Source organism: Lampetra fluviatilis, chromosome 64, assembly GCF_964198595.1.
Source record: "Lampetra fluviatilis chromosome 64, kcLamFluv1.1, whole genome shotgun sequence".
Taxonomy (NCBI): domain Eukaryota; kingdom Metazoa; phylum Chordata; class Hyperoartia; order Petromyzontiformes; family Petromyzontidae; genus Lampetra; species Lampetra fluviatilis.
Genome location: NC_136338.1, coordinates 2,648,497 through 2,776,283, shown reverse-complemented (window position 1 = coordinate 2,776,283; position 127,787 = coordinate 2,648,497). Strand labels below are relative to the sequence as shown.

General features: G+C 51.2%; 4 protein-coding genes across 8 annotated transcripts in view; 2 read left to right on the top strand and 2 right to left on the bottom strand.

The window, feature by feature from the left end:
• Positions 1-6,608: 6,608 nt before the first annotated feature.
• PTPRB (protein tyrosine phosphatase receptor type B) lies at positions 6,609-82,285 on the bottom strand. Of its 2 annotated transcripts, XM_078882297.1 has the most exons (37): positions 82,098-82,285; positions 74,662-74,867; positions 72,832-73,024; positions 69,691-69,806; positions 50,228-50,726; positions 49,216-49,533; positions 47,298-47,600; positions 46,733-47,065; positions 45,601-45,903; positions 44,055-44,741; positions 42,396-42,659; positions 41,774-42,055; positions 40,972-41,115; positions 39,559-39,705; positions 38,625-38,897; positions 37,163-37,438; positions 35,988-36,287; positions 33,881-33,966; positions 31,906-32,089; positions 30,464-30,733; positions 29,710-29,979; positions 29,019-29,312; positions 28,110-28,409; positions 25,900-26,049; positions 25,322-25,559; positions 24,461-24,564; positions 23,863-23,968; positions 22,636-22,716; positions 21,808-21,889; positions 19,924-20,014; positions 19,034-19,110; positions 18,365-18,499; positions 17,467-17,589; positions 16,788-16,951; positions 15,756-15,891; positions 14,789-14,909; positions 6,609-13,755 (listed from the first exon to the last, which is right to left on the bottom strand). In XM_078882297.1, the coding sequence occupies exons 1-37, from the start codon at positions 82,150-82,152 to the stop codon at positions 13,727-13,729; spliced, it is 7,740 nt and encodes a 2,579-aa protein (XP_078738423.1). In that variant the 5' UTR covers positions 82,153-82,285; the 3' UTR covers positions 6,609-13,726. The 2 variants fall into 2 exon arrangements, with proteins under 2 accessions (XP_078738423.1, XP_078738424.1); XM_078882298.1 differs by lacking the exons at positions 69,691-69,806; positions 72,832-73,024; positions 74,662-74,867; positions 82,098-82,285 and adding an exon at positions 56,135-58,382.
• Positions 82,286-100,871: 18,586 nt separating this feature from the next.
• Positions 100,872-111,188, top strand: UBE2T (ubiquitin conjugating enzyme E2 T). The gene is made up of 8 exons (XM_078882346.1): positions 100,872-101,018; positions 102,102-102,239; positions 103,284-103,432; positions 104,373-104,442; positions 105,224-105,329; positions 106,648-106,746; positions 108,367-108,447; positions 109,766-111,188. Exons 3-8 carry the CDS (start codon positions 103,321-103,323, stop codon positions 109,892-109,894), a joined length of 597 nt encoding a protein of 198 aa, XP_078738472.1. The 5' UTR covers positions 100,872-101,018; positions 102,102-102,239; positions 103,284-103,320; the 3' UTR covers positions 109,895-111,188.
• Positions 111,189-115,669: 4,481 nt separating this feature from the next.
• CCDC34 (coiled-coil domain containing 34) lies at positions 115,670-121,731 on the top strand. The gene is made up of 6 exons (XM_078882246.1): positions 115,670-115,881; positions 116,151-116,391; positions 117,094-117,201; positions 117,848-118,006; positions 118,749-118,881; positions 119,667-121,731. Exons 1-6 carry the CDS (start codon positions 115,670-115,672, stop codon positions 119,864-119,866), a joined length of 1,053 nt encoding a protein of 350 aa, XP_078738372.1. The 3' UTR covers positions 119,867-121,731.
• An 811-nt stretch (positions 121,732-122,542) lies between these two features.
• ZFC3H1 (zinc finger C3H1-type containing) overlaps positions 122,543-127,787 on the bottom strand; it is a 54,995-nt gene continuing 49,750 nt past the window's right edge. For 3 of the 4 annotated variants that reach the window (XM_078882299.1, XM_078882301.1, XM_078882302.1), the window contains exons 34-35: positions 125,734-125,773; positions 122,852-124,302 (exon numbers count right to left, since the gene is read on the bottom strand). In XM_078882299.1, coding sequence (XP_078738425.1) covers positions 124,066-124,302; positions 125,734-125,773 — 277 coding nt within the window. In that variant the 3' untranslated portion in view covers positions 122,852-124,065. The other variant, XM_078882300.1, reaches the window with a different exon arrangement.

The window sequence follows — 127,787 nt, the reverse complement described above, 5'->3', positions numbered from 1 at the left end:
GAAAGCTTTAAATCGAAATTTCTCGTGTTGTTATCGGCACCACGATGTCTGACGTTTTGCTGAATGATCTCGGGGGGAGGGAGGGGGCGGGGCAGCCCAAACAGTGGCATCTACATCTGCAAAACGTGAAGAACCGGTGGCATCTACAGCCCAAACAGACAGCCAACAAACACAATTTACGCAGAAACAGCGAGAGGAAAAGAATCTCAACGTGATCGAGTATTACGTGGCTTGCCTCTGATCCAATCGGTGGCGTAACAGCTTCAGCGGACCCAGATCGAGACCCGACTACGATCCGCGTGCATTGCTTGCTGCCCGTTTAACACGTAGACTTTCGCGACCAATATCATCAATCTGGCCGTCGCCTGATGAAGCCGGTTGTAATTACTGGCGAAACGTCGTACTTAGATTGTAAGTGTTGTGGCTTGGCTCTCCAACACACACACACACCGGTGTGCTGGACTAGTGACGAATTGGCCACGTTCTGTTCACGTGACAAACCTTACTAGTTGGCTGTGTCGGGTGGTGGCGGGTTTCACGACACGTGTTTATATATTTACGCGATCTAAGGGGCCGTCCATAAATTACGTCACGCACCTAGAGGGGGTGGGGGGTCAGACATTTGTGACGATGTGTGACGAGGGGGGGGGGGGGTTTGAGAAATGTGACGTCACATCAAAATGCGCAACTTAAAAAAAATATAGACAACACGTTCTACTTAATTAAATAGACTTTTTGATAAATGTTTCTCCTACAACATCAGAGTGCAGCGCCACATTAAATACGCACTACAAAGACAATAGTTTAAAGCGATTTGAAGCATGTTTTATTTGGGGGGGGGCAGAGCTTTGTGACGTCATATTTGAGGGGGGGGTCTGACTTTATGTGACGCCGTATGACGAGGGGGGGGGGGGTCAAAAATCGTCAAAAATCGCGTGACGTCATTTATGGACGGCCCCTTACTCGCTTTACTTAGCAGGTGGGTGGCCAGCACCACGCCCGGCCGCCTTTGTCTCCCCAGTGGCGATGTTTTTTACGCACTGCACCAGCTACTCATTTAAGGCTGAGTCGACCTAGGGGAGGCCCAGGACCGGTTCAGATAACCGTCACTGGGTGTTGGCCGTGAGCGGGAATCGAACTCGGGTCGCAGGTTCGTAGCGCAGCGTAGCGCTAACCGCTCCACTACCCCAAATACACAAAGATGCACAGACGCAGAACCAAATCATTCTGGCTCAAGTCCCTTCCAGAGTGTTAATTCAAACTGCACACGCGCGCATTTGCCTCGCATTACGTCTGCGCGGGGCATTATCTCTGCGTTTGTTTTGACCAGCGTCACGAAAATGGCAATTTAAAACGAATAAAACCCCGATTAAACACGTAATAAAACAAAATTGAGATTGACGCTTTCAATCGCAAGCGCGTCGGCCAATTAAAGGATGCACGCGTGGCGGTGGTGATGATTGGTGGCGGCGTTGATTTCGAATATAAAAAGGGGCCTTGTTGACCACTGGACCTCATTCATCACTCAAGCTCATCCGCCCTTCGCAGTCTCTCGCTCTCTCGCTCACTCTCGGCCTCAGCCTCCACCCAAGACCCTCAAACAAGCCAACATGGTCAGGTAAGGTCCGCCACATCGAGGTTGAGTTGATGATCCAACGGCGGCGGTCGCTGGGTTCACTGACAGTCTCTCGCGCATACACCCGGCGGTAGTCAGAATCAGAATCACGATATTTATTTATACTGTAGGAATCCGATGAGATCTGAAACTTTTTACACAGATGATAATCAGAATATGTATCCCTACTGGAGGAATCCGATAAGGTATTAAAGCTATTTTTGTCACACATGCCCAGTAGAGGCGGGTAAGCAAACAACACGAACATGATAGGGGTGCAAAGTACAATAAAACGTAAACAAATCACCCAAAGACACAAATACATTTTAACCATTTCCATCCTACCAGACAAACCCCACTGAGCTATTAATTGTTTTATCAGAAGCGCCCTGGCCGTAACAAATGATAGCTCGACAAATAGTGGCCCCATCATTTGGACAATTTAGCACCCACACAATGTACATAATCGCAACGCATGTTTCTAAATGTGTAGGGAAAAGTCGCCTTCGTATCACTCGTCTATCGCTCCTACGACTACCAAACCCATGGTCAGCGTTTCCGTGAATTTCACTCGGTGATGACTCAACCCCCAGTTGCGGGACTCACTCGCTCTGTCAGACAGACGCTGACTGCCTCGTCTCATCCACACTGCGTTCAACCACCACCCAACACTGCCAGGTCACATCAACTCACTCCTCACTCGCTCGCTCTGTCAGACAGACGCTGACTGCTTCGTCTCATGCACGCAGCGATCAACCACCACCGAACATTGCGAGGTCACATCAACTCACTCCTCACTCACTCGCTCTGTCAGACAGACGCTGACTGCTTCGTCTCATGCACACTGCGTTCAACCACCACCGACCACTGCCAGGTCACATCAACTCACTCCTCACTCGCTCGCTCGCTCACCCAGGCAACTCACCATACCGCCGGTCACGACGCTTTTATTTTTGATTCTTCCCTGGCACTGCTGAACTTTGGAATTCCCTCCCATCGTCTTTTTTTCTCTCCAAAGTTTTGTTTTTATGTAACCTTGTTCAGCGTTAAAAAGAAAACGCGAAAACTCTTACCTATTACTCCTTCAATTGTGCTGTTTGTTGCTGGTCACTGGGCGTTTTTGGACCTTAGGACTCTGTGTGCTCAGCTACGGTGGTTTAGTAATGGGCGACAATGCGCCGAGGAATCGGTTGCTCCGTGTCTCTCCGTGTCTCCCCGTATGCCCCCGTGTCTCCCAATGTCCCTAAGCCTCTCCGTGTCTCCCCGTGTTTCCCCGTGTCTCTCCGTGTCTCTCCGTGTCTCCCCGTGTCTCCCCGTGTCTCTCCGTGTCTCCCCGTGTTTCCTAGTGTCTCCAAATGTCCATAAGCTTCTCCGAGTCTCCCCGTGTTTCCCAGTATCACTCCGTGTCTCCCAATGTCCCTAACTCTCTCCGTGTCTCCCCATATCCCACAGTGTATCCCCGCATCACTCCGTGTCTTCCAATGTCCTTAAGCCTCTCCGTGTCTCCCCATGTCCCCCAATGTCTCCCCCCGTGTCTTACAATGTCCCTAAGCCTCGCCGTGTCTCCACATGTCCCCCAGTGTCTCTCAACATCCCTAACTCTCTCCGTGTCTCCCCGTGCCCCACCGATGTGCCAACCTCCACAGCTACCGCACCTCCTTGGGCCACTGTGGCTCCTCCTTCGGCCACTTTCCGGCCTCCCACACCCTCGGCGCCTACTCCCACCAAATCGGAGGCTACGGCGGCCTGGGCCACGGCTACGGCGGCCTGGGCTACGGCGGCCTGGGCTACGGTAGCCACGGCTACGGTAGCCACGGTTACGGCGGTCTGGGCTACGGTAGCCACGGTTACGGTAGCCACGGCTACGGTAGCCACGGCTACGGTAGCTACGGGCAACCTCTGCTGAAGAGCTACGGGTCTCGCTACCCGGGCGCGCGCTACGGATGCTACGGCGCCGGCTCTGGGGGGCTTCACTTCGCCCTGCACAACACGTACACCCACCCACGCGCGCTCGGCGGCTGCGGGTACCTGTGAGGGTCACAGGTGTGCTGCGTGAGGGGCGGGGCTATGCTCGAGGCACGTGGGGGGGGGGGGTGACACCTGTCCGTTGGGTGCCTCCCGAAGGCTGGCGGTTTAACGTGTTGTTCCTGAGATAGGTGTACCTGTGATACCTGTGAACACACCTGTATGTCAACTTGACAATGTGATCGGTTGTGGAGTTTCGGCTGGTCACAGCATCGTGTGTCGTGTGTAAACTCCACCTCCCCCACCCCCCATTGTCTCAAGGCGCGCAAGTCCGCACACGCGAAATTGTATTTATGTATGCAATCCCTCGTATTATCACAATCATATATAATAATCATCATCATAATAAAAGCTTATTTTAACGCAACATGTGTGTGTGTGTGTGCTCTATGTCAGTGAAATAACGGCGAGTCGGTGGGTGGGTGGGGTGGGGGGTGGGGGGTCTCTGAATGATACTCTTAGTTCTTTCGGTAAAGTCACGTAGGTAAAAAATTAAACAAAAATTTATAAAAAAAATAAAATAATAAAATCACGACGTTTCGGAGGTAACACAAGTCTCCGTCATCAGGTGGGACGGAGACTTGTGTTGCCTCCGAAACGTCGTGATTTTATTATTTTATTTGTATTAATTTTTATTTTATTTTTTTACCTACGTGACTTTACCGAAAGAACTAAGAGTACGAATCCTTGCAGTCACGAAAGCTTCAAATCTAGAACCCCTACGAATGGAATTTTCTTTGGGCAATGCCAGAACGGGACGCCTAGGGGGGGGGGAACTTTGCTTGGAGACTTTGCCAGGAGGGACCCCCCCAAAGAAGGGGGCTTTGCCAGGAGGAACCCCTAGAAAGGGGGATTATTTGGGGGGCTTTGCCAGGAGGAACCCCCTAGAGGTTGGCTGTTCTACGCCGCCTTGCCGTGCCACTGCTACACTTTCGGCTGCCTGGTGATGTTTGGCGAATTCCATTTCGCGAGCGATGTGCGTCGTGTGGGAGGAAACCAGAACACCCAGCGTGCGTCCACGTGGTGGACAGCACTCCGAAGGGTCTGCCACAGCCAGGCCCACAATCCATCGATCGGCCACCATGCGTCCGTCCACGCGTTCGAATGTCGGGCGTTGAATTGCCTCCACGCGACTTGAATGGCATTGCGGCTTGCAGGGCGTGAACGGTGCGCGCCAAACAATTGTTCCATTCTGTGTTCCATATGTCGGTCTTTATTATGTTTTTTTGGTAAATGCCTCTTAAGCGTATATTACAATTGTACAAAACACAAGAGTATAACAATTTAACGTTGCCGCGTCAGTCTGGAATTCGCCGTGATCCCTTCGTTACGAGTCTTGCGTTAAAAAAAAATGTTTTTTTTTCTTCCCCACGGGGAATCCTGGCCAAGTCTCATGGCTCCCTCCCCCCGCAGCCATGCTCCTTGAGACCGATTTAATGTTTCTTGGCTGTCGGTGTGAAACGAGTGCCCGAAGAAAGCCAACACCGTTCGAGTTGAGAACAACACCCGAAGCTTTCCGCGCGGAAAACCTTTTGCCACGAAAACTGAAATGTCCCTTCCTAGCCATACGGCACAACGGCGCACGCCTTTGCTGTCGATTTGAAACGCAGTGCCCGGAGAAAAGAAGCCAACACACGTCCTAGTGGCCAAAACGCCCCGAAGCTTTCCACGCGGAAAACGACTGTCAGCAAAACTCAAATGTGACTTACGATCAGCGGGGTACGTCGCAGAATCCGACCATCGCATATCCCGCCTCGACCCAAATTGTCTGCCCGCACAAAACAGCGAAGTCTTTGGGTCACGTGTGCTCCCAAGAGACGCTTCGGGTTGCGGATCGCCGTAGAATCGTGTCAACGGTGCCGTCAGCCCATCACCGCCCGTCACGGCCAATTGGCAACGGGGTTCGTCATGTGGAACAGGACGTGTCAATTCGTTGTTGCTGCTGCTGCTGCTGCTACTTCAGCACCAGCGGTGTGCCGGGAGAGTAAACCCACGCAACGCATTTACAATTTCGAGGTTAACGACTTTTCGCTAAAGCTCGTGGTCGCTGTAAGAGCCAGGGACGGATTGGCATGTTTTGTTGCACGTGACAAAACTCGCTCGCTCGTCGGCCGTGTCGGGTGGAGGTGGGGGTTTACGACACACATTTTCACGAACCCGAAATAGATCAACTTTAGCGTGAACAATTTCTAAAACGTTTCAGGCAGCTTCTTCTTTTAGTTCAACAGTTCTATTGTGGCGCGCGGCTTCTCCAATTTTCACCCAACTATTTGGTTCATTCGGTAAAGTCACGTAGAAAGAAATTAGATTAAATAATAAAGCACGACGTTTCGATTGCGACACAAGCAGTCGTCATCAAGGAAGAACTACACAGAGAGAGAGAGAGACACAACATAGACACACAGACAGACACACCAGCAGAGAGAGACAACACAGAGACACACAGAGACACAGAGAGATACACAACATAGACACAGACACACAACATAGACACACAGAGAGTGTCTCTGTGTTGTCTCTCTCTGCTTGTGTGCCTGTCTGTGTGTCTCCGTGTCTGTGTTTTGTCTCTCACTCAAATTTACTTCTACCTGACCACGGTTGCTTGTGTCGCAATCGAAACGTCGTACTCAATTACTTAATTTATTTTCTTTCCACGTGACTTTACCGAAAGAACCAAAGAGTCATTCCTGCAGTCACGAAAGCTTTAAATCGAGTGTCACCCAACTGTCCACGTGCATCCGCTACCTACACCTCGAGTCGGAATGCGCACGTTGTTGTATGTTACGCACTCCCCGACGCGTCAACATTCGATGCCATTCGCCTGCAAGATTTGCCTTCTGAGCTCGCGACGATATTGCGATGGTAGTCAATGGGCGCAAGTGAAATGCAATCGGGGAGCGGTAGGGAAGCGGGGGTGATAATAGTTTTCAATGAAAATATATATTTTTTTCTCTCTCTCTCCTCCGTGAAAAGCTTGCAGAGTTTAATATATTACCCGTAATTAGGAAAAATACGTTATTCTATATATATATCTTTAAATACATGTTCACAGTCTATATTGGCATGGCGTGTATACAAAAAAGGCCGTTATAAAAAAGAAAAACACACGGAACGCGTGGGATTTCCAGATCTACTCTGCAAACCTTGGACTCCCCAAAATTTGTCAACAAAACATTGACAGGGCCTTCATTTTCGCCGGAGCTGTCCAGGGCTGAGCGCCGGAAAACATTTCCCTGCCTCGCATCCAACCACCCGCCTGTCCTACTGGGGGCAGGAGCAGGGCAAAGTCTCCGGAAAATATTCCATGAAATAAATTGAAGCTCTACCAAAAAGCACCTCCATCCAGGTTTGTGTTCACTCCGTTGGGCAACTGCAGCAGTTTGACGCGTATTGCTGTCCGTGTTAAAATGATCAGCGGGCCTGTCGGTGTAGCACGCCTTCTGAACCCGCACAAAAACATACTCTTTGTGTGTCTTTCGGTAAAGTCACGTAGGTAGAAAAATATAATTAAATAAAAATATTAAAAACATATATCACGACATTTCGATCGCAACACGAGCGTTCGTCCTCATGTGGGAAAAAATATCTAACAATATTAACTGCTGAACCAGGAAGAACACTGGTTCAGCAGTTCCACTTCTGGATGATTTGTTCGTGTGCGCTTGTGTTGCGATCGAAACGTCGTGATATATTATGTTGCTGTTTAATTTCTCTACCTACGTGACTTTACCGAAAGAACCAACTGGTATGGATGCATGCAGTCACGAAAGCTTCAAATCGGCGATACGAACATTTCGTTTTTCGTCTGGAAGGGCCTTGCCCCGTAGTCGGCAGGTGGACTCAGGGGGGTGACGATGCCGATGTTTTTGCCCAGGTTAAGCAAGGCTCCACTGCAGCTTCCAGAGTTCCTTTCCTATGCAGCACTTTGCACTCCGGTCGTGTTTTTGTGTTTGTTTGTATCATTGTTACTCTTAGGTTTTGTCGGTAAAGTCACGTAGGTACAAAAAATAATAATGATAAAATAACAAAAAATGAAAATAACTAAATTAAATCACGACGTTTCGGAGGCAACACAAGCGTCCTTCATCGGGTGTAAAAAAGGCTCAGCAAAATAACTGTAGTGAGAGTTCTCGATTTGAAGCTTTCGTGACTGCAAGGATTCATACTCTTAGTTCTTTCGGTAAAGTCACGTGGGTAAAAAATGAAATTAAAATTGATGCAGCAAATCTGGCTGTGACGGTCCCACCTGATGACGGAGACTTGTGTCGCCTCCGAAACGTCGTGATTTTTATTATTTTATTTTTTATTAATTTTAATTTCATTTTTTACCTACGTGACTTTACCGAAAGAACTAAGAGTATGTAGTGATAGTTATTTGTGATGGGACATTTGTTATATAGGGTAAGAGGAGGGGGATGAGCCAAGGAGGATGTGCACAGGATGGAGGGGGGGGGTGTGGAGCCAGGAAGATGAAGCTGATACTACACTACGGAACCACGGATGGGGGACGCAGAGCGGGGGAGAGTGGCGGTTGAGGTTTAACATGTCATTAACATGTCATTAACATGGTTAATCACATCATTCCAATGATTGCTCAATTTGTACCCATCATCACGATAAAATTTAGTTATTTTCATCTATTATTATTTTATCATTATATTTTTTTACCTACGTGACTTTACCGAAAAAACCTAAGAGTATGAATCCTTGCAGTCACGAAAGCTTCAAATCTAGAATGTATAATTGTTGTTAATCACGGGACCTCCCTTGCCAGCGTCAAAATATTAGAAAAGGTTTTACCCTTTCTGGCAATAAAAACAGTTGCGTTAAGATGTTTAAACACCACACAGAAATCTTTCGCAAATAAATCATGTCCGCGTTAACCACATATACTTGTGGCGAACATGCAACCAATAAAAACCATGCTCTGGTAGTATAGGATGATGCATTGTCTTTGAAACTGATTGATCCACAACAGAGACAGCTTTCGATTTAAAGCTTTCGTGACTGTAGGGATTCATCTTCTTGGTTCTTTCGGTAAAGTCACGTAGAAGGGAAATAATAAAATAATAAAAATAAAACATAATAAAATAATTCTCACGACGTTTCGGCCACAACGCAAGCAGCCGTCCTCAGGTGGAGACAAGGTTTGTCGGGGAGAGACGTTGTCTCTCGTTGTCTCCCCGACAGACCTGGTCTTCACCTGAGGACGGCTGCTTGCGTTGTGGCCGAAACGTCGTGATAATTATTTGATTATGTTTTATTTTTATTATTTTATTACTTCCCTTCTACGTGACTTTACCGAAAGAACCAAGAAGAAGAGACAGCTTTCTTTGGCGCCTGGCCTTACTGGACATCTGTGCGGGGCAAAAACCAAAGGAGGTCCACAGCTCATCGATTCCTCCACGATTAAGACTTCTGATTCCGAGGAAGAGCCGCGACATCGTCGCGGAGATTGTGGGGGGGAGGGGGGGGGGGGTGCGATTTCATCCGCGAGACGTTTTGGTTCGCGCGTCCGGGGAGGGAAACGCTGGGGACGCGTTGTGTCGTCGCGTGCAACGTTGGACGTATTTCGTGCCGCGCATAAGCCAACGATGCTCATCGGATGTGCAGTGGTGGGGGGGGGGGGGGACTACAACAAACTAAAAAGAAACAACGCAAAAAGCAGTTCTAAAGAAATTAGTTTTAAATCTAGACGATGATTTAAAAGTGCATAGCTTCCAGTGGATTCCTAACATCGGAAGGAAGAGAGCGTTCCAGACGGCCGCATCATCAACAGCACCACCACCATCAACGTCAACATCATCATGCAGGTCCCTCCTCAACATCACCACCATCACCACCACCATCATGTACGTACGTAGAACTTCCTTCGCACCGTACGTAGCCAAACGTGCTAATCGGAGGTGCGGGGGAAGGACACCGAACTAAACACAAATTGCAGTTCTAAAGAAATGAGTTTTCAATCTCGATGGTTTAAAAGTGCAAAGCTCCCAATGGATTCCTCATATCGGAAGGAAGAGCCCCATAGACCCACAGAGATCCCAGTGACTCGTAGAGACCTACAGAGACCCATACTCATATGTATGTTGGACTTCTTTCGCACCGTACGTAGCCGACCGTGCTCATCGGAGGTGCGGGGGGGTGGGAGGCAACAAACGAAACACAAACAGCAGTTCTAAAAAAAACATCAGCTTGTGGCGCCCTCCCATGGGCACAGCGCGCAGCGTTTGCCGATTGTGCCGATACAACAGCAGGACAGTTTAACACGTGGCAGGCTTTCGCGACCAATATTATTCATAATCAACGTTTTTGGGTTTAGATCGCGTTATTTATAAATGTGTCGTAACCCTCCACCACCCGACACGGCCAATCAGTAAAAAAGTGTCACGTTGACAAAAGACAAAATAGTTCACTGCTTTAGCCTACCGGTGTGTTGAAGCGTGAAACCACAACATTCACAAGTTTTGAGTACGATGTTTCGCTGGTAATTGCATCCAGCATCATCGGGCAATTCACCAGAATGGTGAGGCTCTGCTCTGTCTCCCGTTCTTATATAGAGCAGCACACAGGAGTTGTGTTAAAGTGTTCAAATCGCCAAATAGAAGAAACCTTTTGCAAGACATCAAGTTACCGCATTGACCACACACACACACAGGACTTGTGGTGAACATGCAAACAAACACGGCTCTGATACTAATAACTATATGGGCATCGTCTTTGAAACTGATTGGTCTACACCAGAGGCAGCAGGCTTCTTTGGGGCCCAGTCTCACCACGAGCATCACACAAGAGAACAACCCCAAAAGGCGAACAGGAACAAAGACATGAGAGGTTTTTTGGGGGGGTTAGATCGCGTGAATAGAAATGCGTCGTTAAACCCGCCACCACCCGACACAGCCAATTGGTAAATGCGTTTGTCACGTGAACAAAACGCGCCAAGTAGTTTTGCCGGTTCAGCACGCCGATTGCGTTGGAGAGGAAACTCGACATTTACAATTGTAGTGTAACGGAAATTAGTGTGTAGTGTAGTGTATAGTGTAGTGTATAGTGTAGTGTATAGTGTAGTGTATAGTGTAGTATATAGTGGAGTGTATAGTGTAGTGTATAGTGTAGTGTATAGTGTAGTGTATATTGTAGTATATAGTGGAGTGTATAGTGTAGTGTATAGTGTAGTGTATAGTGTAGTATATAGTGGAGTGTATAGTGTAGTGTATAGTGTAGTGTATAGTGTAGTGTATATTGTAGTATATAGTGGAGTGTATAGTGTAGTGTATAGTGTAGTGTATAGTAGTGTAGTGTATAGTAGTGTAATTATAGTAGTGTATAGTGTAGTGTATAGTGTAGTGTATAGTGTAGTGTATAGTAGTGTAGTGTATAGTAGTGTAGTGTATAGTAGTGTATAGTGTAGTATATAGTGTAGTGTATAGTGTAGTGTATAGTGTAGTATACTAGTGCAGCAGTCACCGGTTGTGTGCTGGAGAGTAAACCCACTGCAACATTTACACTTTTAGTGTAGTGTATAATGTAGTGTGCAGTGTAGTGTATAGTGTAGTATATTAGTGTAGCAGTCACCGGTTGTGTGCTGGAAAGTAAACCCGCACGTTTCGCGACACATTTTATATTCACGCGACCGAACCCAAAAACCTCTATCATGGATCATATTTGTCGCGAAAGCCTTCTACTACGTGTTAAACAGTACAAAGACAATGCACGCATACAGAGCGTTTATAGCTCGGGGTAAGGAGCTACATTATTGTGACATACAGTTTTTTTTTTTGCCAGTATCAAAGGATGAAAAATAAGAATGGGTATTGTTCCTTCCTGCCAATAAAACCGGGGTGTGAAAAATAAGAATAATGTCTTACCCCTTTCTGGGTAAAACAGCTGTTTGATTGCCAGAAAGGGTAACATCTATTCTTATTTTGTGATACTTTTGATTAACTGCTGGCAAAAAAAGGGTCCCGTATTAATAATAAAAACTCCGATGTAAAAAAACAAAAACCCCCACCTACCACCACCGCGTTAAACCACCCCGCGTGTGCCACGCCACCACCCACGCCACCAAAGGTGACGCTTCGTTTCACCCCCGTGACTTCTTTGCAGGAGTGTCCTACCAAGTGTTCGTGCGTCGGACGCAGCGGCGGCGCGGGGGGTGATGATTTGCTGCTGCTGCTGCTGAGTGTAGGATCCGACTTGAGTAACTTTGCCCGTGATTTGCTTCACACTTTGGCAAACTGGGCGCCCCGTGACGCCGGCACACGACGGCCAGCTCGTGCGAATGACGCCGCTGGATCTTTGAACGTCCGGCGCGTGTGTTTAAAAAAAAAATGTTTTCACGTGCGGACGTTTGTATGTGTGTTGAACTTCTTTCACACCGTACTTAGCCGACCGTGGCTAATCGGAGGTTGCGGGGGAAGGACACCAAACTGAACACACAAATTCTAGATTTGAAGCTTTCGTGACTGCAAGGATTCATATTCTTAGGTTTTTTCGGTACAGCACGATAGCTGTGACGGTTCCACCTGAAGACGGAAGCTTGTGTTGCCTCCGAAACGTCGTGATTTTTATTTTATTTTTTATTTTACTTTTATTAATTTTAATTTTTTACCTACGTGACTTTACGGAAAAAACCTAAGAATATGAACACACAAAGCCAGAATCGGTGTCTCGCGTGCTCCGAGGGCTCACAGTACACGGCCCTCATCCCTGCTCTCCATTCTGGGGGCAGTTGGAGGAAATTCTACAGTGCTATGGCAGGCACCCGAGATGTTGGTTAACGTAACGGCCACCTTAGTCGGTGTATTCCACCGTGCATCAAGCAGTGGGGGTTCTCATCAGCTGGAACTTATTTTACTGGCCCCAGAGATGATGATGATTGATAATTATTTATCGTTGACAACTGAATGCCAAAGAGCCGTGAAGACCGTGATGATGGAGATGATTGAATGAACGATGATGATTTAATAATGACAGAGGATGATGACTGATATAATTTAATGGTTGATAAAGTTGAATGATGATGATGATTTGATAACATTGATGATGATGATGATGGCATGAGTGCTTAAGTGATGATTAAGTAAACAATGGTAATGATAATGATTACAATGACAGTAATCCATAATCATGATTTCAAATAGATCATGACAATGATGGTGTACTGGTCTTAGAACAATTATTTATGATGATGATGAATTTGATGATGATAGTGATGTCAGTGATGATGATAGTGATGACGAAGACTGATCACGACTGAATAATGATTGAATAATGATTGCTGATGACGACAATGACAGAGACATCTGCTCGTCAACACAGACCAGGGATTGAACTCAGGGTTCCCACACGTGGGAGCCTCTACGCTGTCGAACAAACTGCACATCATCTGCACCACGTGTCTCCCATGCAGTCTCTCGATTACACCAGCACTTGGCTTGAACACGAATTTCATTATTAAGGTGCCATCGACTGAACGGTGACCAACAGTGGCATGTGTACACACACACATACACGTGTGAGCGTGTGTGTGTATTGGGAGCGGTAGTGTAGCGGTTAGCACTACGAACCCGGCGACCCGGGTTCGATTCCCGCTCACGGCCAACACCAGTGACGATTATCTGAACCGATCCTGGGCCTCCCTTAGGTCGACTGAGTCTCAATTGAGTACCTGGTGCGGTGTGTAAACATCGCCACTAGGGAGACAAAGGCGGTCGGGTGTGGTGCTGGCCACCCACCCACCCCCTCGTGTGCCGTGCCGGCCTTCATAGGTGCTCATTTACAGCACTTGCCCCAACAGTCTGTTAAGCCTATACGGGGGATCTTTGTTGTTTGACACATATATATAAATACACAGTAACTTACATCGGCGTTGAGTGTTTACGCGGCTGCGGCCAACTCCGCTCGTAACTTCACCCCATGGGCACGGGCCCCTTCACACTTAGCCGTCGATTCCATCAATTGCGCCATTGGTGGGGTGGTAGAGGTGGTGGAGGGGCGACGGTGGTGGAGGTGGGTCAGGTGAGTGGTCGGCCAAGGTGGTGGTGGTGGTGGTGGCGGGTGCCTCCCTTGCGGGCCCGTCTTGTCTCACTGCAGGAATCCAGGTATCATCAGATCTGTAGGGCGCACGCACAGGAGGCAGCGGCGGGCGGGCCGGCTCAGCGATTCGATCTCCCGAACCGCGCGTTCAAAATTTGCGTTTGTGGGTTGTTTTTTTTCCCCGCAGCCGTCGCATTTTTCACGTCGCGAAAAAAAGTCCTCGCCGCCGGCATCATCGGGTTTATATTTTTTCTTCGGTCAAAGTTCCACTTTGCGTGGCCTAACACACGAAATCAATCGCAGCATTGGCTGCAAAATCCTACGTGCGAACATTGTGTGTGTGTACGTATGCATGTATGTGTATGTATGTTGGACTTCTTTCGCGCCGTACGGAACCAACAGTGCCAATCGGAGGCGCAGGGGTAAGGACAACAAACTAAACAATGTATGTTGAATTTCTTTCGCACCGTACGTAGCCAACCATGCTAATCGTTGCTGCTGCTGCTGTTGTTTCAGTTTCATTTATTAGGTATAGCCCTGTGAACCATGCGGCTCTTGACTCGGGTGCAACCGAAACAAACAAAAACATGAACAAAGAAACATATTAAAGTGACGACGCGCAACAAAAACCAGCAAAATCTTCCAGAAAAAAACACCGTATATCAACGCTGTGTGCAAAAATCCCAGTGGGATGCAAGTCAAACGATAACAGCCATGAGACATCTTCTTGGTTCTTTCGGTAAAGTCACGTAGAAGGGAAATAATAAAATAATAAAAATAAAACATAATAAAATAATTCTCACGACGTTTCGGCCACAACGCAAGCAGCCGTTCCCTCAGGTGAAGACCAGGTCTGTCGGGGAGACAGCGTCATTCAGACAGCGTCATTCAGACGCTGTCTCCCCGACAGACCTGGTCTTCACCTGAGGACGGCTGCTTGCGTTGTGGCCGAAACGTCGTGAGAATTATTTTATTATGTTTTATTTTTATTCTTTTATTATTTCCCTTCTACGTGACTTTACCGAAAGAACCAAGAAGATGAATCCCTGCAGTCACGAAAGCTTTAAATAGCCATGAGACATTTCAGATTAAAGTTGCTGTGCGTCTCACCGGCCGGGCGTCTGGGCTCGATGTTCTCGTAGACGGGAGCCCCCACGCTGCCCAGGAGGCTGCGGCTCTTCTTGGAGCGGAGCTCCTCCAGCACGCACTGGTGCAGAAACACGTACTGGCACTGGACGGGGCGGGTGTGGGGGCGACACACACAAAGACAAAGATTCCCCCGTGTTAGCCTGTAACGGACTGTTTCGGGGCAAGTGCTGTTTGTAGCGAGTGGCACCTATGACGGCCGGCACGGCACACGAGGAGGTGGGGGTGGCCAACACCACGCCCGGCCGCCTTTGTCTCCCTGGTGGCGATGTTTTCACACACTCGTTCGAGGCCGAGTCAACCTCGGGGAAGTGCGCGTGTGTGTGTTGAACTTCTTTTGCACCGTATGCAGCCGACCGTGGCTAATTGGAGGTGCGGCAGAGGTCGCAACCGGGTACCCGATACCGGTATCCTACTCGATACCCGGCTACCCGTACCCGGCCGGGTATGGGTACCCGTTTGCGACCCTGGTGTGGCCGAGTACGGGTACGGGTAGGCCGTGAATCACTGGTGAGTAACCGCTTATCACTCATTTCCTAACGTCTTGTCTCTTCTCACAATTCAAGTTCCTAGAATAAACCCACCCGCGCCTGCAACATGGCTTCATCCCAGAGGTCGCAATCGGGTACCCGTACCCGTACCCTACCCGATACCCGGCCGGGTATGGGTAGCCGGGTATCGGGTAGGGTACGGGTACCCGTTTGCGACCCTGGTGCGGCCGGGTACGTTCCGTGTTTTACCAAGCGGTGAGGCCTAGAGAGGCCTGGCGAGAACTGATGAGGCCTAGTTAGGCTTAGTGATGGAATCAAAACCCGTTTGCGACCTCTGAGGTGTGGGGAAAAGGACAACAAACTAAACACAAAAAAGCGGTGCTGGAGAAACGAGTTTTCATATTTAGCTCGTGGCCGTACGCACGCACTCAAGCACCCACCTCTGTCTGCACCATGAGCACTCGGTGCTGCCTGATGTCGCGCACCGTCCCGTAGACGTCCACCGCCCCGGCGCTGTCCATCTGCTGCAGCAGCCGGTCCAGCGCGATGAGAGTCCCCGTGCGGCCCACCCCGGCACTGCCCGGCAGAACAACGGCAAAGATCCGCCCCGCACGTATGTAGCCTTAACAGACTTTACACCATTGGAACCTCATTTGCCAGTAAAAAATATGATAATTGTTGTTTTACCCTTCTATCTGGCAACAAAACTGACGTCATCTGGTCCAAAACCATGTGAGACTAGGCTCTAAGGAAAGCTGTCTCGGGTGTGGACCAATCAACTTCAAGGACAGTGCATATCATTATCAGAGTTGTGTTTTTTGTTTGCATTATGACTGCAGGTATTGTGGTCTATGCAAACATGACTCCTTGTAAAAAAAGGTGTCAGTTTTGTTGCCAGATAGAAGGGTAAAAAAACAATTATCATCCTTAAGAGACTGTTGAGGCAGGGGCTAGTAGGGAGTAGCGGCACCTATGAAGGCTGGAACGGAACGCACAAGGGTGTGGATGGCCAGGAACCTCGCCCGTGTGTGTGTTAGGGTTAGCAGTGGTGCCAGTGTTGGGTGGTGGGGTTACGGTTAGTGACGGTGCCAGTGTGGAGTGGTGAAGGGCAGATATCGGCGGTGGTGGTGTGGTCCGGTACATACACACACACCACACACACCACGCACACACAATATGCACAACACACCACACACCACACACACCATACACGCACACCACGCACACACCATACGCACATCACACCACACATACCACGCACACCACTACACACCACACCACACACACCACACACACCACACCACACACACCACGCACACCACACACACACCACACACCACACACACCACACACACACCAACACACACCACGCACACCACACACACACACCACACACAACACGCACACACCACACACACACCACATCACACCACACACACCACATCACACCACACACACACCACACCACACACCTGCAGTGCACCGCGGTCGGTCCCCCGCCGGGGCTGCGGTTGGTGTAGTCGCGCACGGTGCGCACAAAGCCCACGAGGGAGTGCGCCGTCTCAGGAACGCCATGGTCCGGCCACACCGTGTAGTGGAATTGCCGCACCACACGTGGGCTCTCCGACGGGTCCTCCTGTGCGCGTCCGTGCGTCCGATCGCCCATTCGTCGTCAGCTCATTCGCGCACACGTTCGTTCACGTTCAGCCATTTTTCGGCTAGGCCATCGAACAAAAGACGGATCACCGCATCGCGTCGCGCTTTCAGATGCGGCCGTCTGGAATGCTCTTCCCTTCCGATATGAGGAAGCCACTGGGAGCTGTGCAGTTTTAAATCATCTACATTAACAAACTAATTTCTTTAGAACTGCTTTTTGTGTTTAGTTTCTTGTTCTTCCCCCGCGCCTCCGATTAACGCGGTTGGCTACGTACGGTGCGAAAGAAGTTCAACATACATACTTAGAGTGATTGGCTATGTACGGTGCTCTGATACGTGCATCATACCTGTCAACCCCTTATCAGTGCCTACCTCATTATAGACCAATTCTAGACCTTATTGATCACCCCGTGCCCCTTATAAATCTCAACGTTCATCCTACAAAGTCCCATCGCAAGGGAGAAACACAAACACGCACGAGAACGCATCTCTCACCGTGTAGATCTTGAATTCGCGGAGCGTCCACTCAGGCAGCACAGACTCGGAGAACATCTGCACGATGAGGTCGCCATAGTACAGGGGGTCCTGGTCGAACGGCCAGTAGTGGTCGCACTTCACCTGCAACCGCCGAGGCGAGAGGAGGGAGTGAGGCTAGGCCCCGGCAAAAAGGCGCCAAGGTTGGGCCAACATCGGCGCGTGCTTCGGAACCGTTGGAGCGAACGTTGTCGCAACATTCTGTGTTTTGCCGAGCGGTGAGGCCTAGCGAGGCCTGCCGAGAACTGATGAGGCCTAGTTAGGCTTAGTGATGCTCCATTGTAAAGTATGGTGAGGCCTGATGAGGCTTGATTAAATGAGAGCGATTTAATAGTGAGAATGAATTAATGAATGAGTGGTCGATTGCGAATTAATGATAGTATAAGTGAGCAAGTGAACCTAGGCTTGGGGCCTGGGGATGCTTGTGAGGCTTAGTGAGTCCTGGAGAAGCTTGGTTTGGGATGGTATGGTGAAGCTGTAGTGAGCACCTTATTGGTGAAGCTTGGTGAGACTTGGTGAGGGGAAGCGAGGTAGAAATTACTTAAAGAGGTCTAGGTAAGGCTTGGACTGAGAGGTTCGGTGAGGCATGAAGGTGAGGTCTGGTGAACCCCTGGGGTTACCCGAAGTTTAGACACTGGCACATTGTGACCTAATTTTCCCAGTTGGCCCAACGTTGGTCCAACGTTCCACGTTGAATGGATTGAGGCCTGGTGAGGGCTTTGCATATGCATGCATGCTTGTACGTGTGTGTGCACGCTCGTGCGAGCGCGTACGTACGTGTGCACGCTCGTGCGCGTGTGCATGCTCATGCGTGCGTATGTAGGTGCGCACTCTCATGCGTTCGCGCGCGCGTGCGTACCCGCCCTCGCTCCACGCACTGCGTCACCATGACAACATTGTGCACGTTCTGCTCCCACACCATCCTCCAGAAGTCGTCCTTCGTTCCGGGAAGGGGGCCCTGCGTCGCCACGAACTCGCGCCGGAAGCTGCAGCCCTGGTGGGAGGGATGATTCCGCGACAGCGGCGGTGTCGTTAACGACGACGACGTTAACGACACAAAGACCCCCCACCCCCGTATAGCCATTACAGGACTGTAGGGGCAAGTGTTGTTAGCGAGCAACTATGAAGGCCGGCATGGTGGCACACGAGGGGGTGGGTGGCCAGCACCGCACCCGGCCGCCTTTATCTCCCAGTGGCGATGCTTTTACTAACCACACTTCTTTGAGGCTGAGTCGACCTCCGGGGAGGCCCTGGACCGGTTCAGATAATCATCACCGGTGTTAGTCGTGAGCGGTAATCGAACTCGGGTCGCCGGGTTCGTAGCGCAGCGTGACGCTAACGGCTGCACCACCGCTCGCAGCCTGGCACACACCCCGTGGTGATGCCATCGCCGCTTAGTGCCAAATGGCAGTTGTTGTTGTTGTGTGGGTAGTGGCTAATTCTTCACGCTACAAGCCCGGCGACTCGAGTACGATTCACCGCTCACGGCCCCAGGACCGGTTGGGGCGGAATGGGGGCGGCTCCTTACTGGGATGTAGTTGGCGTTGATGTAGTCGGAGCTGGGGTCGTCGTCGAAGCAGGACAGCTTCACCCTCGTCGCGTCGTCTGGGAGCGAACACAACGGGCACAGAGGTCACCGAGGTCACAGAGGTCAACGAGGTCACCGAGATCACAGGTCACGGCGGTGGTAGTGGAAGCGAGAGAGACGGGGGACGTCTCTAACCCGCCCCCCTCAATGAGGGCACGCCCCCCTCAGTGTGTGAATCTGGCTCTGACAACAGCCATTGACCTCACCGCACGTCACTGGCATGCGCTCACCGCTTACTCTTGGAAAAAACTTAATTTAGAGCTTTCTTTCCCTGTCTCCTAATTTTTTCAAGCTATCGCACCGTACCACTCACCGTGCTACTCATTGACATGCTAATTTCTCTAACCCCTCCCTCTCTCTCCGCCCCCGCCCCCTCTCTCTATTTAAGGCCTCGACACAGAGGCGTGGTTTCTCTGTGTGCCTATGTACGTGTCTCTCTCTCTATGTATCTCTGTGATATCTGTCTCTCCTTATATGTCTGTCTATATGTCTCTGGTTCTGTGTTTATCTCTCTCAAATTTAGCATTCTCAGGGTACGGGTACCCGTACCCGTGCGCTACCCGAAATGAGTGACAAACGGTTACTCACCAGTGACTCACGGCCTACCCGTACCCGTACCCGGCCGCACCAGGGTCGCAAATGGGTACCCGTACCTGGCCGAGTACGGGTAGCCGGGTATCAGGTAGGGTACGGGTATTGGGTACCCGGTTGCGACCTCTGCCCCACGCTCGTTACGCTACTCAAAGCCGGCGGTTTGTGTGCGTTGACCTTGACCCCAGCGGCGGACTGATCGCGACTTAAAGCCGTCGGCGGACGACGCGACCACTCACAGGGCAGCACGTTGTTGTAGCGGTTCTTGCCGCGGTTCTCGGGGAGGAGAGCCGCATCTTGGGGCTGGTGCCGCCCCACGTCCTTGAGATCCTTGCGATGGGCAACGAGAGGCAGAGGTCACAATCGAGAGTCGGAAGCTGGTCGTGTTTGTTTTCTTTCTATCCTGGAGAAATGCAATGAGCTAGGAAGATTTTTTTGTTTTAATTACATTGGCGCATGGTGCCGTGCAAGGTCTAAACATATTTAAAGCTATTTTTTTCTATTTTACCAGCGACCTGGCTATCACAAATGATAGTTCAACCAATCATAAATGACGTCACGTGATTTTGGACGATTTTTGACCCACCCCCCTCCCGTTCGTCACACGGCGTCACAAAAAATGTGACCCCCCCCTCAAATATGACGTCACAAAGCTCTGCTCCCTCCCTCAAAAATGAAACATGCTTCAAATCGCTTTAAACTATTGTCATTGTAGTGCGTATTTAATGTGGCGCTGCACTCTGATGTTATAGGAGAAAACATTTATTAAAAAATCTATTTAATTAAGTAGAACGTGTTGTCTATATGTATTTAAAGTTGTGCATTTTGATGTAACGTCACATTTCGCACCCCCCCCCCCCCCCTCGTCACACAGGTGCGTGACGTCATTTATGGACGGCCCCTTATCATCATCACGTAGAAATGTATCGGAGCCAAATACTCTAAACGCGTGTTTCTTAACGTGGAGGGAAACCTGAGGGGTCGGAGAAAAATCCACGCGTCAGGGTAGGGGTCTAACCCACGACCTCCTGTATACCAGGCGAGGTAGTTAACATCTCCTAGCCACCGCTATGATGATGAGAGACACAGACTGTGTGTGGTGTGTGTGTTGGCTGTGTCCTCTCTCTGTGTGTCCTTGTGATGTCTGTCTGCTTGTATGTCTGTCTATAGTTTTCTAGTTAGATTTTTGTTGCTATTTCTCTTATGCCTGATGATGATTGCTTGTGTTGCAATCGAAACGTCGCTATTATTTTAATTCATTATTTTATCTATAGACGTGACTTAACCGAAAGAACCAAAGAATAATTCCTGCAGTCACGAAAGCTACAAAAATTAAGATTGTTGGCTGTGTGTTTGGGGTGTGTGGGGTGTTTGTGTGGGGAGTATGTATGTGTGGTGTGTCGGGTGTGTATGTCTGGGCTGTGTGTGAGGTGTGTGTGGTGTGTGTGTGTGGTGTGTGTGGTGTGTGTGGTGTGTGTTAGGTGGTGTGTGTGGTGTGTATGTGGGGCGTGTGTGGGGTACGTGTGTGTGTGGTGTGTGCGAGTGTGGTGTGTGTGTGGTGTGTGTGGTGTGTGTGTGGTGTGCGTGTGGGGTACGTGTGCAGTGTGTGTGTGTGGTGTGTGGTGTGCGTGTGGGGTACGTGTGCAGTGTGTGTGTGCGTGTGTGTGTGTGTGCGTGTGTGTGTGTGCGTGTGTGTGTGGTGTGTGTGTGTGGTGTGTGTGGTGTGTGTGGTGTGTGTGAGGTGGTGTGTGTGGTGTGTATGTGGGGCGTGTGTGGGGCGTGTGTGGGGTGTGTGCGAGTGTGGTGTGTGTGGTGTGTGTGTGGTGTGCGTGTGGGGTACGTGTGCAGTGTGTGTGTGTGCGTGCGTGTGCGTGTGTGTGTGTGTGTGCGTGTGTGTGCGTGTGTGTGTGCGTGTGTGTGTGCGTGTGTGTGTGTGTGCGTGTGTGTGTGCGTGTGTGTGTGCGTGTGCGTGTGCGTGTGTGCGTGTGTGTGTGTGTGCGTGTGTGCGTGTGTGCGTGTGTGTGTGTGCAGTGTGTGTGTGTGCGTGTGTGTGTGTGCGTGTGTGTGTGTGTGCGTGTGTGTGTGTGTGTGTGCGTGTGTGTGCGTCCCCTCCTCCGCCTTACCTCGAACTCCTGTGACAGGAGGTAATTGGAGTCAGCCTGCAGCTTGCGCAGGTGATTCTCAAAGTCGGACAGGTAGATGGGACTGTGAAGAGCCAGGAGAGAGAATGTGGAATCAGTGGCCGTTCAGAGTGTTTGGCTGCTACTATAAATGTCCGCACGATGATGATGATGATATGTCCACTTTGTTGAGCTATCGTTTGTGATCGCCAGGTCGCTCCTGAAAAAGCGCTACATAGCAACTCAGTGGGGCCCTTACCTGGTCAAAAAAAATATTGTTTTTAAATACGCGTTTTAGTTTTCAATCTCCATGCCCGGAGATTGAATGGAACCGGTGACCTCTGGATCGCGGCGACCTCTGAACCGGCGACCTCTGAACCGGCGACCTCTGAACCGGCGACCTCTGAACCGGCGACCTCTGAACCAGCAACCACTGAACCGGCGACCTTTTGAACCGGCGACCTCTGAACCAGCGACCTCTTTAACCGGCGATCTCTGAACCGGCGACCTCTGAACCGGCGACCTCTGAACCGGCGACCTCTGAACCGGCGACCTCTGAACCAGCGACCGCTTTAACCGGCGACCTCTGAACCAGCGACCTCTGAACCAGCGACCTCTTTAACCAGCGACCTCTGAACCGGAAACCTCTGGATCATGGCGACCTATGAACCGGTGACCTCTTTAACCGGCGACCTCTGACCCGGCGACCTCTTGATCGCGAGCCCAACGCGCCGTTGCTCGCTTTACACCGCCACTGCGGCGACCCCGCGGGGCAAACACCGAGCGCCGTCTCGAGTTTCCCCGGCTGTGTGCGGGCGCGGGCGGTTTCACCTCCTCTCGGTCTTGCGTTGGGTCTTGGAGCCCGCCGTTTTCTCCGGCGACTTCAGCTGCATCGGCTTGTCCCGCTTTTGCCTGCAACGGCAGAGTTGCCGCGAGTGTGTGTTAGTGTTTGTGTGCGTTTGTTTGAGAAGATGTTCCTTTACGGGGGGGGGGGGGGGGGTGTCCCACGTTCACAAGCGTAGAGTAGGGAGGGCATGACGGTGGCCGAGAAGGCCCGACAGACCAGTTAGCGTCCACGTGGTATCCGCTCGACTAATTCGGAGTGAGAACCCCTGCTGTCAAACCGGAGCCGGTCAAGAGCAAACTGCCCAAGTATGGAAAACTCTACACTCTCTCCACAACTGCCCCATCAGTTGCCACAGTAGGGTGCACAGGTGGTGCATCGGCCAGTTATCTCAGTCAGTCGACCCATGGTACCTGCTGGGTCTGTCCCGTGAGCTATTGCCGGCGGGCGTTCGACACTTCATGTGGCCTTAAAGTGCACCTAGCCTGGCACAAGTGCCGTGGTGATGTCACTGCCACTTAGTGGGGAATGGCGGTTGTTCTTATTGTTGTGCTTGAGAGTGTGTGAGAGTGTGAGTGTGTGAGTGTTGGCAATCATAGGTGGTACTTGCTAAAAGCACTTTCCCCAACAGTCTGTTAAAGCTATACAGGTGGTTTTTGTCTTTTTATGTGTGTGGTGAGCGGTAGTGTAGCGGTTAGCACACTGCGCTATGAACCCCACGACCTGAGTTCCAATTCCCGCTCACCGATCCTGGGTCTCCCCTAGGTCAGCTCAGCCTCAAATGAGTACCCGGTGCGGTGTGTGGTAAACATCGCCGCTGGGGAGACAAAGGCGGCCGGCCGTGGTGCTGACCACCCAACCCCTCGGGTGCCACCGTGCCGGCCTTCATATGTGCTACTCACTAACAGCACTTGCCCCGCCAGTCTATCAGTCTATCAAGGCTACCTAAGAATAGGGACCTTTGACCTTTGCTAAGGTGGAGCAGCGGCGCAAGCGGCCGGCGCACGGTGCCGCGAACCCGGCGAGCCGAGTTCGATTCCCACTCGCAGCCCGCGGGGGTCCGTCACAGGCCAGAGCCTTTCGCCTGTTTGGGTGACGAGCGCGACGAGTGTGGTGCGGTGAGTGTGGTGCGGCGAGTGTGGTGCGGCGGGCGGGGGGGGGGGGGGGGAAACGCCGGCGTTCCGGCGCGTGCGAGCGCGCCGCTGGCCACGTACGGCACGAGGGCCTTGCGCTTCCAGTAGAGGAGGGCGGCCGTGGAGACGAGCAGCAGCGAGAGGGCGATGCCGGCGAGAGTTCCCTCCACCGGGCCCCAGAACTCCTCTGCGTTCACGCGGCGCAGAGACAGACGACGAACGACGATAACGATGGGTCAACCCGCCTGTGCGTTGAACTTCTTTCGCACCGTACGTAGCCAACCGCGCTAATCGGAGGTCTGTAAGCCTTGGATGGCTGTTTTTTTTTTTTTACACTGCACAAGCGAGCCGTGCCGGGGCCAAGGCGAGCCAGCTCAGCACACAACGGGAGGGAGAGGAGGGAGGGGGGGAGGAGGTAGGGAGGGGAGAGAGGGTGGGAGTGGAGGGTGGGAGGGAGGGTAGGGAGGGAGGGGAGGGAGGGAGGGGAGGGAGGGGAGGAAGGGGAGGGAGGGGAGGGAGGGTGGGAGGGTGGGAGTGAGGGAGGGGAGAAAAGAAGGGGAGGGAGAGGGAGGAAGGGAGGATGTTTTTTTCCCCACTGCGGGAGCCGAGCCGTGCCACCGACGTCACGCGCGATGAACGCGTGGAGAACGCACGGAGGGAGGCGGGGCACAGGACGCACCTGGCGCGGTGAGGATGGGCGCGGAGAAGAATGTGTCGGTGAAGAGCGGCTCGTCAAGACCTCGGGGGACGTCCTGCAGCGCCGTGTAGGCCCTCACGCTCAGCCTAGTCACAACCACAGCCACCGCTCGCTCAGCCTAGCCACAACCACAACCACTGCAGGCTCAGCCTAGCCACAACCACAACCACCACACGCTTAGCCTAGCCACAACCACAACCATCTCTTGCTCAGCCTAGCCACAACCACAACCACCGTGCACTCAGCCTAGCCACAACCACAACCACCGCTCGCTCAGCCTAGCCACAACCACAACCACCGCTCGCTCAGCCTAGCCACAACCACAACCACCGCTCGCTCAGCCTAGCCACAACCACCGCGCGCTCAGCCTAGCCACAACCACAACCACCGCGCGCTCAGCCTAGCCACAACCACAACCACCGCGCACTCAGCCGAGCCACAACCACAACCACCGCACGCTCATCCTAGCCTCAACCACAACCACCTCTCGCTCAGCTTAGCCACAACCACAATGCGCTCAGCCTAGCCACAACCACAACCACCACACGCTCAGCCTAGCCACAACCACAACCAACGCGTGCTCAGCCTAGCCACAACCACAACCACCATACGCTCAGCCTAGCTACAACCACAACCACCTCAGCCTAGCGACAACCACCGCACGCTCGTCCAATGCATTCATGTCGAAGTTCTTTCCCACCGCGCTCATCGGCGGTGGCCCAACCCCGACCCACCAGACGCTCGGCCTGACCACGACCACACCCACCGCACCACCGCTCCCCCACACGTCCACGCGGACCGGGGGGGGGGGGGGATGACGGCGGCGACGGCGGCGGCCCTCACCGGTAGGGCGTGTTGGGCCGCAGCGGCCCCCCGTGGCAGGGCCCCCCCGCGGCGTCCGCACAGCCCCAGGCGGCATCGGCACGCCCGGCGCCGATCTGCGCGGAGAAGGCCCCGAGGCGGTCGCGCAGGCAGCGGTTGGCGAAGGGCGGCGTCGCGTACACCTTGACGGAGGCGTTGCGCGCGTACTCCTCGTACGGCGGCAGCGAGTGCCGCGGATCCGGCTTGGCGGGCGACGTGTCTGCAGGAGGGGGAGGGGGGCCAGGAGGGGGGGTCATCGACGCCGCCATTGCCATCGTCGTCATCGTCGTCATCATCAGCTGTCTTGGTCCTCATCATCGTCATCATTAATCATCATTTTTTTTTATAAATCACTAACGTCGTCCAAATCGCATTTTAATCGTTGTCGTCACCATCATTGTCATCACCATTGTCGATTTAATCATCGTCGTCATCGTCGCCATCGTCACCTCTGTCTTTGTCGTCATCATCATTATCATCACCCGGCCCCCACCCCCTCCCCCCTCCCCCCTGCCCCCCACCCCTCTCCCCCGCCTCCCCCCCCCCACCGTCGCCGTTACCCTGGGACTCGTGGACGATGACGCTGAAGAACTTGATCTCCCCGTTGGCGTCGCTGAACCAGTCGCAGCTGATGTTGAAGCGGATCCCCTTGAGGAACGCCACGCTGCTCCTGTCGGCGGGGGCCGCCTCGCGCGCCGGCTCGGGGGGCCCTGAAAACCGGTGGGGGGGGGGGGTGAGGGACAGCGGTGGGAGGGAGGGGGGGGGGGTGATAGCGGGGGACAGCCGGGGGGGGGGGGAGGGGCGGTGCTCAGCAGGTTCCTGATGTGTCAGTAATCGTTGTTACTTTTGAAGAATTTTCAACAACACCACGAGAAATGTCCTGCCTCTGGGCTCTGGAGACCACCTGGAGAAGATTCCAGGCGTCTCTTGAGAATGATGGCGAAGGATGGCCCCATATAAAGTGTTTAACATTTTTTTGAAGTACCCCGTGCATCACTGCTTTGATTCAACGGTTTTGCTTAAACTTGAAAGCTGTGTCGTGGGCAAATCTTGTAATCAAAAGTAAGTCGACTTCCTGCTGCCCAATCAATTCCAACTTTTGCACACGTACTCAGATCCGGTGACAATGCATGCCTGTATTAATTCATCAATTAATTGCCTCCTTTCAAGTCATTACAATTTTTTCGTGTGTCGGTGAAAAACGCCGCGGTCCCTAGACTGTGGAATCGGCTCGCACTAAAAGCAGGCGCCGCGTGTCTCTTGTAATCAAGATGTCGTCCACTTCCCGTTGTCCAATCGAGTTATTGACTTTTTTGTGCACGTTTAAAACGAAACTGTTGTTTTAAAAAAAACTTTTTTGAAGGAGATTATTTTACCCGGTACGTTGGAGGCAAAGCGCCTTTTGGTGGACGCTTGCTGATGCCGCTTGTTGTAAAAGTCCACCGCCGGCGACAGACAAAATTTTTGTCGCTCTCGTACGTGACTTGATCATTTCGAAGGTCTACAAGTCCGCCTTTGTTTCCAGACACTGGGATGTTACCGACTATAGCGAACCATTTTTATGTTACCAGCTAAGGCCCACTGAGCTATGCAGTTCTTTTTTGCAGAAGCGACCTTGCCACACAAATGATGGCCCAATCAAGTGGCTTACCACGTGGAAATGTATTCGTAAAACTAAACCGAACCATTTTTTATTTCACCAGGTAAGGGCCACTCAGCTATTATGTAGCTCTTTTTGCAGAAGCGACCTGCCCATCGCAACTGATAGCTCAACGAAGTAGCTTATTGTCATCAGGTGGAAAATTATAGCGGCAGCCATATTCTCTTAAACGTGCGACGTTGTTTCTAAATGTCAAGGGGGAAATTCTGGAGGACGCAGAGAAAAATGCACGTGAACACGGTCAAAGAGAGAGAGAGAGACGCAAACTCAAGTTTGGGGTCGAAACCCACGACCTCCTGTACACCAAGCGAGATAGTTAACATCTACTAGCCACCATGATGGTGAGAGATGCACACCCACGACCTCCTGTACATCAAGCGAGGTAGTTAACATCTCCTAGCCACCGTGGCGAGAACAAGGCGCGTTGCGCCGATGTTGGTCCAACACTGGGCCACTACAGGGCCAACGCCCATGCCGATGTTGGCCTCGGGCGTAGCGCGTTTTACTGGGTTCGGCTTCAGGCAGAGGTCGCAATCGGGTACCCGATACCCGTACCCTACCCGATACCCGTACTCTACCCGATATCCGGCTACCCATACCCGGCCAGGTACGGGTACCCGTTTGCGACCCTGGTGCGGCCGGGTACGGGTACGGGTAGGCCGTGAGTCACTGGTGAGTAACCGTTTGTCACTTATTTCCCAACGTCTCGTCTCTTCTCACAATTCAAGTTCCTAGAATCAACCCACCCGCGCCTGTAACATGGCTTCATCCCAGAGGTCGCAATCGGGTACCTGTACCCATACCCTACACGATACCCGGCCGGTTACGGGTAGCCGGGTATCAGGTAGGGTACGGGTACCAGTTTGCGACCCTGGTGCGGCCGGGTACGGGTACGGGTAAGGAATCAAAACCCGATTTAAAGCTTTCTCACGACGTTTCGGCCACAACGGCTGCTTGTGTTGTGGCCGAAACGTCGTGAGAATTATTTTATTATGTTTTATTTTATTATTTTTATTGTTTCCATCCTACGTGACTTTACCGAAAGAACCAAGAAGATGAATCAAAACCCGTTTGCGACCTCTGGCTTCAGGGCACGACAACGGCGCTCACGATCGATCATGGTGACGATGGCCTGGACGGCGGCGGCGCTGTGCCGCTCCCCGGACACGGCCACCAGTGTCACGGTGTAGTTGTTGTGCGGCTCCAGGTTGGCGAGGACGTGGGAAAAAGCGGCGCCGGTGGCGGCCCCGGTGGGCAGCAGCGCCGAGACGCGGCGACCGCGGCCGCCCGAGGACGGGTCGCAGGCGACGAGGAACGCGTCCACGTCGGAGCCCGCCGGCGCCGACCACGAGCACGAGAGCGCCGTGGAGTTCTCTGGGCGGCAGTGGAAGCCGGCGGGACCCAGCGGGACTGGACGGACGGACAGGGCGGAGTGGCTTGTCGTCATCGCGTGGAAATTTACAGCGGTCAAACACTCAACTGTTTATTGACTCTCGTGTTACAGAGCGTTGCTTTTTTTTTATTGACCCCCGGAGGGATGATGGGCTCGGTCAACTCGTAAACAGGCTCACTGATGCTGTATGACTAAAAAAGATTGAAAAACTATTAAAATTTTACCAGGTCAGACGCGGCCTGAGATAGCCTTTTCATCACGTGGAAATTCGTAGCGGCCAAATACTCGAAACGTGTGCCGTTGATTCCAAATGTGGAGGGAGAGAAAGATGCAAACTTCAAATACACAGCAGCAGCAGGCGCCAGGGTCGGGATGGAATCCACGACCTCCCGTACACCAGGCGAGGAAGTTAACATCTCCTAGCCACCGTGATGATGATTCGAGACACAAACTTCAAATATACAGCAGCAGGCGCCAGGGTCGGGATCGAACCCACGACCTCCCGTACACCAGGCGAGGTAGTTAACATCTCCTAGCCACCGTGGCACCAAAGCAGCAGCGGCGTGCACACAGAGACGCGCGACCCGCAGCTCCGGCCTCGTCTCCATCGGGGAGCTCGGTCTCACCGGTTCGCACGAATCCGTGGCAGGCCTCGCTGACCGTGGGCAGCACCCCACCGCTGAGCGCCCGCACGGCCACCGCGTAGCCGCGGCCCGGCACCAGCCCCGCCAGCCAGCGGCGGGCGTCGAGCGGCGCTCCGCCGCCGGCGCCGCCCGGCGACCGCACGCTCAGGCCGGGGTGGCTCGGCCGCACGACCACGGAGAGGTCGGCGACGCCGGCGCCCCACGGGTAGTCGACGAGGAGCTCGGCCGCCGTGGTGCTCACGTTGGGGAAGGAGAGACGCAGCGGGGCCCGGGGCACTGGGGTGGGGAGACGGCACGGGGGGTGGGGTGGGTGGGGGAGGGGGGAGACGATATGGGGGGGGGGGGACGATGGGGGAGGGGGGAGAAACGATGGGGGGGAGATGACACGGGCGGAGGGAGGACGAGGGGGGGCGGGGTGAGACGACATTGTGGGGGGGACGGACGATGGGGGAGGGAGGGGGGAGACGATGAGGGAGGGGAGACGACGGGGGGGGGGGGCGGGGAGGGAGTCAACGGGGGGGTGGGGAGAGACGACTTGGGGGAGGAGGGGGTGAGTGCATGACCCGAGCAGGCTAGCAAGGTTAACCCCTTCCCATGAACCCCGTTCAATAATAAAACAAATTTTGTCAACACGAAAACAACAAAAAAAGTGTGTCGGGAGCATGAAACCCACGTGTGCGCGCCTGCACGCTCGTCTCGCTCATCAGCTCGGCGCTGTACGTGGTGACGCTGAGCGTGTAGAGCCTCCCAGGCGCCAGCCCCCCAAAGTCCCAGCCCTCCACGGCGGGGGCGCCCAGCTTGCTCTGGTGCAGCGCCTTGTCGTCGGCGCCATGCAGACGGATCTCGTAGAAGTCGTGGTCGCCCGACGCGGCGGTCCACGCGAAGCGCAGCGAGTCCGTGCTGTTGGCGCCGGTCGAACGCAGCCCGGTCACCGTCGCCGGCACTGGCGGGTGGGGGCAGGGGGGGGGGGTCACGCGTCAGCGTCCGGTTAGCGCGGTTGGTCCATAGACTCGCACAGAGACCCGTAGACTCGCACAGAGACCCACAGACTCACACAAAGACCAACAGACTAACACAGAGCCCCAGAGACTCACACAGAGACCCACGGACTCACACAGAGACCCACAGACTCACACAGAGACCCATAGACTCACACAGAGACCCACAGACTCACACAGAGACCCACAGACTCACACAGAGACCCACAGACTCACACAGAGACCCACAGACTCACACAGAGACCCACAGACTCACACAGACACCCACAGACTAACACAGAGACCCACAGACTCACACAGAGACCCGTAGACTCGCACAGAGACCCACAGACTCACCCAGACACCCACAGACTCACACAGAGACCCATTAGCCGAGAACACCGGGCTCGATCCACTCACTGTGGGCCCACGCCCCCCGCTTCGACTCACGCGTTCGCGCCTGCGCCGTGGCGGGCGAGCTGAAGAGGCCGCCGCTCACGGTGAAGACGCGCACGCGGTAGAGGCGCCCGGGCGTGAGGTCGCCGTAGGCGTGCCGGTCCCGCGCCGCCGGCACCAGCTGGCTGGTGATGAGGCTGTCGTTGGGGCTCAGCAGCTGCACCATGTAGTGCTCGGCGGAGCCGTCGCACGGACGCCACCGCACCGACAGCTGCGCCGGGCGGCCCTCGTTGTCCGCGAACACGGACGGCACGCTCGCCGGCACTGCGGTTAGGGGGGGTCACAGCGCAGGCGTGAAGATGATGGTTCGTGGGGGGGTTGGGGGAAGAGGGGGGTTGGTTGATAGGGTGAGGGTTCAGGGGATAGTCTATGGGGATAGTGTCGGGGCTGGGCTACGGTGTTTGGAGGCTTGTCTATAGGGGATTTAGTGTGGGAGTGAGTTTATAGGGGATAATGTGGGGGTGAGTCTATAGGGGATAGTGTGGGAGTGAGTCTATAGGGGATAGTGTGGGAGTGAGTCTATAGGGGATAGTGTGGGGGTGAGTTTATAGGGGATAGTGTGGGGTGAGTTTATAGGGGATAGTGTGGGGGCGAGTGTATAGGGGACAATGTGGGGGTGAGTCTGTAGGGGATAGTGTGGGGTGAGTTTATAGGGGACAGTGTGGGGGTGAGTCTATAGGGTATTTAGTGTGGGAGTGAGTCTATAGGGGATACTGTGGGGGATAGTCTATAGGGGATACTGTGGGGGATAGTCTCTAGGGGATAGTATGGGCGCTAGTTTATAGGGGATAGTATGGGCGCTAGTCTATAGGGGATAGTATGGGCGCTAGTCTATAGGGGATAGTATGGGCGCTAGTCTATAGGGGATAGTATGGGCGCTAGTCTATAGGGGATAGTATGGGCGCTAGTCCATAGGGGATAATATGGGCGCTAGTCTATAGGGGATAGTATGGGCGCTAGTCTATAGGGGATAGTATGGGCGCTAGTCTATAGGGGATAGTATGGGCGCTAGTCTATAGGGGATAGTATGGGCGCTAGTCTATAGGGGATAGTATGGGCGCTAGTCTATAGGGGATAGTATGGGCGCTAGTCCATAGGGGATGGTATGGGCGCTAGTCTATAGGGGATAGTATGGGCGCTAGTCTATAGGGGATAGTATGGGCGCTAGTCCATAGGGGATAATATGGGCGCTAGTCTATAGGGGATAGTATGGGCGCTAGTCCATAGGGGATGGTATGGGCGCTAGTCTATAGGGGATAGTATGGGCGCTAGTCCATAGGGGATAGTATGGGCGCTAGTCTATAGGGGATAGTATGGGCGCTAGTCTATAGGGGATAATATGGGCGCTAGTCTATAGGGGATAGTATGGGCGCTAGTCCATAGGGGATAGTATGGGCGCTAGTCTATAGAGGATGAGGAGCGAGATGCCCGCCTACCCGTCCTGCCTTCGGCTGAGACGGGGGCGCTGGTCACGCCGCCGCTGGTGGCGGTGACGGCGACGCGGTACGGCGAGCCCGGCACGAGGCCCGTGAAGGAGAATTCGGCGTCGCCCGGCTCGGCCGTCGCGTTCACCACCAGCGAGCCGTTGCCGTCGGTGAGGCGCAGCAGGTAGGCGTCCACCTGCGCGCAGTCGTCGACATCGACATCGTCGTCATCGTCGTCGTCATCGTTATCATTGTTGTCGTCATCGTCGTCGTCATCATCGTCGTCATCATTATCGTCGTCGTCATCATCGTCGTCGTCATCATCGTCGTCGTCATCAATGTCGTCATCGTCGTCGTCGTCGTCGTCATCATCATCGTCGTTGTCGTCATCATCATTACCATTGTTGTCGTCATCGTCGTCATCATCGTCGTCATTGTTGCCATCATTTTCATCATCATCATTGTCGTCATCATCATTATCATCGTCGTCATCGTTGTCATCGTCGACGTCGTCATTGTCGTCATCATCGTCGTCATCGTCATCATTGTCGTCATCATCATTATCATTGTTGTCGTCATCATCGTCATCGTTGTCATCGACGCCATCATTGTTATCATTATCATTGTTGTCGACATCGTCGTCATCGTCGTCATTGTCGTCATCACTATTATTGTTGTCATCATCGTCGTCGTCATCATCGTCGTCATCGTCGTCGTTATTATCGTCATCATCGTCATCATTGTCGTCATCATCATTACCATTGTTGTCGTCATCGTCGTCATCGTCGTCGTCATTGTTGCCATCATTTTCATCATCATCATTGTCGTCATCATCATCATCATCGTCGTCATCGACGTCGTCATCATCATCGTCATCATTGTCGTCATCATCATTATCATTATTGTCGTCATCGTCGTCATCGTCGTCGTCATTGTTGACATAATTTTCATCATCATCATTGTCGTCATCATCATCATCATTGTCGTCATCGTCGTTGTCATAATCGTCGTGATTGTCGCCATCATTGTCATCATCATCATTGTCGTCATCATTATCGTTGTCGTCGTCATCATTATCATCATCTTCATCATCGTCATCATCATTGTCATCATCATCATTATCATGATCGTTGTCGTCGTCATCATTGTCATCATCATCATCAGCGAGCCTATTTGGGAATTGACTGAGCCCATCATCCCTCCGGGGTCGATAAAAAAGTAACGCTTTGTGACATGAGAGTCGCTCAAAGTGACCGTGAGTGGTGAGTGCAACAGCCTAGGATCTCGGCGTCCCGGGTTACATTTCCACACCAGAACATGAGTGGCACATTGTATCTGGCTGAGTGAGTTGGTGGGTGAGTCAGTTGATGAGTGGGTAGGTGGGTGAGTGAGTGAATGAGCGAGCAAGTGGGTGAGTGAGTGAATGTATGAATGGGTGAGTGGATGAGTGAGCGAGTGGGTGGGTGAGTCAGTTTATGAGTGGGTGGATGGGTGAGTGAATGAGCAAGCAAGTGAGTGAGTGAGTGAATGTATGAGTGGGTGAGTGCATAAGTGAGCGAGTGGGTGGGTGAGTCGGTTTATGAATGAGTGCATGAATGAGCGAGCGAGCAGGTGAGTGAGTGAGTGAGTGAATGTATGAGTGTTAAAGTGGATGAGTGAGCGAGTGGGTGGGTGAGTTGGTTTATGAGTGAGTGGATGAATGAGTGACTGAGCGAGCGAGCGGGTGAGTGAGTGAATGTAGGAGTGTTAAAGTGGATGAGTGAGCGAGTGGGTGGGTGGGTGAGTGGACGAGCGAGTCGGTGAGCGATCGACTGAGCCCTCAGTGGCGCATCCCACTGTGGCCGATGATGACGACTCTGACTGACACGACGACGTGACAGCACAATTGTGAGACAACTGGAGGCACTGGTGAGTGTGAGGAGGACCAAGACGAGGTGGAGGATGACGAGGAGGGAGGAGGGAGGAAGGGGGAGGGTCTGGGCGCCACCTTGCCGGGCGACGGGCGCCAGCGAGCCATGAGAAGGTCGGTCGAGTAGCGGTTGTCCACCACCAGGTTGCTCACCGTGCCTGGCACTGAGACGCAGAGACACGGGGAGACACGGGGAGACACGGAGAGACAGGGGGGACCACAGAGACACGGGGAGACACGGGGGACCACAGAGACACGGGGAGACGCGGGAGACCACAGAGACACGGGGAGATACAGGGAGACACGGGGAGACACGGGGAGACACGGCAGACCACAGAGACACGGGGAGACACGGGGAGATACGGGAGACCACAGAGACACGGGGAGACAAAGGGGAGACACGGGAGACACGGGATACCACAAAGACACGGGGAGACACGGGGAGACACGGGGGACCACAGAGACACGGGGAGACACGGGGACAGGGAACGCCCAGAGAAACATCAGCAACGGACGGGCGTGTGACGACGTTTGCCAACCGTGGGGCACAGCAGCTTTTGCTGCTGAATCTGGAAGTCTGTCGACCCAGCGGCCGCCATTAAGGGGGTGGGAGCCCTGGAGATGCTAGGCATCCTATAGGTTCTAAAGATCTACAGAACATACATATGATTTGGTTATTTCGGTAAAGTCACGTAGGTATAAACATTCAGCAGTTCCACTGCTGGATTATATTTTTTTCCGCCTGAGGACGACCGCTTGTGTTGCGATAAAAACGTCGTGATTTATTTTGTTTTTCTACCTACGTGACTTACCGAAAAAACAAAGAGTATGGATTCCTGCAGTCACGAAATCTTAAAATCACGATAACGTACATTTCTGTAGATCTACGGAACCTTCAGGTTCTAGGATATAGTGGAGATCAAAGATATCCTGCAGATCCTGAATGTCCTGGCTGCCACAGAGGCCTTAGAGAATCACAGATCTTAGAAGTCCTGCAGGAGACATAGTTGACCCTAAATACGCTTGGCTTTCCCAGAAGCCCGAGATAATCCTGTAGAACCTAGAGATCCAGATGATTCCCAGATAATCCTGTAGAACCTAGCGATCCAGTTGATTCCCAGATAATCCTGTAGAACCTAGAGATACAGGAGCCCAATGTAATCCTGTAGCACTTAGAAATCCAGAAGCCCGAGATAATCCTGTAGAACGTCGAGATGCAGATGATCCACAGATAATCCTGTAGGACCTAGAGATCCATAAGTTCCAGAGATTAGGCCTGTATATTTGGAGTTTGCGGTGTGTCTCTCTCCCCGTGGTCGCGTGAGTTTTTCTCCACGTCTTCCGGTTTTTCCCACCACATTTGGAATCGATGTCACACGTTTAGAGTATATGACTGCTATGAATTTCCACGCGACGATAAGGCCACTCCATTGAGGCTATCTCTTGCGGCCAGGTCGCGTCTGAAAAATAAGCTAGTAGTTCAATGTGCCTTACCTGGTAAAATTTAAATCGTGCTCAGTTTTTTTTTTGGTCATACACATCGTCGTGGACATCATCGTGATTGGCAGGTACGCGTCCGTCATCAACATTGACGTCGGGCATGACGATTTCCACGTGATGAAGATAAGATAAGCCACTTTGTCGAGCTATCATTTGCGGCCAGGTCACTTCTGATAAAAGAGCTACAGAGCCCTGTGGGCCTTACCTGGTGAAATCAAAATTAAGTTTAGTTTACGTTTTGGATGTCCTGGCAGCCATAGAAGCCTTAGAAAATCCTGGAGATCTCATGAAGTCCTAGAGGAGATATAGTTGACTTTGAATATCCTCGGCTGATATAGAAGCCCTAGGTAATACTGTAGAGCCTATAGATCCAGAAGATCCTCCTCCACCTCCTTCTCTCTCCTTCTCTCCCTCCTCCTCCTCTTCCATCTTCTCCTCCCCCTCCTCCTCCTCCTCAACCTCCTCCTCTCTCCTTCTCTCCCTCCCCCACTGCCTCCCCTCCCTCTTACTCCTCATCCTCCTCCACCTCCTTCTGCTGCTGCTGCTGTGTTTAGTTTATTGTCCTTCCCCCGCACCTCCGATTGGCCACGGTTGGCTACGTACGGTGCAAAAGAAGTTCAACGTACACACACACAGACACAGAGGAGGCCCCGCGGAGGGCGGTGCACGGGCCTTGGCGGCTCACCGGTTCTGCCGGTGACGACCTCGGGCTCCCCGCTGAGCGCGCCGCTCACGGCGGCGACGGCGACGCGGTACTCGTGGCCCGGCGCCAGCCGCCCCACGGTGGCGTTGGTGGCGCCGGGCGGCAGCGTGAGGTTGCGCTCGGTCCCGGCGGCACCGACCCCACCCCCGCCGCCGCTGCCCCCAAGCGGAGGCCACAGCGACACCAAGTAGGAGGTGACGTCGCCCGGCGCCGGGGACCACGTGACGGAGAGCGAGCGCGAGTCCAGCCCGACGGCCGCCAGCGCCCGCACGGAGCCCGGAGCTGAGCGTGGCGCGGAGAGGTGGGCGATGTAGAGATGTGGGAGATGTGGAGACGTGGGAGACGCGGAGAGGTGGGCAATGTGGAGAGGTGGGCGATGTGGAGAGGTGGGCGATGTGGAGATGTGGTAGACGTGGCGATGTGGGCGACGTGTAGATGTGGGCGATGTGGAGAGGTGGGCGATGTGAAGACGTGGGAGACGTGGCGACGTGGAGATGTGGGAGACGTGGAAGACGTGGGAGACGTGAGGGACAGAGGGAGGTGGAGAAACGGGGGGAACGTGGGGAAGTGGGGGGAAATTATAGGATACACTTTGTTTTACCCCAGGATAGCCTCACCGAGTCTCGTGACTCTTCGTTCAAGAGGGTCCTGCCAGCTTTTCGCAGTTGGGGGCAACGCTGCTGCTGCTGCTGCTGCTACTGTCTGTGGTCCCAACTGAGTGGTTTTTGCAGGACATTTCTCAGCATTTTGATGTTTTGGCTTATATCGGTTACATTGTATGAGGGGTGGAGGGAAGGGGTTAGCCAAGGGCGGAGAAAACCCAAGCAGACCAGGGGGAGAACGTGCAAACTCCACACACACACAAACTCGCAAAGACAAAGATCACCCGTATAGCCTCAACAGACTGTCTCCCCGGTGGCGATGTTTACCCATCGCAGCAGGTACTCCATTTCAGGCTGAGTCGACCTAGGCGAGGGCCCAGGACCGGTTCAGATCATCGTCACCAGTGTTGGCCGTGAGCGGGAATGGAACCCGGGTCGCCGGGTTCGTAGCGCAGCGCAAACACACAAAGCTCCACACATTGGGGAACCCGAGTTGGGAATCGAACCGAGGCCCGTCAACCCCTACCCCCCACCCCGTCACCGTCGTCGCCGTACCCGTCTGCGCCGCGATGCTCGCGGTGCGCCGCTCCTGGCCGCTCCACGTGGTGACGCTCGCGTTGTAGACGCGCCCCGGCGCCAGCTCGCGCGCCACGTAGCCATCCGACGAGCTGGGCAGGCTCGCCGGGTCGATGCCGCCGGCGCCGCCGGGAGACACCGACGCCACCAGCCACACCTCGACCCGATCGGCGTCGCCCGCCGGAGGGTCCCAGCGCAGCAGCAGGCGGTCCGTTGAGCGCTCCTCGACGCGCAGGCGCGACACCGCAGCCGGCTCTGCGGCGGGCGCCGGATGGTGGGGGGGGGGGGAGAAATATCGGTGTCGACGGAGGTAGCGTCGTGATAGTCACTAAGAGCAGAACCGGCAGCAGCACCGGCATCAGAAGCACCGGTTTGGTGTCCTTCCCCCGCACCTCCGATAAGCACGGTGGGCTACGTACGGCAGCAGCGCCAGCAGCAGCACAATCAGCATCACCAGCACCTTTAGCATCGCTAGGAGCATTACCATCAGCATCACCAGCAACTTTTAGCATCGCTAGTAGTATTACCATCAGCATCATCAGCAGCAGCAGCAGAAGCATGAGCATCATCTTCAGCAGACGACAGCATCATCATCGTCGTTGTCATCACCGCCTTAACGTCGACAACAATTAAAGCAGCGTGGTTGACAAAGTGATCACCCGTGTAGCCTTAACAGACTGTAGGGGCAAGTGCTGTGAGCGAGCAGCACCTATGAAGGCCGGCACGGCACACGAGGGGGTGGGTGGCCAGCAGCACGCCCGGCCGCCTTTGTCTCCCCAGCGGGGATGTTCACACACCATACCAGGTACTCCATTTGAGGCTGAGTCGACCTAGACGAGGCCCAGGACCGGTTCAGATAATCGTCACCGGTGTCGGCCGTGAGCGGTGAATCGAACTCGAGACAACAACAACCGCCACTCGCCATTAAGCGGCGGTGACGTCACCACGGCGCTTGTGCCAGGCTAGGTGCACGTTGAGACCACGTGAAGCGTCGAACACCCGCTGGCAGGAGGTCACATGGCAGACCCCCAGCAGGTGCCATGGGGTCGACCGACCGAGATGACCGACGACTCGCTGCGTTTTAGCTGTAGTAATAGGGTTTTACCCTTTCAACTGGTACAAAAACTGCCACCTTTATACAAGGGATCATGTTTGCAATAACCACAACACAAGCAGTCAAAATGCAAACAAAAAGAAACAACTCTGATAATGATAATGACATGCACTGTCCTTGAAGTTGATTGGTCCACACCCAAGACAGCTTTTCTTAGAACCCAGTCTCCATTGGTGTTGGACCAGATGACGCCAACAGGCGGAAGGTGCAGGTATATTTTGCCACTGGTAATGGAGGTCTCATCGTGCGTTTTAGCTGCCCCGGCGCTCCGCTCGTCGTTGTGAGCACGCACGTCCCTCCCCCCCCTCCCCTCCCCCCGGGACTCACGCGTCTTGCCGTAGGCCACGGCGGCAGCGTCGTAGGGGCCGCTGCGCGTGACCACGGTGAGCGCGTAGCGGCGGCCCGGCGTCAGCCGCCGGAAGGTGCAGCTGGTGCCGTCACGGGCCACCGTCTCGCTGCGCACCGCCTCGCCCTCGTGACGCAGCGACACCAAGAAGTCGTCGTAGTCCCCGGCGGGACGCACCCACGATGCCACCAGGCCGGCGCCGGCGCCGCCCTCGTTCTGGTTGCGCACCGCCAGGTTGCGCACCTCCGCCGGCACTGGTGGTGGTGGTGGTGGACACCGCGGGTGGTGGTTTGGTTAAACAAAATAAAGGCAGGACGGCATCTGCCGGTGTTAACAATGATAACGGCGATGGTACGGATACGGGTACCCGTTTGCGACCCTGGTGCGGCCGGGTACGGGTACGGGTAGGCCGTGAGTCACTGGTGAGTAACCGTTTGTCACTCATTTCCCAACGTCTTGTCTCTTCTCACAATTCAAGTTCCTAGAATCAACCCACCCGCGCCTGCAACATGGCTTCATCCCAGAGGTCGCAATCAGGTACCCGATACCCGTACCCTAGGGGGTGGTGGTGGTGGTGGACGGGGTGGTGGTGGTGGTGGAGGGGGGGTGGTGGTGGTGGTGGTGGTGGAGGGGGTGGTGGTGGTGGTGGAGGAGGAGGGGGTGGTGGTGGTGGATGGGGTGGTGGTGGTGGTGGAGGGGGTGGTGGTGGTGGTGGAGGGGTGGTGGTGGTGGATGGGGTGGTGGAGGAGGAGGAGGAGGAGGAGGAGGTGGTGGTGGTGGTGGTGGTGGAGGAGGAGGAGGTGGTGGTGGAAGAGGAGGCGGTGGTGGTGGTGGTGGAGGGGTGGTGGTTGTGGTGGTGGTGGTGGTGGTGGTGGTGGTGGAAGAGGGGGTTGTGGTGGTGTGTGCGCATCTCACTGGTGCGCTCCTCCGTGACGACGTCGCTGTGCGCGTCGCCAGCCCAGGTCTCGATGGTCACCGAGTAGGCGCTTCCCGGCGTCAGCTGCCGCAGCTCGAGCTCCGTCGTGTCGTTGGCGAGCTGAGCGGCGCCGCGGCTCGCGCCGCCTGTGGCAGGGGTCGGCGAGGCGGTGACCCCCCAAAGAGCGACAAGACGAAGATACCCCCCCCCACCACCACCACCCCGTGTAGCCTTAACAGGGCTGGTCCTAATAAGTGAAACTTGAGCTTGAAAACTTGAACAGAGCGTTGGGGCAAGTGCTGCTAGCGAGTAGCAGTAACGTGTGAAGGCCGGCACGGTGGGACACGAGAGGGGGGGGGGCTAGGGGCCAGAAACCACGGCCCGGCCGCCTTTGTATCCCTAGTGACGATGTTTAGACACCGCACCAGGTACTGAGTCAATCTAGGGGAGGCCCAGGACCGATTGCGATAATCGTCACTGGTGTTGGCAGCGCTACCGCTAAACTACAGCACCACCACCAACAACAACCGTCATTCGCCAGTAAGCGGCGGTGATGTCACCATGGCGCTTGTGCCAGGCTATGTGCACGTTAAGGCCACGGGAAGTGTCGAACACCCGCTAGCAGGAGGTCACGGATGCCAGGGGTCGACTGAATGAGACGACTGGGCTGATGCACCACCTGGGCCCTCTACTGTGCACCATCAACACCAACATCGCCCCCACTACAACCCCTACCACCAGCACCACCACCAACACCGTCACCACTACCACCACTACTAGCACCACCATGCCCACCAACAGCATAACTACCATCACCACCAGCAAGCATTGCCAGCAATATCACCGCTACCACCATGAGCCCTGCCACAAGCACCACTACCACCAATATCACCACCACCAACACCACTACCACCAATATCACCACCACCAACACTACCACCAATATCACCACCACCAACACCACTACCACCAATATCACCACCAACACCACTACCACCAATATCACCACCACCAACACCACTACCACCAACACTACCACCAATATCACCACCACCAATACCACTACCACCAATACCACTACCACCAACACCACTACCACCAACACTACCACCAATATCACCACCACCAACACCACTACCACCAATACCACTACCACCAATATCACCACCACCAACACCACTACCACCAACACTACCACCAATACCACCACCACCAACACCACTACCACCAATACCACCACCACCAACACCACTACCACCAATACCACCACCAACACCACTACCACCAATATCACCAATACCAGCACCACCACCACCATCACCGACAGCACCACCATCACCAGCACCACCACCACCACCATCACCGACAGCAGCAGCAGCAGCAGCAGCGGCGGCAAGCCCCGTGAGCGGCACCTTGCGTGGTGGTGCCGGGCCGCTTGGACACGGCCTCCCAGCGCACGGCGTAGCGGTCGACGTCGCCCGCGGCAGCGGTCCACGCCAGGCGCAGGCCGTCCTGGCGCCGCTCAGCCACGCGCACGCCAATCACCGCGGCCGGGTCTGCGCGCACGGCACAGACACACGGGAGAGACACACGGCAGAGGCACACGGGAGAGACACGGCAGTGATATAGGAGAGACATTTCAGAGGCACGCGGCACAGACACACGGGAGAGACACGTGGCAGTGATACACACGGGAGAGACACACGACAGTGATACAGGAGAAACACGGCAGAGGCACACGGCACAGACACACGGCAGTGGCATGGCAGCGAAACGACGCATCTCATGTGGTGGGGGGTGGTGGGTGGGTGGCAGTGCGTGGGTTGGTGGGTAGGTGGCGGTGGGTGGAGGGTGGGTGGGTGGTGTGTGGGTGGGTGGTGCGAGGTGCGTGGGTGGGTGGTGGGTGGGTGGGTGGTGCGTGGGTGGGTGGTGCGTGGGTGGGTGGTGCGTGGGTGGGTGGGTGGTGGGTGGGTGGTGCGTGGGTGGGTGGGTGGTGGGTGGGTGGTGGGTTGTGCGTGGGTGGTGTGTGGGTGCGAGGTGCGTGGGTGGGCGGTGCGTGGGTGGTGCGTGGGTGGGTGTGTGCGAGGTGCGTGGGTGGGCGGTGCGTGGGTGGGTGTGTGCGAGGTGCGTGGGTGGGTGGTGCGTGGGTGGGTGTGTGCGAGGTGCATGAGTGGGTGTTGCGTGGGTGGGCGGCGCGCGCGTGCGGTCACCCACGCGTCTGCGCCGACACGTCGCTGCGGTTGCAGTAGGTCCCGCTGCACGTCTCCACAGAGACGGTGTAGACGCGGCCGGGCACCAGAGACCACACGGACTTCTCGGTCACCCAGCGCGGCTGCTCCTGGCTGTAGATGGCCTCGCCGCCGCCCCCAGCCCCGCCGCGTCGCACCGTCAGCCGGTACCGGTCCACGACCCCCACCGCGGGCGGAGCCCACGAGACGCGCAGGAGGTCCCCGCGGCCAGCGTTTGTCGCAGCCACGTCCACCGCACTACCGGGGACTGCGGTGGTCGGGGGGGCGGAGAGGGGGGGGGGTCAGGTGAGGGGCGATGGGCGAGCACCACTCGCTTTGGCCGGGGGGGGGGTAGGAAGGAGGAGGAGTTGAGAGTGGATGAGAGAGAGGAGTTGAGAGATGATTGGAGAGGGGGGGTGGAGTGAGGAGGACAGCTGACATCGGAAGAGTCCCTCAATCTGCAGAAGGGCACGGAGATGGTTGTGATGAGGTGTGGGGGGCATTGAAGCCAGCGCCGTGAGCCGGCTTCAATGCCCACCCACCAACCCAACCACTCATCCACCAATCCGCTCAAACCCAACGCAGCCCACAAACCCCAACCAACCCACCCGTGAGTTCCGACACTGAGGCGGTGGCCGTGCGGCCCCCGCTGAGCGCCGCCACCTGCACCAGGTAGCGGCCCCCCGGCACGAGCCCGCCGAAGGCGTGCTCCCGTGCCCCCGGCGGCAGCGACGCCTCCGTCACCAGCGACTTCCCGCGCAGCAGAGAGACGCGCAGGCCGTCCACGTCGCCCGCCGGCGGGCCCCAGCTCACGTGCAGCGAGTCCACCGCACCGCCGTTGTCCGCCCGCAGGTCCGGCACCGGGGACGGCACTGACCGGGGGACGGGGGGACGGGGGGAGGGGGGGTTACGGGGGGGGGAGGGGGAAGGTTTTCAGAAGCGACCTGGCCACAAATGATGATAGCTCGACGCAGTGGCTTATCATCGGCGAGTGGAAATTCAAACCTTAAACACGTGGCATTGATTTATTTATTTTTTACATGGAGGGAAAAGCCGCTCAACCACGGGGAGAGAGACACGCAAACTACAAATATAAAGCAGCAGGCGTCAGGGTCGGGATCGAACCCACGACCTCCTGTATACCAGGCGAGGTAGTTAATATCTCATAGCCACCGTGATGATGATGAGACACGCAAACTCCAAATATACAGCAGCAGGCGTCAGGGTCGGGACCGAACCCACGACCTCCTGTATACCAGGCGAGGTAGTTAACATCTCCTAGCCACCGCGGTGGAAGGAAGAGCGTTCCAGACGGCCGCGCGTGGGCGAGATGCCAGCGATCGTCATCTTTGCTCGACGGTCAGCCAAGAGCCGTCGCCGCTGCCGCCGCTGCCAAAGCAACGGCCGGAGTTCGCGCGACAATGGTTTATCGCTCCTTCATGAGATCGGCAGCGGAGGTGCTATGTAAGTCTATAGGTCTCTATGCAAATCTATGGATCTTTGTGTAAGTGTATGGTTCTGTGTGTCAGTCTATGGGTCTCTGTGCAAGTCACTAGTGACCAGGCTGAGATCGTTGACGTACGACACATGAGAATCCGTTTTAATCGCAGCCCAGTCTAGGTAAATCTGTGGCTCGCTACGTAGGACCCTAGGTCTCTGTGTGAATCTATGGATTTCTATATGAAAATATGGGTCGAAATCTAAACTCATCGAAGTCTACGGACATCAACAAATCCACCATCATCGGCATCGCGAGTGGTCATCAGCAAAATTGTCATCAGCACGGCGATCATCCTAAAGAGGTTATCGCTAACACCTTCAGCCCCTTCAGTCTACACATCTGCACAGCCGCCAACCTGCCAACCTGCCAGCCACCTGCTCACTGACTCACCTGCCAGCCCACCTACCAGCCCACCTGCCTCGCCACACCCCTGCCAGCCCACCCACCTACCAGCCCGCCTACCTGCCCACCAGCCTGGCCACCCACCTACTAGCCCACCCACCTACCAGCCCACCCACCCACCTGCCCACTGACCCACATACCAGCCCACCCACCTACAAGCCCACCCACCTGCCAGCCCACCCACCTACCAGCCCACCCACCCACCTGCCAGCCCACCCACCTACCAGCCCGACTACCTGCCAGCAAACCCACCCGCCCACCCCCCTGCCAGCCAGCCAGCCAGCCCGCCCGCCTGCCAGCCCAACCGCGCCTGCCCATGCGCTTGCCAATCCCACCCCAGCCCCTGGCCCCGGGCGATGCTCACGGGTCCTGGCCGACACGGATGAGAAGCTGCTGAGGTTGCCGCTGATGGTGAAGACGAGGATGAGGTAGAGGCGGCCCGCTGTGAGGTTGTGGAACACCGTCTCAGTGGCTTCTCGGGGCAACGTCCGCTCGTGGAGGTCTCGGCGTTCTGGCTGGACTTCTTGACGCCCTTGCTGGACATCTTCACGTCCTTGCCGGACGTCTTGACGTACCGCATGGAGGTCTGAATGTCCTTGCTGGAGGTCTGGACGTCCTTGCTGGAGGTCTGGACGTCCTTGCTGGAGGTCTGGACGTCCTTGCTGGAGGTCTGGACGTCCTTGCTGAAGGTCTGGACGTCCTTGCTGAAGGTCTGGACGTCCTTGCTGAAGGTCTGGACGCCCTTGCTGGAGGTCTGGTCGTCCTTGTTGGAGGTCTGGACGCTGCAGACGGACGTCTCGGCGCCGCGGCTGATGGTCCTGACGTTCCGATTGGAGGTCCGGACGTCCCACCTCGGGGCTTTCACGTGCCGGCGGAAGGCCTCGAGACTCAGGCAGGAGGCGATCGGGTGCTGGCCGGAGGTCCGCTTGGGCCTCGGGCGCGTGCAAGAGGACGCGGTACGTGTCCAGGTCGGAGGGGGGCCGCGTCCACGCGATGCTCACACCGCTCGTGCTCACGTTGTGCACGCGGAGGTCGGAGACGGCCAACGGAACTGGAGATGCGCAGAAGCAACGGGGACGGGGAGGCAGCGGACGGGGAGATGGCAAGAGAGATCAGTAAGGGTGTGCGAGATAAATGGACGACGATGATGATGATGACTCGGATCAGACCGTCCTGATGATCTTCTTGGTTCTTTCGGTAAAGTCACGTAGAAGGGAAATAATAAAATAATAAAAATAAAACATAATAAAATACAATTCTCACGACGTTTCGGCTACAATGCAAGCAGCTGTCCTCAGGTGAAGAACAGGGCTGTCGGAAAGACAGCGTCTGAATGATGTCTTTCCGACAGACCTGTTCTTCACCTGAGGATGGTTGCTTGCGTTGTGGCCGAAACGTCGTGAGAATTGTATTTTATTATGTTGAATTTTTATTATTTTATTATTTCCCTTCTACGTGACTTTACCAAAAGAACCAAGAAGATGAATCCCTGCAGTCACGAAAGCTTTGAATCAAAATGTATCCTGATGATGATATCATGGTGACATCATTATGATGATGATTTCGATGCAGGCGGTGGTGTCTATGCTGCACGTGACTGCCCGTGATCCAGCCCCGCGTTGGTGGATTACCCTCGCACATATGTTGAGAAGAAGGTCTGTTGCATGCGTGGCTTGCCTCCGGCTGCTCCGGGTATCCACCCGGGCAAACATCGCGTTTTGGAGCCACGCACACAGAGAGCGTGTTGGCTAGCGCCCGGTCCGGGCAGCCGCCTTCCCGAAGCGCGGCTCACCCGTGCCCCCCGAGTCTACGGGCACTGGCCCCCGTGCGCTCGTTACAAACTTGCAACTCCCGACGACGATTCTACCGCGGCGACAACGACGATGACAACGACGACGAATGTCACCCACCGGCGCGCGTCTCCTCGCACGCCCTCGCCACCTGTCCCCGGGCGTGCGTGTCCATGCACACGCGGTATGCCCGTCCCGGGTACACGCCGGGCACCGTGAAACGCAGCCATCCCGCCTCCTCCGTCCCGTCCTTCCCGCCCGGGGGCCGCCGGCAGGGCACGGCGTGGCTGGAGAGGAGCTCGCCGCTGGCCGCGGACAGCAGGCTCAGCTCGCAGCGGGAGGCGCGGCCGCGGGCCGCCACCCAGGAGACGGAGGCCTCGCGGCTCGAGGAGTTCACGGCCAGGTCGCTCGCGGGGGCCGGCGCTGAGAGGGGGAGGGGGGGGACCGCACATGGGGGAGGAGGGGGGGGGATATCAGCCGGGTGCCCTGGTTACCTGCCGATAACCCTGTGATCAAGTTTCAAGTTAATTTATTAGGTGTAGCCCTGTGAGCCATTCGGCTCTTGAATCGGGTGCAACCACAACAAACAGAAAACATAAACAAGAAAACATCTTAAAGTGACTAAGTGCAAACAGAAAATTCAAGAAAAGACAGCAAAATATTGCAGAAAAAGCACCGTACACCAACACTGTGTGCAAAAATCCCAGTGGGATGCAAGTCAAACAACAACAACCACAAGACAATTTAGATTAAGGCCATCAGTCTACCTCTGTATCATCAGTCTAACTCTGTACTACAACAAACAAACATGGCCAAACCATGAAAGTCGATTTGGGAAAAAGCAAAGACAAAGATCCCCCCCCCCTCCGCATGTTTAGCCTTAACAGACTGTTGGGGCGCTCCTAGAGAGGGCGCTGTATTTGGCCTACTTTTTCATGCTGGTCAGACGTCTTGTAAGACGTGGTAGCACCCACACGTTGTCTCGTTTGAGCCGAGAGGCACATTCGGCTGGACACGTTTCGACAAAGATCTCCCGTGCAACCATATAGCAGACTTTTGGGATAAGGGCTTCGTCTCCCCAGTGCCGACGTTTACACGCCGGGGAGGCACCCAAAGTCTGGCTACAGAACGACGCCGCACCGGTCCCGCCTGGTGCTTCCAGAAATCTGGCGTCAGCACCGGTAGTCACGTGGCCCGGTGAGTGCCGCCCCCCCCCACCAATCCCACCATCCCTCCGGCGGGCCCCCCTCACCTGCGCTGCCGCTGCCGACGCTGCCGACGCTGGCGTCTCCGCTCACGACGCTCACCGTCACCGCGTACTCGCGGCCCGGCTCGAGGTCCCGGAACCGGCAGCCGAGGTCGCCGACGGCCGTCGCCGGCACGGACAGCGAGCGCAGCGGCGGCGCCGGCGAGGACGGCACCGCCGCCGCCACCGCCGCCACGCCGGCCTCGGCTTCGTCCGGGGTCGCCGGCCGCACAACGACGTCGTAGCGGTCGGCGTCGCCGGGGGTCGCGACCCAACTCACGCTCAGCTCGCCCGGCGAGGGGCCTCCGGTCACGGCGAGCCGCGGGACGGGCGCCGGATCTGGAGCCCGTGGGGGGGACACGGACGGGAGGAGGAGGTGGGTGGAGGAGGACGGGAGGGAGGGAGGAGAGGCGGAGAATGGCCACCGAGGTGGTTTAGCGTCAGCCCCTGGCCCGCCGATACGCTGGCAGGTCACGTGCCGGTGGGGTTGTACGCTAACGGGATCGCCACACCAGTGGGATCGTACACCAGCGGGATCGCCACACCGGTGGGACCTGTGGCGTGACCATACCTGCGCGGTACGTGACCACCGCCTCGCTGTGCGCGCCGCCACCGCCGCCCAGCACGGAGCGCACCGACACGGCGTAGGCCCGGCCCGGCGTGACGTCGCGCAGGGCCCACTGGCGCGTCGACGGCGGCAGCGAGGGGCTGTCCCGCGAGGGGCCCGACCCCCCCGCCGGGAAGGGGGCCGTCGCCGCGGCCGCTCGCACCACCAGGGCCTCCGCGCGGCCCTCGGGGGCCTCCCACGAGACGAGGGCCGTGCCCGGGCCGCCGGGGCCCGCCGTCACGCGGAGGGACCGCACGGGGGCCGGCACTGTCGCGCAGACACGCGGGGGGGCCCCGTGGAGAAGGTGCGTGCGTGTGCGTGTACGCTGAACTTCTTTCGCACCATATATAATCGGAGGTGCGGGGGAAATACAAAAACACTGTAGGTCTCTGTGTGAGTTTGTGGGTTTCTGTGCGAGTCTGTGGGTCTCTGTGTGAGTCTATGGGTCTCTGTGTGAGTCTGTGGGTCTCTGTGTGAGTCTATGGGTCTCTGTGTGAGTCTGTGGGTCTCTGTGTGAGTCTATGGGTCTCTGTGTGAGTCTGTGGGTTTCTGTGCGAGTCTATGGGTCTCTGTGTGAGTCTATGGGTCTCTGTGTGAGACTATGGATCTCTGTGTGAGTCTATGGGTCTCTGTGTGAGTCTTTGGGTCTCTGATTGAGTCTGTGGGTCTCTGGGTGAGTCTATGGGTCTCTGGATGAGTTTATGGGTATCTAGGTGAGTCTATGGGTCTCTGTGTGAGTCTGTGGGTCTCTGTGTGAGTCTATGGGTCTCTGTGCGAGTCTGTGGGTCTCTGTGTGAGTCTATGGGTCTCTGTGTGAGTTTGTGGGTTTCTGTGCGAGTCTATGGGTCTCTGTGTGAGTCTGTGGGTCTCTGTGTGAGTCTATGGGTCTCTGTGTGAGTCTGTGGGTTTCTGTGCGAGTCTATGGGTCTCTGTGTGAGTCTATGGGTCTCTGTGTGAGACTATGGATCTCTGTGTGAGTCTATGGGTCTCTGTGTGAGTCTTTGGGTCTCTGAGTGAGTCTGTGGGTCTCTGGGTGAGTCTATGGGTCTCTGGATGAGTTTATGGGTATCTAGGTGAGTCTATGGGTCTCTGTGTGAGTCTGTGGGTCTCTGTGTGAGTCTATGGGTCTCTGTGCGAGTCTGTGGGTCTCTGTGTGAGTCTATGGGTCTCTGTGTGAGTTTGTGGGTTTCTGTGCGAGTCTATGGGTCTCTGTGTGAGTCTGTGGGTCTCTGTGTGAGTCTATGGGTCTCTGTGTGAGTCTGTGGGTTTCTGTGTGAGTCTATGGGTCTCTGTGTGAGTTTGTGGGTTTCTGTGCGAGTCTATGGGTCTCTGTGTGAGTCTGTGGGTCTCTGTGTGAGTCTATGGGTCTCTGTGTGAGTCTGTGGGTTTCTGTGCGAGTCTATGGGTCTCTGTGTGAGTCTATGGGTCTCTGTGTGAGACTATGGATCTCTGTGTGAGTCTATGGGTCTCTGTGTGAGTCTTTGGGTCTCTGAGTGAGTCTGTGGGTCTCTGGGTGAGTCTATGGGTCTCTGGATGAGTTTATGGGTATCTAGGTGAGTCTATGGGTCTCTGTGTGAGTCTGTGGGTCTCTGTGTGAGTCTATGGGTCTCTGTGCGAGTCTGTGGGTCTCTGTGTGAGTCTATGGGTCTCTGTGTGAGTTTGTGGGTTTCTGTGCGAGTCTATGGGTCTCTGTGTGAGTCTGTGGGTCTCTGTGTGAGTCTATGGGTCTCTGTGTGAGTCTGTGGGTTTCTGTGTGAGTCTATGGGTCTCTGTGTGAGTCTACACACACGATCACACGTGCACGAACACGCATGCATGAACACGCACACACGAACACGCGCGCACAGAGAAGAGACGAGCGAGCGGAGAAGCGTGAACTCACACGTGGTGGCCTCGACGCGCGCCCACGCTCCCTGGCGGTCCCCGGCTTGCGCCCGCACGGACACCTCGTATCTGGTGCCCGGGCTCAGACGGCCCACGGTGGCCGTCAGCGGCAGGGCAACGGCGGCGGCGGCGTTGGTCGCGGCGGCGGCCTCCACTACCTCGGCGACGGCCCGGCCGGGGGGCCCGTTGGGCTCCTTGGCCTCGGCGAGCACTTCGTAGCTGTGGGCGGCGCCGGGCGGCGGGAGCCACGACACCGTGAGGCTGCGTTCCGTCGTCGCGTCGCGCAGGACGTGCAGCCGAGATACGGCTTCGGGCACTGGCGGGCGGGCGGGCCGGCGGGTGGAACCAGGCGGCCGGGCGCAGGCGAGCGGGAGCAGATGGAGCCAGGCGGTCGCAGGTGTGCGGGAGCGGGCGAGAGAAGGCGAGAGGATGAACAACAAAGAATTCATTTTCTTGGTTCTTTCGGTAAAGTCACGTAGAAGGGAAATAATAAAATAATAAAAATTAAACATAATAAAATACAATTCTCACGACGTTTCGGCCACAACGCAAGCAGCCGTCCTCAGGTGAAGAACAGGGCTGTCGGAAAGACAGCTGTCGTCAAACAGGTGAAGAACAGGTCTGTCGGAAAGACGCTGTCTTTCCGACAGACCTGTTCTTCACCTGAGGACGGCTGCTTGCATTGTGAAGAAGATGAATCCCTGCAGTCACTAAAGCTTTAAATCGAAACAACAAAGAAACCCAACAACCGCCACGGGCAACGAGCGGCGTGGGGTTCCACCGTGCCGTCGCGCTCTGAATCCGCCGCGGGACGCTCGTGGGCCTGGACTGTCGTTTGCCCGGGGGGCTTACAGAGCGATGTTCTGCTGCGATGAATATCGCTTATGCACCGCGCAGACACACACGCAGACACACGCACGCACGCAGACACACACGCAGACACACACACGCAGACACACACACGTACGCACACACAGACACACACGCGCGCTAGCGCACGGCGAACTCACCGGTGCGGATGGGCAGACTGGCAGCGCTGCCGACGCCCCGTGCGGGGCGCACGTCCACTCTGTAGGCGCTGCCCGGTCGCAGGTCACTCAGAGGGCACGAATACATGGGGACAGCGCCAGTGGCAGCAGCAGCAGCAGCCGATGCTGCTGCGGCCTCTCTTCCTCCTCCTGCTCCACCTTTTCCACCTCCTCCTCCTGCATCGCAGTCGGCCAGCTGAGAGTCGAACCCATCCTCCCCAACGTAGCGGGCGGTGAAGGAGCAGCCGGGGCTGACCGCCGACCACGTAAGCAGCGCACCGCGCAGGAAGACATCCGCGGTCAGGTGGTGGACGCCGCAGTCGGGCTGGGGCGTTGGGGTCGACGCGGCCGTGGTTGTGGCCGTGGTGGTTGTTGTTGGTGGTGGTGGTGGTGTTGTAGTTGTTGCGGTTGTTGTTGTTGTTGGAGTTGTGGTTGTTGTCGGGGAGGCGGCTGCGGTGGTGATAGGGATGGGATGCGTTCTCTGCAAGGGTAGGAGAGTGGTGTGTGAGCGGTGGGTGAGCGGGTGGGTGAGCGGTGGGTGAGCGGGTGGGAGAGTGGTGAGTGAGCGGTGGGTGAGCGGGTGGGAGAGTGGTGAATGAGCGGTGGGTGAGCGGGTGGGTGAGCAGTGGGTGGGAGGGTGGTGGGTGAGCGGTGGGTGAGCAGTGGGTGAGTGGTGGGTGAGCGGGTGGGAGAGTGGTGAGTGAGCGGTGGGTGAGCGGGTGGGTGAGCAGTGGGTGGGAGGGTGGTGGGTGAGCGGTGGGTGAGCGGGTGGGTGAGCAGGTGGGTGAGCGGGTGGGAAAGTTGATGGGAGGGTGAGTATATGGGTGAGTCGGCGGGAGAGTGGGTGAGCAAGCAAGTTTACGGAAGGGCGGGTGAGCATATGAGTGAGTGGGTGGGCGGGTAAGTGGGTGAGTGCGTAGATGGGTGAGCGAGTGGGTGGGTGGGTGAGTAATTGATTTGTTGAGCGAATGGGTGGGTATTTGGATAGGTAGGTGAATGGGTGGTGGTGTGCGGACATGAGTGTGAGAGAAGCATCCATGTTATGAATAGGACACAAGCACATGGGTACATCTACTGGACGGCCAGTCCAGTATATTTTTAAAAATAAATTTGCTTTCTACCGTGCTTGTTCACAAGTCCATTCTCTCCTCCGGCCGCTATGGGCAGTAATTCCACACAACTCCCCCTCTCCCCCAACACCCCCCCCCCCCTCTCTCTGTATTTAAGGCCTCGACACAGAGACGTTGTCTTTCTGTGTGCCTATGTGTGTGTCTGTGTGCCTGTATGTGTGTGTGCCTATGTGTGTGTCTGTGTGCCTATGTGTGTGTCTGTGTGCCTATGTGTGTGTCTGTGTGCCTATGTGTGTGTCTGTGTGCCTATGTGTGTGTTTGTGTGCCTGTGTGTGTGTCTGTGTGCCTGTGTGTGTGTCTGTGTGCCTGTGTGTGTGTGTGCGTGCCTATGTGTGTGTCTGTGTGCCTGTGTGTGTGTCTGTGTGCCTATGTGTGTGTTTGTGTGCCTGTGTGTGTGTCTGTGTGCCTGTGTGTGTGTGTCTGTGTGTCTATGTCGTGGTATTCTTTTGCATCTAATGTACATTGTATACTGTGTAGCGGTATTATCGTGCATTTAGTGTGCATTGTAGACTATGGAGTGGTATTATTGTGCATCTAATGTACATTGTATACTACGTAGTGGTATTCTAGTGCATTTAATGTACATTGTATACTACGTAGTGGTATTATTGTGCATCTAATGTACATTGTATACTATAAAGCGGTATTCTAGTGCATCTAATGTACATTGTAGACTATGTAGTGGTATTATTGTGCATCTAATGTACATTGTATACTTTATAGCGGTATTATTGTGTATTTAATGTACATTATATACTACATGGCGATATTCGGGTGCATTTTACGTAATTTATACACCGCATAATATTTAAAATATATGCATTAAAACCTATTTTAAATATTAATATAAAAATGGTGTAAAGTACTCCAGATCACAACTCCCTCCACTCATTCCTTCTCACTGCTCGACCTGTCATCACCCTTCTACAGCTTTCACAACGTGTGCTCAATTCCAAGAAACGTGTTGTATCTCTCCTATTAAGACCAGTATCTAAACTAAGGGGCCGTCCATAAATGACGTCACGCACCGAGGGGGGGTGGGGGGGTCAGACATTTGTGACGATGTGTGACGAGGGGGGAGGGGGTGTTTGAGAAATGTGACGTCACATCAAAATGCGCAACTTTATAAATAAATATAGATAACACGTTCTACTTAATAAAATAGACTTTTTGATAAATGTTATCTCCTACAACATCAGAGTTCAGGGGCGCATTAAATACGCACTACAATGACAATAGTTTTAAGCGATTTGAAGCATGTTTTATTTTGGGGGGGGGGGGGCAGAGCTTTGTGACGTCATATTTGAGGAGAGGGTCTGACTTTTTGTGACGCCGTGTGACGAGGGGGGGGGGGGTCAAAAATCGTCAAAATCGCGTGACATCATTTATGGACGGCCCCTAAACCATTTTATATTTGACCAGATAAGGCCACGCTGAGCTACGTAGCTTTTATTTGTATTCATTCAAAAACGACCTGCCCATCACAAACGACGGCTCAACGAAGTGGCTTTTATCATCGTCGCGTGAGAATGTTTAACAGCAGTCAGATACTCTAATCGCGTGTTTATAAATGTGGAGGAAAAAACCGGAGGAACGCCGGAGAAAAATCCACGCGACCACGGGGTGAGAGAGAGAGAGACGCAAACTCCAAATATACAGCAGCAGGCGTCAGGGTTGTGATCGAACCCACGACCACCTGTATACCAGGCGAGGTAGTTAACATCTCCTAGCCACCGTGATGATGATGAGAGACGCAAACTCTAAATATACAGCAGCAGGCGTCAGGGTCGGGATCGAACCCACGACTACCTGTATACCAGACGAGGTAGTCAACATCTCCTAGCCACCGTGATGATGATGAGAGACGCAAACTCCAAATATACAGCAGCAGGCGTCAGGGTCGGGATCGAACCCCACGACCTCCTGTATACCAGGCGAGGTGGTTAACATCTCATAGCCCCCGTGGCACCGTGCTGCTGCTACTGCTACTAATCGTGCCAATCCACAAATTATTTGTCGGGCGATGGAGGCCACGGCAAAATGTCGTGGCCAAAATTTGTGTCTCGAGGCACCTCCGCCACCCGACGCAAAGACGCGTCAAATCGTCGCGTGGCGTAACGAGCGCTCGGCAACGCGGCAAAATGCCGCACGACGGTTTTCAAGGACAATTCTCTGAGCGATAACGAAATCAACAAATAAAACTTCGCTTGACGCGCGGCGTTCGCGCAACGAGTTTTCGCGATGCATTCACCAGGTCGCCGTTATACTCCGCGGGGCATCTGCCTAAGAGAGCTTCACAGCTCAGCGGATTCTTCCAGTTTCAATAAATGTTCCGATTCTGAGGTTATTCTACGTCGGCCTCAGTCTCAAAAATCAGTGCGCTGCCCCACGACCTCGGCGAGCCGAGTTCGATTCCCGCTCGCGACCACCGCCAACGCCAGCGACGATTGTCTGAACCGGTCCCGGGGGGCATCCCCGCTAGGTCGATTGAGCCCGGAGAGAGACAAAGACGGCCGGGCGTGGTGCTGGCCACCCACCTCCTCGTGTGCCGTGCCGGCCTTCGTAGGTGCGACTCGCTAACAGCACTTAATCCCAACAGTCTGTTGAGGCTACAGGGATCGTTATCTAAACACGTGAAGCCAAAACGTGTGCCTCTCTGCTCAAACGAGGCAACGTGTGTGTGCTACCACGTCTTCGAAATTCGTCTGGCCGGCGTGAAAGAGTAGGCCAAGTACAGCGCCCTCTCGAGGAACTCCCTCTAGCGCAGTGGTTCCTTACCTGGGGTGCACGCACCACAGGCTAAGAACCACTGCACTACACTATACACTAAGCGATCATACGCTACACTATACACTACAACAGCGGTGTACACCACACCGGAGGTTCGTAACCTGGGATGCACGAGATGCCCTTCCTGGGGGTGTACGAGATATGGACAGATTATCTTAGAAGGTAAATCATCGAAGACACAAATTAAGTACGGGGCGACGTAAGTACACAACTTAATCTTGATTTGAAGCTTTCGTGACTGCAGGAATCCATACTCTTTGGTTCTTTCGGTAAAAGTCACGTAGGTAGAAAAATAAAATAAAGCACGACGTTTCGGGCGCAACACAAGCGTCCGTCATCAGGTGGGAAAGCGTGGCCTGCTGCTGATGCAGACTGTTTTTAAAAGGTTTGAAATGGGTGTAACCCAAGGGTCATAAAGAAGTGGCCGGGGCTAGTGAAGTTAATGTGAGAAATTAGCATGTAACTAGAAGATAGGAGGAGAGCGGCCTCCTTTGTTTAATCAAACACTCGATGTAGTTTCGATTTAAAGCTTTCGTGACTGCAGGGATTCATCTTCTTGGTTCTTTCGGTAAAGTCACGTAAAAGGGAAGTAATAAAATAATAAAAGTACAACATAATGAATTAATTCTCACGACGTTTCGGCCACAACGCAAGCAGCCGTCCTCAGGTGAAACCAGGTCTGTCGAGGCGACAGCGTCGAAACGTCGTGAGAATTATTTTATTATGTTTTATTTTTATTATTTTATTACTTCCCTTCTACGTGACTTTACCGAAAGAACCAAGAAGATGACTCGATGTAGTTATTAACATTGTACATTTTTTTGTTTACGGTGAAGGGCAAAAACTACTGCAGTCGAACGGGAGGTCCTTCCGACAGCAGTGACACGAACAGGAAATTGCAGGGCAGCGCCTTCAACCATTTTTAGTGTTTTGTTGTTGTTCCGTCAACGAACATTAATTAAGTCAGCAACATTACTTCGTTGGGTTGCTCCAGAAGACCGGTGGTGGAAATTCCACATTTCCGTGGCAGGGTCAAGTTCATCCAAATGACAACCAGTAGCGTATATATAGTAGATTGATTGTCAATATTATCTATAATAGAGGTTTCTGGGTTATATAGCGTAAATATAAATGTGTCGTTTAATCCGCCACCACGGCCAATTCGTTACGAGTACAGCACACCGCTTGTGTGTTAGAGAGTAAACCCACTACAACATTCACAATCACCGCCTGTGTGTTAGAGAGTAAACCCACTACAACATTCACAATCACCGCTTGTGTGTTAGAGAATAAACCCACTACAACATTCACAATCACCGCCTGTGTGTTAGAGAATAAACCCACTACAACATTCACAATCACCGCCTGTGTGTTAGAGAGTAAACCCACTACAACATTCACAACCACCGCCTGTGTGTTAGAGAATAAACCCACTACAACATTCACAATCACCGCCTGTGTGTTAGAGAGTAAACCCACTACAACATTCACAATCACCGCCTGTGTGTTAGAGAGTAAACCCACTACAACATTCACAATCACCGCTTGTGTGTTAGAGAGTAAACCCACTACAACATTCACAATCACCGCTTGTGCGTTAGAGAGTAGAACCCACTACAACATTCACAATCACCGCCTGTGTGTTAGAGAGTAAACCCACTACAACACTCACAATCACCGCCTGTGTGTTAGAGAGTAAACCCACTACAACATTCACAATCACCGCTTGTGCGTTAGAGAGTAGAACCCACTACAACATTTACAATTCCACTACCATAACGTTTCGCCGGTAATTACAAAACAACCAGCATCATCAGGCGGACATCCAGAAGTTGTGGAAAAAAATATTCCAGCAGAGTGCCGTGAACTGCACACATTTGCCCCAACATGCGCGCCCGTGTGCGTGCGTGTGCGTGTGCGCGTGTGTGCTCAGTATAATTCATCTTCGATCGCGTAAATATTCGCTTACCTCCAGTGCAGCCAATGCGGCGAGGATGCCGAAGATGACCATCGTGACAAGGCAGCAGAGGTAGTAGCGGTGGTGGTGGTGGTCGTGAGTGAGTGCAGAGTCCACGAGCAGTATGCCAACAACGCACGCGCGTGTCAGCCAGGAGCGCGCTCGTGTGCTTAGAAGTGTGCACGGGTACATCGAGAGCCAGAACGCCCCTCTAAGTGCAGAATGCCGATTGCGACGTCCCCTTCGAATCGCGACTTACAACGTGTTCGCTAACTTGAACAAAGACAAAGATCCCCCGTTGTAGACTTAAGGGACTGTAGGGGCAAGTGCTGTTAGCGAGCACCTATGAAGGCCGGAACGGCACACGAGGGGGTGGGTGGCCAGCACCACGCCCGACCGCCTTTGTCTCCCCAGTGGCGATGTTTACACACAGCACCGGGTACACATTTCAGGCTGAGTAGACCTAGGGGAGGCCCCAGGACCGATTCAGATAATCGTCACTGGGTGTTGGCCGTGAGCGGGAATCGAACCCGGGTCGCCGGGTTCATAGCGCAGCGTAGCGCAAACCACTACACCACCGCTCCCCACTTTAACACGCGCACACACAAAGGCGACGTTTCGGGCAACGGCCCTACTTGCATAGCACTTCGCTCGCCCCCCCCCGCCGATAAGTAAAGTCTCCGCGCGTACTCAGCAGCTATAAGAGCGGTGGCACTTTGTGCTGCTAGGTAATACAGTTCGCAGGAACATGCACGCCGTGTTTAGATGTGGATGCGTACAGCGGCGATGATGAAGATGCGTGTGCACTGTTTGTTTAGCGGGTACACGTGTTCACGGTGATTGTGTACATATGTGCGAATGCATTGATGTGTGTGCGGAATAGGCGTGCGTGTGTGTGTCTGTGCGTGTGTCTGTGCTCGCTAACAGCACTTGCCCCAACAGTCTGTTAAGGCTACACGGGGGATCTTTGTGTGACGACTCCTCAATGTGTATTTAAGAGATACGGTATTCATATTCTATATATAATGATACAGTACACTAATTACATGCAATTACAGTACGTACAAATGCAGTTTATATATAATGACTAAACAGCGCGTCTTATTGACACAATGTCGTTTAAGCCGTATTAATTCACACATTCACATCAAAGTTCCACAAATACGGGGAGTATATCCACTCTTGAGACGTACAAACGACGCGTGTTAACATACGAGGCATCTACGTAAGTGTGTGTGTTGAACTTTTTTCGCACCGTACGTAGCCAACCGCACGAGTCGGAGGTACGGGCGCACACAGTTACATTTAAACAACCAGCTCTAATTAAATAAGATAACATATGACGCCTCCGTTAAAGTGTGCGCATATACGCCGTAAGCTTAAGACGGGTACGAACGCACGCGCACACGTGCATGAGTATACAAGATTAAAATGTACATTATATTACTATGATACGACAATGAACAGTGAATACATATTTATAACTTATACAATAATAAAAATCATCATAAGCTAAGGGTTAATAATCATCCTTACACACCCCCTTATTCTATAGCTGATCGATTGTTACCATACCCAGTCCCTTTAATTAAATATCAATCACGCAACTCTAAAAACTGTCAATTAACTCTGGCCCGTTTGATCCCTTTTCACTTAAAAATAAAACAACGAATTATTTTAGAACCCCAAACATTCGCAACCGTTTCTCTTCGGTAGCACCAATCAAATGTTGACCATCTCACAAGCCAAGTAAGAAGCGTATGATGACAATAACGCTAATCATCATCATCAATAATAATCATCCTCACATTGCTCCCTTATTCGATAGCTGACCGATGCGGCCATTCCCGGTCACTTTCATCGACATCCTCACAAACGATCGAATCATACAGCAACGTCTACCAAAGTGTCGTCCATCTCACAAAACAAAACAAATAAGCGCATTGACCCATCGCATTTCCTCGCTTGTTTTTGCGCGTTGCCTGTTCAAATGGATGTCAACGATAATCCGGATCTTGTCGAAGTCGCCACGATCGACTTACAATGTGACCTCGTCGCCCAAGTCCATCCGAACAGCGCTCGACCAACAGACCAACAACACGTCCACCACATACCCGGTATCTTATCGATGCTAAAGTTCGACTCCCGTTCGCTAGTTCAGTAGAAAAACAACACGTGTGCACGTGTGTGTGTGTGAGAGAGAGAGAAAGAAAGAAAGAGTTTACGCGTGTTGCGTGCGTGAGAGAATGAATAGAGCCGCGAGAGAGGAAGAGAAATGGGAAAGAGAGAGAGAGAGATGGGAGGAGTTGATTGGAATTATAAACATAGGGGTGGGGTTGATCGAGGAAAAGGCTGAGAGTATGGGTGTGTAGTGTGTGTGGGGGGCTTGCCCTGTCTGACTCTCTCCTCTTAGCTCTCTCTCTCTCCTTTCCCTCCCTCTCTCTCTCTAAACTCCAAATATACAGCAGCAGGCGTCAGAGTCAGGATCGAACCAACGACCTCCTGTACACCAGGCGAGGTAGTTAACATCTCCTACCCACCGTGGCGCCCTTAATGATGGCATTATCAAATAATTAATGGGCTGCTGTGCAACCTGTAACCTCACCAAACAGGCACGGCGAAGCGTTCACTCAGTAGGGCACCGTGATCAGTACCCTCAGCATCCTTTGCACAAGTGGACCTGCTTGTCCTTTATAGGATTCGCCCTTCTGACCTGCTTAGAGCCTGGGTTCGAATCTAGGCTCAGCCGCCCGTGGTTAAAGCTGCTCCTCCACCGTGGTGAGTTGATGGGCCGCAACTAACCCGTCATATTTTTGGGGTTTTCAAATTGATTTCGACCGAACACTTGAATAGTTTTATGTGACCACGTAAAAGCCCGCGGAAGCTTGCGAGCGCCGCCAGAGATGCGACCTGGCCACGCGTGATGGCTCATCGAAGTGGCTTAAAGTTTCCACTTAAAAGCTTTCGTGACTGCAGGGATTCATGTTCATTGGGTCTTTCGGTAAAGCCACGGACGACAGGTTCAAAGAAAGCAACGGAACATATTTGCTTTGAACCTATCTACGTGACTTTTACCCAAAGACCCAAAGAATATGGCTTAATGCCATCATCGCCGTACGTGGGGATTTAATGAAGAAGGCACTTAATAACACTGGTCAACAAAAAAGAAACATTTTTTTCTGGCCTGGAATTTTGCAGCTGTTTTAGACTAATTTCAGGGTGCTGATTCCAAATCTGATCTCAGATTTGCTCTATCACATCTCATTTTTATGCTATCGGCATACCCCACTTTCATTGATTTTACCCGAAATTAACTCTGTTACTTATGATTGCAAGTTGTTGCGAGTCAGTGACTGCTTTAGTGTTCAAATATGGTGCTGTATTTTTAGGATAGCGTGTTTATAATATAATTTTATGTAGATATCCACATTTATTTAATATTTTTCTTCTGCAGTTTTCATTGAAAATTCAATATTTGATATCTCAAAAACCTGATGTGATAGTCAAAAACTGATGCCAGATTTGGAATCAGCACCCCCAAATTACTTTAAAACCGTTGGAATACCTGACGCCAGAAAAAGTATGTTGACCAGTGTTATAATTGAGTGCACACTTTTCGGCGGAGGAGGGAACAGCATGGGAGGGGAACTCTAAGAACAATCCACACGGCCGCAGGGGAGAGCGAACACGCACGCGGACTCCACTCACACGGACTAACACAAAGACAAAGATCCCCCGTGTAGCCTCAACAGACTGTTGGGGCAAGTGCTGTTAGCGAGCAGCACCCTATGGAGGCCGGCACGGCACGCATTGGGGGTGGGTGGGCAGCTACTACGCCCGACCGCCTTTGTCTCCCCAGTGGCGATGTTTACACACCACACCGGGTACTCCATTTGAGGCCGAGTCGACCTAGGGGAGGTCCAGGACCGGTTCAGATATTCGTCACCCGGTGTTGTCCGTGAGCGGGAAATCGAACTCGGGTCGCCGGGTTCTGTAGCGCTAACCGCTGCACCACCGCTCCCCACAGACCGACACCAAAGACAAAGACTACGACACCCCCGTGTAGCCCCAACAGACTGTTGGGGCAAGTGCTGTTAGCGAGAAGCAGCAGCACCACCGATGAAGGCTGGCACGGCGCGCGAGGAAGGGGATGGGTGGCCAGCACCACGCCCGGTCGCCTTTGACTCACACACACACGCTCTGTAGAACAGGGGGGGCGGAGGCTATGGAGGGGGACATTCAAACTCCCCACATATATATACAGTAAAATCTTGGATTACGAGTAACTTGGTCTGCGAGTGTTTTGCAAGACGAGCAAAATTTTTAAATAAATATTAATTTGATAAACGAGCGAGGTCTTGCAATACGAGTAGTACGTGCAGCATACGCTTTGTCTACCGAGCGTCACGTGATCACAACTGATATACGAGTGCTTTGATATACGAGTGCTTTGGATTACAGACACGTTTCCGGGAACGAATTATGCTCGCAACTCAAGGTTTTACTGTACGGGGGTATAGAACACGCAGACTCCAACACATCGCCTCAATTATTCAAGCTATAAGAGCAATAAGAAGTAACGGTCGCGGTTTAGACTGTGCCACGTGACGGACATTTGAGGGCTGAGTTTCAGTAGCTCGGTGCTGCTGCGTTCGGCGATCTGTGTGGCTATAGGTTGAACTTCTTTCGCACCGTACGTAGCCAACTGTGCCAATCGGAGCAATGCAGCGCAAAAGAAAATGAGTTTGTCCGATTTCGATGGTGACGATTTTAAAGTTGCGTAGCTCCCAGCGGCTTCCTAATAACGGAAGGGAAGAGCGTTCCAGACGGCCGCAGAAAACGCATCTGAAAGCGCCGCGCGACGACACCGTCACCGTCATCGTTCAATGGCTCAGCCAAACGCCGCTTGCTGCTGCTGCTGCTGCTACTGCTGCTGCTACTGCTGCTGCTACTGCTGCTGCTACTACTGCTGCTACTGCTGCTACTGCTGCTGCTACTGCTGCTGCTACTGCTGCTGCTGCAACTGCTGCTACTGCTGCTGCTACTACTGCTGCTGCTGCTGCTACTACTGCTGCTGCTACTGCTGCTGCTACTGCTGCTACTGCTGCTGCGAGGTTGGCGGTCGGAGTGCCGCGTGATGACGATGGTCTCTTGCTCCGTGACGAGATCAGCGGAGGCGATTGGGAATCGTGGTCGGGCTAGAGCGGTGCGATGAAGCTCGGCGTAGAGGCTCATGGCGGGCTAGAGGAGCGAGCCACGTCTGGTTAGCGGATGCACGCGCACACACAACAACAACAACAATCGCCATTCTCCACAATGTGGCGGCGACGTCACCACGGCGCTCGTGCCAGGCTAGGTGCGCTTTAAGGCCACCATAATAAAACACACACACACACAGCTCAAGAAAAAAAAAATCGGGGCACTGTGCCCCATCTCTCCACGCGCACAAACATTTGGTAGTTTTCGCAGCGAGTATTCGACAATTGTGAAATGTGCCCGCTTTGGATGTCTGGCCCCAGCCAAAAGGTATTGGGACAGCCCTCGCTGGGCCCTCTGTCCACGCGCGCAAACATTGGGGAGTTTTCGCAGCGAGTATTCGACAATTGTGAAAGGTGCCCGGTTTGAATGTCTGGCCCCAGCCAAAAGGTATTGGAGAGCGTTTATTGGGCCCTCTGTCCACGCGCGCAAACATTTTCCGAAACGTCGTGATTTTTATTTTATTTTTATTTAACTTTTATTAATTTTAGTTTACATTTTTTTACCTACGTGACTTTACCGAAAAAACCCAAAAATATGAATCCTTGCAGTCACGATAGCTTCAAATCTAGAATTTGGTAGTTTTTCGCAGCGAGTATTCGACAATTGCGGAAAGGTGCCCGCTTTGGATGTCTGGCCCCAGTCAAAAGGTATTGGAGAGCCCTTATTGGGCCCTCAGGAAGGAAAGTATCCCCACCCCGACACACAAAGACAAAAGCAGGAAGCGCCTCAAATCAATTACCAGTCACATTCCAGGCGGACAGGAATTGGCCTTTGCCTCAGCGGATTCTTGGATCTATCTGTGCGGTGACTTCGCGTGTTACACACCCCCCCCCCCGCCGCTCCTCATCCCCTTCTCGTGTGCGTGGAGGGGTTTGCTCCGGGTTCTCCGGTTTGATCCGACAAAGATTTTAGATCCCCCGTATAGCCTTCACAGACTGTAGGGGCAAGTGCTGTTAGCAAGCACCTATGAAGGCCGGAACGGTACACGAGGGGGTGGGTGGCCAGCGCCACGCCCGACCGCCTTTGTCTCCCCAGTGGCGATGTTTACTGCACACCGCACCAGGTACTCATTTGAGGCTGAGTCGACCTAGGGGAGGACCAGGACCGAATCAGATAAATCGTCGCTTGGTGTTGGCCGTGAGCGGGAATCGAACTCAGGTCGCCGGGTTCGTAGCGCAGCGTAGCGCTAACTGCTATGCTATCCACACACACACACGCGCGTAGCCAAACAATGTTAATTTTGCTCATGTTTATATCTTGTTTGCATTCTATGGAGGAGCACAAATGTGTTCGATTGCCAGTGCCCTTGCGAATAACGTCCGGCAGTGCAGTGGGGATATTTTGCCGAACGAGTCTGACTCTGCTGATGAGCCTACAGAAAGTTGAAACCGGCCCAGAGTGGTCTTTTATATTTGCTCGCTAAAATAATGCCGTTAGAAAATGCATTCTAATTGCCACACGTGAGCTCCTCTCCCCCATGCCACGGGTGACGTTATTTTGGATTGCTTTCAACATTTCCATTGTACACAGTGACGGTTGTTTTTTTTCGTGTTTTGTTTTAGCCATGTTTATGAAATGTCCCTGCTTTTGTTCAACGCGGCCTCCGTAAAGCCTCTCTTCCCATGCGTGTATGTTTGTGTGTTGAACTTCGTTCGCGCCGTACGTAGCCAACCGTGGCCAATCGGAGTTGCGGGGGGAAGTCAACAAACTAAACAATGTGTGTGTGTTGAACTTCATTCGCACCATACGTAGTCAACCGTGGCCAATCGGGGGTGCGGGGGAAGGACACACAAACTGAACACAAAAAGCAGTTCTCAAGAAATGAGTTTGGCAATCTAAACGACGATGATTCAAAAGTTGCACAGCTCAAAGCGACTTCCGAATATCGGGAGGGAAGAGAGCGTTCCAGACGGCTGCATCTGAAAGCGCGTGATGCCGTGAGTATCTTTGTGCGATGGCGAGCCAAAAGCTGCCACCGTCGTACCAGCCCCTGTAAACCCTCGCTTCCCATGTAGTGTGCTGGCTACCGTCCTACCAGCGGCTTTATACAGCCCCATGTAAACCCTCCCTTCCCACGTAACGTACCTGTCACTTTGGCCGGGTTTCCATTGATAGATAGAATCTTAGCTCAATGGACATTACCCCAAATAAACTTGCTGACTTGCTGGATACCATTAATTTGGAAAGCCAATACAGATAGTCCTCGGCTTATGAACACCCGCACTTACGAACTAGATTCCATGAAATATTTGTGTTTGTTCCATTGGAACCTCACTTGCCAGAAGAAAAAATATGATAATTGTTGTGTGGTGTCATCTGGCCCTACACCAATGGGGACTAGGCTCTAAAGAAAGCCGTCTCGGGTGTGGGCCAATCAACTTCAAGGACAGTGCATATTATCATCCTTATCAGAGTTGCTTTTTTTTGTTTGCTTTTTTGACTACTTGTGTTGTGGTCATTGCAAACATGATGCCTTGAATAAAGGTGTCAGTTTTGTACCAGTTAAAAGGGTAAAAACCTACTATTATGATAATTGTTTTTTTACCCTTTTATCTAGCAACAAAACTGACACCTTTTTTACAAGGAGTCATGTTTGCATAGACCACAATACCTGCAGTCGTAATGCAAACAAAAAACATAACTCTGATAATGTATGCACTGTCCTTGAAGTTGATTGGTCCACACCCGAGACAGCTTTCCTTAGAGCCTAGTCTCACATGGTGTTGGACCTGATGACGCCAAAAGGCGCCTTTTGGCGTCATCTGGTGTTTGTTGTTTAGCATTGACTTAAAACGCGAACTCTCGCTTGCAAAATGCACTGTGTCACTTTTTTGTCCGGCTGAACGATCCTCCTTGAGATGTAGCGAGCAGGCCTCGTGCTGGGAGTGAGTGTTTGACGTGTGTGGGCATTTAAATAACGTCGATTACAGGGACTCCTTTATTTACGAGCATTCGACTTACGAACTTTCAGAGATACTAACAAAACCTGGTCCGTATGTCATGTAGATGCCACGTGAAGAACCAGTGGCATCTACATCTGCAGAACATGAAAAGCCAGTGGCATCTACATTTGCAGAACGTGAAGAACCAGTGGCATCTACATCTGCAGAACGTGAAGAGCCAGTGGCATCTACATCTTCAGAACAAGGAACCAGTGGCATCTACATCTGCAGAACAAGGAACCAGTGGCATCTACAACTGCAGAACATGAAGAGCCAGTGGCATCTACATCTACAGAACGTGAAGAACCAGTGGCATCTACATCTGCAGAACAAGGAACCAGTGGCATCTACATCTACAGAACGTGAAGAACCAGTGGCATCTACATCTGCAGAACGTAAGGAACCAGTGGCATCTACATCTGCAGAACGTGAAAAACCAGTGGCATCTACATCTACAGAACGTGAAGAACCAGTGGCATCTTCAACTGCAGAACGTGAAGAACCAGTGGCATCTACATCTGCAGAACGTGAAGAACCAGTGGCATCTACATCTGCAGAACGTGAAGAACCAGTGGAATCTACATCTGCAGACAATAATAACCAGTGGCATCTACATCTGCAGGAGATTATACAACGTTTCAAGCCATCCCACCATGTTTAGCGTACACGCTGCACAACATGTTTGGAATGGACAGGAGTAAAGTTGGGACAAATCGACTTTCGAACAGAGACCTCTAGAACCTAACTCATTCGTAAACAGACGAGTTCCTGTCTGTGTTCCGACTCACGAACCGTTCAACTTACGTACGGGTCCCAGGAACGAATTACGCTCGTATGTCGAGGACTGCCCGTAGGCTGATTGACTAATCATAAGCCTATGAGACCTCATTTACCAGTGGCAAAATATAGCAGGTTTTTACCCTTTCAACTGGTACAAAACTGACACCTTTATACAAGGCATCATGTTTGCAATAACCACAACACAAGCAGTCAAAATGCAAACAAAAAGAAACAACACCAATGGAGACTAGGTTCTAATAAAAGCTGTCTCGGGTGTGGACCAATCAACTTCAAGGACAGTGCATATCATTATCATTATCAGAGTTGTTTCTTTTTGTTTGCATTTTGACTGCTTGTGTTGTGGTTATTGCAAACATGATGCCTTGTATAAAGGTGTCAGTTTTGTACCAGTTGAAAGGGTCAAAACCTACTATAATCATAAGCCTGTTTATATATATACATTCTACTTGAAGACACAGAATGAGAGTTCAGCTTACGTTCGAACGTGCGTTGCTACGTGTATATCGTATGATCTTCACATCGCTGCGATCGCCCTGGCCGTGAGTTACAACGCAAAAAAGAAAAGGTTGCGTCCGAGCTTTTTTGTGGGAATTGGTAAATCGCCGGACACACGCCGCTTGGAAGCCAAGTTCAAAAAATAAATTTCATGATTCCAAAACGACTTTCTCGAGCCGACCCTCAGGGACCGCCGCTGGGCGAGCCGGCGACTCGAAGTGCCTCTGGCAATCGTCTCGGCGACAATGCAACAATGAAAGGAAAAAGGTTTTTTAGCGTTCGACGAAGCGAGGGGGGAAAAAAAAATTGGTGACAACAAGTAAGAAAAATCGCGCGCGTGCATGGATTTTGTATTATTATTATTATTAAAATTGGTAAGAACAAGGAAAAAAAATCGGGCGCGTGCATGGATTATGTAATTAAAAAAAATTACGTTTTCCAACACGCGTTTGTCAATTACTTTTTGTTTGTTTGTTTAACCGTTGATTTTTCAGTTCTTCCACGTTTTGGGGGGGGGGGGGGGTTCCCCAATGATTTTTGTAAATTTTTAAACAGATTATGTCGGTGGTGACGATGCGGCCGCTGCCGTTACTGTGTTGTCGGTGGTGCAGTCGATGATCCACCTCGGCACGTTGGAGCAATGCTCCTTCCTCGCAGCACGTGGAGAGGCCAGGGAGGTGTTAGAGTGGAATGTCTCTACCTCCCTACGTGCTATGAAGAAGAGGCCATCGTTACGCATTTATTTTAAGGCCACGATGTTATTGACGGAAGGCGTTGCGTTTCTTAAATGGGCTCTGTCCAGCACCCCCAAAGGGTACAAGTCCCAAATGGGAGCACGACTCATTCTGGCACCTCCGATTTGCACGGTTGGCTACGTACGGTGCGAAAGAAGTTCACCATACATACATAGACTCGCACAGAAACCCATAGACTCGCGCACAGACACAGACTCACACAGTGACCCATAGACTCACACAGAGACCCATAGACTCGCACAGAGACCCATAGACTCACACAGAAATACATAGACTCACACAAAGACCCATAAACTCACAGAGACCCATAGACTCACACAGAGCCCCATAGACTTGCACAGAGACACATAGACTCACACAGAGACCCATAGACTCACACAGAGACCCATAGACTCACGCAGAGACCCATAGACACCCACGGACGGACAGAGTTGACGCGTTCACGCTTGCCAACCATAAGTTGGAAAGCATTAAAACGACAAAGGACCCTCGGTATACCCGTTTATAAATTATCGGGGCAACCCTGCTAATCTATGGGTGTCTCTGTGGGTTTCAATGGGTGCCTCTGTGGGTCTCTGTGTGTGTACGTGTATGTGTGTTGAACTTATTTACACCGTTCGTAGACAACCCTGTTAATCTATGGGTGCCTCTGTGGGTGTCTCTGTGGGTGTCTCTGTGTATGTACTGTATGTTGAACTTTTTTCGCACCGTACGTAGTCACCTGTGCTAATCTATGGGTGTATCTGTGGGTGTCTATGGGTGTCTCTGTGAGTCTCTGTGTATGTACTGTATGTTGAATTTTTTTCGCACCGTACGTAGTCACCTGTGCTATTCTATTGGTGTCTCTGTGAGTCTCTGTGTATGTACTGTATGTTGAACTTCTTTCGCATCGTACGTAGCCAACGGTGCAAATCGGAGGTTTCAGCGAGCACCAACGAAGGCCGGTTCACTGCGCGCAATCTGGTGGCCATCATCACGCCTGGCCGCCTTTGTCTCCCCAGTGTCAGAGTTATTGTGAACCCTCCGTTACAGACAGACAATCCGACATAGGTAATATATTGACGATCTTAACCTTCATAATTGTTTTTTTACCCTTCTATCTGGCAACAAAACTGACACCTTTTTTTTACAAGGAGTCATGTTTACATAGACCACAATACCTGCAGTCATAATGCAAACCAAAAACATAACTCTGATAATGTATGCACTGTCCTTGAAGTTGATTGGTCCACACCCGAGACAGCTTTCCTTAGAGCCTAGTCTCACATGGTGTTGGACCAGATGACGCCAAAAGGCGCACAACTCAAAGACAATGCACCATCAGAGTATGAGAGCTCGGGGTAAGCATTTACACCATTGGAACCTCATTTGCATTATGACTGCAGGTATTGTGGTCTATGTGAACATGACTCCTTGTAAAAAAAGGTGTCAGTTTTGTTGCCAGATAGAAGGGTAAAAAAACAATTATCATATTTTTACTGGCAAATGAGGTTCCAATGGTGATCTTAACCTTCATTTGAAAAGCGTCAAACTGATAACAGAAGTAGTGGTGCCTACTGCACTATTAAAACACGACTTGTATTTTGCCAGGTAAGCCCCCACTGAGCTATGCAGCTCTTTCTTAGAAGTGACCTGGCCACAAATCACGAACGACAGCTCAACGAAATGGCTTCTCATCATCGCGTGGAAATTGTAAAGCAGCCAAATGCTCTAAACGCGTGTTTCTAAATGTGGAGGGGGAAACCGCAGGACCCGGAGAAAAATCCACACGACCACGAGGAGAGAGAGACACCGCAAACTCCAAATATACATCAGCAGGCGTCAGGGTTGGGAACGAACCCACGACCTCCTGTATACCAGGCGAGGAAGTTAAGATCTCCTAGCCACTGTGATGATGATGAGAGATGCAAACTCCAAATATACAGCAGCAGGTGTCAGGGTCGGGATCAGGATCGAACCCACGACCTCCTGTATACCAGTCGAGGTAGTCAACATCTCCTTGCCACCGTGATGATGATGAGAGACGCAAACTCCAAATATACAGCAGCAGCAGGCGTCAGGGTCGGGATCGAACCCACGACCTCCTGAATACAAGGCGAGGTAGTCAACATCTCATAGTCACCATGGCAGCAATTCAATTGGAATGCGCCAAATCTCGGAAGCTAAGCTGGCTTTGAGCCTGGACAGTCCTGGGAAGGACGACCGCCGTGGACTTAATTCCAGCTGGGTCTGCCCGGGGTAAGTGACCCGGGAAAACAACAACAACAACAACAACGAACAAATATCCGCAACCGGCACACCGCATCGAGTATACGGGATAGGCCCTCACTTGCACAGGGCACCGTGAGCCGGGCGTGTGTGAATTTGTGTTGCAGAGAGCGCGCACTTCACACGGGGAACTCGTGTTGTGTGGGTGTGCAGGCCACGTGTGCAGGCCACGTGTGCAGGCCACGTGTGCAGGCCACGTGTGCAGGCCACGTGTGCAGGCCACGTGTGCAGGCCACGTGTGCAGGCCACGTGTGCAGGCCACGTGTGCAGGCCACGTGTGCAGGCCACGTGTGCAGGCCACGTGTGCAGGCCACGTGTGCAGGCCACGTGTGCAGGCCACGTGTGCAGGCCACGTGTGCAGGCCACGTGTGCAGGCCACGTGTGCAGGCCACGTGTGCAGGCCACGTGTGCAGGCCACGTGTGCAGGCCACGTGTGCAGGCCACGTGTGCAGGCCACGTGTGCAGGCCACGTGTGCAGGCCACGTGTGCAGGCCACGTGTGCAGGCCACGTGTGCAGGCCACGTGTGCAGGCCACGTGTGCAGGCCACGTGTGCAGGCCACGTGTGCAGGCCACGTGTGCAGGCCACGTGTGCAGGCCACGTGTGCAGGCCACGTGTGCAGGCCACGTGTGCAGGCCACGTGTGCAGGCCACGTGTGCAGGCCACGTGTGCAGGCCACGTGTGCAGGCCACGTGTGCAGGCCACGTGTGCAGGCCACGTGTGCAGGCCACGTGTGCAGGCCACGTGTGCAGGCCACGTGTGCAGGCCACGTGTGCAGGCCACGTGTGCAGGCCACGTGTGCAGGCCACGTGTGCAGGCCACGTGTGCAGGCCACGTGTGCAGGCCACGTGTGCAGGCCACGTGTGCAGGCCACGTGTGCAGGCCACGTGTGCAGGCCACGTGTGCAGGCCACGTGTGCAGGCCACGTGTGCAGGCCACGTGTGCAGGCCACGTGTGCAGGCCACGTGTGCAGGCCACGTGTGCAGGCCACGTGTGCAGGCCACGTGTGCAGGCCACGTGTGCAGGCCACGTGCGCGTAAGGACCACACCTGGGTGATCGTCTCGTTGCTGCTCAACTCGGCCTCGTCGCTGGGCAGGGCCACCTTGTACTTGGCCCTGACCTGGAGTTCAACCTCCTCCTCCTCCTCGTATGTTGGCCGTGGCTCTGCGGGCAGTCACAACAGGGAGAGCGGTCACAACAAGGGCAGTCGCAGGAGGGCAGTCATGGCAGGGGCAGTCACCGAGTGGACTGACAAGAGGGCAGTGACGAGAGTAATCACGGGGGAGGGGCGCAGCTACAATTGCCAAAAAGGTCGTCGCGTGAAAGGGCAGTCAAGGGAAGGGCAGTCAAACGGAGACTGATGTTCGCGCAGTTGCGGCCGTAACTACTGGAAGTGCAGTCACGGGATAGGCCAGTCAGGGAACAGTAACAGAAGAAGAGTAACAGGTTAGTCACGGGGCAATTGCAGAAGGGCAGTCGCGGTAAAGGGCAGAAGAGCAGGTGGACCTGGCTCCGAGATGGAACCTCGGTCTCGTGAGCTGGTGTGAGAGCATGAGATTGCGTGAGAGTGATTGCGTGAGAGTGATTGCGTGAGAGTGCGTGGAAGTGATTGCATTAGATTGCGTGAGACCGATTGCGCGAGACCGATTGCGTGAGAGTCAGATTTCTTGTCGAGTGAATGCATGAGATTGCGCGAGACCGATTGCGCGAGACCGATTGCGCGAGACCGATTGCGTGAGACCGATTGCGCGAGACCGATTGCGCGAGACCGATTGCGTGAGAGAACAGAATGCAAGAGCTCACGTCTCCCTCCTCTCGACTGCGCGCCACGCTCACCTCTGAACAATCATCGCGGGCTATAAAGGATGTACAATTATTTTATTATTTATTATATCCGCGCACGGGACTTTGTTTCCAAGTCGTATAAATATCACAGGTCAGACGGGGGTAGTCCCTCTCTTTTTGTTGTTGTTGTTTAAACCAGACGCTTCCAAACTTCTAAATCGGCACGTCCTCCACGGTGGCTAGGAGATGTTAACTACCTCGCCTGGTGTACAGGAGGTCGTGGGTTCGATCCCCGACCCTGACGCCTGCTGCTGTATATTTGGAGTTTGCGTCTCTCATCATCATCACGGTGGCTAGGAGATGTTAACTACCTCGCCTGGTGTACAGGAGGTCGTGGGTTCGATCCCCGACCCTGACGCCTGCTGCTGTATATTTGGAGTTTGCGTCTCTCATCATCATCACGGTGGCTAGGAGATGTTAACTACCTCGCCTGGTGTACAGGAGATCTTGGATTCGATCCCCAACCCTGACGCCTGCTGCTGTATATTTGGAGTTTGCGTGTTCTCTCTCTCCCCCCGTGGTGGCGAGTATTTTAATCTCCGGGTCCTCCGGTTTCCCCCCACCCCCCTTCACAGGTATAAGTTGTCTTGTGTTTGTTGTTTGACTTGCATCCCACTGGGATTTTTGCACAGCGTTGGTGTACGGTGCTTTTTTTCTGGAAGACTTTGCAGTTTTTTCCTGGATTTTTCTGTTTTGCGCATAGTCACTTTAAGATGTTTTCTTGTTCATGTTTTTGTTTTTTGTTTGTTGCGGTTGCACCCGATTCAAGAGCCGAATGGCTCACAGGGCTATACCAAATGAATGAAACTGAAACTGAAATCATCAACAGCACGCGTTTAGCGTATTGGGCTGCTGTACATTGCCACGTGATGATGATGAGCAAATTCGTTTTGCTATCATTTGTGGCCAGGAGATACGTAGCTCAGTGAGCCTTACCTGGTAACATTAAAAATAGAGTGTACTTCTCTGTGTATCCATCACTATATGTGTCAGCCTCTCTGTCCATCTATCCGTTTGTCTAAAAATTTGTCTCTGTGTCCCTGTGATGTGTGTGTGTGTGTCTGAGCCGGCCTTCATATGTGCTCACGAACAGCACTTTCCCCAAATGTCTGTGGAGGCTATACGGGGGATCTTTGTCTTGTCTTGTATAGCCGCAAGAGTCTGTTAAGGCTATACGGGGGTCTTTGTATACATATGCCTGTGTGTGTATGTCTGTGCGGATGTGTGTGTGTGTGTGCGTTTGTCTGTGTGTGTGTGGGGGGAACGGTAGTGTAGCGGTTAGCGCGCTGCGCTACGAACCTGGCGAGTTCGATTCCCACTCACGGCTAAAATCAGTGACGAGCATCTGAACCGGTCCTGGGCCTCCCCTAGGTCGACTCAGCCTCAAATGAGTACCTCGTGCGATGTGTAATAAACATCGCCACTGGGGAGACAAAGGCGGCCGGGCGTGGTGTTGGCCACCCACCCCCTCGTGTGCCGTGCCGGCCTTCATAGGTGCTGCTCGCTAACAGCACTTGCCCCAACAGTCTGTTCAGGCTATACGGGGGGGTCTTTCTTTGTCTTTGGAGCGGTCGTGTAGTGGTTAGAGTGGTTAGAGCACTTTATTACGACCTCGGTTACCCGAGTTAGATTCCCGGCCATGTCCAACATCACGGGTGAGCAATACCCCAAACCTTCACCACCAACCAGTGTGGTGAAGTATGGTCACCCCCCCCCTCCCCCGCAACTAGAACAACTTCTCATTGGTTAACCCTGTGCTGGAGAACCACGGGTGTGGAAGAGCATCATCAGTTACATCTGCAAAACGTGAAGAACCAGTGGCATCAACATCTGCAAAACGTGAAGAACCAGTGGCATCAACATCTGCAGAACGTGAAGAAAAAGTGGCATCTACATCTGCAGAACGTGAAGGAACAGTGGCATCTACATCTACAGAACATGAAGAGCCAGTGGCATCTGCAGAACGTGAAGAACCAGTGGCATCTACATCTGCAGAACATTAAGAACCAGTGGCATCTACATCTGCAGAACATTAAGAACCAGTGGCATCTACATCTACAGAACGTGAAGAACCAGTGGCAATGTAGTCACTACGCCACTGATAATGTAATCACTGATAATGTAGTTACTACACCACTGATAATGTAGTCGGCCGAAACCGAAACCAGACCAAAAGCAAAAAAATTACTTTCGGCCAAAACCGAAAGTTACAAATGAACTTTCGGCCGAAACCAAAAGTTTTCCGAAAGAGGCCATTTACCAACTTTCGGCGTCAAAACCGAAACAAAATTTTGGTCGACCTCCAGACACGACGCCACTGCCGTACGCTCCCCACGCGTCTCACCTGCGCAGAGCGAGGCGAGGCTTCGCCCGGTCTCTGCGCGCCGCCACGAGCTCGGGTACTTGCGCTCGAAGTGTCGCACCACGACCCACGTGCCCTGCTTGCTGAGCAGCAGCGAGCGGTCGCGCACCGCCAGGAGGTCCGCGTCACGGTCGCGCGTCACGCACGCCCACCCGGGGGCGTGCCGGCAGCTCACCTGGTGGGGGGGAGGGGGCACAACACGCCGTGTAGTGTATAGTGTAGTGTGTAGTGTAGTGTATAGTGTAGTGTATAGTGTAGTGTGTAGTCTGTAGTCTGTAGTGTAGTATATAGTGTAGTCTATAGTATGTCGTGTATAGTGTATAATGTATAGTGTAGTGTGTAGTGTAGTGTATAGTGGTGTAGTGTAGTCTATAGTGTAGTGTATAGTGTAGTGTATAGTGTAGTGTATAGTGTAGTCTGTAGTGTATAGTGTAGTGTATAGTGTAGTGTATAGTGTAGTGTATAGTGTAGTCTGTAGTCTGTAGTGTAGTATATAGTGTAGTTTATGGTGTATAGTGTAGTGTATAGTGTAGTCTGTAGTCTGTAGTGTAGTATATAGTGTAGTCTGTAGTGTAATGTGTAGTGTATAGTGTAGTGTATAGTGTAGTGTGTAGTGTATAGTGTATAGTGTAGTGTATAATGTAGTCTGTAGTCTGTAGTGTCGTATATAGTGTAGTTTATGGTGTATAGTGTAGTCTGTAGTCTGTAGTGTAGTATATAGTGTAGTTTATGGTGTATAGTGTAGTGTATAGTGTAGTCTGTAGTCTGTAGTGTAGTATATAGTGTAGTTTATGGTGTATAGTGTAGTGTGTAGTGTAGTCTGTAGTCTGTAGTGTAGTATATAGTGTAGTTTATGGTGTATAGTGTAGTATATAGTGTAGTCTATAGTGTAGTGTATAGTGTAGTTTATAGTGTAGTCTGTAGTGTATAGTATAGTCTATAGTGTATAGTGTAGTGTAGTGTATAGTGTAGTCTATGGTGTAGTGTAGTGTATAGTGTAGTGTATAGTGTAGTGTATAGTGTAGTATATAGTGTAGTCTGTAGTGTAGTGTATAGTGTAGTCTGTAGTGTATAGTGTAGTGTATAGTGTAGTCTATAGTGTAGTGTATAGTGTAGTGTATAGTGTAGTCTATAGTGTATAGTGTAGTGTGTAGTGTAGTCTATAGTGTAGTGTATAGTGTAGTGTATAGTGTAGTGTATAGTGTAGTGTGTAGTGTAGTATATAGTGTAGTTTATAGTGTATAGTGTAGTGTATAGTGTAGTCTGTAGTCTGTAGTGTAGTATATAGTGTAGTCTGTAGTGTATAGTGTAGTGTATAGTGTAGTCTATAGTGTAGTGTATAGTGTAGTGTATAGTGTAGTCTGTAGTGTATAGTGTAGTCTATAGTGTATAGTGTAGTGTGTAGTGTAGTGTATAGTGTAGTCTATGGTGTAGTGTAGTGTATAGTGTAGTGTATAGTGTAGTGTATAGTGTAGTCTATGGTGTAGTCTATAGTGTAGTGTAGTGTATAGTGTAGTGTATAGTAGTGTATAGTGTAGTGTATAGTGTATAGTAGTGTATAGTGTATAGTAGTGTAGTGTATAGAAGTGTAGTGTATAGTAGTGTATAGTGTATAGTAGTGTAGTCTATAGTGTAGTGTATAGTAGTGTATAGTGTATAGTAGTGTAGTGTATAGTGTAGTGTATAGTAGTGTATAGTGTAGTCTATAGTCTATAGTGTAGTCTGTGTCTACACTACAACGTAGCCCATAGCCTACAGCAGTGATATCCGCGCCAAACGTTGTCATTCCAACCAAAACCTCCGTCGGCTCACCAGGCTGGCGAGCTGGCCCAGGTGGAAGCGGGAGCCGCTGTACCCCAGGCAGGAGCCCTCCGCATGGCTGCGCAGGCGACCCCCGGGTAGCCACAGCCACCGCTGGCCGGGCAGCCGTTCGTCGCACTTCGACATCCAGAGACGCGGGGAGCCCGCGGCCGTGGACAGGCAGTCGGGGCTCTTGGCGTTGCGGATCTGGAACGGGTCTAGAGCAGCACGGGTCGCAGGTGAGATGGAGGAAACTGGCACGGGTCTAGAGCAGCACAGGTTGCAAGTGAGATGCAGGAAACTGGCACGGGTCTAGGGCAGCACGGGTAGCAGGTGAGATGCAGGAAACTGGCACGGGTCTAGGGCAGCACGGGTAGCAGGTGAGAGGCAGGAAACTGGAACGGGTCTAGAGGAGCACGGGGTGCAGGTGAGATGGAGGAAACTGGCACGGGTCTAGGGCAGCACGGGTGGCAGGTGAGATGCAGGAAACTGGCACGGGTCTAGGGCAGCACGGGTCGCAGGTGAGAGGCAGGATACTGGCACGGGTCTAGGGCAGCACGGGTTGCAGGTAAGATGCAGGAAACTGGAACGGGTCTAGAGCAGCACGGGTGGCAGGTGAGATGCAGGAAACTGGCACGGGTCTAGGGCAGCACGGGGCACAGGTGAGATGCAGGAAACTGGCACGGGTCTAGGGCAGCACGGGTCGCAGGTGAGAGGCAGGATACTGGCACGGGTCTAGAGCAGCACGTGTCGCAGGTGAGATGCATGAAACTGGCACGGGTCTAGAGCAGCACGGGGCACAGGTGAAATGCAGGAAACTGGCACGGGTCTAGAGCAGCACGGGTCGCAGGTGAGATGGATGTAGTGTATAGTGTAGTGTACTACTTCAGTGTATTAGAGAGTAAATCCACAAGATTTACAATTTGAGTGAACACAACACAAAACATAATTGATAGACGTTTTCATCCGTTTCAGATTTGACAACGCCTCATTGGAACCCCCGCACGGATACGGATTTGCGTGCACGCGGTGGTGAGTCGGGCCCGCGCACACGAACAAACATCTCCCCTATACTCTTTGGTTCTTTCGGTAAAGTCACGTAGGTATAAAATAAAATAAATCACGACGTTTCGATTGCAACACAAGCAATCATCATCATCATCATCAGGTGATTGCTTGTGTTGCAATCGAAAGGTCGTGATTTATTTTATTTTATACCTACGTGACTTTACCGAAAGAACCAAAGAGTATGGATTCCTGCAGTCACGAAAGCTTCAAATCTAGAAATCTCCCCTATAGCCTTCAATAGAGCATCACTCGTGAAGGCCGGCACGGGCGCGCCTATTAAACTAACAAATTAAACTATAAAACTACGTAAAATAACACTATGTTTTAGCAGGTTAAGGCTCACTGAGCAACACCAGCTCTCGCGACAAATTATAGCTCAAAGAAGTGGCTTATGATTAACCACGTGGGAAACGGAGAGCAGCCAATTAACTATAAAACGCGTGATGTTGATTCCAGATGTGGAGGGGGAAACCGGAGGAGCCGGAGAAAAATCCACGCGACCGCGGGGAGAGAGAGAGAGACACGCAAACTCCAAATATACAGCAGCTGGCGTCAGGGTCGGGGATCGAACCCACGACCTCCTGTATACCAGGCGAGGTAGTTGACATCTCATAGCCACCATGATGATGATGAGAGACGCAAACTGCAAATATACAGCAGCAGGTGTCAGGGTCGGGATCGAACCCACGACCTCCTGCGCACCAGGCGAGGTAGTTAACATCTCCTAGCCACCGTGACGCCCTATCGAAGGCTGGGTGGTCACCAGCACCACACCCGGCCGCCTTTGTCTCCCCAGTGCTGACGTTTGCACATCGCACCAAGGACTCATTGAAGTTTTGATTTAAAGCTTTCGCGACTGCAGGGATTCAGGTACGCGTGCCCTAGACTGTCGAAACACCTGAACGTGGCAGCATTATGGTGTGCAGGGACGCAAAGAATTCCCAGCAAAGACACACACACACACAAACGCACAGATCCAGAATATTGATTTGTACTGGAGGAATCCGATGAGCTAACGAAGCTCATTTTGTTCGCACGACACACGACACCAGCAGAACCAACACAAAATACATATATATGCACGCTCGCAAACGGAAACGCAGATATTTCGAATGAGAAAATGAGACGCAAGAGACGCACGGACAGAGACAGACATTCGCAGCAGCGAGGGGATTCGTATAGACACGGACAAACCCGCATATCCGGACCGCTAATAAGCAGTGACAGGCAGACACAAACATTCATAGACGTATACATAGCACGGACGGAGACGCGGTGACGCTCACCCAGGCAGACAAAGCAAATATCCCCCGTGTAGCCTTAACAGACTGTAGGGGCAAGTGCTGTTAGCGAGCACCTATGAAGGCAGGTACGGCACACGAGGGGGTGGCCAGCAATACGCCCGGCCGCCTTTGTCTTCCTAGCGGCGATGTTTACACATCGCACCAGGTACTCATTTGAGGCTGAGTCGACCTAGGGGAGGCCCGGGACCGGTTAAGACGATCGTCACTGGTGGTGGCCGTGAGCGGGAATCGAACCCGGGTGGACAGGTTCGTAGCGCAGCGTCGCGCTAACCGCTGCACCACCGCTCCCCCAGACAGACATACACACTGACGCACATACCAAGACACACACACTGACGCACACACAGGCACACACACTGACGCGCACACACTGACACAGACACACACACACTGACGCACACACAGACACACACACTGACGCACACACACAGACACACACACTGACGCGCACACACTGACACACACACTGACGCACACACACACTGACACACACACACTGACACACACTGACGCACACACAAAGACACACACACTGACGCACACGCGAATGGATGTAATACTAACACGGGGGGCACAAAGACAAAGATCCCCCGGATAGCCTTTGGACAGACTGTTGGGGCAAGTGCTGTTAGCGAGTAGCAGCACCCCATGAAAGCCGGCACGGTGGCACCCGAGGGGGTGGGTGGTCCGCCAACACCACGCTAGGGCTGACCGATTTGGGGAAAACGTCTAATTGCGATTTTTCTGACAGATATTGCGATTTGATCTGCGATAAAAAAAATGTAAGTCAAGCTTTAATTCTAGATTTGAAGCTTTCGTGACTGCAAGGATTCATATTCTTAGGTTTTTTCGGTAAAGTCACGTAGGTAAAAAATTTAAATTAATAAAAGTAAAATAAAAAATCACGACGTTTCGGAGGCAACACAAGCTTCCGTCTTCAGGTGGAACCGTCACAGCACGATAGCTGTATCACGTCGTGATTTTTATTTTATTTTTTATTTTACTTTTATTAATTTTAATTTTTTACCTACGTGACTTTACCGAAAAAATCTAAGAATAGTCAAGCTTTAGTTCAAAATGCACTGTGTAATAGATGTAAAACATTCGATGGGGCATTACCACGTGATACCATCAAAATATGAACTGCTCTGAGTATCAAACTCTCTGGTTCTTTCGGTAAAGTCACGTAGATAGGAAAAATAATAAAAGAAACACGACGCCTCGGTCGCAACACAAGCGTCCGTCTTCAAGACTGCTCTACATATTGTAATGCAAGGATGAGAACTTAAAATATATTAATTGCTTCCAACGCGCATTTATTAAAATGGTTAAATTGCAATAGAACAATCAAACATATAACAATTGTGAAGTTAAACAAATTAAGTTATAATAATAATAATAAAATAAAACAATTCCCATAAGAAAATAATTAATAGGACGTTTCAAATCGCAAAAAAAATCGCGATTTTCTAATCGCATTGTTTGAAATTGCGATTAATCGATTTGAAATCGATTAATAGATTTGAAATCGATTAATCGATGTGAAATCGATTAATCGTTCAGCGCTCCACCACGCTCCACCACGCCCGACGTTGACTACACACCGCACCAAGTACTCACTTGAGGCTGAGTCGATCTAGAGGGGAGCACAGGTTCAGGCACCCGTCACTGCTGTTGGTGACCGTGAGTTGGACGCGAACTCGGGGGGTGTGGGGAGGGGTGCCGAGTTCGTACCGCAGCGCGCTATACCACTGCTACAACTACCGCCCCCCCCCCCACCGTATCAACTCCACAGTCACACGCCGAGGACACAAATACAACACGAGCACACGCGCGCGCGCGCACGAAAATACACGGGAGGACACTCGGACACAGAAAGACAAAGATCCCCCATATAAATTTCGATTTAAAGCTTTCGTGACTGCAGGGATTCATCTTCTTGGTTCTTTCGGTAAAGTCACGTAAAAGGAAAATAATAAAATAAAATAAATTACCCCTATCCCCTCCCTTTGATGCTGCTAATCCTGCATAATGCACGGGCATAATATGACTTTGAAACCCCCCGCCCACCTCCTACGCATTTCACAAGTAGTGACTAATCCCATATCTGCGTTTCCCATAAATATGCTAAATTCCTCTTGATATGCAAATTCCTTTGTCAAGGCGCTTTTCTCCCACCAACCCAGCTTAAATATACGCTCCAAGCTTGGTGGTGTTTCATTCTTCACCTGAGGACGGCTGCTTGCGTTGTGGCCGAAACGTCGTGAGAATTATTTTATAATGTTTTATTTTTATTATTTTATTATTTTCCTTCTACGTGACTTTACCGAACGAACCAAGAAGATGAATCCCCCATATAGCCTTAACAGACTGTAGGGGCAAGTGCTGTTAGCGAGCACCTATGAAGGCCGGCACGGCACACGAGGGGGTGGGGGTGGCCAACACCACGCCCGGCCGCCTTTGTCTCCCTAGCGGCGATGTTTACACATCGCACCGCGTACTCATTTGAGGCTAAGTCGACCTAGGGGAGGCCCGGGGCCGGTTCAGATAATCGTCACTCGTGTTGGCCGTTGAGCGGGAATCGAACCCGGGTCGCCAGGTTTGTAGCGCAGCGTAGCGCTAACCGCTGCACCACCGCTCCCCACTTCTCGAACGCACGCACGCATGCCGAGACGCAACGGAGGCACGCAGCACTCACGGACACGTAACCCAAAGAGACACGCGCACACACAAGGACATGTGTGTGTACACACACACAGACGCATGCATTACTAAGACACACACGCGCACGCACACCGTGCAGTGTTTACATAGACACACGTAAACAGGCACGCCGAGTTGGGTTTAACACGTGGTAGGAGGAGGCTTTCGCGACCACTATGATCCATTAGAGGGCTTTTTTTCAGGTTAAATCGCGTAAATACAAATGTGTCGTTAAACCCGCCACCACCCGACATAGCCAATTAGTAAAGGGTTTGTCACGTAAACAGAACGTGACCAATTCGTTACTGGTACAGCACCACAACGATTGTGTGTTGGAGAGTAAAACCCACTACAACATCTACAACTATAGTGTAGTGTATAGTGTAATGTATAGTGTAGTCTATAATAGTGTATAGTGTAGTGTAAATTAGTGTATTGTATAGTGTAAATTAGTGTATAGTAGTGTAGTCTATAGTAGTGTATAGTAGTGTAGTATATAGTAGTGTATAGTGTAGTGTAAAGTAGTGTATTGTATAGTGTAGTGTATAGTAGTGTATAGTGTAGTGTAAAGTAGTGTATTGTATAGTGGAGGGTATAGTAGTGTATAGTGTAGTGTATAGTGTATAGTGTAGTGTATAGTGTAGTGTATAGTGTAGTGTAAAGTAGTGTATTGTATAATGTAGTTTATAGTAGTGTAGTCTATAGTAGTGTAGTGTATAGTGTAGTATACTAGTACAGCACTACACCGATTGTGTGTTGGAGAGTAAAACCCACTACAACATTTACAATTATAGTGTAGTGTATAGTGTAGTGTAAAGTAGTGTATTGTATAGTGTAGTGTATGGTGTAGTCTATTGTAGTGTATAGTGTAGTGTATAGTAGTCTAGTCTATAGTAGTGTATAGTGTAGTGTATAGTAGTGTAAAGTGTAGTGTATAGTGTAGTATACTAGTACAGCACTACACCGATTGTGTGTTGGAGAGTAAAACCCACTACAACATTAAAAATTAGATTACTGTGACGTGTTGCCGGTCATTATAAAAACAACAACAACCACCAGCATCATCAGGCGACGGCCAGAAGCTATGGGGAAATCCTCCTGTGCCAGTCTTGAACACACACGGACACTCGCACGCAGGAGTACGCGCAGACAGACAGGCACACTTTACACCACCCATCAGCACGAATTGGCGACGTACGGCGCGAAAGAAGTTCAACGCACGCGCACTCAAAGACGAGCATCATTGACAGACACAGCGGTCAACACGACACACAGACACACACACACACAGAGTGCTTGAAACGGACACCACCATACGCACACTTTAAAATCGATTCAATTCACACGCGGTCAAACAACGGCACCGATGGACAGGACACGTTGTTTCACGTACCCAAGCGCACACACACGCGCGTTTAGCATTTAAAGCCGTCGGTCGGCTACCTGCTAACGTGAGTTGTACGCTCGTGTAGTTGAAATCAATCTTGCACCTTCACCGTCACCGTCAGCAAAGGCGACACAGACCCCCCGTGTAGCCTTTAACAAACTGGTTCAACAGTTCTACTGCTGGATACATTTGTTTCTGCCTGAGGACGACCGCTTGTGTTGCAATCGAAACGTCGCGATATAAAAAAAATAATTCTACCTACGTGACTTTACCGAAAGAACCAGAGAGTATGATACATAGAGCAGTTCATAGTTTGATGGTATCACGTGGTAATGCTCCATCGCATGTTTTACATCTATTACACAGTGAATATTGAACTGAAGCTTGTCTTAAAAAATGTTTTTTTTATCGCAGATCAAATCGCAACATGTCAGAAAAATCGCAATTAGACGTTTTCCCCAAATCGTTCAGCCCTAGCGTGTGCCACCGTGCCCAGGGCTTTCATGATGTATGGATTCCTGCAGTCACGAAAACTTCAAATCAAGATTGTAACAGACTGTTGGGGCAAGTGCTGTTAGCGAGCACCTATGAAGGCCGGAACAGTACACGAGGGGGTGGATTGCCAGCAACACGCCCGGCCGCCTTTGTCTCCCCAGTGGCGATGTTTACCACACACCGCAACCAGGTTCTCATTTTGAGGCCGAGTCGACCTAGGGGAGGCCCAGGGCCGGTTCAGATATAATCGGTCACAGTTGTTGTTGTTGTTGGCCGTGAGCGGGAATCGAATTCGGGGTCGCCGGGTTCGTAGCGCTAACCGCGTGCACCACCGCTCGCCACCACCGCCACTACCACAATTAAAAACAAGCCGCTTAATGAAATGTTTATCAATGAATTCCGCTACGCACGCACACGCCCCGAGAAACGTTCCAAAGCAATTTCCTTTCTTTGTGAAACTCAGCAAAGCCCCCCTCGTTTCTGCCACTCACCTGCCAGCACGTTCCCCGCGGCCAGTAGCAGACACAGCAGGATCAGCGCTGGCATGCTGATGCTGCCCAACACGAGGAAGACGACGGTTGTAATGGTGCTGGTGGTGCTGGTGATGATGATGATGACGATAGCCTCTCGATCGGTCTCGACAACCCTGCGGACATTCACGGTGTCGCGCGCCTATCGCTTCGGCTGACAATCGCGTTGAGTAGTTTGAGATTCGTGATGCTCAAAGAGAGAGAGAGGGGAGCAGAGAGAGAGAGAGAGCGAGAGAAGGCGTCCTCCGGATAAGCCCCCCCCCTCCCGGCTGTCGATGTCCAGCGGATGGAATTCGCAGCGGACCGCTCGTCAGATAGGCCGTGACAAGGGCTGGTGACGAATTGAAATCGCTCCTTCTCTTCCTTCCACGCATTGTCACAGCCTGCTGACCTCCCGTCCACAGAGAGAGAGAGAGAGATGGGGGTGGGGGTGTAGCGAGTATCTCTCGTTATAATACCCCCCCCCCATCGCCACCAACTATGCCCACACAAACACCAAGATCCCCACACCCCCCCACCCACACACACACACCCGGATAGCGAGAATGGATTGTGTTTTTTGGGGGGGGTGGGTGGTAATGTTCATTCTAGATTTGAAGTTTTCGTGATTGCAAGGATCCATACTCTTTGGTTCTTTCGGTAAAGTCACGTAGGTGAAAATAAAAAAATAAGAATACAAGTTAAAATAAAGAATAAAATATTAAATATATTAAATCACGACGTTTCGATTGCAACACAAGCAATCACCATCACGTGTGAAAACTACGGCAATACATTTTTTTTTAGCTGAAAAAAGTTTCTTGCTGTAGTTTTCATACCCGAGGACGATTGCTTGTGTTGCAATCGAAACGTCGTGATTTTATTTATTTTATACCTTATACCAGAGGTGTGGACTCGAGTCATGCGACTTGGACTCGAGTCAGACTCGAGTCATGATTTTGATGACTTCAGACTCGACTTGGACTTGCCTCATCTTTGACTCGACTTGACTCGGGACTCGAGAGCAAAGACTTGAGACTTACTTGTGACTTGCATAACAATGACTTTGTCCCACCTCTGCCTTATACCTATGTGACTTTACCGAAATAACCAAAGAGTATGGGGTGGTAATGCTTCTAGCGAACAGCACCTATTGAACACGGCACACGAGGTGTGTAGGCTGGCCAGCACCTCGCACGGTCGCCTTTGTCTCCCTCCCCCTCACCCACCTACCAGGCGCTCCTATTTGAAGCCGAGTCGACCTAGGGGAGGCCCAGAACCGGTGCAGACAATCGTCACCGGTGTTGGTTGTGGCCGTGGAGCGGACATCGAATTCGCTTGGGGGTTGTGGTGGTGGTGGGGGTCGCTGGATTCGTGGCGCTGTGCGCTAAAGGGGCCATCCATTCAGTGCGTACGCAAAACTCTGTCATAATTTGACCCCCCCCCCCTCTCCCTGTAGGCACGCGGACTTTTTACACCTTCCCTGACTAACCTGCGTACCTACGCTTGACGCACCCCCCCACACCCACGAATCCTATAGAATGGCCGATATTTAATCCGCGCAGAAACGATCAAAGATGAATAACACTGGTCAACAAAAAAAATTCTGGCCTGGACTTTTGCAGCTGTTTTAGACTAATTTCAGGATGCTGATTCCAAATCTGATCTCAGATTTGCTCTATCACATCTCATTTTATGCTATCGGCATACCCCATTTTCATTGATTTTACCCGAAATTAACTCCGTCACTTATGATTGCAAGTTGTTGCGAGTCAGTGACTGCTTTAGTGTTAAAATATGGTGCTGTATTTTTAGGATAGTGTGTTTATAATATCATTTTATGTAGATATCCACATTTATTTAATATTTTTCTTCCGCAGTTTTTATTGAAAATGCAATATTTGATATCTCGAAAACCTGATATGATAGACAAAAACTGATATCAGATTTGGAATCAGCACCCCAAAATTACCTTAAAACAGTTGGAATACCTTATGCCAGAAAAAGTGTGTTGACCAGTCCGTAATATTAACGTGTTTAAGCAAATCACGACGTTTCGATTGCAACACAAGCAATCATCATCAGCTGGTAAAACCACAGCAAGATTTGTTTCTTGCGGTGGTTTTCCCACCTGATGATGATTGCTTGCGTTGCAATCGAAGCGTCGTGATTTAATTTATTTTATTTTATACCTACGGTGACTTCACCGAAAGAACCAAAGAATATTGATCTCTGCGGTCACGAAAACTTCAAATCTAGAGTGTTTAAGCAAACAGAAACAGAGAGTCCACACCGCCGGATTATCTAACTCATTTGAAGGCCAGATTCGATACATTATTATCGAGGTGTCACCACTCCCCCCCCCCCCTGTTTCCTATGCGTACGCACATTGTCAGTAGAACCCCCATACGCAAGCTACGCATTTGGATCAACCCCCCCACCCCCCTGCATGCGTACGTACTAAACTGGGCTATGATAGCTCGTTTTGCACAAGCGACCTGGCCGCAAACGATAGCCCGAAGTAGTGGGCTCACCATCGCGTGGAAATATCTAGCAAACCAAACACTCTCAACGCGTGGGTGACGTTCATTCTAAATTCGGAGGGGGAAAAAAACCGGAGGAAAAATCCACGCGACCACGGGGAGAGTCACACGCAGACCCCCGACGATTATACAGCAGCAGGGTCGGTTGATGGAACCGACGACCTCCTGTACACCAGGCGAGGGAGTTAACATCTCGCAATGTCCCACGTGGCTTGCAGTTCCGTTTCCCCAAATCGCTACAACCGCCTCTCGCTCTGCGTTTCGACGCAGACATTTGTTTCAAGCTGCGGGGAAAAACCTCCCGCGGGCTTATGGGGCCGTCCATAAATGACGTCACGCACCTAGGGGGGGGGGTCAGACATTTGTGACGATGTGTGTTGAGAAATGTGACGTCACATCAAAATGCGCAACTTTATAAAATAAATATAGACAACACGTTCTACTTAATTAAATAGACTTTTTAATAAATGTGTTCTCCTACAACATCAGAGTGCAGCGCCACATTAAATAAGCACGTATCTGGCGTGGACCAATCAGTTTCAAAGACAATGCATTTATATACAGCCAGCATTGGTATAAACATGGGCATTTTCGTTCTTTTGTCTATCATGTGTATCAGACCTCCCCTCCCCCTCTCTGTCCATTGTGTTGGCGTGTGCAGTAGTTTGTCGCTTGCGCACAATCGCTTCCACGCCGTCGCCCACCCTTTTGGCCCCGCCCCCCCTCCCTCCCGATACGTTCCATTCATTGGCTACCATATTCTGATGAGCTCCCCCCTCCCTCTCCTCCCCCCTCAACTCGCTTTTAAGGGATTACATCTTGAATCATTGCCTCACTTGATGCAGCTTAACTGGCTGTGACGGTCCCACCTGATGACGGAGACTTGTGTTGCCTCCGAAACGTCGTGATTTTTCTTTTTCTTTTATTTTATTTTCATTAATTTTGATGTTTTACCTACGTGACTTTACCGAAAAAACCTAAGAATATGCATTTATATTATCAGAGCGTGTTTTCTGTTTGCATTGTTTGCATTCCGACCACCAGTATTGTTCGAGACCGTGCAACGATGTGATGCGATTCGGGAAAGAGGAGCCCGAGATATTAAAAAAAAAATAGCTTTAAATTTCGATTTAAAGCTTTCGTGACTGCAGGGATTCATCTTCTTGATTCTTTCGGTAAAGTCACGTAGAAGGGAAATAATAAAATAATAAAATGTAAGCATCATTAAATAATTGTCACGACGTTTCGGCCACAACGCAAGCAGCCGTCCTCAGGTGAAGAACAAGGTCTGTCGGGGAGACAGCATCTGAATGAAACACCCCAGGCTTGGAGCGTCTATTTAAGCTGTAAATATAATAGCCTCTAGGTGCGACCGTGCGAGAGACAAATCAAATCAATGGGGCGCCATACTCTTTGGTTCTTTCGGTAAAGTCACGTAGTTAGGCCTGATGACGGTCGCTTACGTTGCGATCGAAACGTCGTGATTTGTTTTATTTTATTTTCTACCCCACGTGACTTTACCGAAAGAGCCAAAGGGTATGGATTCCTGCAGTCACGAAAGCTTCAAATCAATGGGGTGCCACCTGGACCAATTGCAGCACCCATTGAGCTTCAGGGTGCCACGGTGGCTAGGAGATGTTAACTACCTCGCCTGGTACGCAGGAGGTCGTGGGTTTGAACCTGACTCTGACGCCTGCTGCTGTATATTTGGAGTTTGCGTCTCTCTCGTCATCACGGTGGCTAGGAGATGTTAACTACCTCGCCTGGTATACAGGAGGTCGTGGGTTCGACCCCATCCCTGACGCCTGCTGCTGTATATTTGTAGTTTGCGTGTCTCTTTCATCATCATCACGGTGGCTAGGAGATGTTAACTACCTCGCCTGGTACACAGGAGGTCGTGGGTTCGATCCCGACCCTGACGCCTGCTGCTGCTGTATATTTGGAGTTTGCGCGTCTCTCTCTCCCCCCCCGCCCCCCATTTTTGCGGGAATTTTTCTCCGGGTCCTCCGGTTTTTCCCTCCACATTTAGAATCCACGTGCCTTTATAAAGTGTTCGCCTGCTACAAATGTCCACGTGATACGCCACTTTGTCATTTATGGACGGCCCCTTTGTTTTTCAAACGTAAAAATATAAATTTAACAATGTTATTAACTACATAGAGGGTTTGATGAAGCAATGCAACAGCTGGAAAGGAATTCCATCCCCGGATGCAAGCACGTCAGTTGTGTTAACGGGGGAGATTAAGGGCCGTCCATAAATGACGTCACGCACCTAGGGGAGGGGGGGGGGGTCATACATTTGTGACGATGTGTGACGAGGGGGGGGGGGGTTTGAGAAATGTGACGTCACATCAAAATGCGCAACTTTAAATATATATAAACAACACGTTCCACTTAATTAAATAGACTTTTTAATAAATGTTTTCTCCTACAACATCAGAGTGCAGCGCCACATTAAATATGCACTACAATGACAATAGTTTAAAGCGATTTGAAGCATGTTTTATTTTCAAAATGGAAATATGGTTTGGGGGGGGGGGAGCTTTGTGACGTCATATTTAAGGGGGGGGGTCTGACCACCATCCACCACCACCACCCACCACCCCCACCACCCCCACCACCCCCACCACCACCACCTCCACCACCACAACCACCCACCACCACCCCCACCACCCCCACCACCTCCACCCCCACCACCACCACCACCACCCACACCACCCCCACCACCTCCACCACCACCATCACCACCCCCACCACCACCACCCACCACCCCCACCACCCCCACCACCACCACCACCCACCACCCACCACCCACGACCCACCACCCCCACCACTACCCCTACCACCACCACCACCACCCCCACCACCCCCACCCCCACCACCACCCCCACCACCCCCACCACAACCACCCACCACCACCCCCACCCCCACTACCACCCCCACCACCCCCACCACCACCCCCACCACCCACCACCACCACCACCACCACTCCCCACCACCCCCACCCCCACCACCACCCCCACCACCACCCCACCCACCACCACCCCCACCACCACCCCCCACCACCACCCCCACCACCACCCCCACCACCACCCCACCCACCACCACCCCCACAACCCACCACCCCCACCACCACCACCACCCCCACCACCACCCTCCCCCCCCCCGAGCGAGGAAGTGAGTAGGTGACCTGCACCCGGCCGACGGGAAAAGGCATCGCGCAGGAAGTGCGGGGCAGGCCGTAGCGACTTGCCTGCCCCCCCCTCCCCCCACCACCAACACGCTGCCTGCCCCCCCCCCACCACCACCACCAGCACCACCACCCTGCCTGCCCCCCCCCACCACCACCACCCTGCCTGCCCCCCCCCCCACCACCAGCACCACGCTGCCTGCCCCCCCCCCCACCACCACCACCACCACGCTGCCTTGCCTGCCCCCCCCCCCCAGGTGCGGTGCGTCTCGAGGTACAGGAGGGGCACATTCCGAGAAGAGTCATTCGAGACAACGACCGCTCCGTTCCGTCCGCCTGTCACCACACCCACATCCACCTCTCCCTCCTCCCCGGGTCATAAGCGACTGCTGTGTTTATAATTCGTTCACACCAATCTGTGTGTGTGTCACTCTGTTCGCACCGTATGTATGAGTTTGTGGGTCTCTGTGTGAGTCTGTGGGTCTCTGTGTGAGTCTATGGGTCTCTGTGTGCGTCTGTGGGTCTCTGTGTGAGTCTGTGGGTCTCTGTGTGAGTCTGTGGGTCTGTGTGAGTCTCTATGCGTATGATTCTCTGTGTGAGTCGGTGGGTCTCTGTGTGAGTCCATGGGTCTCTGTGTGTGTGTATGGGTCTCTGTGTGAGTCCATGGGTCTCTGTGTGAGCCTATGGGTCTCTGTGTATGTCTATGGGTCTCTCTGTGTGTGTATGGGTCTCTGTGTGAGTCCATGGGTCTATGTGTGAGTCTATGGGTCTCTGTGTGTGTGTATGGGTCTCTGTGTGAGTCCATGGGTCTCTGTGTGAGCCTATGGGTCTCTGTGTGTGTCTATGGGTCTGTGTGTATGTCTATGGGTCTCTGTGTGTGTCTATGGGTCTGTGTGTGTGTATGGGTCTATGTGTGAATCTATGGGTCTCTGTGTGAGTTTATGGGTCTCTGTGTGTGTCTATGGGTCTGTGTGTGTGTCTATGGGTCTTTGTGTGTGTCTATGAGTCTCTGTGTGAGTCTATGGGTCTCTGTGTGTGTCTATGGGTCGCTGAGTGAGTCTATGGGTCTCTGTGTGAGTCTATGGGTCGCTGTGTGAGTCTATGGGTCTCCGTGTGAGTCTATGGGTCTCTGTGTGAGTCCATGGGTCTCTGTGTGAGTCTATGGGTCGCTGTGTGAGTATATGGGTCTCCGTGTGAGTCTATGGGTCTCTGTGTGAGTCCATGGGTCTCTGTGTGAGTCTATGGGTCGCTGTGTGAGTATATGGGTCTCCGTGTGAGTCTATGGGTCTCTGTGTGAGTATATGGGTCTCTGTGTGTGTCTATGGGGCTGTGTGTGTGTCTGGCACAAGCGTCGTGGTGACGTCACCGCCACTTAGTGGCGAATGTCGGTTGTTGTTGTGAGTCTATGGGTCTCTGTGTGAGTCTATAGGTCTCTGTGTGTGTCTATGGGTCTCTGTGTGAGGACTTTTTAGTTGTGTTGAGGCGTGCTATCATGTTAACTAATGACCATAAACAGATTTTTTTAATTTTCAGGTCAAATATAATTTACTCGAGTCCCCGATTAGTGCGGCTAAGTTGCTCGTGCAGTGATGGGATGAATGTCATTCGACGGTCCGTTTCAAAGTGGCAGTCCCCTGGGACTTTATTTGAGTTGGGTATGTAGTGTGTTGAACTTCTTTCGCACCGTACGTAGCCGACCGTTGCCAATCGGCCCAGGGTTTTTGGACCAGACCATGCATAACCACATCCGGTATTTATAAATCTCGCTTATGAGTAGCCTCACGCCATGTGCCACATCACGGATTTCATCAAGGCTGGAAAATATCACATTGAGAGGAAACGTAAGCCCCTCGGTAGGTCTGGCGTGGCCACGACTGCAGGTATGAAACAAAACCGCGGTGACTTGGTGCGGTGATGGGGGGGGGGGGAGTAGTGCCGGATTATCATCGTTGCAAAAGTAGCTGTGTATCTACTTTGTAGCTGCTACAGGTGTAGCTGTTACACGTGTAGCTGCTACAGGTGTAGCTGCTACAGGTGCAGCTACTACAGGTGTGTAGCTACTACAGATGCGTAGCTGCTACAGATGTAGCTGCTACTACAGATGTAGTAGCAGCTACTACACGTGCGCAGCTACTACACGTGTGCAGCTACTACACGTGCAGCAGCTGCACGTGTAGTAGCTGCACGTGTAGTAGCTGCACGTGTAGTAGCTGCACGTGTAGTAGCTGCACGTGTAGTAGCTGCACGTGTAGTAGCTGCACGTGTAGTAGCTGCACGTGTAGTAGCTGCACGTGTAGTAGCTACGGGCCCCGGACTTTCAAGGGCCCCGCGCTAAACGCTTTTAAGCGATCAATTCCGGCTCAGTGATTCTGCACTTGCTCTATTACTATAGTACTACACCGCCCTTCAACATTTACGACCGATTTGTCGCATTATCCGGGCCGTCTAGCAAATGACCAAAATCTAATTACTTTACTGTGCGAGTTAAAAAAACAAATACGCGTTTTAATATTTACGTGTGTTTAAAAAAAAAAATTAGGGCCCCTTTATAACATTTGCGACAGGCCCCGCTACTAGCTTCATCCGGCGCTGGTGGTGGGGAGAGAAAGAATGAAGGGGGGACGTGACGGGCGGGGGTTGCAATGGGAGATGCAGGGAGATGCAGGAGGCAGTGGGGGAGGGAGGAGAGCGAACGAGCGAGCGAGTGAGAGCTCAGAGGAAGCACCGAAAACAATGGGACGCAGTTGCCGAGGCGGGGAGGAAAAGGAAGGCGCCAGTCCACAGGCGAGGAACATGACTTACGTCTCTCAGTGGTTCGGGCAGACCTGGGACCTCCACCCACCCACCCCTCCACCTACCCACCCACCCCTCCACCTACCCACCCACCCCTCCACCTACCCACCCACCCCTCCACCTACCCACCCACCCCTCCACCCCTCCACCTACCCACCCACCCCTCCACCTACCCACCCACGCCTCCACCTACCCACCCACCCCTCCACCTACCCACCCACCCCTCCACCTATAAAGTCGAGAAGAAGCGTCGTACTCCCCCGCGTAGGTCTACTCGGCATTGAATGTTTCGTTCTAGATTTAAAGCTTTCGTGACTGCAAGGATTCAGTTTTTTCGGTAAAAAATGAAATTAAAATTAATAAAAATAAAATAATAATAAATCATTTTATTATAATAATAAAATCATTTTGTTATTTTAGTTTCATTAATTTTAATTTCATGTTTTACCTCTTAGTTTTTTCGGTAAAGTCACGTAGGTAAAAATGAAATTAAAATTAATAAAAATAAAATAAAAATAAACATTGTATTATTTTATTTTTATTAATTTTAATTTCATTTTTTGCCTCTTAGTTTTTTCGGTAAAGTCACGTAGGTAAAAAATGAAATTAAAATTCATAAAATAAAATAATAATAAATCATTTTATTAGGTAAAAAATGAAATTAAAATTAATAAAAATAAATTAGTAATAAATCTTTTTATTATTTTATTTTTTATTAATTTGTATTTAATGTTATTATTTTATTTTTATTAATTTTAATTTCATTTTTTTACCTACGTGACTTTACCGAAAAAACTAAGAGCATTGAATGTTTCGGTTTAGGGGCACAACGGCACCTGGCGGGCAGGTGGAGGCGATTGAGGAAGAGATTTTTCGCGACTCGTGAATTTTGACAACACAAATGTTTGGTCGTTGGTTTACGTGGCTTATCGTCATCATCGCAATGATCTCGCTGTTCAAGGTTCAGTCGAAACAAAAACGTGTGTGGACCACTCTGTCGGATGTGGATAAAGCACAGAGAGTTGGCACAGTAGGGGGGCACAGGTGGTGCATCGGCCATTCGTCTCAGTCAGTCGACCCGTGGCACCTGCTGGGTCTGCCCCGTGACCTCCTGCACCTAGCCTGGCACAGTCGGAGGTGCAGCTGGTGGTGCATCTACCGGTCATCTCAGTCAGTCGACCCGTGGCACCTGCTGGGTCTGCCCCGTGACCTCCTGCACCTAGCCTGGCACAGTAGGGGGCACAGGTGGTGCATCGGCCACTCGTTTTAGTCAGTCGACCCGTGGCACCTGCTGGGTCTGCCCCGTGACCTCCTGTCAGCGGGCGTTCGACACTTCACGTGGCCTCAAGGTGCACCTAGCCTGGCACAAGCATCGTGGTGTCACGTCACCGCCATTTCGTGGCGAATGGCGTTTGTTGTTGTTGGGATTTTAGCAGTCATCAATTCCTATGGATGGACCGGCACCTGTCATAGGTGCGTAGAATTGCCACAGAATGATCCGAGGCCTCTAACCGGAGTGCATTTGTGCAGGGGAGAATATTAAAATTTTGGGGGGAATTTTTTTTGTTGAACAGATATAATAATGTTCACTTTATCGAGGTGGGCGAAAATTACATCGAATCTCAAGAAAAACATTTTGTTCGGGATTTTTTAGGATTTTTTTTTTTACTTGTTGAACAGATTTAATAATCCACAATAGAGGTTTTTTTTGGGTTAGATCGCGTAAATATATAAATGTGTTGTTAAAACCCGCCACCACCCGACACAGCCAACTAGTAAGGGTTGTCACGTAAACAGAACGTGGCCAATTCGTCACTAGTACAGCCACACCGGTTGTGTGTTGGAGAGCCAAGCCACAACATTTATATATTTACGCAATCCAACCCAACAAAAACCCTCTATTATGGATGATATTGTTCACGACAGCCTACGTGTTAAACAGATTTAATAATGTTCACGTATCGATGCGGGCGAAAGAAACATCGAATCTCAAGACGAAATATTTTTTTTTCTTCTAGATTTGAAGCTTTCGTGACTGCAAGGAATCATATTCTTAGGTTTTTTCGGTAAAGTCACGTAGGTACTTGATACAGCTGTCGTGGCTGTGACGGTTCCACCTGAAGACGGAAGCTTGTGTTGCCTCCGAAACGTCGTGATTTTTATTTTATTTTACTTTTATTAATTTTAATGTTTTACCTACGTGACTTTACCGAAAAAATCTAAGAATATTTTTTGTTTCAGGAAGGGTCCTGCATTTGGGGATGGTTTTGACGAATTCCATGAAGAAGCGGCAGGTGCGAGTGCCCGGAGGGAAAACACCGACCACCACGAGGTTCCGACCATTGCAGATGATCTACAGTTTTTTTTTGTTGGTGAAGTTACACTGCTATATAGCTATTAAAATATATTTTCTGAAAGTCTGTTTCCCAAATCCTTGCAAAAGAGACTATTTTTCTGATGGGCTATCGTCATCGTCATCATCGTCGTCATCATCGTCGTCATCGTCATCATCGTCGTCGTCGTCATCATCATCATCGTCATCGTCGTCATCATCGTCGTCATAATCACCGTCATCATCATCGTCGTCGTCGTCGTCGTCATCATCGTCGTCATAATCATCGTCATCATCATCGTCGTCGTCGTCATCGTCGTCGTCATCATCGTCATCATCATCGTCGTCGTCATCATCATCATCATCGTCGTCATCATCATCGTCATTATCATCGTCGTCATCATCGTCGTCATCATCATCATCGTCGTCGTCGTCATCATCGTCGTCATCGTCGTCATCCTCTACAGCTATGGTCAATCCACTGCTGGATGAGTGGCTCACATAGCTGCCACCATCTCCTACATCTGGAACTGACAATTGAAAACGAATTTATTTCGAACTGCTTTGTGTCTTTAGTTTGTTGTCCTTCCCCTCGCACCTCCGATGAGCACGGTTGGCTACGTACGGTACGAAAGAAGTTCAATATACATACATAGACTCACACAGAGACCCATAGACTCACACAGAGACCCATAGACTCACACAGAGACCCATAGACTCACACAGAGACCCATAGACTCACACAGAGACCCATAGACTCACACAGAGACCCATAGACTCACACAGAGACCCATAGACTCACACAGAGGCCAATAGTCTTAAGACACTGTTTATGAGGTTCCTGCATTCGGATGGGGGATTTTTTTTTGCTAAACCAAAATTATAATATTTTTAAACCAAGATTATATTATGTTTTTTTTAAAATAAAAATTCTACTTTTTTAAAATCTAAATACTATTTTTTTTAAACCAAAATTATACTTTTTCTACCAAAATTATACTTTTTTTAACCAAAATAATATATTATTTAAACCAAAAATATTCTTTTTTTCCAACAAAAGTAATATATTTTTTTCTTAAAGGGGGTGTGTTTCTGTGTGCGCGTGTGCAAGGAAACCGAAGTGTCCAGAGAGCAAAACTAAAAAAAGAAAACCCCATCGACCCCCACACGAGTGTCGCTTGTTCACGACATACGAAGGCAATCCCCAGTGGCGAACGTCCAATGTAGTTGACGTTGCCATACACCCAGCACCTGTACAGCAGGTGTCACAGGTAGTCACCTATACAGCAGGTGTCACATGACGTCACCTGTACAGCAGGTGTCAGATGACGTCACCTGTACAGCAGGTGTCACATGACGTCACCTGTACAGCAGGTGTCACATGACGCCACCTGTACAGCAGGAGGGGGGGAGTGTGATTCTCCAGAGCTCAGATGCCCGCTGCTTGTGCCTCACCTTCACCAACATCCCAATCGACCCGATGGCAACTGCAGTCTCACCGTGGCCGGCTACATGAAAGCGACACCCCCCCCCCACCGCTCCCCAAGCGGTCCGCATTCATGGTTCACGTTGGACATTCGCAAGCCCCCTCGCCTTTCTCGACGAAGGCAGTGGCACAGAGGAAGGGGGAAATGGTCCCCCCCACCACTCCCCCTGCGGCATTCCGCTCATGATTGAAGCGACCGAGGCAGGCTTTCCCATCCGTCCCATCCCCTCCCCTCCTCCCTCCTTGGCAAGCGAGCACGCCCATTGTGAACTCGTGCACGTTTCCTCGGTTCCCACACTAAATATAGCAAACCAGGGTCCTGTAGATTCTACTCGGCACGGCTCCCTCACTGCCCAAGACGCGAGAGGGCTTCTCAGATGCTGCGCGTGCCCCCTCTGTCGACGGATGACCGATAAACTATGAAACGATAAGAAGGGGTTTTAAACGCTTGCTTTTGGATACTGGCACAAATGTTTTTTTCACATGTTGTAGTCGGTTTACTCTCTAACACACAAGCGGTGATTGTGAATGTTGTAGTGGGTTTACTCTCTAACACACAGGCGGTGATTGTGAATGTTGTAGTGGGTTTACTCTCTAACACACAGGCGGTGATTGTGAGTGTTGTAGTGGGTTTACTCTCTAACACACAAGCGGTGATTGTGAATGTTGTAGTGGGTTTACTCTCTAACACACAGGCGGTGATTGTGAATGTTGTAGTGGGTTTACTCTCTAACACACAAGCGGTGATTGTGAATGTTGTAGTGGGTTTACTCTCTAACACACAGGCGGTGGTTGTGAATGTTGTAGTGGGTTTACTCTCTAACACACAGGCGGTGATTGTGAGTGTTGTAGTGGGTTTACTCTCTAACACACAGGCGGTGATTGTGAATGTTGTAGTGGGTTTACTCTCTAACACACAGGCGGTGGTTGTGAGTGTTGTAGTGGGTTTACTCTCTAACACACAGGCGGTGATTGTGAATGTTGTAGTGGGTTTACTCTCTAACACACAGGCGGTGATTGTGAATGTTGTAGTGGGTTTACTCTCTAACACACAGGCGGTGGTTGTGAATGTTGTAGTGGGTTTACTCTCTAACACACAGGCGGTGGTTGTGAATGTTGTAGTGGGTTTACTCTCTAACACACAGGCGGTGGTTGTGAATGTTGTAGTGGGTTTACTCTCTAACACACAGGCGGTGATTGTGAATGTTGTAGTGGGTTTACTCTCTAACACACAGGCGGTGATTGTGAATGTTGTAGTGGGTTTACTCTCTAACACACAGGCGGTGATTGTGAATGTTGTAGTGGGTTTACTCTCTAACACACAGGCGGTGGTTGTGAATGTTGTAGTGGGTTTACTCTCTAACACACAGGCGGTGGTTGTGAATGTTGTAGTGGGTTTACTCTCTAACACACAGGCGGTGGTTGTGAATGTTGTAGTGGGTTTACTCTCTAACACACAGGCGGTGATTGTGAGTGTTGTAGTGGGTTTACTCTCCAACACACAAGCGGTGGTTGTGAATGTTGTAGTGGGTTTACTCTCCAACACACAAGCGGTGATTGTGAATGTTGTAGTGGGTTTACTCTCCAACACACAGGCGGTGATTGTGAGTGTTGTAGTGGGTTTACTCTCCAACACACAAGCGGTGATTGTGAATGTTGTAGTGGGTTTACTCTCCAACACACAAGCGGTGATTGTGAATGTTGTAGTGGGTTTACTCTCCAACACACAGGCGGTGATTGTGAATGTTGTAGTGGGTTTACTCTCCAACACACAAGCGGTGATTGTGAATGTTGTAGTGGGTTTACTCTCCAACACACAGGCGGTGATTGTGAGTGTTGTAGTGGGTTTACTCTCCAACACACAAGCGGTGATTGTGAATGTTGTAGTGGGTTTACTCTCCAACACACAAGCGGTGATTGTGAATGTTGTAGTGGGTTTACTCTCTAACACACAGGCGGTGATTGTGAATGTTGTAGTGGGTTTACTCTCCAACACACAAGCGGTGATTGTGAGTGTTGTAGTGGGTTTACTCTCTAACACACAAGCGGTGATTGTGAATGTTGTAGTGGGTTTACTCTCTAACACACAAGCGGTGATTGTGAATGTTGTAGTGGGTTTACTCTCCAACACACAAGCGGTGATTGTGAATGTTGTAGTGGGTTTACTCTCCAACACACAAGCGGTGATTGTGAGTGTTGTAGTGGGTTTACTCTCCAACACACAAGCGGTGATTGTGAATGTTGTAGTGGGTTTACTCTCCAACACACAAGCGGTGATTGTGAGTGTTGTAGTGGGTTTACTCTCTAACACACAAGCGGTGATTGTGAATGTTGTAGTGGGTTTACTCTCTAACACACAAGCGGTGATTGTGAATGTTGTAGTGGGTTTACTCTCTAACACACAAGCGGTGATTGTGAATGTTGTAGTGGGTTTACTCTCTAACACACAAGCGGTGATTGTGAATGTTGTAGTGGGTTTACTCTCTAACACACAAGCGGTGATTGTGAATGTTGTAGTGGGTTTACTCTCTAACACACAGGCGGTGATTGTGAATGTTGTAGTGGGTTTACTCTCTAACACACAAGCGGTGGTTGTGAATGTTGTAGTGGGTTTACTCTCTAACACACAGGCGGTGATTGTGAATGTTGTAGTGGGTTTACTCTCTAACACACAAGCGGTGATTGTGAATGTTGTAGTGGGTTTACTCTCTAACACACAAGCGGTGATTGTGAATGTTGTAGTGGGTTTACTCTCTAACACACAAGCGGTGATTGTGAATGTTGTAGTGGGTTTACTCTCTAACACACAAGCGGTGATTGTGAATGTTGTAGTGGGTTTACTCTCTAACACACAAGCGGTGATTGTGAATGTTGTAGTGGGTTTACTCTCTAACACACAGGCGGTGATTGTGAATGTTGTAGTGGGTTTACTCTCTAACACACAGGCGGTGATTGTGAATGTTGTAGTGGGTTTACTCTCCAACACACAGGCGGTGATTGTGAATGTTGTAGTGGGTTTACTCTCTAACACACAAGCGGTGATTGTGAATGTTGTAGTGGGTTTACTCTCCAACACACAGGCGGTGATTGTGAATGTTGTAGTGGGTTTACTCTCTAACACACAAGCGGTGATTGTGAATGTTGTAGTGGGTTTACTCTCCAACACACAAGCGGTGATTGTGAGTGTTGTAGTGGGTTTACTCTCTAACACACAGGCGGTGATTGTGAATGTTGTAGTGGGTTTACTCTCTAACACACAAGCGGTGATTGTGAATGTTGTAGTGGGTTTACTCTCTAACACACAGGCGGTGATTGTGAATGTTGTAGTGGGTTTACTCTCTAACACACAAGCGGTGATTGTGAATGTGGTAGTGGGTTTACTCTCCAACACACAAGCGGTGATTGTGAATGTTGTAGTCGGTTTTCTCTCTAACACACAAGCGGTGATTGTGAATGTTGTAGTGGGTTTACTCTCTAACACACAGGCGGTGGTTGTGAATGTTGTAGTGGGTTTACTCTCCAACACACAAGCGGTGATTGTGAATGTTGTAGTCGGTTTTCTCTCTAACACACAAGCGGTGATTGTGAATGTTGTAGTGGGTTTACTCTCTAACACACAGGCGGTGGTTGTGAATGTTGTAGTGGGTTTACTCTCCAACACACAGGCGGTGATTGTGAATGTTGTAGTGGGTTTACTCTCTAACACACAAGCGGTGATTGTGAATGTTGTAGTGGGTTTACTCTCTAACACACAAGCGGTGGTTGTGAGTGTTGTAGTGGGTTTACTCTCCAACACACAGGCGGTGATTGTGAATGTTGTAGTCGGTTTTCTCTCTAACACACAAGCGGTGATTGTGAATGTTGTGATGGGTTTTCTCTCTAACACACAAGCGGTGATTGTGAATGTTGTAGTGGGTTTACTCTCTAACACACAGGCGGTGATTGTGAGTGTTGTAGTGGGGTTACTCTCTAACACACAGGCGGTGATTGTGAGTGTTGTAGTGGGTTTACTCTCTAACACACAGGCGGTGATTGTGAATGTTGTAGTGGGTTTACTCTCTAACACACAGGCGGTGATTGTGAATGTTGTAGTGGGTTTACTCTCTAACACACAAGCGGTGATTGTGAATGTTGTGGTGTGGGTTGACAGCTATTGTGATTGTCTCCTCCGATAACCAAGTCCGTGAGACGTCTGGCTCCCGATCGATTGCAGCCAACATGAAACACACAACTAAAACACATGGTTTCCTTACGCTTTGGTTCTTTCGGTAAAGTCACGTAGGTTTCCTGCGTTACCCCCCCCCTCACTCATCCCCTCCCCCCTTTGAAGTGTCTTGGGGTGTACATTATTTGTTTTGGAAGGGAAGTGAGTGGGAGTGGCAAGCTTGTGTAGCGTGCAATGATTCACCGCCTGACGCTGAGACAGCACATCCTCGAATATGGGAAGACAAGCTGAGTTAGTTACATATTGGCACCACGAAAGCGATACAAATGTACAGTAATCCCTCGCCACTTCGCGGTTCAAGTTTCGCGGCCTCAGTGCATCGCGGATTTAAAGGCCTCGTTATACCTGTGCAGTAACACCATCATCATCATCATTCATCATCACATTCATCGAACTGCACAGGTCTGTCATCGTCATTGTCATCGTCGTCGTCGTCATTACTGGAGTCAAGTCTCAAGATACTACTGTCATTGGTGAGTGTAGAACACCATAATACGTATCGTATGAGAGAGAAAGAGTGAATGTATAATATTAAGGTTTTATAATTAAATAGATGTAAGTAAAATATATATTTAAAGTATAAATATACATATTTTAAACATTCTGGTACCCACACACACATATACAGAAATTCCTAGGGGGCCAATCCTACTTCGCGGATTTTCACCTATCACCGAGGGGGTTCCGGTCCCCATTAACCGCGATAAACGGGGGATCACTGTAGTGACATATGACGTCACTTCTGTGTCGGCCCGTACGAGGGCTGGGGGCCCCAAGGGGGTGCCTGGGGAGGTCACGTGGTGGAGGGACCCAGACCTTCACTTGAGGTGGGGGAAGGGAGGCGTGGCCTGGGCAGGGAGGCGTGGCCTGGGAAGGGAGGCGTGGCCTGGGAAGGGAGGCGTGGCCTGGGAAGGGAGGCGTGGCCTGGAAAGGGAGGCGTGGCCTGGAAAGGGAGGCGTGGCCTGGAAAGGGAGGCGTGGCCTGGAAAGGGAGGCGTGGCCTGGAAAGGGAGGCGTGGCCTGGGAAGGGAGGCGTGGCCTGTGAAGGGAGGCGTGGCCTGGGAAGGGAGGCGTAGGCCTGGGAAAGGAGGCGTGGCCTGGGAAGAGGGAGGCGTGGCCTGGGAAGGGAGGCGTGGCCTGTGAAGGGAGGCGTGGCCTGTGAAGGGAGGCGTGGCTTGGGAATGGAGGCGTGGCCTGGGAAAGGGAGGCGTGGCCTGGGAAGGGGATATAAGCGGGGTGTGGACGCAGAGCGGGGGGCTGTTGTACTCCGAAGTGAAGACGACATCATCGGTCCTCAAGTCCCGGGTCGTCGTCCTGGACCAGGCAGCCCATTGCCTGCCTGGTCCACTCTGTGTCGTGTTTCAGATTGTTAGTGAGTTGAGGAATGTGGTCACCAACTCATGTACAGTGTTATATTACTTACCGTTTAATAAATAGTGTTGCCTCCAAGCTGTGTGTGTGTGCACCTAATTCGAACCCACTACACAAAGATTCCCTGAAGAAGACCCTCACTGCTTGCTGCATCGATCACCGTCAGTGGGCAACACAAGCGGCTGATCGCAACTCCTGGCGGCACACAGTCCACCAGGTCACCTCCTTCTTCGAAGATACCCGCAGGGCCTGTATAGAGGACAAAATGAGAAGGAGGAAGAACCGCGACCCCTCAGCACCCATTCCAGATCAGACCGATACTTGCAGCCGTTGTGGCAGGACCTGCCTGTCCGGCATAGGCCTCGTCAGCCACCAGCGTGCTTGCAGAAGACGTGGATGTCCTTCCTAGATCTTTGTTCGCGAAGCCAAGTAAAGCCATGATGAGGATATGCATTTTTCGATTTAAAGCTTTCGTGACTGCAGGGATTCATCTTCTTGGTTCTTTCGGTAAAGTCACGTAGAAGGGAAATAATAAAATAATAAAAATAAAACATAATAAAATACAATACAATTGTAGTTATTTTATTATTTTATTATTTCCCTTATACGTGACTTTACCGAAAGAACCAAGAAGATGAATCCCTGCAGTCACGAAAGCTTTAAATCGAAATTCAGATTTAGATTGTAATTCTGTTAATAAAATCCGTGACGTCATAGGCACTCAGCCCCGCCCCCTCTCCAGCCCTGCCTCCTGCACCCCCCCCTCCCGCCCAGATCCCGCCCGTGGGATTATCAACGAGATCTCGCGAGACTTGGACGAGTGCAAAAGCGCGCCAAATCCAGACTGCTACTACTGCTCCCTCTCGCGCAACGGCGCCCGTGACCTCCTCACCACGACTGTGACCTCTTCCTGACCCCCGTGACCTCCTCCTGATGCCCGTGACCTCCTCACGCTCAACGTTGAGTAAGTGACCGACTCGGACGACTGCTCCGCTCACTCGCTTCGCTTTAACGGAGTGCACCAGATACTGGACGTCTTGTGTGACCACCCCCCCCCCCCTCCATTTAATTCTGTAAACTTCATATTTTTTTGTGGTAAGTACGGTTAAGGTTGATTAAATAATGAATATGCGAAGGGGGCCGGGGAGGAATGTTAACATTTTAGGCCCCGAATGTACTGTACCCTCGTGCTGTTGTGTAAACATCGCCGCTGGGGAGACAAAGGCGGCCGGGAGTGGTCTTGGCCACCCACCCCCTCGTGTGCCGTTCTGGCCTTCATAGGTGCTACTCGCTAACAGCACTTGCCCCTACAGTCTGTTAAGGCTATAGGGGAGATCTTTGTGTGCCTCGGTGCGGTGTGTAAACATCGTCACTCGTGTGCCGCTCCGGCCTTCATAAGTGCTACTCTCTAACAGCACTTGCCCCTACAGTCTGTTAAGGCTACGTGGGAGATATTTGTGTGCCTTGGTGCGGTGTGTCAACATCGTCACGAGGGAGACAAAGGCGGCCGGGAGTGGTCTTGGCCACCCACCCCCTCGTGTGCCGTGCCGGCCTTCATAGGTGCTACTCGCTAACAGCACCCCTACAGTCTGTTAAGGCTATAGGGGGATCTTTGTGTGCCTTGGTGCTGTGTGTAAACATCGTTACGAGGGAGACAAAGGCGGCCGGGCGTGGTGCTGGCCACCCACCCCCTCGTGTGCTGTGCCGGCCTTCATAGGTGCTACTCGCTAACAGCACTTGCCCTGACAGCCTGTTAAAATGCTACACGTGAGGATCTTTGTGTGTGTGTGTGTTGGACGCCCCTCTACTACCACACGTGTTGTTATACAGTGCGTGTACAGGCAACCCGCGCCACGCGGGGTCTTATTTGGCCATACTTCACCACGCTGGTCCGCGCGGGGTTATAAAGTTCGCGGAAGCAGTGTTGCCACTCGTGCGGGTTCGACCCGGAGAGTCGGGGAATGGAGCATCTATTCATGGTGGCCAGGGATTATTGATTTGTACCCCGAGGTGTGGTAACGCAATTGCCTTGAACGTTTCATTGCAGTTTACTGAACAGTTGGAGAGAAGCTGCAGCAGCAGCTGGGAGCATCAACAGAAGAAGCAACTGGCACAGCAGCAGGAGCAACAGTAGCTGAAGAAGCAGCTGGAGCATCAACAGCAGCAGCAGCAAGAGCAGCAGCAGGTGATCCGGGGTGCAAGTGTTGAGGTGCAACAGAAGACGCAGTTCTTTAGTAGGGGCGGAATGCTAGCATTTATTAAGGGTTAATAACCGGGAACTTATAACGGCTTATGCCTAACAGTTGGCAACGTAGAATCTCTCCCCAGGGGAAAAGGTACTGGGAGGTACCTAGCGCTTCCCAGGCTATTTGTGCTCTTCCCTCAGCACCAACCGAGGGGCAGAGGTCGCAACCGGGTATCCGATACCCGTACCCTACCCGATACCCGTACCCTACCCGCTACCCGGCTACCCGTACCCGGCTGGGTACGGGTAGCCGTTTGCGACCCTGGGGCGGCCGGGTACGGGTACGGGTAGGCCGTGAGTCAATGGTGAGTAACCGTTTGTCACTCATTTCGGGTAGGGTACGGGTAGGGAACGGGTACCCGTACCCGGCCTGGTACCGGGTACCCATTTGCGACCCTGGTGCGGCCGGGTACGGGTAAGGAATCAAAACTCATTTGCGACCTCTGCCGAGGGGTCATCCAACTCGGTTAGACGGGTGAAGTAGCCCCCCGTACCCCTGGTACTAATTCTCCCTACCCCGGGGGTCCGACTCCCTCAACTCTCTCCGATCCTGGCCCCTCTGGACGACCCCCCTTACGATAATTGTTTTTTTACCCTTCTATCTGGCAACAAAACTGACACCTTTTTTTACAAGGAGTCATGTTTGCATAGACCACAATACCTGCAGTCGTAATGCAAACAAAAAACATAACTCTGATAATGTATGCACTGTCCTTGAAGTTGACACCATGTGAGACTAGGCTCTAAGGAAAGCTGTCTCGGGTGTGGACCAATCAACTTCAAGGACAGTGCATACATTATCAGAGTTATGTTTTTTGTTTGTATTATGACTGCAGGTATTGTGGTCTATGCAAACATGACTCCTTGTAAAAAAAAAGTGTCAGTTTTGTTGCCAGATAAAAGAGTAAAAAAGACCCTCATTACGTCACGGGTTCCCCTTATATATCCCCGCGTAACATGACGTCATCACTCTCTGTCTCCCAGAGTGACATCTCGTCATCCACTACTCATCTACACAAGGATGATGCAGCGAGTGTCCCGCCTGGCGCGGGAGGTGGAGCGTCTGGCGAGCGAGCCTCCACCCGGCGTGTCGTGCTGGCTCTGCGACGAGGCGTCCGGGGAGCTGCGTGCTCGTAAGTACCCGCCACGTCCCCCCTACACGTTGTACCGTGCCGATTGTAATCATCGCTGTCATGCAGAGGATGTGGCTCGGAGGGTCGGTCTGAGCGCTGTGACAACGGCAACCCGCTGAAGGTGGTGGCATTGAAGCCAGCTTGTAGCGGCCTGTAGTTTAAACAAGTTTCGCCAAATTCGCCGAGTTGATGGTCTCGGCCTGGTCATCGGTAAATGTACAAAACCCATTGCGTTTAAATTTGGTTCAGAACTTAATTTGGATAAATTCCAGCTCTTGAAAATTGATGAACATTACTCATGTGGGAGAATGCTACCAAAGTGCATAACTTTGACCACGCTAGAAGTATAGGCATTGGCTGTGTGCTCAGTGCTACTTGAAAAACAACAGGTAACTTTAACGCGCAATAAAATTCGAAACCATATTGCCAAGTTGAAAATGTTCACATCTAGTGTCCGATTAGTGCAGCTAAGCTACAATGACAGGTTTTATTGTATTCTCTGGTTCATAAGCCACTTTTTTTCCTGTATTTAAATGCAAAAAATGTGGCTTTATCTTATAATCAGGTAGCTGAGTGTGACACCAGATTCTTGTAACTACACAGGGCTCAAACTTGGGGACTCGTCTTTTTTGCGTTGTGGCCGAAACGTGAGAATTGTATTTTATTATGTTTTATTTTTATTATTTCCATTCTACGTGACTTTACCGAAAGAACCAAGAAGATTAGCTACTTCGTTCAGCTATCATTTGTGGCCAAGTCACTTCTGCCTGGTAAAATTAAAAATAGTTTATTTTTTTATTTAATGGAAGTTGTGGGTCGTGTCTTGCCCAAGGGGGGCCATACGTTCCGCACCCATGCCCTGGCCGACATGAGTGCCCTTTTGAGGTGATTGCATCACGTGGGTTGTCTCAGCTTGGATTCGCATCTTGTCTCCATCTAGAGATCTTGGGAGGTGCGGGCACTCCCTACGAGGAAGGCATCTTCAGCTTGGAAGTGCAGATACCTGACAGGTAATGGACATGCTGGGAGCAGGTATATAACAAAGGGACACTTAACTCCATCACAAAACTAATCTGAAAAAATACATTGTTTTATATTAACCCCTGACTTCCACCCCTCTTCCATTATATTCACTATTATGGAGTGTTATGGACAATAATGGGGAGTGTGGTTGTTGTAATGGTTAGCCCCATGTGCTATGAGCCTGGCTACCTGAGTTTGATTTCCCGGCTTTGGTAAATGAGCACTGAACCAGTTCTGGGTCCTCAAAGATCAACCTGCAATAAACACATTCCTGTGGAGGGAGCTGGTAGGAACGTTGGGTTGCTCGGTCAATGGCCAGGGTCAACGGCGGCGTGGTGTATTCCGCAAATATGCCTGACTGTGAGGGCGGGCACAAGCCGGCGTGTGTAGGTTAAACATTGAGTTTTATAAGGGCACCACGGGATAACCAGCCCCTCCCCACCCAGCCCCACCCAGCCCCTCCCCACCCTCTTCTCCCCACCCAGCCCCTCCCTGTGGGCTGGTGTAACCAGGAGGTTCCTACCAGTACCAGCATGGTGGAGTAGTATTGTCAAACAACCTCCACAACCAACGGTGGGGAGCCCATCACCCAGCAGTGCATGCAAGAGGGCCATACTAGAATGCTTTTTGTGATGGTTTGTTGTCTGATTAGCACGGTTGGCTACGTACGGTGCAAAAGAAGTTCAACACACACACATAATCATTTAGTATCGTCAGTTGGTGTACGTGATTAATGCGCTGGTTTTTTTTGTTCTCATCTGTGTGCAGGTATCCATTTGAGCCCCCAAAGGTGACGTTCCTGACGCCCATCTATCACCCGAACATCGACACGGCCGGCCGAATATGCCTCGACATTCTCAAGATGCCACCTAAGGTGCTTATTTCCCCCAAGGTGCCTTCACACTCGCCTGGCTCTCTCCTAATTAAACAAAGGAATGTATTTCGGAAAGTGCCTTGGTGCTGCATATCCTCGTGTTGATGTGGGGAACTTATGGCCTACAGGCCAAATAAGGTTCGCGATTTTAATTTGGCACGATCCGCGGTCACGCGAGGCGTATTAATTTTAACGCATTTATTCTATAACGCCGAGGTTTATGTGTTAATGTTGTGGCCCACCATAGACCCAATAAAAAATAAGAACATTTTAAAGATTGTACAGCGGTTGTGCGTGCAGTGAAAGATTAAACGCATTTGTCAACAAAACGGCCTTAGAAGGAAAAAAATAGAAAAGCCCTCTTAACGATGGTAATTGGTTCCATGAAACCGGTCGTTAAGTGATTTGGTAGTTAAGCGAGTATAGGAAATACATGTTAAAGGCTTAATGCGTTCCGATAGCATCAAAGGTTACCTTTTTTCACCCAAAAAACGTACTTTATAATATTTAAAACAATTGACATTAAAACATAAAAATACTAACAACATTATAAACATATTAAACGAAACATGGGTAAGCAATGCATTAATATACATCGATGAATGGTCGGTAAGCGAACACATTGGGCTCTATGAAGGCCTGTCGTCAAGCGATTAGTCGTTAACGGGTGGTCGTTTAAAGGGGTTCTACTGTATACTCAAAGAATATATGTAAAAATAAATAAAAGGCGACATTTCGATACCTCTCTAGCCTTGGCTAACATCGATGACGAGTGACATCTGAATTTGTCATGACCCCCTTCCCTAGTTCGACTCACCCCTAAAACACATTCCTGCGGAGGGAGCTGGTAGGAACGTTGGGTTGCTCGGTCAATGGCCAGGGTCAACGGCCGCGTGGTGTATTCCGCAAATATGCCCGACTGTGAGGGCGGGCACAAGCCGGCGTGAGTAGGTTAAACGTTGAGTTTTATAAGGGCACCACGGGGTGACCAGCCCCATCCCACCCAGCCCCACCCTCCCCACCGAGCCACTCCCCACCCAGCCCCAGCCCCTCCCTCCCCACCCAGCCCCTCCCTGCACGACGGACACAATAATCCCCTGTGAGCTGGTGTAACCAGGAGGTTCCTACCAGTATGAGTACCGTTGTCAGTGTGTAAACGTCAGCACTGGGCAGGCCATAGGTGGCCAAGCATGGTGGGGTCCACGCCACCCCCTCGTGTGCCGTGTACTGGCCTCCAACAGTTGCTCGCGAACGGCACTTGCTCCAACGGGCTGAATGGCTTGAGGGGGGGGGGGGGGTTCGTCTGTTTCTCTGCTAGGGCGCATGGAGGCCCTCACTGAACGTGTCCACAGTCCTCACATCCGTGCAGCAGCTGATGGGGGAACCTAACCCGGATGACCCGCTCATGCCCGACATCGTACGTACTACTGTCTCAACGATTAAGTTGGGGGGGTGCCGGGCAGAGGTCGCAATCGGGTACCCGATACCCGTACCCTACCCGATACCTGGCTACCCGTACTCGGCCGTGTACGGGTACCCGTTTGCGACCCTGGTGCGGACGGGTACGGGTAGGCCGTGAGTCACTGGTGAGTCACCGTTTGTCACTCATTTCCCAACGTCTTGTCTCTTCTCACAATTCAAGTTCCTAGAATCAACCCACCCGCGCCTGCAACATGGCTTCATCCCAGAGGTCACAATCGGGTACCCGTACCCTACCCGATACCAGGCCGGGTACGGGTAGCCGGGTATCGGGTAGGGTACGGGTACCCGGTTGCGACCCTGATGCGGCCGGGTACGGGTAAGGAATCAAAACCCGTTTGCGACCTCTGGTGCCGGGTGGCCCTGTACTCAAAACTAAACTGCAGTAGACTCTCGATTATCCGCGCTAATGACGGGGAGGAACGACTGTGGATAATAAACAAAAATCGCGGATAATACAAAAATATGAATTTTCCGCGGATCTCTATGCCAAAAACGAACTATTGACCGATCGATAATGCGCGTGCTCGGTGACAACACTTTCCTGCTCCCGCGCAGAGGACTTTGCCCACTAAGTGGATAGCAGAGCCACGCCAAACAAAATTAAACTCTGCCCACTGTTGTAAAGATACGCAAGTACTGTACTGTATAGGCGATAACGTGGATTTCGGATTAACCGGAGCACATATTTGTTCGGTTTAAGCACGTGACTTGTAATAAACATGTCAAGAATAACAGTGTATAACTGTACTCTTTGGGTCTTTCGGTAAAGTCACGTAGATAGAAAAATATGTTTTTTTAAATCACGACGTTGCGATCGCAACACAAGCACTCGTCTTCAGGTGAAAAAATACAGCAGGCGGACTTCTGAGGCAGGAGAAATATAGCGAGAGAACTACTGCAACAAGAGGTCATATTGGTTTCAGATGGGTACAACTCAAGGGTAAGTGGGCGGGGATAGAGATGGAATTTACAAGTAATATTCCTCGGCCATTACATTGCTAGAGATTAGCATGTTAATGTGTTAATGTAACCCCACGACTACGGTGCTGAAGTAGTCATTGTAATCTCTAATACAATGGCTCACCTGAAGACAAACGCTTGTGTTGCGACCGAAACGTGTTTTATTTTATTATTTTTTCTATCTACGTGAAAGAAAGAACCAGAGAGTATGGATTCCTGCAGTCATGAAAGCTTCAAATTAATATTGAAATATCTATTATCAGCAGTTAACCAAATGATTAGAGATGAGAAACAGAGACTTAATATTGACTGTTGAGAAAAGTGGGTTTGGGCAGGCCGACATGACTAGGAGGGTTGACAATCGATGGACACGAATGATGGTGGAATTGCAGCCAAAGGAGGAAAATGCGCTCGAAAGAACGACTAGCGAGGAGATGGATCGATGAGATCAGCTCATGCGCAGGAGCGAGATGGATCGGGGCATCGCGGGACTCTGAAGGATTGCGATGACGTGTGGGGGAGGCTGATGTTGGTGTAGTCTGAAACAGAAACCTTCTGATGGCGCGTTCTGTCTCCGCCCGTGCACCTCTTCCAGTCGGCCGAGTTTAAGTACAACAAGCCAGCTTTTGTCAGCACGGCCAAAAGCTGGACACGGAAGCATGCCATGGCGGAGAAGGTGAGCCCTGATGTATGTATGTTCAACTTTTTCACCGCACGTAGCCAACCGCGCTCATCGGAAGTGCGGGGTGGGGGAGGAATGACGACAAACAACACAAAAAGCAGTTCTGTGTTAATGTAGTCGGAATGTTCATACTTTAGTCTAGGCCAGTGTTCATCATTGCAAGGCCCACGGGCCACTGGTGGCCGCTTGGTGGCCTTTAGTGCGGCCCCTGACTTGTTGCCTCCCCCCGACATGTACATATGTGAAAACACCTCCCATCATCGTGCTGTCAAACCACTATGGTTTCAAATGCGTGGTGACCCTCGCACTGATGGTGTCTTATTGGGGAAAAGTGCCCCCCCCCCCTCTGAAAATGTATGAACAGCACTAGTTTAGTCGATGACAACACCGTGGAATTTTAGTCAAGCCTTCGTCTGTGGCTTTCATGGAGTCAATCTCGTCTGGGTACAGTTTTGGTGTGGAGGGGCACGTGTTTACTCACCCTCTCCGACCCTCCCAACTATCGGGTCCACCAATCCGTGAACTTGGTAAATCTTTTACAAATACATATATATCTAGTTTTTGTTCTATTAACTATTTTTTTTATTACCAGGTAAGGCCCACTGAGCCATGCAGCTCTTTTTCAGAAGCGGAAATGTATTCTCAAAACGCACGTCAATTCTAAATGTGGAGGGAAAAACCGGAGGACCTGGAGAAAAACACTGGTCAACAAAAAAAAAAAATTGTGGCCTGGACTTTTGCAGCTGTTTTAGACTAATTTTAGGGTGCTGATTCCAAATCTGATCTCAGATTTGCTCTATCACATCTCATTTTATGCTATCGGCATACCCCATTTTCATTGATTTTACCCGAAATTAACTCTGTCACTTATGATTGCAAGTTGTTGCGAGTCAGTGACTGCTTTAGTGTTAAAATATGGTGCTGTATTTTTAGGATAGTGTGTTTATAATATCATTTTATGCAGATATCCACATTTATGTAATATTTTTCTTCTGCAGTTTTTATTGAAAATGCAATATTTTATATCTCAAAAACCTGATGTGATAGACAAAAACTTATGCCAGATTTGGAATTAGCACCCCAAAAATACCTTAAAACCGTTGGAATACCTTATGCCAGAAAAAGTGTGTTGGGGATAGAGACCTGCAAACTCCAAATGTACAAGCATCAGGATTGACATCGACCCCACGACCTGTATGCCAGGCGAGGTAATTAATATCTCGCCACCACGGCGCCCCATATTTGGTCCTAATGGCAGCAGTGATGGCCGATGCGCTCATTAACACTCACGCGCTGTTGTTGTGGTGAGAAGGTTGAGAAGGCCACGGGAGGAGACATCGACTGGGCACCTCAGAAGGCCGTACCTTTGTTGAAGGACGACAAGAAGCAGCCCTCCGAAGACGAGGCTGGACATCACGAAGCCAAAAGAGTGCGGCTGTGAGCCCGATCACCTGGCCGCCTGGCTCGGTGCACAATTGTCAAGGAATCCTAGTCACCAAAATTGTGCCCATATTTGGATTTTTATGAAAGATTGGTTATATTTGTTTAGCTCTCTGATGTGTTTTGTTGCTCGTGCCACGTGTTGTTCAGCATAATGTCCGACGTTTCGCTGCAATGGGCTAGGAGCTTCTTCAGGGACTGCAAATGAAGAAGCTTCCAGCGCATGTTGGACAGAACGCCGAACAACAACTCAACAACACATCGGAGAGCGACACAGGAGCATGGCTGCAAAAACCTGAGCGGTATCTTTTTTTATTTGCGTGTTCTTTTTTTGTCATCACAGTCCAATGGGATGGAGCAGTCGTTGAGTGGTTGGTGTGCTGCTTCTGCTGCTCCGCTATTAACCTTAGTGCAATTACCAATTAACAGTTTTTAGTTTAGCCAGGGTGAGAACTCCAGACCAGAGAGAAGTCTAATTTGTGAGCGGGATCTGCGTCGCCAATATGGCAAAGCAAGATATAAAAAAACAGCGAAATAGAAACCCATCAGAACCTGTTGTACGCCCCCTGCCCCAACACAATCTCCCTCCTCCAACCACCTTCACAATCACACTGACCAGCGTGGTGAAGTATGGTTAAAAACAAAAAGCCATGACGGACATAATATTGAGATGCCTTCATCCACGAGCAGATTAATAATTTGCAGAATTTGTGTTTATATTGCAATTGTGTTATTGCAGCTGCATGCAGCAAGCAGTGGCATCAATCCTGTGGTCATAATGTTACCACCAGAAATCCGAAACGTGCTGAATAAAAAATTAACCCGTAAAAACAAAGTTTTTCACTATCAATCCTTTATATGCGTGACGGCTAGAGTCCTCTCGTCCTCTGGCTTGAGATGGCTGCCACCTATGGGTCAGATGATTGCCTGCCACCATTAAGCAATTGGTAATTAAATATAATTATTTTTTTCCTAAAAAGTAAAATTTTGGAAAAAAAAAATTCACGAAAATAAATTGTCACGCACAACGAGTCTGTGCAAAATGTCAGCTCGATTGGATCACGGGAAGTGGGTTAAAAAACGACCGAAAGATTTGCACGGTCGTAAGCGCGCAAGCAAGCAAGTGAACTTAATATAAAGGATTTAAAAATAAACACCTGGCAGGTCGCAGCGTCCTCTTCCAGTCTGATTAGTGTGGCTAAAATGCTTGCGGTGATGTCTAAATATAATTTGCGCATACCTGTCAACCCTACCTTGTTACAGACCAATTCAGAACTTACTCCTTGGTTCTTTCGGTAAAGTCACGTATAAAGATAAAATTATTAATTAAATAATAGCTATTATTTACTTTATTGCTTTATCTGTATACATTATAAATTAAGTAATAGCTATTATTTATTTATTATTTTATCTTTATACGTGACTTTACCGAAAGAACCAAAGAGTAATTCCTGCAGTCACGAAAGCTTCAAATTAAGATTCAATTCAGAACGTATTGGTCGCCCCGTGCCCTTATAAATCTCAACGTTCATCCTGCAGAGTCCCATCACAAGGGAGAAACACACAAATAGACAAAAACTTTTATTTATCTACTCAATTTGCCTGTACAAGAATACAGGTAAACCGTATGGGTTGACAGGTGTGTGTGCGTGACCATGTCAGCGTGGTTGCGTGTGAAATGAGATCGCCTTATGCTAACCCTCGGCAATAAGTTGTACGAATGCAGTGTGTATAAAGTGTTGTATGTGTTTTTAATATTGAATCATCCCATGTGTAACTTTTTTTTTATCGTCTTAATGTTTATCGATTCGTAGAAGTTAATAAAATTATAGCTTGTGTTACGTATTGACTTTTGTTTTTTTTGTGATAAACTTACAACATTTCATATCCAACCTGACCAATGAACCAAACTAACGCACTCAGTGCAGTATTTGTGCATGGTGTAACTCAAGTTCTATATCGCAGTTCACATTTGCAACTTTTCCTTTGTTCATGGTGAGCTTGGATATGCAATGCACTAGTTGGTCGGATAGCCCTCGAATTATGAACACAATTCGTTCCTGAGACCCCTTCGTAAGTAGGACGGTTTGAACGTCTGAACACAGTAATTTACTTTATTTAAATGCCCACACACCAACATTGCCAGCACAAGGCTGACTATCTTGCGGAGGATCGCTCCGCTGGACAAAATAGTGCCACGGTTAAATTGACAAGTGAAAGTTTGTGTTTTAAGTCCATGTTACTGGTAGGAACCTCATGGTTACACCAGCCCATAGGGGATTATTGTGTCCGTCCGTCGTGCATCAAAGGAGGGGTGGGGAGGGGCTGGTCACCCCGTGGTGCCCTTATAAAACTCAACGTTTAACCTACTCACGCCGGCTTGTGCCCGTCCTCACAATCGGGCATATTTGCGGAATACACCACGCCGCCGTTGACCCTGGCCATTGACCGAGCAACCCAACGTATGTGTGTTGTAACTTTCTGACCTGTCCCTACTGGACATATGTGGGAAAAGAGCGTGTATATCTTATCGGATTCCTCCAGTGTAGATACATATTCTGATTGTAATCTGTGGAAAAAGAGCTGTAAAACTCGTCGCATTCCTTCAGTATAAATATTTCGTTTGTGATCTGTGGAAAAGGAGCATTGTAGCTCATCGGATTCCTCCAGTTTAAATAATCTGATCTGTGGAAAAAGAGCTTAGTATTCTTTGGGTCTTTAGGTAAAGTCACATGCTTTTGTTGCGATCGAAACGTCGTAGTTTTTAAAAATGTATTTTTTTTAACCTATCTACGTGACTTTACCAAAAGACCCAAAGAATATTAATTCCTGCAGTCACGAAAACTAAGTCAAGATTTAAGAGATTAGTAGCTAAATAAATATAAAGATTTTATTTTATTTTAGTTTTCATTCTATTTTATTTTGTTTATGTAATTTTTCACCTACGTGACTTTACCGAAAAAACCTAAGAGTATGAATCCTTTCAGTCACGAAAACTTCAAATCTAGATTTGAAGCTTTCGTGACTGCAAGGATTCGTATTCTTAGTTTTTTTCGGTAAAGTCACGTAGGTAAAACATTAAAATTAATAAAAATAAAAATCACGACGTTTCGGAGGCAACACAAGCTTCCGTCTTCAGGTGGAACCGTCACAGCCACGACAGCTGTATCAAGTAAATGGGAGATTGCAAGAGTTACCACTCCGTTATTTTGGCCCGTGCCTCCGTTTCTCTCCATCTCCCCCTCCCTCCCTTCTTCCCCCTCCCCTCTCCCCCTCCCTCCCCTCTCCCCCTCCCTCCCCTCTCCCCCTCCCTCCCCTCTCCCCCTCCCTCCCCTCTTCCCCCTCCCTCCCCTCTCCCCCTCCCTCCCCTCTCCCTCCCCTCTCCCCCTCCCTCCCCTCTCCCTCCCCTCTCCCCCTCCCTCCCCTCTTCCCCCTCCCTCCCCTCTCCCCCTCCCTCCCCTCTCCCCCTCCCTCCCCTCTCCCCCTCCCTCCCCTCTCCCCCTCCCTCCCCTCTTCCCCCTCCCACCGCTCCCCTCCCTCCCCTTTCCCCCCCTCCCCTCTTCCTCCCGCGCCCCGTTTGAATTTTCCCGCCACACGCGACCGCAAACCGCCGCGCGCGGTGCGAGTCGGGAAGAAACCGCCCCCCCTCCCCTCAGCGGTTGCCAGGCAACGCGAAGCCTCAAGCGAGCGGGGCCCTCTGTGTGGGGACGGCGCTCGGCCTCTAAGCAGTCGTTGTTTACATTTTAAAAGTGAATAAAAAACCCCCAAGGGAAACACTAAACGACGAAGAAACTATCGATCGCTATTTCGTTATTGTTGAAGACTCAAGAAGGCGCCCGCCAACTGCGAATCGACAACGGTGAGAGCGCCGCGTTGAATGAAGGCTGCGTGGTGATGACTAGGCCGCGTTTCGTTTAAGCCAAAATTTAAACTTTTTGTTGTTGGCGGTATCAAAGTATAAAAACATTCATAATAGGAGGGGTTTTGTTTCGGGTGAGATCGCGTAAATATAAAACGTGTCGTTAAACCCACCACCACCCGACACAGACAATTAGTAAGGTTTATCACGTCAACAGAACATGCCAATTCGTTACTAGTACAGCACAAGTTGTAAATGTTGTGGATTTGCTCTCCTACACACCGGTGGTGCTGTGTTAGTGACGGAATTGGCCACGTTCTTTCTAGATTTTAAATTTTCGTGACTGCAAGGGTCCATACTCTTTGTTTTTTCGGTAAGTCACGTAGGTGAAAAAAGGAAAATAAATTAAATCACTTGATACATCACTTGATACAGAAATTTTGCTGTGATGGTTCCACCTGTAGACGGAAGCTTGTGTTGCCTCCTAAACGTGGTGATTTAATTTATTTTCCTTTTTTTATCTACGTGACTTTACCGAAAAAAAAGCGTATGACCACGTTCTGTTTACGTGACAAACCTTAACTAATTGGCTGTGTCGGGTGGTGGCGGGTTTAACGACACATTTATAAGATCTAACCCCCCCCCCCAAAAAAAAACCTATATAATGTATATTGGTCGCGAAAGCATCCTACATATTAAATTACGGGAAAATAATAATAGGTTTTATCCTTTGTCAATAAAACAGGGGTTAAGATGTTCAAACACCAAATAGAATCAAGTACTGCATGAACCTACACACCACTTGTGAACATGCAAACAAAAACCATGCTCTGATAATATATGCATTGTAATTTGTTTATACTGTACTATGTTTTCCAACGATAGCATCTTTGTTTTCTTCTCGATTTCAGCGTGTCTCAGATCATGTTTTAAATTACACTTCTGGTTATATACATCGATACTACTCCTTTACCCACCACGGAGATCCTCTTAAGCTTAATAGTTTCACCACTTTATTTTACTATTTGTGTATGTTTACGGGTTGTGTACTTTTAAACACTCTTTGGTTCTTGAAGTCTTAAGTTCATTCGTATCATCTTCATCACATACCTGTCAACTCGCACGGTTTACCCCGTATTCTTGTACAGGGGAATTGAGTTTTCAAGTCCATACGGCGCACAGCCGTTTTAATACGGGCACAGAAAATGTGTTTGTCTATTTGTGTTTCTCCCTTGTGATGGGGATTTTGTAAGATGAACGTTGAGATTTATGAGGGGCACGGACGGGGTGACCAATAAGGTCTGAAGTGGTCTGTAATAAGGTCGGGCACTGATAAGGGGTTGACAGGTGTGTAGTGGTGAGTGTACTAGTGGTGAGTGTAGTAGTGAGTGTACTAGTGGTGAGTGTAGTAGTGAGTGTAGTAGTGGTGAGTGTAGTAGTGGCGAGTGTAGTGGTGGTGGTGGTCTATTTGGTTGTGTTTCTCCCTTGTGATGGAACTTTGTAAGATGAACGTTGAGATTTATAAGGGCACAGGGTGACCATTAAGGTCTGAAGTGGCCTGTAAACACATTCCTGCGGAGGGAGCTGGTAGGAACGTTGGGTTGCTCGGTCAATGGCCAGGGTCAACGGCGGCGTGGTGTATTCCGCAAATATGGCCGACTGTGAGGGCGGGCACAAGCCGGCGTGAGTAGGTTAAACGTTGCGTTTTATAAGGGCACCACGGGGTGACTAATGATGATTACTACAAGGTCCTTGAATGATTCTGGGTTAAGGTTCAGGATAAGGAGTAAAGGGTCAGGGTTGTTAGGACCTCTCCATTTTTTCTAACCCGTTGTCTGCGGGGACAGTGGTCAAACCTCTGTTCAGTGAAACCAACCACATTCCCCCACCTTGCCCACACTGCAGACGCTTGGGGCAATGCCAACCTGCTCCGCGGACGGCGCTGGGGCTGGCAGGGGCGACACGGCGTCTCTGCTGAGCGGCTGTGCTGCCGGCGCCGGCGATGCCACTGGCACCGCCGGTGATGGGGCAGACTCCACGGACTCGCTGCTCTCCGCCATCTACCACAGCAGCTACGCAAGCCAGGACGAAGACGTGGAGGAGGACGGGCGAAAGCCCCGTTTGGCACGGTGTGGCCGGGAGCCAAAGGCCTCCCCCATTTCCTTCCATTCCTTTGCGGAGTTTGTTCCTGTCCAGTATTGGCAAATCTGTATGATTTCATCTCACCGTGTTTTCTGTTGTGGTTAGGTCACGGCTTTTTTGAGTCCACATATTTTTAATCCACCAAGCACCAGCCAGAGGACTATCGTGATTTGCATAGTTTGCTTTTGTAACTTTCTGACACGCCCCTACTGGACCTCTGTGAAAAAGTGCTTCGTAACCCATTGGATTTCTCCAGGATAAAGATTCCGATTCTGTACGGTGCGGTGGGCGGGGGGGGCGCGTGCAGCTCCCGTCGGGTGCAGGCGGTGGCGACGACCCACAGCCGGGATCGGAACTTCCCCAAGCGCAAATCCTCCCCGCGGGGACCTCGTAGAGAGGGTGGCGGCCCCCCGCCTGCTGGACTGTCGGCCTGGGAGGATTGGCTCGTGAGGAAGACTGTGGAGGAGCGGCGACAGCTGGAGCAGCGTGCACGAAGCGTAGGAGCGGGGAGGGAGGGGGGTGCCATTGGTGGTGGTGCTGGAAATTATATCTGGGAGTGTGCCACGGGGGCAGACAGTGGGCATCTAATTAATTCACCCACCTCGGTGAAGCAGAACAATTAAGAGTTTGCGATTTTAATCAAGACATTTGTTATTTTTTGCGTAGATTTATTTTTATTGTCTTCGAGTTTGCCTCGTTTGTACAGTTTGTCCCATTAGCAGAAATGTAACAGGAGCGCATAATTTGTATACCATTTGCGTAAATACAAATAGATTCATTTTCTTGGTTCTTTCGGTAAAGTCACGTAGAAGGGAAATAATAAAAATAAAACAATAAAATAATTGTCAGGACGTTTCGGCCACAACGCAAGCAGCCGTCCTCAGGTGAAGACCAGGTCTGTCGGGGAGACAGCGTCATTCAGATTATGTTTTATTTTTATTATTTTATTATTTCCCTTCTACGTGACTACCGAAAGAACCAAGAAGATGAATCCCTGCAGTCACGAAAGCTTTAAATCGAAATTTAAATACAAATGGATTCTTATGCAATTCAATACGTGACCTGGTGCATTGGCATTGTCTGAACAATTGATAGCTACGTTGACTCGTGTGAATGCACGAGTGCTGCATTGTCCAAGTGTCGTACAAGAAATCCTGTCTTGACACCACCAACACCGTCCACCTTCTCTTCCTTCGCAGGAGCGGCACCGCGAAGAGAAGCAACGAACTGAAGAGGAGATCAAATCGGAGAAGAGCAGGAAGACAGCGGAGCGCGTGCATGAGTGGATGAGGAATAAATTGGAGCAGGTGGGATACGGCACAGGAACCAACAAAACTAAAACTAATCTCTTCTTGGATCTTTCGGTAAAGTCACGTAGAATGGAAGTAATAAAATAAGAAAAATAAAACATAATAAAATAATTCTCACGACGTTTCGGCCACGTCGTGAGAATTATTTTATTATGTTTTATTTTTATTATTTTATTATTTCCATTCTACGTGACTTTACCGAAAGAACCAAGAAGATGAATCCCTGCAGTCACGAATGCTTTAAATCGAAAAATAAAACTAATCTATTTTTATTTTTACTGGATAAGGCCAAACTGAGCTATACAGCTCTTGTTCAAAATCGACCTGGCCACGTTTGATAGTTCAACGTGGAAATTTATAGCAGCCAGATTATCAAAACGCGTGATGTTGATTCTAAATGTGCAGTGAAAAACCGGAGTACCCGGAGAAATATCCACGCGACCACGGGGAGAGTGAACATGCAAACTCCAAATATGCAGCAGGCGTCAGGGTCGGGATCGAACTTACGACCTCCTGTATACCAGGCGAGGTAGTTAACATTTTGCCACCGTGGCACTGAAATCATGTGGGTCCTGTGCGGGCGGGCGGGTTACGAATTCGCGGGCTGCAACGTCACGTCAGCCACCCCCCGCGGTGTGCTCAGTTGCAGCTCGAGGAAGAGCAGACGGAGCGCAAGGAGCGCACGAAGATGGAGGAGAGAGAGCAGGAGAGGCAGAGGATCTTGGAGAAGGCGCACGAGAGCTACCAGCAGTGGCTGCAGCACAAAGCCGCGGCCGAGAAGGAGAAGAAGCAGAGGCAGCAGGTGCGGCACACTCGCGCACTCCCTCCGCAACGCAGCCCCACCCCGCCCCGTTCCATCTCCACAACACAGACCACCCTGTTAACTCTCCACTCCGCCCGCAACACAGACCACCCTGTTAACTCTCCACTCTGCCCGCAACACAGACCACCTCGTTACCTCTCCACAACACCGACCACCCTGTTGCCGTTCCACTCCGTCCACAACACAGACCGCCCTGTTAACTCTCCACTCCATCCGCAATACAGACCACCCCATTACATTCTAGATTTGAAGCTTTCGTGACTGCAAGGATTCATACTCTTAGGTTTTTTTCGGTAAAGTCACGTAGGTAAAAAAAGAAAATTAAAATGTATAAAAGTAATAATAGAAATATTTTAAAATTTATAAAAGTAATAATATAAATATTTTATTTTATTTCTATTATTACTTTTATTAATTTTCTTTTTTTACCTACGTGACTTTACCGAAAAACCCTAAGAGTATCACCCCATTACATCTCCACTCCCTTCACAACACAGATCGCCCTGTTCACTCTCTACTGCGTCCGCAACTCGGACCACCCTGTAAACTCTGTACTCCCCTTCACGTGTTCTCCACTCAGCAACACAGACCCCCCCCCACCCCATCACCTCCAGTCTACCGAGATCTGAAGAGAAGGGGGCGCCAGTCGTGGTGATTTTGTAACTTTTACTTCACGAAAATTAAAGCATCAAGTCGAAACCCCCCCCCGCCCCCCATCCAGGAGGAGATGGAGCGGCTGTCGGCAGAAAAACGCGAGAGGAGGGAGAGGGCGGAGAGGGAGTTTCGGGAGTGGCTGGAAAAAGCGAAAACGAGACCTCGGCCAAAACGCGAGTGGCCGCTGGGCAAAGGAAAAGGTGAGGGGGGTGGGGGCGGGGACGGGGGTGGTGGTGGTGACCTCACGCGCAGTCACGCCGAACGCCTGAGTCGGCGACACAACCAGCACCCGAGGTTTGAGAGGGCATCAGTTAACCATCGTAGCTTCAGAGCATTCAAGTCCCCGGGGGGGCACGAGCTGTTTCGACGGGTTACAATGCAGGGCAAAAACCCTGTGGGGTTTTTTTTTTCCCTTGGTGCATTCGTATTTTAAATGTTAATTAAAACGTACCGCTCTTCGTTGTGTTTGCGTTGTAGCCGCGTGATGTTAACCATCGCTGGGGTGCCACAGTGGCGAGCTGTTAACTGCCCCTCGTCTGGTAGACAAGAGTTTCGTGGCTTCAATCCCAACCCTGATACCCGAGTATATTTGGAGTTTGCATGTTTTCCCTTTGGTGGTGTGGATATTACTCCTGTTTTTTTTGGTTTGGCTGCTATAAATTTCCACGTTATAAGCACACTTAATTGAGCTAACATTTGTGATAGTCAGGTCGCTTCTGTCAAAGAGCTCTATAGCAGCTCAAGGCCTTATCTGCGACAATTCGGTTTCGGTACCGAAAGTTGGCAAATGGCCTCTTTCGGCATTCTTTCGGTTTTGGCCGAAAGTAAGAATTTTATTTTTGGTGTCGGCCTAAAGTCAATTTTTTACTTTCCGTTTTGGCCGAAACCAGAACTTCAGTTTCGGTCGGCCTCTATTGAAAACCAAGTTTTTTTTTTAACATGTAGCACCCCCCCCCCACTCCCCACATGCTCTCCCCACCCACAGGCACCTACAGCAACGCGGGCTACCCGGCGCCCAGCTTCTACAACCCCGTCCCCTGGAAGCCGATCCCCACACCTCCCCAAGACGCCGTCTGCCCCAAGTCGGCCAAGGGGAAGAAGGCACGGTGCTCCAGCGCCCCCGCCGATAGGCGCGGCGCGCCCACTGCTGCGGGCAGACCCGGCGCCGCCAGACTAAGGTCCTAGAACTCCGATTCCCACCCATCGACAGACAGCCCGACCCTGTAGCATGAAACTAAAACTATTTATTTTACCAGGGAAGGCCCCATTGAGCTATATAGCTCTTTTTCAGATGGGACCGGGCCACGGATGAAAGCTAAAAGTGGCTCATCGCATGTAAATATTTTGCAGCCAAATACTCTAACACGTTGATTCTAAAGGAGGGGGAAACCGGAGGCCCCGGAAAGAAATCCATGCGACCACAGGGAGACATGCACACTCCAAACATACAAGCATCAGGATCGAACCCACGATTGCCTGTATACCAGGCAAGGTGGTTAACATCTCACCATGCGGGTGCATTGTACTCGCCCTGTAAGCTGTTGTGGTGAGAGTCAGAGGGCACGGCCCACTCTGGGAGTTAGAGATGTCCTTCTAGAGCAGGGTCGGCGACCTGCTGCTCCAGAGCTGCATGTGGCTCTTCCGGGGACTGCTTCGTGACGTTATTTGAGGAGCACCGTCTCGGTTTCACCACACAGTGTAATTGCATTTTTTTAAAACCAAATTCGAAGAAGTAAAAAAGTCCTTTCTTTTGGTTGCGGACCCCTATGGGCTATAGCTGAGATTACAGATGGAATTTCCTTATGCTCTCATTTATCCCTGTTGCCATACTACGTGCAGTACCGAAAAACCCTAGTTTATCATGTTTAACTAAACCACACGATTGTAATATAATTGTTAATTCTACGCAGCCCAGTACTGACTCTTAGTCGTTCCATCAGCAGCAAGCGGCATGTCACCTTGTTTTGTTTTAGCCACACATCAACTTTGGAGGGTTGTGTTTGAACAGCCACGATGCCCACAGTAGCTGCCACCCCTCACCGTCAAAGGGGAGTGAGACTATTGAGACAGACCCAAGGGCTCTCATCCCGGTGGTGTGCGGCCAATAGAGGTGCATCAATTCGTATTGATTCTTAAGCTCGCGATACATGCGTCAAATGATAATGTCTGTGCTGGTTGTGGGGTGGGTGTGTACAACTTGTGGGTGCACTAATGGGTTATTTTACAGACACTACAATGTTCAAAATCGTTTCGAATATCAAATCGTGGCAATTCATTGAATTTCCGTGGAGGGGCGCGGGACTGTTGATTAGCGCTTAACATTGATTAGCACGGTTGGCTACGCTCAATGCGAAAGATGTTCAACATACATACGCACAACGCAGATGGGCCTACACCTCCAGCCTGCAACTTTATTGGATGTGGCGCGGCTACATGAGGCTGACTGCTTTGACACAAGACTGCAAACGATATTAATCTGTCGCTGACAGAGGGTGACCCCTGCCTGTACGTGTTCGTGTGTTGTTTGCCCGCCAAAGGTATCTCAAAAAGTCTTGTTCAGCCATTCGTTCATAAAATGTTGCCACATTCCCGATGTAACAGATACCGAGGGATTGAAATGCCTGAAATGGCACTTCTATTTTAACTTAAGGAATGGTATTTTTCTTTCGTGCAGAATGTTTAAAAGTTACTTTTGGCCCATCAAAAATTCTCTTCAAGTTTTTTTTTTTACCAGTTTGCCAAACAACCCTTACAGTGGTAGCTTGATGATGTGACTAATATAATGAGACTTCAACAAATGATCAGCAACTTATTCTGGTGCGGGTTGTTCCATGTGACCGCCCCCTTGTGTTTTCGGGGGTTTGTACCGTGTCCTTGGATACGATGTCCGACGTTTTGGCATCGCAGAGGACAAGGCAGTACACATCTGGGAGCTTTTTTGTTTTTATTCCCAGTCCTTATACAACCGTGGACACACTTAGATCAACAACAAAACAAAAAAACTCAAACTGGGACCCTTGAAATTAATAAATGTTTTTTTTATTATCAACTGGCACTTTCGTCATACATTTTTTTGTACACATTTAAATGAACAATTGGTAATATCTATACGGTAAGTCAACGCTTCAGGAACGCTTTATAATCCCTGCTCATCCGTGGCATGACGTGGGCGAGGCGGGCGGAAGGGTGTTCTCCTGCGCACTTGCAGCCTACGGGTGATCGGAGCGAACCAGCCATTGCGAGCGCAAAAGTAGCGCAAACTTGCCAGCCGACCTCTCGTTTCTTGTAAACCGATCCAGCTTCACAGTCCCATCGCGCGAGAGAGAGAGAAACGGCCACTCTTGGCAAAGTGCTAGCGCTTGCTGGTGGTGGTCCTTGCCTTGGTGATGGGGTGGGGGACTATTCATCTGTCGCAGCAGTCCTGCAAAAACCGAGCCCTCCAGAGCAACTTTTAACACAACAGGCAAAGTGGAGCCATGGTTACCGTCTGTAGCAAATACTGAGAGTTCACGGCATTTCTCCTCCGTTTTGCATTTTTTCCGGGTTTTTTTTTAAGTTTCACGAGATTGCACCCGTCACAGTGAAAGACGTGCGGAGAAGACGCACGGGGGCCCCCCAACTAAAACCCAACGAGGCCCGCACCGAACTGCGGCGCAAAAACTCAAATCGATCGTTACGCTCCCACCCCCAACCGCAGCTTCGACGGACATTAAAAAGTAAATGCGAGGAAACTTTAATAATACTGCCTTCGGGGTCCCAGAACGAGTCACGTGGTGTCAGGCACAGGAGAGAGGAGGAGGGAGGGGGGGACAGGGGGCTTACTTACAGCGCAGCGGCTTGGGACAGTTGGGCAGGAGGAGGCGGTGGTTGCCCCCCCCCCCCCCACGCGCCCCCCCGCCGCCACCCCCCTCCTCCGCCCTGGTGGGTGGCGGCGGGCACCGGCTGGCACCAGCGGGCACCGGCGACCGCCAGGCCGGGGGGGACTTACGAGGTGGCGGGTCCCGGCGAGAGCGTGACGGAGGAGGGCAGCAGCTCCGCAAGGCTGACCCCGGCCTCGCGGCACAGAGCCAGCGCACGCTGCACGGGCGCTCCCCCTTTGCCGGCGCCGCCGCACGCCGAAGACGACGCCGCAGCCTCCGCTTCCGCGAGCACAAACTGCACGCGGTGCATACGGTGGTGAGACGACGCGTTGGGGCGACGGGTTAGCGGCGATGGAGCGTTGGAGCCTTTTTCTTCTAGCTGGCGAGCCGATCATCGCGACACGCTTTGGGCCCACACAATACACGTGGGGCACCAAAGTAGGAGGGTGCTCGAGCGGGCAGAGATGAGAATTCCAAGATGAAAATTATCTTCCGAGAGAAAGGAGACGGAATGAAGACGACTGGTGGTTTGGCGGCGAGGTGGTGGTTGTTACTATTATTCTTGAGGCAAGACTTGGACGGATTGAGCACGTGTTAGGACCAGAGACAAAGACGATGCAATTAGAACGACGATGGGAATGCCGCCGGTGCACTGCGCAAGGAGTAAGAGGGAGACCCGAGGGCGAGAGGGAAGGATGCAGCTAGAGAAGGCAGCACAGAATAGCAGTAGCCAAGCAGCTGATCCCCAAGCAATAGTGGGGGGGGAGGGGCTTTTGGCAGAGAAGATTACACTTTTCTCGGTGCTTGCCATAGTGTGTTAGTCTCCACATTTTAATGTTATTGTAAGTTGATATCTGTTGCGAGGGACACGATTCGAAAGCGCATCAGAAGGCGGACCGGGATCAAGATGATGAAATATGGGCGAGCGGACAGCAGGTTGTGGAGTGCTTTTTGAAAAAACTTTGTGTAATGCAAAGCAACATCCTCAGGCATCATCGAGTTTAAATTACCCGCGATGATACGATCAGAGGGCATGGTACGCGGACAAAAGAAAATGGAACGAAAAGCGTGCAAAGCGTCATGAGATATGCGATTCGAATTGCACCTAAGTGACAGACGGAGGAACGCATCGGACAAATTGCAGGATGTCGCCCGTTAAGCAAAGTTAAGTGCGCGCTTGGGCATGGCCAATGCCTGAGACCGCTGACGGATTGTCGGTCAACGCAGAGAATCGCCCGGGAACAGATGGCCGGCCCCGGAAATGGAGCGATGAAATCGGCTCACGTGCAGAAGATGGATTTCTGCATCGCAAGAGGGATGGGCATCGGCTGTCGGGAGGTCTTTACCCAAAACCGAGATGGAACCACACTTTACCTCGCCACACATGACCTACCGATCCGACTGGTCAAGCCCATTTATGCTGCTGGGTGCAGCAATGCGGGCGGGCAGATTTAAGAAATTTAAGAAATCTGCCGCCGGGAGATGGAATCAAACCGGCTCCCTCTGGATTGCAAGTCTAGCGTGTTAACCACGACACCACAGCAGCGTCGGCCGGGGGAGTGATAACTCGGTCCCGACCTTCCCAAACGCATCCCCGAAAAACTGCAGAGCAAATAAATCTCGCAACCACCACCGCCGCCGCCGCCACCACCCCGTGTGTGTCGCGAGCGCTCGTGCGGTGCAGGTGCGGTCGGTTACATCTTTCCAGAGCGACGCGGAGAGCGGAAGGCAGTGCAGAGCTCGGACGAACAGGCGCCGCAGCTGGGGGAAGACACGGAGCACACACGGCGAGGGCTCGGGCAACGCGACGCTTTCTCCACGTCGCCGAGGGCGGGAAGTTGCCGAGCTATCGCGCATTCGTTGCAGACATTCGTGGTTTGAATTCGGCTGGCCGCCCTGGATAACACTGCAATAACTGTTACGCAATTCTGGCTGTCGCCTGATGAGGCTGGTTGTAATTACCGGCGGAAATCCGTACTCGAATTCATAACATAAGTTTTTGGGTCAGATCGCGTTATTTATAAATGTGTCGTAACCCTCCACCACCCGACACGGCCAAACAGTCAAAAACGTGTCACGTTTTCCAAAGGACAAAATAATTCACTTCTTTAGCCCACCGGTGTGTTGAAGAGAGAATCAACAGCATTTTAAAATTTGAGTAGTACGACGTTTCGCTGGTAATTACAATCAGCTTCATCGGGCAAGAATGGTGAAGCTCTCCTGTTGCTTCCGGTTATTTGTCTTTTTATATTAAACCCGATCATCTGAGATTGGGAGAAATCCGGTTTAATTGGTTCTAATTGCAGAACCGCACTTCTCAACGATGGGCTTCATCCATTCCAAGCTAAGGAACTCACTGGCGCCCACGATTGTGGAGGAGAAGCTCGTGTTCATCAAGACCAACCTGCCCGCCGCATTCTACGACTACCCCGTGCCCGATGGCCCCGAGTACGATAGCAGCACCAACGAGGAAGCAGCCTAAGCCTTGGATCAGAGTTTCGTATTCATCAAACCAGGTTCTAATTCCCCGAAATCGGGTTTAATTGTATTAAAGAAAAAACCCCGATGCCTGCCGCTGGAAAAAAAATCGGGTTTTTTCCACCCATGGAATGTTGTGGGTTTGCTCTCCAACACACCGTTGTGCCGAGCTGGTAATTGGCATGTTTTGTTTAAGTGACAAACCTTGCTAAATGGCTGTGTCGGGGGTGGTGGCACATTTATACTCACGCGAACGAACGCAACAAAACCTCATGGATAATATTGGTCGCGAAAGGCTACGTGTTAAAACTATTACAGTACGCGCCATCTGCTTCACAGTGGCCATTAAAGATCCCCCCCTCCGACGCCATCCGCAAGCTTAGTAGGCCTCTACGCGTCAGCCTCGGGGGGGGGGGGGATCCAAATTTGCCACATTTCGATAAGTACACCACAAATTATCGAATCCGAATTATACACGGCAATAAATCGGCCACGACCGGCAGAAACCGCAGGTCACTCCTGTAAACAGGAGTATACTGGTCCCGTGTAGAATTTCTCTCGCCCTATTAAAGCGTGTTCAACCTGTAATCTATAACTCAACGGTTTGCGACGATAAAATTGGCGGCGGCGGCGACGAATGACGACGCGTGTTGCAGGCAACCGAGGCCGCGCTCCAATCACAAAGGCGGTATATATCGGTGCGTCGGTCCTCACCTCCGACGGGCCGTGAAGTTTTCTCGTGGCAGCGATAACTCTGCAATCGGGAAGAGGAAGCTGCTTTTAAAGCGGCGACGGAGACACAGCAGCTACAGCAGCGGTGGCAACAATTGGCAACAGCATAAGCAGCAGAGGAGCGGTAAACTAAACTAGAAACTATTTTAATTTTACCAGGCAAGGCTCGCTGAGCTATGCCATGGAATTTTATAGCGGCCAAATACTCTGAAACACGTTTCTAAATGTGGAGGGAAAAAAAACGGAGGACCCGGAGAAAAATCCACACGACCACAGGGAAAACACGCAAACTGCAAATATACAACAGGCGTCAGGGTCGGGATCGAACCCACGACCCTCTCGTATACCAGGCGAGGTAGTTAACATCTCCTAGCCACCGCGCCGGCCCAGATGTGACGGCAACAACAGGGGTGCACACCCAACATTGTCGCTCAGTTCCTGCGCGCTAAGCGCCAGCGCATTAGGCCTGGGAAACGATTCACGGTGCCGCAATTCTGTTCAAAGATCCATTACTCGGCGACACTTAAAGCATTTGGGCAGCGGCGCAGCGGCGTGGATAACACAACTACTAGCATTCGTCATGAAGACTTCGGCTTTAAAAATATTTTTAAAAGTATACAGCGTGGGGCAGGGGGGGCGGGGGTAGTTTGGGACAATGGTTCTTCACAGCGCAGAGACGCAGGATGTTCCACTCTACCTCCCCGGCATCTTACGTGCTGCGAAGAAGGACCGTTGCTTGAAACGTCGGCCATTTCATAGTTTTTCTTTTTTTACGTCGAAGGCCAGCGTTGGACAAATGCGTCGAGTTCTTTTATCAAACCAGTGGCTCTACATTTATCGAGTTCTCAAACTCGTGTTTTTCTCTCCCGATTTGAGGATCACATTTTTGCTTGCGGGTCCAAATGTTTTGCGTCTAGAGTTGGAGAGAACTCTAGCGTCGTTTTTGCGTCGCAATTTTTTCGCGCGGCGCGCGTTTCCCCCGCAAGCACAATTCCCGCCGGGCTCAAGCACCGATATCAGTCGACGGCTCTGTTCTCACGCTCGTGTGTACGCGCGTTTTGGCGCGTAAAAAAAAAACCTGCGCGGGTTAAAGAAATCGGTTCGTTAAAGGTTCGAGCAAAACCAACGCGCGTTACCGGTCGCCAACATTGTGGGCCGACGGAGGAAATCACGCGGCACGACACAAGACGGGTACCGCGAAGCGAAGGAAGAGCCGATTGTTAAAGCGCCGACTGCGAATCGTTACGTGCCGAGCGAGTGGTTGGGATCACCGCCGCCACCACGGCCAAAAGATGGCACCTGGCGGGGCGTTTGAACGAGGGGAGTGGCTTTCCTTATTTCGATGTAAAGCTTTCGTGACTGCAGGGATTCATCTTCTTGGTTCTTTCGGTAAAGTCACGTAGAAGGGAAATATTAAAAATAAAACATAATAAAATAATTCTCACGACGTTATGGCCACAACGCAAGCAGCCGTCCTCAGGTGATGCTGCTAATCCTGCATACTGCATAATGCACGGGCATAATGACTTTGAAACCCCGCCCCCCCCACCTCCTACGCATTCCACAAGTAGTGACTAATCCCATATCTGCATTTCCCATAAATATGCTAAATTCCTCTTGATATGCAAATTCCTTTGTCAGGGCGCCCCTTCCCCCCTCCAACCCAGCTTAAATATACGCTGCCAAGCATGGTGGTGTTCATTCAGACGCTGTCTTTCCGACAGCCCTGTTCTTCACCTGAGGACAGCTGCTTGCATTGTGGCCGAAACGTCGTGAGAATTATTTAATTATGTTTTATTTTTATTATTTTACTATTTCCCTTCTACGTGACTTTACCGAAAAAACCAATAAGGGGCTTTCTTTATTTTTATAACCGCACGCCAACGTGACCACCGCCATCGGGGGTGACACTGCACGTCACACCTGCGAGCAGACGCCCACCCAGAACACCCAACAGGCAGGTTGGGGGGGGGCGGCGATGGTGGTTAATGGAAAGGGGGGTTTGTACAACGATGCCGGTCGAAGCCTCGGCGGAC

Coding starts and splice junctions, on each gene's coding strand:
- PTPRB (XM_078882297.1), bottom strand. CDS start 82,152: ATGCCAGCGCTGATCCTGCTGTGTCTGCTACTGGCCGCGGGGAACGTG. Junction 47,601..49,215: donor GCGCGTCGAGGCCACCACGT/GTGAGTTCACGC, acceptor TCTGCGCGACAG/TGCCGGCCCCCGTGCGGTCC. Junction 18,500..19,033: donor TCAACGCCAACTACATCCCA/GTAAGGAGCCGC, acceptor CCCTCCCACCAG/GGCTGCAGCTTCCGGCGCGA.
- UBE2T (XM_078882346.1), top strand. CDS start 103,321: ATGATGCAGCGAGTGTCCCGCCTGGCGCGGGAGGTGGAGCGTCTGGCG. Junction 103,433..104,372: donor GTCCGGGGAGCTGCGTGCTC/GTAAGTACCCGC, acceptor GTCTCCATCTAG/AGATCTTGGGAGGTGCGGGC. Junction 104,443..105,223: donor GAAGTGCAGATACCTGACAG/GTAATGGACATG, acceptor ATCTGTGTGCAG/GTATCCATTTGAGCCCCCAA.
- CCDC34 (XM_078882246.1), top strand. CDS start 115,670: ATGCCAACCTGCTCCGCGGACGGCGCTGGGGCTGGCAGGGGCGACACG. Junction 115,882..116,150: donor CGAAAGCCCCGTTTGGCACG/GTGTGGCCGGGA, acceptor GGATTTCTCCAG/GATAAAGATTCCGATTCTGT. Junction 116,392..117,093: donor TGGAGCAGCGTGCACGAAGC/GTAGGAGCGGGG, acceptor CTTCCTTCGCAG/GAGCGGCACCGCGAAGAGAA.